The sequence below is a fragment of the Lissotriton vulgaris genome, chromosome 4_1 (genome assembly GCF_964263255.1).
Source record: "Lissotriton vulgaris chromosome 4_1, aLisVul1.2, whole genome shotgun sequence".
Classification (NCBI taxonomy): Eukaryota; Metazoa; Chordata; class Amphibia; order Caudata; family Salamandridae; genus Lissotriton; species Lissotriton vulgaris.
The window spans coordinates 346273339-346417517 of record NC_141691.1 but is presented as its reverse complement, the minus strand read 5'-3'; the positions used below and the strand labels follow the sequence as shown (position 1 = coordinate 346417517).

The window sequence follows — 144179 nt, the reverse complement described above, 5'->3', positions numbered from 1 at the left end:
ATGCAGGTAGAACAGTTTTTTAAAAAATCAATGTGCAAGGTGAGCAATATTTAGCTTGTACTCTGTGCCACACCTAAAACGCAGTGCGCACACACTTATTATCCGCAGTGGCCCCTGCTTGAGGAACTGGGGCAGCTTAATAGTGAATTGCACGCGATTGGGCGGCTCCACACTGGTGTTCTCTTTGTGGTATGGCGCCTTGGACCTGGTCTGACCCTTATCACCCTAGAGTGAATATCAACATAGCCTCCAGTAGCGCGCATAAGTGGCAAGCCTTTGGGATCGATCAGGGAATACTCTGCCACTGCAAGAGGAGTAAAACGGACAAGATTCAAACAAAACTGAAGTTCGACCAGCGCAAAACCCCCAGATTGCAAGAGCATACCCCATCGGATCCCGAGGCTACAGCAGATGACCAGGAATATCCTGCGCACCATGTAGAAAAGACTATCAAAAATAAACAGCAGCATTGATGCGCTATCGTTCAGCATGGGCAGAATGTTTGAGTGGCTCTACAAGCATGGTGACAAGTTGAATGTGGTGGAACAAAAAATATTGGACGTGGATGACATAGTGAAAGCAGACACAGAGGCGCACAAGTCGAAGGACAAAATCCTCCAAGCGCTCCAATCTAAAGCAGAAGATCTCGAAGCGAGGTCGAGTCAAAAAATACATCCCAGTTTTGGACATAGCAGAGTCGTCAAATATTGGGTATATGGAGCAGTATGTGGAGAAACTGCTGATCAATCTGCTTGGCAGAGATACTTTTTCTGACATATTTGTGGTGGAACGCGCTCACAGCATCATGGCGCCCCGACCGGTCCTGGGGTCGGCCCCAAGACCCGTAATAGCAAGGATGTCAAACTACAGGGACCGTGACGCTGCCCTGAGGAATGGTCCAAACCGAATTAGTTTCAAATCAACAAACAATGTATTCACAGTTAATCATTTTACCTTTTTGGGTGAGCTTTCGAATTGATCTGTTCTATCGAATCAATCGGTGATGCTTTTTGCAACAACAAAGCAACTACCTGACACAAAACCAAGGATTATTCAAAAAAGGGGGAGTTTAATAAATGACTCCCTCTCTGCTCATTATTTATATACATTTGTACATTTTGGATTACTAACGGTAAAAAGAAGAGCAATCTGCTTCTAAGAAGGTGCAAGAAAAGAAAAAAGGGAGTGATTGTAAAGAAAGGGTGTAAGCCTCAAGAAAAAAGTGACATAAGGATATTGAACAATTCTGATTAATTAAATCAAAGCTGTTAAAAATATTCAGCTTATTTAGCAAGTGACCACTATTAATTTCCACTGTTTTGACATTTTTACAGTCATAAATCACATGTATAATGTATTTTTGATGAAGAGTGGTCCAATTTGCATATAAAGAAGCGTCGACGTTTCGACCCGTCTTTTGGTTCAAGGGTAATTAGGGGCCTCGACCTGCGGGTCTTCCTCAGGACATGTATGGCACAACCTTTAAACCGTAGAGTTCTCAAAGCGTAAACCTATGGGTTTCTAATGGGTGGCCTCGGTCCTCCTTCAGGATGGACGTTATGGATAGATGACCGTGGTTTGCCATCACCCAAAAGGGTTGGGGCGGCGTCTGTCCTAGATATTCCCAGTTATATAATTAATGGTGCAGACACAATTCGCAAACAGTCACCATGGAACACTTGCGTGTTCCCAAACAGGCACCGCTCGGAGAATACTTTTTGAACTCGGGCGTTGTTTGGAGTTTCAATCCCGTTTCCAGAGAACGCTTTCCTCGTTGCGTTCCTTCTGCTTCACCGGACCGCTGTGTCGGATCCAGCCGTCACAGCGGTCCGGTGAAACAGTAGGAACGCAACAAAAGTTATGTTATGGAACAGCGGTTTGCTTTAATCTGTTTCTTTATTGTTGTCACTGTCACAATTCTGTATCTCATTACATTATGGCTCAAGCTACTGAGATATTTATGCTTCTTGGCTGTATTGTTGTACCCACTGGAATTATTATTAGTTTGCTTATATACTGGATTGATTGGTAATCCATAATAAAATCCATTTAATAATATTTGGTGATTTCTAGTTCTTATTGTAAAGTCACATTGGCTTCACAAGTTATAACATTGATAGGTAATGTCCTCTCCCTTTCAGTGCTTCAAATCAACAAACAAAGGTCCTTATGGCCAATGGAAAAAAATATTTGGTAACTTTACTAAGAGATTGTGTTGTAAGTAACTTGGGGGTATTTGATGGTAGTCAAGTTTGATGGTTGGTTACTGAAGCAAAGGGAGTTAGGGTACCCCTGAAGAAATTTTAGACTTGCCCAAACCCAGTACTAGCCCTTTAGGCCCATGTTTTGATTGGGAGTTCCAGTGGAGTTCCAGTGGTTCATTAGAGAGTTGTAACAGTAAAGGAGTGATTATTAATGGGGTTGACTATTGTAATTCTCTATGTCAAGTTTTTAGTACTTTGTTAAAAGTGTGCAGTCTGATGATACTTTCGTTTGTTGTGTTGATGTGAATGTGATTAATGCTGAGCACTTCAAGTTGTCATTAGGCAGGAACTAGCCTAAGATCATGGGATAAGTGTGAATGCAATGGATTGTATTTTGCCTGCAAGGTTTTGTGGTGTCATTTGTGAGGTACCATTAGCTTCACAATTCAGATCTAGAGCTATAGCTTTATGTGAGTAAATTGTGATTGGTTTAGTGGATCCTATTGTGCAAAGGAAAAACTGCACTAATCCGGGTGATTCCCCGCAGGTTGAGGTTTCACTCACATGTCTGTCTGTATAGGTCAGAAAGAGTCACTCTGGACCATTTCCTGAGTAATTGAATTCTTTGAATTATTTAATGGAGCAGACAAAATGTATTTGTTGAAGTCGCTTAATGTTTTGTTTTATGCTTGCTTTGCATTGAGAAAAGGGTGCATGTCTAAAAATTGTAAAGGAGGGTGAACCACTGGGAGGAGTGAGAAGAGCGTCATAGTGTGCCGCATTGGGATTGAACGGTTGCCATTAGTGCTGCGCTGTTATTAGTCGATTATGTCACAGAGATCCACTCTAATATTGGTTGTGGTAAAGAGAACTGTGGTTAAGGAAAGTATTTCCTGGTTTGAAACAAAACTATATTTGTGATTGTTGATATTATTGCTGAAAAATATTTTACAGCTATCAGAAAACTGAATAGAGAAGATGTGAGAGTACCTGTTGGAGAAGGATAATAAGTGCCATCAGAAGGCACAGCAGGTCATTATTAAGCAATAAATATGGGACTCTACTAGTGCATGTAGTCATAACATCACTGCAAAAGAATATGCTTTGATGTTTCCAAACTATGGCACATTTTATTTGACAATAACTGAAAATCTGAGAGGGGTATTGTAGGAGATGAAGCCACCTCCTAGACCCTCACAGTATGAGACACATAATAACTGAGAGTATGCAGCTCATGACAAAGAGAAAGATAAATGTCAGGGTAGAGTGAAAAAGACAATACACAGTTGTGCTGAAGCAAAGTAGGATAAGGACCAACAAATATGGAGAGCTGACATCATTGAAGGCACTAGGTAATACCCTGCATTGGTGCATGAGGAACCTCAGAAAGAGTAGAAGAAAAAGAAAGAAGAGGATAAAGTACAGAGTGTTCAAGTGAAGATAGCAATAGTGGTTTTAGCAATGACTTTCTGAATGTGTTATTATCAACCTGTCCACTGCCTCATAATGTGATCCAATCTGAAAGTATGAAGGGTATTGTTTCCAGTGAAAACTCTGAAGAAAGCTACTACCCAGTAAATACAAGTCAGAACCCTTTGGGAGATAGGTCAAAGATTTGTGCCTCTGTTAATTCTACTGTTTGTAATGCCCCAGATGCAATACCTGCTGCAGTTACTCTTAGTCCCCCAGTTCCCTTGTATAAACCTGAGTCATCAGGAACCGCAAATGCATTCTTTGAGGGTTCCCACCAGGGTAATCACATCAACTAGTCGTCCGTTTGCCTCAAGATGGGGAGGAATGGGAAGTACTTCATTAGTCCCGAATAAGGTGATTCCATCTTATTTCACTCCTGTATTATCAATTGTTCTTTTTGCATTTGTCACTCCGAGTGGGATGGGTATGCCCAGACGTGGGTCCTGTGCTCTCCATGCCACTGGATTCAAGCTATCCTGGCTGATGAGGGCTGAAAGCACGAAATCGTTCCTAGGGTGCTTGCTTCCAGTCCAGGGAGGACCTGTCCTGGCAGTTAGGGCTGGACTGTTCCCATTGGGCACAGGATTAAGACTGATTTGCATATGGCTGGGTCCAAACTGGAATGGCATGGTGAGCAAAAAAACAATGGATTTAGGCCCAGATCTCTGTACTGGGTGACTGTATGACATTGTTCTGAATTATGCCCATCAATTGTTCTTTTTGCAATTGTCACTCCAAGTGGGATGGGTATGCCCAGACAAGGGTCCAGTTCTCTCCATGCCACTGGACTCAAGCAATCCTGGCTGATGAGGGCTGTAAGCCCGAAACCGGTCCTAGCATGCTTGCTTCCAGTCCAGGGACTGGCCTGGCAGTTCCGGCTGGAATGTTACCATTGGGCACAGGGTCAAGACTGACTTGCAAATGGCTGGGTACAAACTGGAATGGCAGCAAAGAAACAATGGATATAGGTCCAGATCTCTGTACTGCGTTGAATGAATGACATTGTTCTGCATTCTCTCCATCAATTGTTCGTTTTGCATTTCTCGCTCCTGTATCATCAGCAATGAAACAGACAGAACTCTTGCCTGTAGAGGAACCAGATCAGAGGTCACAAAATTCTCACCTATCCAGTTGGAATTCACCTCAATGTATTTCAAGCAGTAGTCTGGGGAAGGATAAGTTCCAATACCTCTGGAGTCCACAATGGTATTAATTCATGGTAGGTGGATGATTTGATTAGGCTTTCAATGGGACCCCATGAGAATGTTGGGACTTTGAATTTAGCAGAAAGCGCTAGTCTCTGATGAGGAAAACTGCAGTGGATTCAGTCAAATTAAAATTGGAATTGAATGAGATGAGATGATATTAGGAAATATTGATTTTACCTGATTGAATACTTATCTGGACAGTAAGCTTATATACATGTGCAAGGATGTTACTAAACATGCACGGCAAGCTCATGATAAGCTGTCTGAATTAGCTCGAGTTTATGATACAGATTTAAGTAGGATCAAACCTTTGCAGAAAAGTTATTGTGTATGTTTTGATGAAAGTGACATAATCAGTATGAGGATGCCAGGGCTAAAAATGTAAATTAGTGAATTTATTGGTAGCATGCATAAATGGAGTGAGCTGGACAAGAGGAAAGGCAGGTGGGCCAAGAAGAAAGATCAGACGAAAGTGAAGAGGTAGACACATCCATCTTTAACAGATGGAGAAGGTGCTTCAAATTTCCCATTGAGAGAGGTGCCAGGTGGAGGTTACACTCATGTACTGTGGAGTAGGAGTGATCTTGCTTCATTCACAAAGGATTTCCCTAAATTGAGAGAGAAGCTGAGTGGTGTACACTATTTGATCTATTTGTGAAGATTTCAAAGGTAGTGTGGGTGGATTTAAATACTCCATTTGACATTGCAGTACTGAGTGATTCTTGAGCAGAGTGTAAAGTGGTGATACAGTGGTCAGAGAAAGAGCCTCAGAGAAATCCGATTTTAGGTTATGTGATGTTAGTACGTTTTGTTGAGTGCACAGCTGACTCAGCAAAGAGACATCCCAGCGCTGAAGCAGAACATGGAGGCTGGTAACCAAAAGGAGGCACCAGCATGATGGGAAACGATGAGTTTTGATGGCCTTACGAAAGGCCAGATAGTTATTCATGGCACAAATGGACAATACCAAAGCATTCCAAAGCTTGGCAGCCAGTAAACGGAAGGAGCGCCCATCCGATCGCGCCCACCTCTTTTGAGGCACAGTCGTCAAATGTTGTCCCATCGAGCGAAGTTGGCACGAGGAGAATAGAATGAATGCAAGTTTGACAAAATGCCAGGCCGGAGGATTTCAGAATTTTTAACACAGTACAAAAGACCTTAAATTTCACTCGACTGGCAACAGGTAGCCAATGTAGCCAACAATTTGCCCTGGAGGTGGGGCAGGTTTTAGGGAGGCCCAGAAGGGTTCTAGCCACAGAGTTTTGAACTCACTGTAGTCTAAGTGTTTCGGTCTTGATTACTCCTAATTAAAGTGCATTGGCATAGTCCAGTCTTGACAAGATGGAGGCCTGAATAATCATTTGCCTGATGGACAGGTCGAAAAACCCAAGCAGCTGTTTGAGCCCCCAAATTATGCCAAAGCAAGTCCCCGTAACTTTCTTGGATTGCGATTGAAAGCTGAGGGCTGAATCAACCCAGACACCTAGATCTTTCACCACCTGCTTATGGGTAGGTGCACAGCCCAATATGGCGGGCCACCACCATTCCCCCCACAGCTCTTGATCATTTCCTACCAGCCGAACCTCTGACTTGCTGGAATTCAGATGGAGACAGTTGGCAGTCATCCACTTGGCGACAACCGTAAGATCATCCTGTAACTTAGATGCTACCCCCACTGTGTCATCCTAGAGAGCGACTACCAGCTGTGTATCATCAGGATATGATACAATAGCAAGCCCACTGCTCCCCGCCAGGACCGCCAGAGGTTGAACATAGAGGTTAAAAAAGGTGGGGCTCAAAGCAGAGCCCTAAGGAACCCCTAGTTTGTTAGAATGGAACTTAGAGGCAAACGGAGGGGCCACAACCTGGAAGGTCCTGCTAGAGAGAAAGGAAGCAAACCAATCCAGGGCCGAGCCCACAACACCTGCCTCCTCCAACCTGAGCAGCAGGATTTGATGAGAGACGGTATCAAATGCAACACTGAGGTCTAAAAGAATCATAGCCAACGTACGTCCCTCATCTAGAGCAAGCCTAAGATGCTCAATGACACCTGGAGAGCAGACTCAGTGCTGTGACCTGAGCAAAAACCATTCTGAGAAATGTGCAGGCAGTTGTGATCTTCCAGAAAACTAGTGAGGATAGAATTGATTGGGTCATCAGTGATCTTGGCCATCGACGGGAGGAGCGAGATTGGGCAATAATTGTGAAGGTATATATTCTCCTTGAGGTCCGTTCGACTCAATAAGGGGTCCACCCCTTGACATCCCCAAACTCCAACTAAAAATTACGGATTTGTAGGGCGATCAAGTGAGGGAAAGGAAAGGAGGGGGACAGCAGGGAGGAGAACCTGAAATACAAAGACACACAGAGTAAGTACACCTCCACAATCCTACTCTCAATAGGTCTCACTAAATGTAGAAAAATATCATAATACCTTAGCCAGTGAGAACAACTAGCCTCCAGGGGTGGATAGGTCTATAAAACAGAACACAATTGCATGAGTCATACATAATCCCCATACATACTCTTACGATACAATGAACCCCGTGCTTTGCCCATCCAGTAACCCGTTCCCTTGTGCAAAAATAATTGGTTCCGATAAGTGTCGCTCAGGTACAATGTCTTGTTTCAAGTTAATACACTTGTGCCCACATGCATCAAGGTAAATTGCATTCGCAATCGGTGCGTATCGCAAAATTCGGCCGTTTGCGAATGCAATTTCCTTTTTTGGGATGCATCATGTTTTTTTATTTTTTCGCAATTTAAGGAATCGCAATTATGTTGCGATTTCTTAAATTGCGATTGCATTTAAGAAATCGCAATTTGTGATTTCTTAAATGCAATGCATGAATATTTTTTTTTGCAAATTCGCAAATAGTAAGAGGTAAATTACCATGAAGTTGAACTTCATGGTAATTTTCTACAACTTTCAAAAATGTACAAAAGTGCATTTTTGAAAGTTTCATTTTACACACACACATGACCTTGGGGCATGTGCGTGTGAAAAATGTTCTTAAAGTAACATTTCAGGGGTGCAGGGGGGTCCTTGGGACCCCCCCTGCACCCTTGAAATAGCATTCTCATTTTGCGATTCCTTAATTGCGAATCGCAATATGAGAATGGCTTCCCATTGATTCCTATGGGCCTTTAGGCCCATAGGAATTAATGGGAAGGGATTCCTTAATTGCGATTCACAAATTGTGAATCGCAATTTGGGAAAATTAAGGAATCGCAAAAAATATTGCTATTTCTTAATGCATAGCATTTTGCGATTTCTTAATTGCGATTCCTTAACTTTCGCAATTAAGAAATCGCAAAATGTAACAATGATGCATGTGGGTGTTGGTCTCACAAGAATATATTCCAGCAAGGACAATCTGTGTTCCCTTAGTTGAAACCACACGAAGCAGCTTAATTGAGAAATAATGCCAAAAATAAACTAACAAAGAAAATGTCCCATCCTCTTAAACACTACTTTTAGTTCCAGGGAGAATCCTGTTTCCAGTATCACTTTTAAAATAAACAAAGTCTTGCATTGCTAAAAGAGTCTTCCCGGTTTACTCACTGGGTCTCTATCCAGCGCGTCTTCAAACGCTGCGGTTTCTTGACTGCCCTCTGACTTACCGGGTCTCTATCCAGCAAGTCTTCCAAAGCCGCATTTACTTCACTGCCGTCTGACAACTGCCCTGCAGCGCCCCGAGAGGATTCCTGCGGAATGTTGTTTTGACGGTTTCTTTTGAGAAGAGTCTTTGTTGGAAGGTTTCCAGTGCCGCGCTTAACACTGTTCAATGAAAGACTCACTGCCTTGTCCCAAACAATGAGCAAATGGAGTATTGCGGCTGATATCTTTTCAGCTTTGCAGTATTTGCATCGCCTTAATTGTCTCTTAGCACTAGAGACGCATCCAAATGATTACCATCAAAAGAGGCCCCGAGGTCCGGTCGAGTCTAAACAGATTTCAGGAATCCAATATTATTACGCACGCTTGCCATTGTACATCGCATCTACTTGTAGACGCTGGCTCTGCCCATCCTCCTTCTGGGACTTGTAGTCAACAGCTAGGCAGACAAGAAACTCCATGAATCTGGACAATAATTTTCCAGTTTGGCTGCGTCCAGGGAAGTTTTCATAAGCAGGGGGACCACCCTGGCTTGCCTCCAGTGCTGGGAATGACCTCACTAGACAAGGATATGTTAATCACCTGGCTCAAAGGTGACAGGAGCACAGGTAGTGATTTCATGAATTGGTCAGGTTTAAGGGGGTCAGAAGGGGAGCAGATTTAATCTTCTTGCATAGTGACCATAACTTCTCCAAGAAGACCAGAGGGAATGCAGCCAGTGTATGTGTAGGGAGTGGTCCAGGCACATCGTCAGGACTCATAGTAGTGTGAGTGAAGGGCTTATAAATATTCCCCACCTTTCAGACATAAAAGGTGGCAGGAGCCTCACACTGCTCATCAGATGATATAAGAGGCATTGCAGGGACCCCCGGCTGTTTCTAATCTTTCAATATGGGAAAGATGGTTTTGGAGTGGTTGCCAGTGCTCCTGATTTCACCTGCAAAATGAGCTGCCTGCATGTATGAATGGCCCTATGACAGTTTTTGATAGCTGCTTGATAGCACTGCTTCAGCATCGGGTCATACTCCCGTCTCCATACCCGTTCCAGCCTTTTGCAGGTTTTGCGCAAAATGGTGAGATTATCGCTATACGATGGGTTGGATTTAGAGTTACAACTAATTGACTACTTTGCCGGAATAATTAAATCTAGAGGACTGCTAATCCAGTCTGAGAGAGCTTTATCAGCGGCATCAGGATCAGTTGGCATTCTGAAGGCAGTTATGGAGAGATGGTCATGAAATTGGTCAAAGTCAAGTTTATGCCAGGGGCGTTTGAACACAACCTTCTGAGGCTGCTTCCGTGAAGGGATAACCCCTAAGAGAGAGACATAGGTATCAAATAGTGATCTGATCAACAGACCGGAATAGGGGTGTGAACTGATAGAAGTGGAAGATGTAATATTCCATATCTCATGCCCGATTGCCTTCAGTGATGAAAAAGTATGAACAGATATTAGCTTTTCGAAAGGGAAGAGAATGGCAAAGGACATTGATTCGGTTAAGATTTACAGAACAATTCAGGAGCCTAAGGTGACTGTGCATGCTTTTTATGAGAGATTGTTCCAAGTGTTTAGACAGCAAAGTGAGATGGAAAATCCCGAAACCAAAGATATGGGAAGGTTTGTCTTTCGGTTTGTGGCAGGATTAAGACCTGAAGTTAATATGATGATTTAACTCCATTTCATTTGTTGGCAGGATAAGTTTGAGGTATGCAAAATGGTGTAGTGATGAATTGGAAATTAAAGAGAAATGGTTGAATAAAATATCATGCTGGCTCAGATGAAAGTAGCACAAAGAGGTCAGAATCAACCATATGTAGGTAACGTTAGTGTGATGCAAGGTGTGTATACACAGAGGTTTCCTGTGATGCAGGGTAGAAATGGTTACCCACAACAGGGTAGAGGTTGTGGGGTCCTTATTGACCCAAGTACTGGGATTGATGTGGCCACACTGAAGAAGTAAAATTCATGTCATTATTGTAACAAGTTAAGGCATTGAAAGCAGTTTTGTCATCTTAACCTAATCCCAAAAGAGTAACAAATGAGAATCAGGTTTAATCCTCAGGTTTTGTGTGGAAACCTTTGTGTTGGGGTGAAGTATTCAATAATTTCCAGTGATGCAAGCTCCTCAAGCCCCAATTACTCAGCAAAATGCAAATTGTCCCAGATTCAACTCTAACCAGGTCCTGCCTAAGAGATGATAGGTGAACACTAACAGATGCTTGCGCAGCCTGGACAGTGATGGGGATGCTGGAAGGTGTTGAGGTGTTGTCTGTACAAGTGGCTGAACTGGGAGCTCTTACTAGAATATGCTTTGTTTCTGAACAACTGAGAGTGACTATGCTTACTGGCTGCAGCATGGCTTGGGTGTGGCTCATGACTTCGGACAGTTATGGTCACAGAGGGAATTTATGATGTCATCAGAATCTCCCATTCACTGAGAATGTCATGAGATTGTTGAGGCATTGGAGGCGTTGCCAGCAAAATCTTCTGTTTAAAATGTTCAGTCCACAGAAGAGGTGATGACTATGTAACAGATGGCAACTGAAATGCTGATGCGGCTGCACAATATTGGGCTTCTGGGTCTCAAACATTTAATGGAGAATGTGTAAATGAACCTGAAAATGAAACATTTTGTTCACAAAAGCTAATACTTGTGAATAAGCGAAAAAGGTTGCAGGAGGAAGTACCAAAGGCAGAACAGCAGGGTTGGGTTAGAGCAGGTTGTGTTAAAAGAGAAGATGGCATTTGGGTTTCAGTGGATGGAAGACACTGAACACTGGAATGGGCTATTTAGGAGGGAACAGAAACAGATGACTTCCAAGAACTCCTCAACAGGGGTTTGGCTTTTGACACTGAGCTACCATTTTGATCATGGATTAGAACTGCTCTCCAGCATCTAGCCTCACATACCTCTCTCAAGGATACAGAAGGATGAAGAAGGTCCCTGTCCTGTGGGTAACCTAACCAGTTGAGAGTGGATTAAGATATAACTTTTGTTAGTCCTCGCATAAGAGAATCCTGGTCCAAGAAGCCTTCCTTGAGGATCCAGGAGCTGCATATGAGATTATGAGTGGCATTCCTAACATCAAGAACAACTGGTAATTGTTCTGTCCTGTAGATGACTGAGGAAAAACTCATTGAGAAAATTACATTTAATCAGTTTAGGATTTTTAGGTGGGGCTGCTCTGAGCTCTTTCCATTGGAGCATGATGCTACAAAAGGACCATTGTAAAGAATTAGCCAACCTTGTGCATCAGCTATAGCCTCTTGCCTTGACATGCCTAAGACATTTGAGAACATGAAACACGGCTAAGGGGGGTATTTAGTATTAGCATGAAACAAGACTAAGGGGATTATTTAGTGTTAGTAGATGCTGGACATCTACGAACAATTGGTGGGTGTTCTGTCCAGCCCCTTTACGGTATATATCTGGCTAGATACTCTGGATAGGGTAGAAGTAACAGTCACCAATTCATGAGACTAATGAGAAACATCCTACATCTGGGTAACTCTAAATATTCCCCAAGACTTAATGTAGGGTTTGGGACCAGTGACAAATTAATAGCAACAGCATCACATTCTAAATGTCTTCAAAAAAGCCTTGTCCCAACTAAACCTTAACAGCCCCACATCACACAAAAAGAGTGAGAATAGAGAGGGAGCCTGAATTTGCATGGGGGCAGGGAGAATTTTAAGTTAATCCCTTCAAAAAAATACTGCGAAAAATGTAGTCGACCAGTGAAATTTACAAAATGCAATGCATATATTGGCTTTAACACATCAGGTGTTACGGGAATTTCTAAAGATTAAAAAATTAAATATTCACTCTGTCAGTATGTAAAGCTTCATAGCCAGGCCACATCCACAACACTATAGCATGCAACAGACAAACCCCATGGCCAAATTCCCAAATGCCCTTACATGTAAAGCTCTGTATCCGGGTCGGGTTCTACAATCCCCAATATATATACAATCACTATCAAGCAAAGATTGCAACTGTAAAGCATTAGAGCTTGGCCAGTATTGCCATGTTTCCACCATGCCCCATTAGGTAAAACACTATATGTGAGTCAGTTTCCAAATTGACACAATATGTAAAGCACCATTGCAGGCTAGCTTTTACAATGTCTGTGTACATCAAACACTGTAACCAGGCCAGGCGTTTCCATTGTCCCATTATGCAAGGAACCACACCTAGGACAGTATTTCCCTAGTGTTTACAGCAGCAAAGCCAGCACAGTATCTGCACTTTGAAAAGCATGATCCGAGGCCAGTATGCTTAAGATCCCAGCGTGTAAGCAGTACCAGTTCACCAGGCCACAATCTACAAATCCACCATATATATAGCAAAATCAAAAAGCAAGTATCCCCAACACCGAGAATAGAAAATGTTATCCCCAGGCTAGAATCTCCCATTCACCTGCATGTAACATACTATCAGCAGGAGGTGACTAAGCAAAGATACTTATAATTTAAAGATGGCCAAATATAAAGCTGAAGGTTGGTTAACACCTTGGCTGCTAATGGTTTTCCCCTCCTGCGCTGAGAGGCTTTGAAAGTCCATTGATCATGACGAGCTCAGCTCGTCATCAGCACAGCTCAACCGTGCCTCATGACGAGCTGAGCTCGTCATGAGCATGGAAGGGGTTAAAGACTTGAGGAGCACAAACAGACTTTCATTCAAAGGCTTGTGGTGGCTCTGTGCTCCCTACACAATCTCATTATCTCAAATGATCTCCTTCATTACATCTCAGACCATTCAGGCTAATATCAAATCGGAAATATCCAAAGCTAATGATAATGTGCAGAGAGGGCAAACCTTTAAAATAGAGTATGCTATCGGTGATCATTTAAAGAATGATAAGAAGGGAGAATTAATAGATTTGACAAGCTTTCCAAAGCTAATGTGTGCTTTTGTTAGCACCATGTAGACAATTCCTAAACAAAGTCAACTATTCCTGGAGTTGGTATTTTTACACATTCAATAATCGTTTTGAAAGTATGGAGCAGACTTTCTTGTTGGTGAAGGAGAATGTTGGTTTGCAGTTAGAGGACAATCAGTTAACCTACAGATTTAGATCTCCGAAACACCTAGGGCCCGATTCACAGAACTAACTTGAGACAACATCTTAAACTTATTACCATTTTGGTATTCACAGACGGCACTTACTCATTTTGGTATTCACAAAAGACACTTACTCGTTTCAGTATTCACATAAGTTAACTAACTTTAGGACGCCTAAATGCCTTCTGTAAATACAGAAAGTCTTAAAGTTAGGATTGTTCTCAGTTTAGGAGTAGTAAAGTTAGGACTCTTAACTTTAGGACTCCTAAATGCCTTCTGTGAATACCGAAAGTCTTAAAGTTAGGATTTTTCTCCTAACTTTAGGACTCCTAACTTCTGAGAATACCGAAAGGAATAAGTGCCTTTTGTGAATACCCAAAAATGTAAGTGCCTTCTGTGAATACCAAAATGGTAATAAGTTAAGGATTTTGTCTTAAGTTAGTTCTGTGAATCGGGCTCTAACAACCAAATTCTCTTTTGTGCTAAAATCCGACAAATTTTATCATAGAAAAATAACACCACACACAACCATCAATCAAATGTTTTGGTAATTGGAGGAACCTAACTTTTGTTTCTCCGTGCATCAATGATTTAGCCTGTTTTTACTTAAAGTGTTTTGCAATGGTTCACACTAAAATATATCACGCCAAAAATCGATTTATCAAAACTATTTCAAGGGAATGAGCCATGAGTCCTCTTTCTCAACTTATTGTTTTGATTTAAAAAAACAAAAACTGTTGTAGACACAAATAAACATAATACATGAAGTGTTTTACATCCATTTGATGAAAATGATGCTTATGAATACATTTATTTGGGACAAAGCATGTACAGACCAAAAACATTACATAACATGAATTGTTAGACATATGAAAGAACTTAATTCAAGAAAATACAGGAAAAAACATACAGAGTTGGATGTCTATTGTTCTACATTATTGAATTAGTGGGGCATTCATCACTATAACCACCTTGATTGTGGTCTACAGCAGTTCTACTTGGCCGTATTCTAATAGTGGTCAGAGCGTAAATTTGTGTCTAGATGAGAGCATTAATTTCGTCATCAGTAGTGCACAATTTTATGCACAGATATTGCTCTGAATAGCAGCTCTTGATCCCGTTTGTAAGTGCTCTGACACGTTTTGACCTTCAGGTTGGGCCTGTGGTGTGTTTCAAGTAAGGTTTTCTTCAGGGCTAAGAACTTTGTGGACACTGTGTGAATATTAAATCAGACAGTTACTGTTTAGGAGTTGTCCTTGTGTTCCCAATTGCAACTTTATGTAGAATAAGTTCCACATATCAGTGAAGTTAAAATGGAGACAACCCGTTAAGGCTGCTCATTCCAGTCGTTTTGTTTTCAAAGAGTCTATTGGATTCCTTTGTGGGCACCTCCTATTTCATCATATGACACTGAATTGGGGTGAGCATGAAATGGGATTCATTATTGTTAAGAATCTTTCACATGGAGAGTATTATGGGTGTACTCTGTAGTGTTTTAAAAGAGGAAGATAGAGCACAGGAGTAATCATACCTTGAGGTGTATTTTTGGAGAAACCATTTGGTGGATTCATTCGGTAGTCCTGCTGTGGATCACAGGAACAATGTATTCCCTATTCTTTGTATTGACTACTATAGGTATTTGTGGACACCATCTGGTGGATTCGTTCGTGGGTTCTGCTAAGAGTCACATGAACACCTTGTTACCTAACCTGTATATGGGCTGCAGGTGGGTGGTGTTATAAAGGTGGACAAATATTTTTTGTCTTATGAATCAAGTGACTTCCATCACACACACTGTATTAAAGGTATGTAGCCAGTCCATACCTTTTGGGTGTCTCATCATGTGGTGTGAGTTAGAAATATCTTTATATCACCCAAGTACGTGAGAAGAAAATAATGGTACAAGATGGACTTCTGTCTCCAAACGGATATGGACTCCGTGTTGTGTCTCTAACGAACCCGTGATTTCACACGTGCTCATGTGCGTGCCTGACTCTTGTGTAGTCGGCTCATTGTCTCAGCAAGTATGCAATTTAAAAAAAGGGATGTAGTAATTCATGGGGCCGTTTGTAATTTTGCTTACAGTGCTTCGAAGATGAGGCCCTAAATAGTTCACTGTGATTGATGTAGAGAAAAGTGGTGTAAACAGAAATAGAGATGACACCATATAGGTTGGTAAAGGCTTTCTGTGAACAAAGGGAGTTATCCCCTGGTGATATTTACCATGGAAGTTCCATCCAGCTGAGGGGTTCACCTGGAAAATAATTTTATTTGTATTGAATTTACCACTGGTTGTAGAGCTCAAGTGTTATCTTTCTTATCCTGTTAACACTACTGCCATTTGGAATGTAATACATTTTAGCTTTGACTGTGTCTACCGCATAGAATGTTCAAAACTATTCGGACAGGAATTAAAAATTAAACAAATTGATTTCTGTACCAGTCGCGGCCTCAGAGATGGCTTTGGAGTAGATGAGGTGAGGTGTTGGCAGCCATCTGGCCTATGTTGCAAGTCGGGGCAATGCGTCCTGCTCTTCACAAATGGTGCCTACGGCTTTGGTGCAGGTTATGGCATCACCTGTTGGCATAGGTATTACAACTACCCTCAGTGGCAGCTGAAACTGCAGTACCAGATGCAGATAGACTGAGGAATTGAAGTTTTTGTGTCCCTGAGACTTCAAAATAAGAGGCGTGCACTACTTCAAGCCCTTGGAGATGTTCCTCAAGCGGGGGGCACAGCACACAGCAAAGTCCTTTGTTTTTACTACGCAGAAATAGCCACTGCAGGCCAAAACCAGAAAGCAAACAGCACAGGGTCAGTATTCCTCCTCAGTTTCTCCAGCTCTTCTCCTTGGCAAAGGTTCCTCCTGATTCTCATAAGTGATCTGTGAAGTCTTTTCTATCACTGAGACTTCGAACAGGAGGCAAGATCTATTTCAAGCCCTTGGAGAAACCTCTAACAGCAGGATGATGTCCAGTCCTTTCCCTGCCCAAGACAGAAGCATCCACTGCAGGTCAACTCCAACAGCACACAGCACAGATGAAGTCAATACACAAACCAGCAGAGGCACACAGGATGGCTTAGCAAGAACATGCCCACTTTATTTAAAGGAGTGTTTTCAAACACACAATATAAAAATCATCTTTACTAAAGGATGCATTTTTATATTCTGAGTTCAGACGTACTTAAACTCCACCTTTCTATCTTGTCCCAATGGGAAGTTATATTTATACGATGTTATAAACTAACTCCCATTCTATCCTAAGGGACAGATAGCCTTTCAATAGTGAAAAACAAAATTGGCAGTTATTCACTACCAGGACATGCCACACACCTCAGTAAATGTCCTACCTTTCACATACACAGCACCATGCCCACAGGGGTACCTTAGGGGTGACTTATATATAAGAAAAGGGACGATTAGGGCCTGGCAAGTGGGTGCACTTACCAGGTCGACATTGCAGTACCAAACTGTACACAGACACTGCAAGGCAGGTCTGAGTTATATTTACAGGCTGGAACAGTCAGTGCTGCAGCCCCACTAGCAAAAACCACAGGTGATGGACAGAATGCAGAACAATGTCATACTTTCACCCCAGTACAGAGATCAGGGCCCAAATCCATTGTTTTTTTGCACTCCACACCACCCCAGTTCAGACATGGCCATATGCAAATCAGTCCGACCCTGTGCCTCATGGGAACAGTCCAGCCCGAACTGCCAAGCCATGCCTTCCCTGGACCGGAAACAAGATTCCGAGGACCGGTTTGTGGCATTCCATCCGTCTTCAGCCCGGCTTGCTTGAACACAGTGGTGTGGAGTGCATGGGACTCACGTCTGAGCATACCCATCCCACTCGGGGTGACAAATGCAAAAACCACAGGTGATGGACAGAATGCAGAACAATGTCATACATTCACCCCAGTACAGAGATCTGGGCCCAAATCCATCGTTTTTTGCACTCCACTCCACCCCAGTTCAGAAATGGCCATATGCAAATCAGTCTGACCCTGTATCTCATGGGAACAGTCCAGCTCGAACTGCCAAGCCATGCCTTCCCTGGACCGGAAACAAGCTTCCGAGGACCGGTTTCTGGCATACCAGCCGTCTTCAGCCCGGCTTGCTTGAATCCAGTGGTGTGGAGTGCATGGGACTCACGTCTGAGCATACCCATTCCACTAGCAGCATTTGATATACAGGCCTTGGGCACACACAGTGCACTGTACAAGGGACTTACCAGTAAATCAAATATTCCAATCATGGAATCACCAATTCATAAATACCATTTACAGGAAGAGCATATACACTTTAGCACTGATCAGCAGTGGTAAAGTGACCAGAGTCATAAAAACCAACAAAAAGAGGCCAGAAACAGGAGGCCAAAAAGCAAAACGTCTGGGGATAAACCCCCTGGAAAATCCAGGTCTAACACATATGGCATGAAGATTTATTCTAAAACTTTGAAAATGCTCTTTGTAAGAAATTGGGTTATTGGTAGGGGGTGTGGAAGCCTCACTCAAGCAGCAACCACAACCCTTGTCAGGGTGAACCACAAAACCTACTAAATCAACCTATCCTTAACCCTCTGGCAGCTTGGCACAAAAGCAGTCAAGCTTAGCCCAGAGGTAAACTGTGAAGTATTTATGCAGCAAACAAACAGTATTAACTCCTCACTGCTAGGCCTCCCTGTGCTAATTCTTTTTTTGGCTATTTGTGGTAGTTTGAACTTGGCCCTTGTAACGTTTTGTCCACAAAAGTTACCCATGTCAATTTTGCATCCTTTCTTCCAACATTCTGAGGATTCTAAAGATTCCCAGGGTTTGTGTATTCCCCTGGGTGGGTCCCAGACATTAGCCAAACTACAGCTGTGGGGCTAATGGGGAAAAAGTGCTGCAGAAGAAAGAATCTGGTGTTTTCCCTGCAAATCGTATCAACAAAGGGTTTGTGGTGCCTAAATGACCATCTTCTCAGCTTTCACACACAGTTTTGACATTTTACTGGGACATAGCCTATTTTCCCTAATTTCTGTGCTTTCAACATCCTTTTAGTTAGTGGTAGAAATGAGTGTACAAGCAATAATGGATCCCGTACAGCTTTACATTTCTGAAAAGTAGACAACATTTTGAATTTAGTAAGTGGTCATTTGTGCAGATCCTTCAAGGATTCCTATAGTAACTAAAAGTTGGAGCACACAAATATTGAAATTGAGTTGAAAAAAAACACCCATTTGTGCCAACATTTTCACCTGTAACTTGGCTTGGCTAGCTATGGCAGATCTTTGCAAGCAATATACTGTTATGTCCATTGTACCCTTTTGGTTGTGGTGATATATAGGAGTTGTAGGTTCACCAAGAACCTGAGGTACCCAGAGCCAATAACTGAGCTGTGTTTTGCATTGGGTTTTCATTGTGTACCGGGTATATAGCAATCAATTTGGTAAAATATAAAGAGTGAAAAATAGACATCAAGGACACCTATGGGAAAGAAATATAGATTTTATAAGCAGTAATTATTTGCGGATCTCCAAAATTCTAGGTACCCATACTAGCACAGGAATTAGAGGAGATTTTCAAAATTACGTCTTTTTTTACACATTGTCTTACATTCGGACGGCAGAAATGCCTAGAAAGTCAATTGATAATAACACGTAGTCTACAATTCTGTGTTCCCTAAAGTCTCTTGATAAAAATGGTACCTCACTTTTGTGGGTAGGCCTGTTGTCTATGACAGAAAATGGCCCAGAATGCAAGGTGAACACATCATATTTTTCCACAGAAAACTGACCCTTTTTTCGCCATGTGCCTAGCTGTGGGTCATGGACACTAGCTCATCCAGAATCTATGGAAACCTAGCAAACCTGTACATTTTTGAAAACTATACACCCATCGAATCCAGAATGTAGTGACTTGTGTGGCTGTTACCAGGTTCTGTTACCCAGAATTCCTTGCAAACCTCAAACTGTGTAAAAAACATATTTTTGTCACATTTCTAGGATGGAAATCTCTGGAATCTGAAGGAAGCCACAAACTTCCACTCACCCAACATTCCTCTGAGTCTCCTGATAGAAATAGTACCTCACTTGTATGGGTAGGCCTAATTTCCGCAACAGTAAATGATCCAAAAACATAACGTAGACATATCAAATTTTTCCACAGAAAACTGACCCTTTTTTCGCTATGTGCCTAGCTGTGGATTATGGACCCTAGCTAGGTCAAAATCCAGGGAAACCTTGCAAACCTGTACATGTTTGAAAACTAGACAACCAGGGGATCTAGTATGGGGGATTTGTGTGGCTCGCACCTGGTTCTGTGACCCAGAATCCTTTGCAAATCTGTAAAAAAATGTTCCTTACATTTCTGTGAAGGAAAGTTCTGGAGTCTGCAGGGAGCCACAAACATCCACCTACACAACATTCCTCCACATCTCCCAATAAAAATGGCACATCACTTGTGTGGGTAGGCCTAGTGCCTGTGACAGGAAAAGGCCCAAAACACATCGTAGGCACATCACATTTTTCCACTCAAAACTGACCCTTATTTCGCAATGTGCATAGCTGTGGATATTGGACCCGTGCTCATCCCGCATCTGATGAAACTTAGCAAACTTGTGCATCTTTGAAAACGATATATTCGGGTTGAATATAGGATGTGGAGACCTATGTGGCTCTCACCAAGTTCTGTTACCCAGAAACCCTTGCAAACCTTAAACCTTGTCAAACATAACACATTTCCCTCACAGTTTTGTGAAGGAAAGTTCTGGAATCTGCGGGGAGCCACAAACTTCCACCCATCCAGCTTTCCCCCAAGTCTCCTGATAAAAATGGTTCCTGTCTTGTGTGGATAGGCTTAGTGTCCATGACAGGAAATGGCCTAAAACGCAAAGTGGGCATATCAATTTTTTCCAGTGAAAACAAACCGTTTATCTACAATGTACCTAGCTGTGGATTTTGGATAGTAGCTCAGCCGGCACCTGGGAAAACCTAGCAAACCTGTACATTTTTTAAAACTAGACATCCTGGGGAATCCAGAATAGGGTGACTTGTGTGGTTCTCACCAGGTTCTGTTACCCAGAATCCCTTGCAAACCTCAAACTTTGTCAAACAAAAATTATTTTCATCACATTTCTGTGATGGAAAGTTCTGGTTTCTTCAGGGAGCCACAAAATTCCACCACCCAGCATTTTAACTACATATCATTGGGTATCCTACCAGGGACCATAAGAGTTTGGAGGGACAGACAAAAGTGTTTTAAGTTCATAAAATAATACCTAGTGTCTCTAGAGGGCCTGTGGGAATCAGATGCGCAGACAATCATTGATATAAATTAATTAAAAGCAACTACCATGGATTACAAATAACTACAACCAACCATGGGTATACAAATATATGAATATGTGTACACTGTACACTAGGGAATGTGACAGAAATTTACAATGTTTTGAGGAAGTTTGATAATGTTTAAGAGGAGGCAATACACATATAGACTTGAGAGGGGAGTTGTCATAAAAAAGACACAGGTCGGGGATGTCCAGGGACAAGTGTATTTACACCATCCAATGGGGATAATGATAACCAAATGCAAGTTGCCCAAAGTAATATTCCAGTGTCATAAAGAAAAGTTCAAATAGAAATGAAAAATGGAAAGTCTGATGTAAAGTTGAAGTCTATCCATTGCCACAAATGGTGCATCTGAAAAGCTAGTTTGAGTTGAATACAAATGTCTTTGCCCATTGCTTGAATCTGATAAAAAAAGACCAACTGTAACTCCTTCTGGCAGCAGGTATTTTGGGTTGTAATGCAAGACTGGACACCTCCTGAGATTCAGGACACACTGGTGTAGGGTTAAGAGTATGGCGGAATGTTAGAAATCTGGTTTCTGGTTGGCAGAGATTTGCACCCTGTTCAAGCAGGAACCACAGTCCTTGTCAGAGTTAGTCAGTGACACACCTTAAATTAACCTGTGCTCTCCCTCTGGTAGCTTGGCCGAGAGCAGTCAAGTTTGACTTAAGAGGCAATGCATAAAGAATTTGTGCAACACTTCAAACAGTAACACAGTGAAAATACCACAAGAAGACTCCACAGCAGTTTTCACAACTAACTTATATTTTTATGAGTAAAACAAGACAAAACAACAAAAATACAATAAGCAGAACCAAGTAAGTAGAAGCAAGTTATGAATTTTCAAAAATACAAGCTCTACAATTGCAGGCCTGGGACATGTTTAAGGTGCTACTTAAGAGGGTGACACAAACAGTGCTTTAGTCCCACTAGTAGCATTTCAAATCGAATCAAAATTAGCTTTGTTCGATTTCAAGTGAAAATCATAAAAGCATACATTATAAAAGGCATACTATCGCATAAAAGTTTACTGTCACATAAAAGTTTGAAAGAATCGCAATATATTATTAAAAAAAAAGAAATATTCATATTTCCTATTAAAAATTCACAATAAAATAATTTAGCAATTTTACACATAACACACAAGGCTCAGAATTCATATTGCAAATTATCGTTGGCACAGAGAGTTTATAAAAAACATTGCATTCCTTGGATAGTGATGCATTGATTGCTAATTCAGCTGCATTGAGTTTCGAAACCTAATTACACATTTAAAAAAAAAAGATACTGCGTGTATGACAAAGTCATTTTCTAGTAACTGCAGCTTGAAAAAGGCAAGTGCGTATCCCCCAGGCTTTTAAAATACGTTTCAAAAATGGTGTCTGATAAAATTTGCAGAAAAGAACACAGTGTATGTTTGATTCAAATGAGATATCATCGCAGGGGCATATAAGGGGCATATAAGATGTTCCCTGGACCAATTATTACAGGTTGGAAAAGTGATGAGGTGAAAGAAGGTGCCCATACGGAGGCGGGTCAGTAGCATGCGGGCGTAGCAACTTGGCTCAGTTGGACCCCTTCACAAGATGTAATTTACTGTGCTCCTAGTTTTTTCCCGACCCCACCTCTTCTTAGCTAGATGGTCCAGTAACAATTTTTTTAAGGTCCCTCTGGGGACAGCTTCCATGCTTTCAGGTCTTTGAAAGAACTCCGGGTGCCCAATCTCAGACAGTGTCTTTTTGACATAAGTTAGCTATTTAATATTGGACACACCGTCAAGTTTGAGGTAATCAGTGATTACCTCTCTATTGAGAGTTGTCTCTGGTGTCACCCACACCATATGCCACAACAACACGGGGGCTGTGTTAATAATATCAGAAATATATGGTAAGCCCACTTCAATGTGTGTGGCAAAGGTGGCTGTTGATTTTGGGACTCCTAATAAACAACGTATAAACTGGTTTTCGGAGCATTGTATAGACCTGAACCATATGTACCTGTAGAAACACATTTAGCCTTATAAATTTGAATGAGGTCTCTCACGGGTCGTCCACCAAGTTTCACCGCAAACTTTCTCAAGGCTCCTGTCGCCCTGGCGAAGGTTACATTTCTAGCCATCTCTGCTGCATGCCAGGAGCCCTTTCTGTCAAAGTTTATTCCTAAATAGGAAAACCTATCTATACATTCAATCCTTTTACTGTCCAAAAAGATTGAACAGGGTACCCTCTTTGTCCCTGGTCCGCAAGACATAGTGTAGGTTTTTGTGGTGTTAACTTTGAGCCCCCTGTCTCTCATATAGTTGGTAAATTTAGGGACGGCCCTCTGCAAGCCGACCCTAGTCCGAGACATTATAGCCGCGTCATCGGCATACAGAAGAATTGGCACTGGTGTTCCTGAGATGGAGGGATAGTCGAATTGTGATTCTCTAAGGTGTTGCCCAACATAGTTGATATACAGGGTGAAGAGAAGGGTTGCAAGAATGCACCCCTGTCTCACTCCTCTCCGGATATCAAACCTATCCGAGCACTTACCCAGCCTGCCATATCTCACCCTAGCTCCTGCGCCGCTATATTATTCCCTAATAAAGATAAGAATTTGATGATCAATGCCCATGGCGCATAGGGGTGCCCAAAGTTTCTCGTGATCTGCGCAATTGAAAGCGGAGCTGAGATCCACAAACGTCACGAAGAGGTTACCCTTTTTGGCCTGCGTATATTTAGATATGACTAGAGCCAAGTTTAGTCCCTGTTCTATTGTTCCCTTACCAGGTCTAAGGCCATACTGTAAGTTTGATATCACATTGTTTTCATCTGCCCATTCCTGCATCCTATTTAAAATTATCCGACCCACGACCTTCATCAATGCGTCAAGGAGCGAGATCGGCCTATAGCAGGTAGGGTCATTTCTGTTGCCCTTTTTAAATATGGGGACGACAATGGCATCGGGCCAAGAGTAGCATTTAATTTACCAGACCAGGGCTCCTGTAGTCCACTTTACCAGGGACTTTATAAGTAAATTACATGTGCCAATTTTACAACTTCAGTGTAATTTTCAGTGTCTTCCTATGTGTGAATAGCCAAAACGTATGTTTGACACTATCTATGGTCTCTGTTTTACATGCTAAAATTAAACATAACTGCAAGTGTTATATATGAAGTCATCAATGTTACATCACTAATTATTAAAATTAGTAAATATATATACATTGTCCTCAACATTATTCAAAAACAAATACAATTTATTTTTACCAAGTTCCTGAGTGCCAATTTACTCTACAGCTTTAAATTCTTGTATTAAACACAACATATTAGGATCTAAATTATATATACATTGACAGCATTTGTTCCACTACATATGTATGGGATATTAAATGTGAGACATGACACTATACAACTTTCAATACATAGATAAAGTATTACATCCTCTATATGATAAGCCATGCTGGTACTTGTATGCCTCCAGATAAGCATAGACGGTTCACAAAGATGCTTTCTAGGAGTTGGGATAGAAAGTGATACCACAAATGGAGTTGGGTAGATACCCCAAGCACCTTCTGCCTCAGACTAACCCACTAACGAAGGTCATGTCCTTGCTTGTAGCACTCCCTGGCTCTATAAGTTTGAATACCCTTTGTACTTTAGTGCCTTGTGATGTCCTGCCAAATGTATTTGTGTGCTGCAATGCATAGTGGGGTGTCTTGCCCCCGTACATCAAAGGGTATTTTTGGTGCGGCCCCACTTCCGAACACCTCAAATCCATTATGGGAGGAAATAGGGAGCCTCAGCCATTTTGGGCGTTTTCTAGGCAAAAGAAACAGCAGGATTGAGGAAGATCTGTGATGGTCTTTGGGTCAGGAATAGTCTACGTCCTGTTACTAAAACTAACTTCATATTTGTAATTGATGGAGGAAACCTCTGCCTCCACTACACAGTTCTCTGACTCTGCTCTGAGGTTTTATGCCTAGTAAGCTATGGCAGAAAAATCCTGCAGGTATGTATAATAAATATAAAAATGAAGAAAGTCAATGGTACAACTGCCAGAAAACACAAACCTTATGCTCTGCATCAAAACAAGATTGACGTACCCTTCCACACGTCACTGCCTCCAACACTGACCGCACAATAAGAATAGGTTGACAAATAGTAGAAATGGGTAAAGAAGTATAAGATGAGAGAGAAAACAGAGACACCGAATATCACTTTTCTGACTTGTCACTCTGCTGGGCACTGACATCTGCAGGAAGAAAGGTATATCTATAGATAATAGGACATTTCTTAGTAAACTGTCATAAAATGTCTGCATCAAACTGTAGCAGTGAAAAGTATATACCTTAAAAGTACTTTTTTTTACCAACTCCCTTTGTTCCATTAGAACATTGGAATGTTGAGGACTCCATTGAAGACAATGTAGTAGCTCCGGACCTACAATGGCTGGTAAAAGCCTGGAGCGCCAAAATTGCAATGTTTGTCTTCATATTGCTTCCTTTTCAATTTAGAACATTCTACCCTCAGTGAGTGGAATGTTCTGAAAGCCTTATAGCCCTTGTGCCTCAGGTTATGTCAGCTGTTAAAGGTCCTCCCCTTCCTTATAGGTCCTTGCCTGGGTCTTGGGCTTATAACTCGGGGCTAGGGCCTTTAACAAACAGTATCACCCTCGACAGAATAAGGCTATAGTAAGACACTGTTCTTCCTTGTGCTGACAAGGATTAAGTAAAAATATTTATGTGAATCCTCCTTTTAGTTTGGCAAGCTCTGTAAAAATGTATAGATAAAAAATAAAATTAGAATCGCAATTTGGTTGTGGCATCATGGTAGTGCAACAGTGGTATCTCAAGGTGGCAAATGTGAATGTTGTCATAGTTCACCATTCATAATTGACTCACCGCTGTCCGTCCACTGTGAAGCTGCCACCACACTAGCAGCACATGTGAAATGTGAGGGCACTAGTTACTCAGCATCCTGCAGATCCTGATCTTTCTTTTGTGTCCTACTATCTAAAATAATATTACTGCAAAACGACCTTATGTATTCAATAATGCTTTGGTGAATAGGCCCCAAGGGCCCAATTCACAATAAATGGTGTATTACTTGGGTATAGTAATCCTGGGTAACTCCTTCCTAACCCCTGGTTTTAAGGAGTGATGCAAAAGTAAGTAACAGCAAAATATTTGTGATTTGGGCCCAGAGTCATTAAGCACAAGGGGCCAGATGTACGACCAGAGGAGCATTTTGCCGTTTTGCGACTGCAAAAAACAGTGGCACAATCTACCAACCCTATTTTGTGAGTCACTAATGTAATAGGACTCGCAAATTAGGGCTATCGACTCACTATTAGGAAGGGGTGTTCCAAGGGCGTCCCTTCCTAATAGCTACTCTGAACTCTATGTAAGAATGTTTTGCCACCACATTTGCGTCGCAAAAACACTCGCAGTTTACCACCCTCTACAAGACGGTGGTAAACCACTCGCAGATAGGAAGGGATCCCCAGGGGACCCCTTACCTTTTGTAAATGGGTTCGAAAAATGTTTTTAAGAGCAGGCAATGGTCCCAGGGACCACTACCTGCCCTTAAAAAATAAAACAAAAACGTCACACATTTTTTTTTAATGCATCCTGTTTTTTTATTAGAAAAACAGGATGCATTTTTTTCACATTGCTTTATTGACAGAGCAGTCCAAGACATGGTGGTCTGCTAAACTATTTATATCTAAAAATAAGTTTATGTTTTTTGTTTAAGGTAAGTGAAAAGGCAAACATTACTCATTTAGAAATGTTTTGCCTACTTTAAGCTGCAGTTCACATTATCTTTTCAGACAAAGAGGTGATTAATCCCATCAATATGTCCTTGACTTTGCCCACATTTCTCTGGAAGAAGAGCAGAATAAGTATTATAAAATTAAACAGATGTTTTGTGTCTTGGGCTGTTTTTCAAAGTTGCATTCCATCAGCTGACTAAAGGAGTGGCGGAATAACAATAACTGACCTTGACAAAGATAAATCTGCATTCTTCAAATGTTACAGATAGTGCCCTTTGGTTACAGGTGGTGGACTCATGAAATTCCCCAAATTCCCTATATTGAAGAATGATATCAGCAATGTTAATTGCTGCTATTGGGCCCATATCTGTGGGAGAAAAGAGAGGGGGGAAATCACATTTTGTGCGTGTGCACTTTAGAAAAAAGAATTTAATCAACACATGATTTTATTTCAACCCAAACTAATTTGCACATGTTCACCCATTGCCCATGTTCAAATGGTGGTGTGTGGCATACTCACATCTGAGAGATCTGTAATTAGTGGACAACTCCTTTGACTATATGAGCCTTGACTTGGAAACTATACACATGCATGCAAAGAATCAATGAAAGCATGTATCAAAAACACCTCTATCTACATTGGAGGCGCTGGTACACTAATGCTGATAAAAATGAGTGATCATATCATGTTGAATTTCATTTTAGGTGTTGCACTTAAGGGTAACTATCAATTATAGTTTCAGCAAATCAGCAGAGCTCTAACCCCATGAAATGTGCCATCCACCCGACGGTTTTAGACATGGGCAAAGTGCATGTGGCCTCATTTATGAGTTTTTGCCATAGGGCAGCGCCGCAGGCCTTCCTGCTGTGCTGCCCTACAGCAAAAGAAAAGGGCAGGAATGCGCCGTATCTATCAGATAGTTCGCATTCCTGTCCTTTTCCCCTTGCACCAGCACACAATGGACTGCAGTGTGTTAATTCAGGCAAATTTGCATCATCATTCTCTGGAGGCGAGCCACGGAGGAAATTTCCTGTATTATTCCACTAAGTTTGACACATATCCGGGTCTCCGTTGTATACCTTCCCTCTCTCACGTGGATTTGACGTGAATGTCTGAGAATACAGCTCCCCATTATACCCTAATTTAATACTTGGAACAGACACTCATGTGCATTACTGTGGCTCCATATAAATCCTGCAACTGTGGATTCAGATAACCCCACAGATTGGGCAATTTCTCACACACCCGCCAGTATAGACCTGCCGGGTTGGAATTATCACCGGCACCTCAATTACACTGCCTTGTTTACACCTGCACAGCCCTGAAGATTCAGGGGTCCACCTTACCCTGACGAAACACGTGTTGGCTGGTTGTTGTATGCTGATTGATTAACAACGCAAAGAAAATAATTAAAAGCCAAAAAAAGTGGCTTAGTACTGTCTTATAAATATGGAGCAGGCTCCTGCGCCTTGGAACATTACAAAAAGATTTGTTCCGGTGGTGCAAGGGGCCTCATAAAGGAGGCCCAGGGTTTCCACTACCTAAGCATCAGCTGACTTCACATGGTGTGCCCCCCTGTTTGCATGCACCGCAGTTCCTGCAGGGCATGGATTTGATCATTCATGCCCTGCAGAAACTGCCTTTAATTCTCCCATTGTGGTGCCTATTTCAAAAGCACGGCTGCAGGACTGCCAAAGAACTGCCTCCAGATTTAAAAATTCATACTCTGGTGGACAATCTCTTTTGGCTTTGGCAGTCTTGCATGGGACGACTGTATGGCGGCCATGCTACGAGTCCGCTAAAGTCAAAATAAGGCCCTAAGTCTACTATGCCAGATGTAATTTTACATTTTTGTTGGTAACCTAGATTCCCAGGTTTTATTGTTTTTCTGTTTTTGTTGGGTGGAACAGTGGGTAAGTCTAGGATTCGGGTGACTAGAGTTAGACAAGGATTCTATTCCCACTGGGATCAGGCTGTAGCGTTCCACCTGTCTCCACTTTATAGATGGTATTAAACATATTGTCATGGAATGGCAAAGACCATTACTGTCTGGCTAAGAGCCACACACTTTGGAAATACATACTTGACCGGAGACTCCATATAAAAAGTGCTACAGGAAACACACCTCAAGCATAGTGAGGACCACAGGCTAAGACTCAAAGCATACCCCCTGACATGCAAATTGTCTGCCAGCACTAAACATAATTGAGTAGCCCTCTTCTTTCATTCTTCCTACAAGCAGGATGCAAGACTGACAAAGAGGGGAGAATAGTATTGGCCAAGGGGAACATTAAAGGATGCATGTGCACGATGGCCTCAATTTATGCATCCAATTTGAGACAATCCAACTTTATTCACTTCCTACTTTCCCTGTTGGGTGGATTTGTGGTGGGTGAAAGTATTTGATGGGACACTTTAACCTGACCTGGGATCCCACTGTAGATAGTACACACCCCCATAGAACACAAACAGACACATACTCTAAGGCTGTGAAGCAAGCTTTACTACACCTAGGATTGGCAGACACATGGAGAGTGGCTCATCCCACACCCCAAGACAATACCTTTTTCTAACACTCACACTGCAGGTAACTCACAACTTGAATATATTTTGATTTGATAATCCTTACAACACACTATTATGGGAGCAGCTTCCATCCTAATGCGCTCTCAGGCCATGCTGCGGGGGAGATCGTGCTGGAGTGGCATGCCCAAAAGCTAGATTTCGGCGATGGTTCTTTCCATCCGCTCTTGTGTGGGATTGTCTTTTTCAAGATCAACTCTGTAAGGCCATCAGGCACTTCTTTGAATTGAACAATCCCCAGGACAATAACCACTCCAGAACATGGTATGCCTTTAAAGTAGTTACCAGAAGGAAATGGATTTCATTTATTTCTATCATGACTCAATAAAAGGCTTGAGAATGACTGGCACTTGAGCAATCTCACAAAGAGCCCCTAGTGTAGTCCTACAAAGGAAAATGTTAGCCTTATAAGGGAAGCTTGACGTCTTGCTGCCACTTAAAAAAACATGTATGGGGTTAGGCTGCATCTGGCTCAACAGCTGTGGATCAAACATGAAAAGGAATACATTAGACAGTAACACAGGCACTCAGGGCAAGTTATATCTATGGAACAAGGCAAAGCCCGAGCTTTTCAAGACCTTTAAAAACACCTAAACACCTCTGCCCCCACAGATAATGCTGCACAGCTAGTGTATCTGACTGGAGAGGTGCTTTCCCAGGTGTCGGCCACCCAAAATGACATCTTGTAAGATACAATAAGGTTGTTGAAGTGCAAGCAGCCATTGGCACCCTTAAACTTGATAAATCACTTAGGCCTGATGGGTTTACCACCCAATTTTATGAGACTTTCAGCTCAGATTTGGTATCCCATCAGACTGCTTTATTTAATTATATAGGCCGTTTTCACAGAGTGTCACAGACAATGGGTGAAGCCTTGACCTCTGTAATACTGAAGCCAGGTAAGGTCTCCAATTTTTGTGCATCTTACTGACCTATTGATTGGCTTAATTTTGACACCAGACTATATACAAAGATACTAGCCAACAGGCTAGAAGACATCATGCTGTGCCTGATCCACCCGGATCAGTTTAGATTTATTAAGGGGAGACAGACCCACAATAATTTGTGAAGGGTGGCCTAGCTGGTCGAGTAGGCTACTAAAAAGCGTACCCTAGTTATCTTTCTGACATTATAGGCCTAGAAAGCTTTAGAGCATATGGACTGGCCCTTCCTTTTCCATACATTGTGTTGAGTTTGCTTTGGTGACCGGTTTATAGCTATGGTTCTGACCAACTATGCCCATCCACGGTCATGTGTGCTGTTGAATGGGACTGCTTCAGACATTTTCAGCCTGGAGTATGGCACAAGACACGGATGTCCCTTACCCCCTTTTTTATTTGCCCTCTTATTTGTTCTCAGATGATGTTCTATTGTCCCTTACGTTACCTCAAAATATCTCTGACAGCTTTGCATACTGTTCAAGCTTATGAGGCCGTAGTGTTTTTTTGTAATAACTTCCACAAATTGTTTGTCCTCAAACTGACTCTACCTATGAGTGGAAGCGATAGTAGCATCCACTGCCTTCCACTTGTTTAAAAAATAAATAACCTACTTGGGGTTAAAGATCACTCCAAAAGTGGCTGACCTGTTTAGAGTGGATTTTCCCCCTCTCCTGCACCATCTTAAGGCCAATCTCAAAGGCTGGACCCTGCTATATTTATTCTGGCGTGTTCGAGTTAATGCAGCAAAGATGTCAGTTTTTACCTTTTGCAAGCACTCCTCATTGGAATCAATCAGGATTTTTTCTCTTACTTCTGCTCCTTGAGCGCTCACTGTATTTGGCAGGATCGTAGAGCTCAACTCTAATACAAGAGGTTGACATTACCTAGAGACGCATGGTTCTGGCCTTGCCCGACTTCTCCCCTTACTACAAAGTGCCCAATTGAGAGTGATCTCTGAGTGGTCTGTGAGGGAATCGGGCAAACACTGGCCCCACATTGACAGAGTGGTAGTTGGCAGATCCATCTGGATTGTACTGTGGAAACCAAAGCAGGACAGGCCACTCAAAGCTTATGTAAGCACCCTGACCAAAACCACCCTTGAGGTCTGGAAAGTCAATTGTCAACATGACTTTAATCTACCAATCATAGAACGATACCACTACACCCAACTGAAACACTGGGTAGCCAGAGATCAGGTTTGCAGCCACCAGGGTACTCTCCTCAATAGAAACATTCATACGGAGAGTTGGTAGGCCACAGGGCTGTATATCCTTCCTCTACTCGCTCCTGATTTTCACTGCTCGCACACCCACCCTTCAACATATTGTTTTCTGAGAGCAAACTTTGAGAACGACGATCATCACAGAGAAGTGGTGTAAGATCCGGAGGGATATTCTTATATTGAATCATTCACTAAGACTGAGAGATGCACACTACAAGGTTCTTTATCATTAGTTTTTATATCCAACTTCACATCTGAGCTATGCTGGAGCTGCTGTGTGCTACTTGGAGATTTTAAACCTATTTGATGGGATTGTCTTGTTAAACCCTACTGGTCTGAGATACTGGCCTAAATGAAAAATATCTTGTGGTACCCTCTGCTGAGCAATCCGGAGTTCATTCTCCTGGGGCTGAGAGATGAGTAACTCAAGTATCAAACCTCTGGCGACTGCTCCATCCTATGGTTAGGATTGGGGGAAACTATGATGACTCTAGCCGCAGCCTGGTAGAAACTGGATGCCCCCTGAATGTTGCAGTGGCATGTCCGCCTATGGCAGGGCCTACCATGGAACGTATGACCAATGCCCTTTTAGAGAACCACAACATTTTGAATATCTATGGGACCCCTTGGTGCGATTTCTCCCAACACACCTACTGCTCTCCTCTTGTCCTACACGTACTAGAGCACTCCACCTTTTTCAAATCTGATATCAAGAGATTTATGTTAGCCCTATCGACCTGTTGGGCCAACCCTGCTGCTCTTTTCAACCTTGATGGGTTCACACATCCTTAGCTTCATCAGATTCTCCGCTCATGCTAATTAGGTTTTTTGGGGTATTTGGGGGAAAGGGGTAAAATTGGACAATTGACTCTATAAGACTCCGGTGTTGAATTGATGGCGATAATAGACTCAATTGTTTATTTTTTACTGAGAGGCCCATCTATAGTGAAAATTGTTTATGGCACTCACACCTATGCTGTATAAACATGGTCTCCTGCATCAGCATTGCTGTCAATGTATGATTTGTGCCTTACTAAACTTAATAAAGAGATTGAGGAACAAAATAATTTTCCTTGAGTTGGGAATTATTTTTTTAATTTACACTTACAAAAATATTTTAAGTTTGATATATTTTGATGTATTACATTTTACACGTAATATTCATTTAATTGCACTGTAGCTTTTTTATTTTATTCTAAATTTAAAATAAATATATTAAATGAAACTTCCATTAATATTTAATATACAGGCATATTTAATATTTTTGGGGAATTAAAATAAACCTTCTTTTTATATTTCCTTATACATTGCCATGGGGAGATTCCCCATTCTGGATTGAAATGTCAAGAATTTCTGCTAGATGTGCCTCTGTATGAAACCCAGGGAAACCTTAAAGCCTTAGTTGCCAATAACACATTCATTGTTTTAGTAGGAATCTACCACAGTTAGTGGAGTCAATTAGGATGGAACTATTGAGTGTTTCAGCATCTGCTTATCCAGTATAAGCAGGATAATAAGCATATCCAAATCCGCAGGCGTAATTCACAGACGAATTAAAAGGATTGCTGACAGAATTAGTGTTAGTACAGGTGACCTAAACAGTATTAAACACGACATCACTACCATAGCTACAACTGGAATTTAACATGATCTGAGACCATCTGATGTTCACATTCTTGGCTTACTGAGTGACGCTCAAAGAGATTGCCCCTGATACAATATAGAGTCATCTTTGGACAACAATAATGTAGGGAGATCGCTATGGAAATCCTGTCTGTCCTCATCCATGTATGATCTAGAAGCTGAAGAGATCTGGGACAATGCACTTCAAAGCAAGCTAACAGCTAAAGTTTCAAACAAATAAGCTAAACTTTTGTCAGGTTTGCCTGATATGGAGGAGCCCAGTGAAAAGACGCATGCCAAATTTGCTTTGGTACTACATAACCGCCTAACACATCAACTTATCTTAAGCTACCCCAGTCGCTTGAGCAAAAAGTGGGATGATGCTGTTTAGATTTGTTCTGATTGTACTTCAGGTCTACTGGGAAAATAAGGAAAAAGCAGGTTAGGGCATGTAGATTATATAGACAGGTATGGGAATCATTCATTTATATCCTATGTGCATGTTTTAAACTTTTTATGCTGCACAAAATCTTATTTAGATCACATTATAGAAACTTAAACATACCATCATGAAAGTATTCAGTGGAAATGTGCCTAAAGGGCGAATCAGGTTAACTAATAGCACAATTCATGAAACTCATGAAGTTGAAAAACTGATAAGAGCTGCTCCAGAGGACCAACAAGGAGATCCTGCTCCTACCACATAATGAGTGCAAAACAAAGGAGCTTTTTCTGATGACGGATGGTCAGACAAACATTTCGATCCGACTGCCGGGCTGGTTGATGGAAAGTGGTCATGTATGTGACCACAGCACAAGCCGCAGTGTAAATGGGCACTTTGCGCACATCCATCCTTGCACTGTTTGCCATGCACCATGTGGTACATGACACATGGTGCATGGAGGTGCATGGGAGCACTACATTTTCTCCCTGGGCCATTTTACAGTGGACCACGAAGAACAGAGGCTCTGTTTGAGGTAACCCGAAAGGCCCCTTCTGGCACCCTTTCATTGTGGTCTATCCGACATGAAAGGACTCTCGGTAAGGGCTATGGTAATCCCGATGCCGGTTCCTGCCTCAGCACTGCTGCTATTCAGGGGATCCCATTCAGGCTGCCACCCAGATGAGATCTCAGATCCTGTCAGATATGGCGATCTTCCCCCCGAACGCTAAGGGTCCGACTGCCTGCATCATAATGCGGCGGTCAGACTGAAGGGCTGTCAGTTGGTCGGACCGCTACCGACAGCCTGTCGGTGGCAGTCAGACTGACATCATAATCAGGCCCAATGAGTCTCTGGGATTTGTCATGGACTCTATGCCATTCTGCCAGCCTTATCCATAGAAAGCTGTAGCCATAACCACCTTAATGAAGATGTAGGGGCAAACTGACATTTAAAAGGTAGTATACAGACTTAAAAATAATAGAGAACACCAAAATATGCAATGGCACATTTTATATATCTATTTATAATGAAGGAGTAATAGACTAGTACTTGTCTGGCATTTGGACATGGTATTTAATCCTCAATATAATCGAGCTACACAAATGTTGAGTTTTTAATATGAGGAGCAGGGTCAAGACTAATTTGCATATGGCTGGGTCCAAACTGGGGTGGCGTGGTGAGCAAAAGAAGGATGGATTAAACCCAGATCTTTGTGACTGGGGCTGAATGTTTGCATTGTTCAGCATTCCGTCCATAACTTTTTCCTTTTGCTTTTGTGAATTAAATGTAGCACAAGTTCCCAAAAATATACACATTATCCAGTCTAGATATATTAATATGTATGATCAAATTCTCAAATTAAGCCCAAGGCTGAGGGAGAGGCACATTAAGAACAAAAGCTGCAGGGGGGCGTGGCTTCGGAGCAAAGGAAAATGGCTGCTCCGGCACGGAACTCCCGAACGAAGTGACGAGTCGAGTCTCCTCCAGGTGTGTGGTCTCCTTTTCTGGACCTCACAATCGCTGGCAGGACTGTATGAAGCCCAGCGCTACAGTTTGAGACCCATTTCAACGTCCAGTGTAATCTTCCTAAGATCTCGGGATCGGGGAGACGGTAACAGACCTACAGCAACAACAAGGTGCAGGTTTTGCCAATGAGTAATGGTTTAATGTACACAACATATATAGGGGCAAAGGAAATGAAGAATGAGCGATAAACTGTCTCGCTACGATGCGAATGATCCCATCCAACATCGGTTAAGGAATGTAACATGAACTATACAATACCCATCAGCTGTCGCCCTGGTCCCTGGAGGGCCGAGGTCCAACCATCCTCTGCAGAAATACCGGTCCCGATATTACTCTAACAGAGGACACCGTGCAAAGCAACGTCCGAAAAGGCCGTTCGAATACGACTGATGGGGCAGGTGATATTTTCTGCTCAACAGTGTGCGCAGTGGTGTCTTTGCGCTGAGAAAACTCTGTACTCGGGAATGCCCAGCCGGGCACTCTACCGATGGGTTCGGTTGTAATTGAAGCCCAAGCAGAGACGCGGCAACCACCTCCCTTGGTGTGCGTCTCTGCCTCACAATCCGTCCAGGGAGCGTAGAAACCAACGCTCGACCAGGACTCCTTCAGAGTTGTAACAAAACGAGCAGCCGCTCGCCCTACCTTCTGCGCGGTCCTGTAACCCTGAACAGCGGGTCCGCTACCTTCAGTCTGCTGCACAGGTCGGGCTTCTTCGGTAAACAAGAGAACTGCGGGAAATCACAGATGCCGGAAAGAAACTGAATATCCGACAGCGTCCCGTCATCCTCAGCGTCTTAAGTACGCATTTCCGTGTGCGCGCTAGTCGCGCCAGGCATGCTGGTCCTTGTAGTCTTCTGTCCGCTTGGTGATGCCGGGTTCTGCGGCTGATTCCGCTGTCGCGCCCCGTGGAGCCACGCCGCGTCCCAGAAAACCTGACATCCAGGATGAACGCTTTCCTCATTACGTCCCGCATTTTCGGACGCACTCGCATTCATGCGAACGCCATTCTGTTTATCTACGCGGTGCTGCCTGAGCTTTTCTCCTCACAATTTTCGTACCTCAGTGTACCCCTCATGCTGACTACATCATTTATAATGCCTCTGCTGATTTTTCAACTATAGTCATGCCATTTGTGAAATCTTTATAAAAATTATTTTTCAATTAAGTAATTCTTCCTCATTCTTGCTTCAGTATACGCTTTTGAAGTAAATTAGGGCAACACTATTTTTCTTCCCCCTTTTACTTGTCCTTCTGACCTTTTGGCATAAAGGTGAATTACTCTACTCCCTTCACTGATTTCCAATAGGAGCTGCTGATATCAGTGTGTTATGGCAAAGGCACACTCTACACGCAACTGTGCTAATCCTATGGAAAGTAATTCAGTGGCTGATTATAACCCTTTCAGTGTCTTACAAGAAAACATGGAAGATATTGAACCTAGTATTTCTAGCACAGGTAATGGGACACCAACAATTCCAAGCAACCATCCAAAATTCCCTCTACTTCAACCGCTGTTTCATCTAAACTTGTCAAGAAGGATCCACTGTCACCTAATAACTCTACAGCATCATTATCTATGGAATTACTTCTTCAAGAAACTTTTGCTCTCAAGCCCTACATGGAGGAAACAAATATCCGTCTCCAAAAACTTGAAGACAAATGGTCCCAAATGGAGCAAGAAACTTTACACCTGGCACAACATGTTGACTCTGTCAAAGCTATTACCAGTTAGATTCCTCCTCTGCTGTTGGAGATTTCACACCTTAAGCAACAGGTGGAAAATTTAGAAAACCGCAATAGGAGTAATAATTTACGCATTTATGGTCTTGTGGAAGGACTTGAAGGTTCAGATCCTCTTTCCTTTTTTCAAACCTTTCTCCCAACTCTTCTGGATCTTCCTGATTCTCTGAAATTGAACATCCAAAGAGCTCACCGCTTTGGTCAAATCCCAAAATTGGCATCCTCCACCACTAAACCAAGAGGCACCATTCGATATTTTTTAAAATATACACACTTACTTAAAGTCCTGCATGCTGCCAGACATAAAGGGAAAATCTCCTGGCAAGGTACCAATCTCTTTTTTGCTCAGGACTATGCCAAAGCAACTGCAGATCGATTGAAAAAGTTCTTAGACATGAGACCATCTCTCCATGATCTGAATGCTGTTTCACCCTTGTCTTATGAAGGTGACTTTTAACAACAAAACCACTACCTATGACGATCCAACTCTTTAATAACATTTATTGGATGCCTACATAGAAGAAAGCATAGAAGTTCCTCTTTCATAGTTGTTTTGAGGCTATTTTTGTTGTTCTGTTATGAGTTTGTATTTTATGTTTCTTGATATATGTTACTGTTATTTATTGTATTTCCTTTAATCACTTCTCTTTTCTTTCATTAGGTGCAGTTCAATGTGGTCCTTGGTTATGTGATACCACTTTTTCACCTGGATGATGACTTCCTTTTCCGTTTTCGTCTTGGAATTTTCCCGCTTAACCATGCTGTTTTCCTTATGTTGTTTCGCCATCCCCATGTTTCCGTAAGTTTTTTATGGTATGGCCTTTTACTATTTTTCATCTCTTTCTGTTTTGTATCTATTTAAATCATATTTCCTTTATCTCCTTGTCTATTTGCTTCATCTTTTCCTTTATCTTTGTCTCCCTACCTTCCCATCTTAATCCATCTTCTTTCTCTTTAAATCATCTCATTTTGTATTTCACCTTACTTTTCTTTGTACTTTATAATCTTCTTTTTCTATATTTATCATTTCTCTACAATTCCTTCTAATTGATAATGTGACATATGATGTATCATTATATTTACATAACTGTAACTGTTTATATCAAAGTTTACAATTTAATCTATATAGTTAGATGTCATTAAAAATCATATCTTGGAACGTTAAAGGTTTGGGTTCTCCGATCAAACGTCAATGTGTTTTATCACATATTGGAGGTTTAAAAGGTGATGTTGTTTTATTGCAAGAAATTCATGAGACAAATACTGAAATAACCAAACTACGCGGCAAATGGGTAGGCCATGTTTTTGTATCCCCTCGTTCAAGGAAACGTAATGGAGTTGCTATTCTTTGCCATAAACGTTTAGATGTTCAACTTATAAAGCAAGATAACGACTAAGAAGGTAGATGGGTTTCAGTGTCTTTATTATTAAAGATTCCTTTAACCATTTTAATGTATACGCTCCCACTAACCAATATAAGCTGTTCTGGCCACAAATCCTTTCCACTTTGATGACTAATACTTATGAATATTTAATCTTTGGTGGTGATTGTTACATGGTTATGGATCCTTTTATAGATAGATGGTTCAATTCTAAATTCTCACCTTCTTCCACACACACTCAATTTACTTCTAGTACATTTTAAAGGTCTCTTGTTGATTCTTTGAGACTATGTCACCCTACTCTACAAGAATACACTTATTACTCACCAGTACACTCATCTCAATTCCAGATAGATTATGTTTTTATCTTCAAAGCCCTAACCCAACACATTTCCCAATCAGATATAGGATCTAATTTAATTTCTGATCATGCCTCGGATTCTTTAAGTTTGGATTTGTTCCCCCCATCAAGGGAAGTAAGAGATGGAGATTCAATAATTCCCTCCTATTAGATTCTAAATTTACATCCGCCTTTCTTGATTTTGCAACCATTTTTTTTTACAGAAAATGAATCCCCACAGATATGTCCTCAACTTATTTCAGATACTTTTAAATCTGCCTCTAGAGACTTCATTATTTCTTTCATAGCTCAAAAACGACGAGCATCCTCTCAATCAATGCAATTACTTGAAACACAAATTAAATATTTGGAACATTTCTACTATTTAAAAAAATGTCAGTCTGATTTGAACAAACTTATCAAAGCCAAACTCTCTTTTAATAAAATCTCCACAGAATCTGGGAATTTATACTTACTTAAATCTAGTTCCATGTACTGTAGTGTGCAAAATAAGGGGCTCATTATGATGGCGGACGGAAGTGGACCGCAGCCCTGGAGTATGCGGAAAAAGGCGTTTCTGTGTCCGCCTGCCGCGGTCACTCAGTCCGCCATATCAGGATAGGAAAGAGTGTCAAAATTCCGTCCGTGACGGTAGAGCACGCACCGCCGCCCAACTACACTGGTCCACGCGGCGGACGTAACCAATCCAGAGACTCCGCCGTACGGACTGACGTCAACGACGCCCCCCAAATCAAGATGGCGGAAAATACACATAAAACCGCTGCGGGAAAACAACCTGCCTGAACACGGCGGATTCCCCACAGCGAAGATACCATACATAGCAGAGATACCCACCACAAGCTGCTCGCCGTCATGGACCCAGCACTACACGGTTTCCCAATACTCTTCGTGATCCACCACCTGCAAGTCATGGCCCACTATCGACGATGACGCAGGTACGTTACAAAACATTCGCTGTCTGAAGGGGAGTACCTGGCAGGGTCGTGACGTTGAGAGGGGGAGTGTCATGTTTGAGAAACCACTGATTTGTCGCAAATACAATTCCACAACTGGAGTACACAAGCAGGAATGACTACGACAAATCACGACATATGATTGACTTGCTTTATTACACATGATAGGGGTATAATCACAGAGTATGCTTGAGCATGGGCATTGTGGGCACCAGAACTGGTACATCAGAGGTAGCACATGAGAGGGCAGACTGCATTATCAGAACAGCAACAGGGCATTGTGGCCAACAGAACAGGCACATCAGAGGCAGCACATGAGAGGAGCTAAGTGCATCAACAGTCCATGGCATTGAACAGGTACATCAGAGGCAGCACATGAGAGGGGCACAGAGCATCAACAGTCCATGGCATCGAACAGGTACATCAGAGGCAGCACATGAGAGGGGCTAAGTGCATCAACAGTCCATGGCATCGAACAGGTACATCAGAGGCCACACATGAGAGGGCAGACTGCAGTATCAGAACAGCAACAGGGCATTGTGGCCAACAGAGCAGGTACATCAGAGGCAGCACATGAGAGGGCAGACTGCATTATCAGAACAGCAACAGGGCATTCTGGCCAACAGAACAGGTACATCAGAGGCAGCACATGAGAGGGGCTAAGTGCATCAACAGTCCATGGCATCGAACAGATACATCAGAGGCAGCGCATGAGAGGGCAGACTGCAGTATCAGAACAGCAACAGGGCATTGTGGCCAACAGAACAGGTACATCAGAGGCATCACATGAGAGGGGCTAAGTGCATCCACAGTCCATGGCATTGAACAGGTACATCAGAGGCAGCACATGAGAGGGGCTAAGTGCATCAACAGTCCATGGCATCGAACAGGTACATCAGAGGCAGCACATGAGAGGGCAGACTGCAGTATCAGAACAGCAACAGGAAATTGTGGCCAACAGAACAGGTACATCAGAGGCAGCACATGAGAGGGGCTAAGTGCATCAACAGTCCATGGCATCGAACAGGTACATCAGAGGCAGCACATGAGAGGGGCTAAGTGCATCAACAGTCCATGGCATTGAACAGGTACATCAGAGGCAGCACATGAGAGGGCAGACTGCATTATCAGAACAGCAACAGGGCATTGTGGCCAACAGAACATGTACATCAGAGGCAGCACATGAGAGGGGCTAAGTGCATCAACAGTCCATGGCACCGAACAGGTACATCAGAGGCAGCACATGAGAGGGCAGACTGCAGTATGAGAACAGCAACAGGGCATTGTGGCCAACAGAACAGGTACATCAGAGGCAGCACATTAGAGGGGCTACGTGTATCAACAGTCCATGGCATCGAGTAGGGACATCAGAGGCAGCACACGAGAGGGGCACAGAGCATCAACAGTCCATGGCATCGAACAGGTACATCAGAGGCAGCACATTAGAGAGGCTACGTGTATCAACAGTCCATGGCATCGAACAGGTACATCAGAGGCAGCACATGAGAGGGCAGACTGCAGTATCAGAACAGCAACAGGGCATTGTGTACAACAGAGCAGGTACATCAGAGGCAGCACATGAAAGGGCAGACTGCATTATCAGAACAGCAACAGGGCATTGTGGCCAACAGAACATGTACATCAGAGGCAGCACATGAGAGGGGCTAAGTGCATCAACAGTCCATGGCATCGAACAGGTACATCAGAGGCAGCACATGAGAGGGCAGACTGCAGTATCAGAACAGCAACAGGGCATTGTGGCCAACAGAACAGGTACATCAGAGGCAGCACATGAGAGGGGCACAGAGCATCAACAGTCCATGGCATGGAACAGGTACATCAGAGGCAGCACATGAGATGGGTACAGAGCATCAACAGTCCATGGCATCGAACAGGTACATCAGAGGCAGCACATGAGAGGGGCTAAGTGCATCAACAGTCCATGGCATCGAACAGGTACATCAGAGGCAGCACATGAGAGGGCAGACTGCAGTATCAGAACAGCAACAGGGCATTGTGGCCAACAGAACAGGTACATCAGAGGCAGCACATGAGAGGGGCTTAGTGCATCAACAGTCCATGGCATCGAACAGGTACATCAGAGGCAGCACATGAGAGGGCAGACTGCAGTATCAGAACACCAACAGGGCATTGTGGCCAACAGAGCAGGTACATCAGAGGCAGCACATGAGAGGGGCTAAGTGCATCAACAGTGCATGGCATCGAACAGGTACATCAGATGCAGCACAAGTACGTGGTGCAAGGTACCCCACACAAGGACAAGAACAATGCTAATGTCTTTTACATGGACAATATACACACCAACTCCAAATAGATGTGAGTGAAGGGAAGCACACCGCACATCACGGAGCACTTGGACTGCCTGAAGTACCTGCCCCTGACACACTGGTAGCACCAGAAACTGGAGTGTGAGACACAGCCACAGCCCTAGTGACTGACACATGAGCCATAGACCCAGACACACTGCCAGCACCAGAACCAGGAGTGTCACACACAGCCACAGATGTAGTGACTGACACATGAGCCATAGACCCAGACACACTGCCAGCACCAGACATAGGAGTGTGCGACACAGCCACAGCTCTAGTGACTGACACATGAGCCATAGACCTAGACACACTGCCAGCACCAGACATAGGAGTGTGCGACACAGCCACAGCTCTAGTGACTGACACATGAGCCATAGACCCAGACACACTGCCAGCACCAGACATAGGAGTGCGCGACACAGCCACAGCTCTAGTGACTGACACATGAGCCATAGACCCAGACACACTGCCAGCACCAGAACCAGGAGTGTGAGACACAGCCACAGCTCTAGTGACCGACACATGTGCCATCGACCCAGACACACTGCCAGCTCCAGAAACAGGAGAGGGCACAACTGAGACAGTGCCACAACATGATGCATGACAGCAGACAACAGACACAGTGCCACTATCTGACAACTGAGAGTGAACCTCTGATGCGCCACTGAGAACACCGGATTGATGAGCCACAGGGCAGTATGGGCCAGGAGGCAGGGTGGCTCTGGGAGCTGGGGATAGCTGTACTTGAGCCACATCGGTGTGGTCAGGTGTCAATGGTGTGTGTCTACGTTTCTTTGGGATATGTGAGGGCACCTTGGACATGACAGGACTGGCAAGTGGTGCGGACTCCAATGAAACATCACCCACCAAAGGTGGAGCATCTGCTGCTGGGGCTCTGCTCTTTGGGGACGTGCTGGACCCTGCTTGTCGTTTGCTGTGTGCCTGCCGCCTCGACTCAGCATCATGTGTAATGGGGGATGCAACAACAGGGGACTCCTTCCTCAGCTTCTGATGGGCCAGGATGGGAGTGGAAGTATAGGGGTACTCCGCCGCGGAGACATCTGTTTTCCGTTCCTTCAACAACATCAGCCTCAGTGCAGCCAGGGGTGATGTATGCCTGTCCTTGATTGCGCCAGTGTCTATGGGAGAAGCCCTGTCCCTTGGATGTGCCTTGTCCGTAGGAGGAGTGTTGTCTCTGGACTTTCCCTGTTCGCTGGACGTTGCCCTGTTCCTGGCAGCAGACTTGTCGTCTGTGGTGTACCTGTCTCCAGAAGACACCTTCTCCCTGTGTGTGTCCCTGCCCTTGGGAGATGGCAGTTCCTCTGTTGTGTGCCTGTCCTTGGGAGTGTCCCTGCTCTTTTGAGGTGCCTTTGTCTTTTGACTGTCCTTGTCCCTGCCCTTGGGAGTGGCCCCTTCCTTAGTAGTGTACCTGTCCTTGGGAGTGTCCCTGCTCTTTAAAGGTGCCTTTGACTTTGGACTGTCCTTGTCCCTGCCCTTGGGAGTGGCCCCTTCCTTAGTAGTGTCCCTGTCCTTGGGAGTGTCTCTGCTCTTTAGAGGTGTCTTTGTCTTTGGACTGTCCTTGTCCAAGGGAGTGTCCATGGACTTGGGAGTATCCCTTGCCTTGGGAGTACCTTTTGTGTGGGATGCCTGTGTAGCATGTGAAGGCATTTCCCCTAACACCACTTGTGGATCCTGTGTGTGAACTCCAGTGTATCTGAAGTTGTCTTTGTGAACAGATTTTGCTGACCTAGGGGATGGTGTCTATGCCCTCCGTGCCCTGACGTGCTGTCTGTGGCTGCTTCTAGTGCAATAACCTGTATTAGAGTCCTGGTCAGAATATTCACTCCCCCCTGAGACATCCAGTGGTGTAGATGGGGGAACAGAAGTAGCACCCTGTCCATGCGACTGTACAATGGCAGACGACACACTGCTTACCAATGACTGAGCTGTCCTGTGTAGACCAGCAATATCACCATGCATCCCTTCCATGAATGCCACCACCTGCCCCAACTTCCTATCGTGGTCTTGGAATGCATTGATCATATTGGTCTGCCCCACACACAGCTGTCGCAGCAGATCAGCAGCCTCAGCACAAAGTGCATTTTGGGTCACCGGGGCAGGGGCAGCGGTGCCTGCACCGAACGCCACTCTGCTCCCCTACTCCAGCATGCACGAACAGTACATGGTGCAGTTGGCGGCAGTGTGGGCCCAGTGTGCTGTGTCCCGACCGAAGGTGTTGATTGCCCACTCCCAGTCTGTGACAACCGTGCTGACTCTCCAACACTGTCGGAAGATGAGGACGATGGTGTCTCGACATGCGAGTCCTCAGGGACAGTCCTGTCCCCCTCTCCGGAGCTGCCCTCTTCTGTGTCAGTCTGCGTGTGCGTGAAGTCTGATCCGGATGCATTGCCACCACTCATCTCCGCCGTCTGTGGCTGAGTGCCCTCTGCCAAAGCTGAAATGAACAGAAAAGAGGTGTAAGTCATGGGCACACTCACGTACAGAAGGACAAGGAATCCCTGATTCCATTGCTGACAAAGAACATCTAGCCCCCATCCTGCACACGGCCCACCCCTACCAGTCATTCTCACATGAAATAACCGGTGGTGGCTCTGAAACATGTACAGCATGACAGGGCAAGAGCATGTAGATCTGCACACATGTCGTGCCATGGGGCCACAGACCTCTACGGCATGTGCTTCAACACTCAACTACTAAGCAAGTGGCTTGTCAACATGCCAGACCTGGATGTCAAATTACACTCCGCCAATTGCACCAACATGACATTACTGCGATACATACGCACCACGGAAGTCACTACTGTGTCTGAGCACCAATACATGCATTGCACTCCCAAGTAACATACACAGACAGTCTGCTTACCGCTAGTTAGCTGTTGATCCACACTCAGCCGGTCGGACAGGTCAGGATGCGTCACAGCAATGATACGGTGCATGAGAGGGGTCATGGAGCGTCAGGCCAGACGTGGTGTTCTTGGAATCATCCCCAGTGTCATCTCCGCTACATTGTTGCTCAGCCTGGAAATGTCGTCCCAGCGTTTGTGGCTGTGTGTATGTCGTCTATTGCACACCCCCACTGCCCATACATCACGTGCTATGCTCCTCATTCGGTGGTCAGCTCAGCAGCAGGAGGTCGAGGTGATGGTCACAGGCAGCAGTCGGTGGACAGCTCAGCAGCAGGAGGCCGAGGTGATGGTCACAGGCAGCAGTCTGTGGTCAGCTCAGCAGCAGGAGGTCGAGGTGATGGTCACAGGCAGCAGTCAGTGGACAGCTCAGCAGCAGGAGGCCGAGGTGATGGTCACAGGCAGCAGTCGGTGGTCAGCTCAGCAGCAGGAGGCCGAGGTGATGGTCACAGGCAGCAGTCGGTGGACAGCTCAGCAGCAGGAGGCAGAGGTGATGGTCACAGGCAGCAGTCGGTGGTCAGCTCAGCAGCAGGAGGTCGAGGTGATGGTCACAGGCAGCACTGGTTCGCAGCGTTGAATGTGTGCTTTTGGAAATCACACATATATAGGGCCCTGAGCCCATGTCAGTGGCATACGTCGGCAGCAATTGGTCACCCCTGGATGCGTGTTTGTTACAGTCACACTGCATCATCCACCGTACACCGGCCGTGCCAGGCCTGGTCCAGGACCGCCGTGCCAGGCATGTCGCCCGCGGCGGCACAGCCCCGTCCACAACTGTTGTGCCAGGCCCGGTCCAGGACCGCGTGCCAGGCATGTCGCCCACGGCCGGCACAGCCCCGTCCACAACCGCCGTGCCAGGCCCGGTCCAGGACCGCCGTGCCAGGCATGTTGCCCATGGCCGGCACAGCCCCGTCCACAACCGCTGTGCCAAGCCCGGTCCAGGACTGCCGTGCCAGGCATGTCGCCCACGGCCGGCACAGCCCTGTCCACAACCGCCGTGCCAGGCCTGGTCCAGGACCGGCGTGCCAGGCATGTCACCCACCGACGGGTGTTCACTCGCCTGGCACGGCGGTGGGCGACATGGCCGGCACGTTGGTCCTGGACCGGGCCTGGCACGGCGGTTGTGGACGGGGCTGTGCCGGCCGTGGGCGACATGCCTGGCACGGCGGTCCTGGATCGGGCCTGGCACGGCGGTTGTGGACGGGGCTGTGCCGGCCATGGGCGACATGCCTGGCACGGCGGTCCTGGACCGGGTCTGGCACGGCGGTTGTGAACGGGGCTGTGTCGGCCGTGGGCGACATGCCTGGCACATTGGTCCTGGACCGGGCCTGGCACAGCGGTTGTGGACTGGACTGTGCCGGCCGTGGGCGACATGCCTGGCACGGTGGTCCTGGACCGGCCTGGCACGGCGGTTGTGGACGGGGGCTGTGCCGGCCGTGGGCGACATGCCTGGCACGGCGGTTGTGGACGGGGCTGTGCCGGCCGTGGGTGACATGCCTGGCACGGCGGTCCCGGACTGGGCCTGGCACGGCCAGTGTACGGTGGATGATGCAATGTGACTGTAAGGGGGGTCATGAACTGCCATGTCCATTGACATCATCAGAAGGTTGTGTTGGCCTGCACCTCCCCCGCGGAATACGTGCACCGCCATGGTGGCACCAGTGATGGAACATTGTTGCAAAAGTAGCATCCGTCCCGGAAGCTTGCACATGCGGTTGCCGATGTGTGACCGTGACGGTCCGTGCACATGCAGCCAATGGGAAGAGGGAACGCGGCCCGCGTATGCCCATTCGAAAATAGCAGAAGCAGTGCACCGCCATGGCGGCGCCAATGATTGTACATTTTCAGACGCTGCACCGTGGTGTATAGTCTGCACTATGCAGGTTGTGAGCATGATTGCGAAACTTCATATGTCATGCTCTATTTCATGTGTGTTCATACTATGCCCATCGATGTGCACACAATGTGCTACACATGTGCATGTCGACGTGTTGACGTCTGGTATTTCCCTACAGTCGTTTCAACTTCTTCACTTCTACACAGTACATCACGGCTGTATCGCCACATTCTGAATCTGTTGTCAGTGTGTGGTTAATGTGTGGTAATAACAATGGTGGGGGTACACATGCATTCAGTGTATGCGTATGTGTGTTGCCTGTTGTGTCACCATGCATGTAATGTCCGTATGCTCACCATTTTTGGTGTTGTCATTGGTGCATGATGACATGGAGTGTGTGTATCATTATCGTTTTGTGCTTGCAAGTGCATGTGTGTCTGTGATGAGGCTTCTACACAATTGGGTCATGACACATGTCTTGTTGGCAGTAATGTTGACATGAGACTAAGTTGCATTGCACATGTTGACACACATCATGTTGCTAGTGGCTGCACATTGTTCATACGGCACTCCGTATTGTAGTGACATTCAGAGATGTCACACATATGACAATTGTCCACAACATTTTTCTTGTTGCTAAAGTTGGATGACATGTGATTGAGTTGCACAGCCATGCGTTGTTTGTGAATTGACTTCTATTACATCTACTCCCACACAGGAGGGCTCCAAATGTCCATCGCCCATACACTGTGCTGGAGGATATGGTTGACGAGGAGGTGATCAGGAAATTCCTGCTGGATCGACGTAGATTGATGGAGCTTGTAGACCAATTGTCTCCTCACCTGCAGCCACGAAGAACGTATCCAGGTTCCATTACACCCACAGCAAAGGTGATGGCGGCACTACACTTTTTTGCAACTGGCACCTTTCAGTACACAGTTGGACATGCCGGGGGGATGTCACAGACCTTGTTCAGCATGGTACTTCGGGATGTTCTAAAAGCCATGATGCTGTACAAGGATGACTACATCCATTTCCCATGGCCGGCAGAGTTGGCAGCAGTCAAAGCAGACTTCTATGCCCTGGGCCAGATACCACACGTAGTGGGTTCCATTGATGGCACACATATCGGTCTCATTCCACCACTGGCACGTGAGCAGGTATATAGGAATCGGAAGCACTTCCATTCCCTCAACGTGCAGGTGGTGTGCCTGGCCGACAACATCATATCCCGTGTGTGCAAGATTTCCAGGCTCTGCACATGACTCCCACATCATGCGGAGCAGCATTGTCCCCCAACTGATGGCAAATCTGCGTCCAGAACGTGCGTGGCTTGTTGGTGAGTATGCTGTGGGGACAGTTGTGTTTTCTGTGTGGCATGGGGTACCCACCAATTCTGGTTGTGATATTTCTGTCTCTCATCCCCCTACATAGGCGACTTGGCGTACCCAAACAGGCCTTGGCTGCTGAGTCCCATACGTAATCCAACTACAGCGGGTGAAATGCGATACAATGATGCCCATGGAAGGACACGTAGAGTGGTGGAACGTACTTTTGGACTGCTGAAGTCTAGGTTTCGGTGCCTGGATAAGACCGGAGGGGCCCTGGCTTACTCACCAGGCAAAGTATGCAGGATCGTGATTGCCTGCTGCATGCTCCACAACGTGGCCTTGCGCAATAACATTGAACTGCTCTTGGACCCTGAAGACCAACAAGTTCCTCGGCCTCCCATCCCACCCATGTCGACTGATGAGGATAGTGGTGAGGAAGAAAGTGTGGACCAGAGCCGGCAGCTCATTGATCGCTACTTCCCTTGAATGTGAGTGACTACCTCTTGTGCCGGTTGACAATGTGTTATGTATGTTTGCTGGTAGTGTTTGGATGTGGTGTGCATCAGCTGGGTGTTCTGCTATGTGATGTTTGCATGTGTATGTGTTCATTTCTTGGGACATGCAAGTCTCCATGATGTGTGTCCTCTCATCCAATGAATTTGTGATGAGTGTGGTTTGTGGAATGTTGCACTGCAGTGTGTTGTGATGGGTGTGATTCAGTTTCCTGACGTGTGTTTGCTGTCTCTGATTTTCCCTAGGTCACACCCACAGCGGCATGATTATGTACGACTTGGATCCTTGCACCTGGTAACGTCTGTTTCTGAGACAATCATGTGAATAAACATGAAGGTAACACATCATTGAGTGTGTAAGTGAAATTTATTTACAGGTTGTGCATTGGTGCTGGTGGATATTTACAAGTAAGTGTGGGGTGGGGGAGTGTGAGTTGAAGGTCATGGCAGATGAAATGTCCGTGCTGACACCACATTGGGTGATGTCCGGCTAGTCCAGCAGACCTGTGCCAATGCTTGGCTATGTGGGACAGGATAGTTTGCAGGGTGAATGGCAGGTTCAGGCAGTGTCAGAGTCATTGTCAGCCCCTCTTTGAGCTGTGGATGGAGCATCCCCACTGCTCTCACCCACTTCCAGCCCCGGACGGCCCCTCCGTCTTGGAGCCGGAACGGAGTCAGCTTGGGGGGCAGGTTGCTCAGGGGCCACATCCGTGTCAGAGGCACAGGTGGCGGTGGTGTTGCTGACCGTGGCGGCTGGACACTTGGTTGAGGGGGTGGGGGTGTTGCGGGCTAACCATTCCCTCCACAGTGATGTCCGCTGGCCCATGAGGTCCACTATTTGGCCAAGGCGACTGTCAATGGACCGCAACATATTTGTGTTGTCAACCGAGTCCTGGTGGGCACGATCAGCCTGTTCCTGGCCACGCTGATAGGAAGCCTGGACTCTGGCTAGGGCTTCCAGTGACTCAGCGACAGGATGGGGTGGGTGTCCTTCCCCAGCTCGCCGGTGTGTGGTACTCCTGCTTGGGTGATGTGGCCTCGGCTCTCTCCTTTCCCGTCCACTCTCCCTGCTTGGCTGGGATGTCGATGGCCCTGCGTCGTGTGGTGGGTTAGGCAGGGTGGCACAGGCAGGAGTGGTGGTACTGGTGGTGGTGGAGGTGGTGGTGGTGGTTCTACAGCTCACTGTGGCAGGTGTTGCAGGAGTGACACAGGCAACGGTTGTCGAGGCAGGGATTTCCAGTGTGCCAGATGGCCCTGGCAGTGTGCTTGGGCCCGCTCCATCCTCCGCACCGGAGCTGGCTGTGGCATCGTCCCCAGAGAGTCCTGGATGTGAGTGAGGCGAGTCTTGCGGCCGGTTGCTGGTATCACCAGTCAAATTACGATCACCTGAGGGACAAGATTGTGCTGATCAGTACTGTGGACATTACATGTTTATTTCAAATACATAACATTTCAGTGTCCTGTCGCACACACCCCACCCACCTCTCGACACACACCACCACCTTCCCTGTGGACATGGGGGCCTGTTGGGAGTTGTAGTAGTGACCTCTCACACACCCCACCCACCACCACCACCCTCCCTGTGGACATGGGGGCCTGTTGGGAGTTGTAGTAGTGACCTCTCACACACCCCACACACCACCACCACCCTCCCTGTGGACATGGGGGCCTGTTGGGAGTTGTAGTTGTGACCTCTCACACACCCCACACACCACCACCACCCTCCCTGTGGACATCGGGGCCTGTTGGGAGTTGTAGTAGTGACCTCTCACACACCCCACACACCTCTCGACACCCACCACCACCACCCTCCCTGTGGACATGGGGGCCTGTTGGGAGTTGTAGTAGTAACCTTTCACACACCCCACACACCACCACCACCCTCCCTGTGGACATGGGGGCCTGTTGGGAGTTGTAGTAGTGACCTCTCACACACCCCACCCACCACCACCACCCTCCCTGTGGACATGGGGGCCTGTTGGGAGTTGTAGTAGTGACCTCTCACACACCCCACACACCACCACCACCCTCCCTGTGGACATGGGGGCCTGTTGGGAGTTGTAGTAGTGACCTCTCACACACCCCACACACCACCACCACCATCCCTGTGGACATGGGGCCTAATGGGAGTTGTAGTAGTGACCTCTCACAAACCCCACACACCACCACCACCCTCCCTGTGGACATGGGTGCCTGTTGGGAGTCGATTACATTTTGGTGAGTATGTGGCCCACATGCATGGGTTGCGGCCTGGGAGATGTGTCTTCTCAGTTGTGTGAGGCAGACCATGTTGTTGTGCTCGTGGTGCTTGGTTTGTACTTACCAGCCTCTTCTCCTTCCTCAATTCCTTCCAGGCTCTCTGGGTGCAGTATGCCCAGCACCTTTTCCTCCCAATTAGTGTTGGGGAATGGGCTCCGGGGGTGTGCCGCCGCCAATGTGCTGTGCTCGTAGATGGTTTTTGGCACGGATGCCTTTGACCCTGGTTTTCAGGTCATGCCACCGCCTCTGGATCTCGTGCTTTGTCCTTGGCACGGTCCCTGACGCATTCACCCGACTTACGATCCTGTCCCACATGTGATTTTTGTGAGCCACGGTGGTCTGCTGGACTAGTGCCCCGAATATGTCGGGTTCAACATGGATGATTTCATCCACCATAACCTTCAACTCTGTGTCCGTGAATTTAGGGTTTTTCTTGGGTGCCATGGTGTGCGATGCTCAAGGTGTGGGTTGAGTGATTTGGGAGGTGCAGGTGTGTGGTGTGTATGAATGGTGTGGTGGGTGTTTGTGTGGTGGGTGTGTTTGGGTAGTGGTTGTATGTGTTCAATTGGTGTGTGCTGTCGGGCGTCTTGGGCCTCTTGCTAGCAGCTATGCTGTGATGCAAGGATTGTGGTAGTGGGTGGGAGTCATTTTATAGTCTGTGTCGTGGTTGTGTCCCAATGGTTGTTGGCAATCAGGTGCTAGGTGGGTGTGTTGACTAGTGTGGATTAGTAGGTACTTGGGGGGGTGTCATTGTGGCTTGTGATTGGTGTAGGTGTTTCAGGTGAGTGGTAGTCCTGTTTCGTGTGTTTCCTATTAACTTCCGTCACACTTTTTTTGGTATGACGGTAGGGATGTTGTTCGTGTTGGCCTTCCGCTGAGATGCACCGTTTCTCGTTGCATTGTTTCCGCTGCGGCCGTGGATTGAGGTGCGTACCGGGGGACAGGCGGCGTTATCCTAATCGCAGACACGGAGCCTCCGCAGGTATGCGGTGGCTGTGGCTGTTCCCGCGGTCATGTTCGTCCGCGGTGGTCGGTGTTTCTTCGGTTCCATCCGCTTGCGGTGGTCTCAGGTGTACTCCGTTCGCCGCGGACGGAGTTTGCTGTGGTCCGTCTGCTGCGGTCGTAGTTTCGTCCCATTTTTATCCTAATTGCTACGAAGGTTTATCCGCGGAGCGGTCCGGAGTATCTTGGCCGCTTCCTTGGCGGACGGAACACGTTTCCGTCCGCGATCCTAATCGGCTCCTAAGTCTGGTGATCTTCTTGCTAATTATCTCAAGATTAAAGAACAGCGAACTAAAATTGAGTCTACTTTAACCTCATCTAACACTACAGTCCATAAAAATGAAGATATTCAGTTAGAATTCACTAACTTCTATCAAAAACTTTATACCCCTGAATCCCCGTCTGAACCGACTGGCATTTCATAATATTTATCTTCCATTCTTCCACCCTCTTCTCAAGTTGTGGATTTTTTTTCCTTTGCAGATGATATACAAATTAAAGATATTTTTAAGGCCATTCAATCTCTTAAAAAAGGGAAGGCTCCTGGGCCCGATGGCTTTACAATTGAATTTTACACACATTTCTACCTTTTTCTTCTTCCCAAATTACATCAGTTATTTTGTTTTCTGAATAGCATCCCAGAAATCTGAAAGTTCTTTTTAGGAAGCTTTGATTTGTCTTCTCCCTAAAGAAAACAAAGTTTGCACATTGTGTAAGAACTATAGACCCATTTCTTTAATTAATTTAGATTAGAAGATATTTGCGAAAATGTGCACCCTTCGTTTAGATAATATTCTACCAAAATTAATTGGAAAAGAGCAATGTGGTTTCATTAAGGGCTGTCATCTATTTGCTCTATAATACTCGCCTGTTGTGTTAGATGCCGAAAAAGCGTTCGATAAGGTTCGATTTATTTTTTCAACACTTGCTTGGTTTGGTTTTTGCCCCAGGTTCCTTGATTATGTCTCTTTACTTTAGTCTTTTCCCAGGTCCTTTATTCTCGCCCATAGCCCTGTATATTCCTATTTACCTCTTCACAGAGGAGTTCAACAAGGCTGTCCGCTTTCTCCACTTTTATTTATTCTGGCATTGGAACCCTTTTTAACAAAAATGTGTTTGAATAATGCTATCACAGGTTTCCCATGTGGTGATAGAGATTTAAAACTCTCTGCACATGCGGATGACATTCTTTTATTTATTTCCAATCCGCAAACCTCAGTATCGACTTTCTTATCAGAAGTATCAGATTTTGCTTTAGTTTCAGGGTACAAACTCAATGTTGATAAATGTGAAATCCTTCATTTAACCAAACATTGCTTTCATGCTGATTTCTTGGCTTCTTCTTTTCATTGGAGCCCAACAAAGATCAAATACCTAGGTTTATGGTTCACACCTTCTATAAAAGATGCTGTTGAGTTAAATTTGAAGAATTCACAATTAATTTTAACTACTTCCACAACACACTGGCTCTCCTGTTTTTATCCTGGTGGGGTAGATTAGAATCTATAAAATGATGCTAGTTCCAATAATTTTATTCTACTTATCCAATCTTCCAACCAATATTCCCAAAACCAGTATTCTCTCAAAAAGTTTATGGCACAACAAAGCAGCTAGGATGTCTTTTTCCGAACAACCTAAACACATGGGTGATTTCTCTTCTTATCATACCTCATCTTTTCTTAAACATTCTTCTTTTTTACTATCTGAGAATATGAATTACTCTATTTTTCAACCTTTGTGGGTAGACATTGAAGACTCCTTTTTTCACCCCTTTACCTTTGAAGAATACGTTTCTTTATCCCATGTTCCAGCAAAAGTATCCCTCCCAATTCTTAAAAACGCCCGTAAAATCTTTCAACCTTTCTTATTAGGTGGCCTAGATGAACGCACTTGATTTCTACAATCCCCAATCTGGTATATTAAACATATTAAACTTAAAAACAGAACTCTTTTTTGGAAAGCTTGGTTAGATTTTGGACTTAAATGTACACATCAACTTTTTCATGATGGTATCTGTATCCCCTTTTCCGTAATCCAATCTCGCTTTTCTCTACCTCTTTCTTACTATTCCCAATATATTTAGTTGATTACAGCCGCTCAAGCTTCTTATAATGCTTTTATGCTCTCTCCTACTCTTTTGGTTTCCTTTCCTATCCTAATATCATCTTTACAACCTCCTTTTCTGCATCTCAAAAATGTAAGAAATTAAGGGATATATACCTATCACTCGTGACAAATCTAAGGTAGAATGTAACTGGGAACCTGATTTAGGTGAATCTTTTCCTATTTTAACTTGGGATAAAATCTGGACCAAAATAAGTAAGTCTTCTATAACAGCAAACAACACTCAAACTTTTTTTTTTCATATATAATAAACCCTTGCTCACACCAGCTAAATTACATCATTTAGATCCCACTATCCCCTCTACCTGTTGGTCTTGCCCTGCTCCTTCAGCAGATCCTAAACATATGCTATTTACTTGCCCATCTATTCATAATTTCTGGATCAGAGTGTGGCAACAAATTAACAATATTTCCCATACCCATATCCCTTTCTCTTTTTCACATATTTTTCTAGGTAGCATCTCAGAGGTGTGGGCCTCCCACAATACTAATATCTGAATCATCGATTCACTTATACCGGTAGTATTTCAACACATTACCAAGTCATGGAAAAATACTTCAAATGTTTAATTTGAAGCTTGGTGGTATGGAATTTGCCACAACCATAGATTGGATAGGGCTTATGTTCACCCAATCACACTTGCTATTAAATGAGCCATATTGTGGTTACCTATTACTAATTTCCTAAATGGGTCTGCTCAAACCTTACCCTTGTATAAACCTTGCAATGAAGAAATATCCAAACCCCCTTGAGTTTAATAGATATTAATATTTATCTAATCTGTTTTATCTTATGGTCAAAGACTAAGTTATTACAGTGGGAAATATTGTAACATAATTGTTGCGTTTTAAATATAAGACTGATATACAATTTGATACCCCTTCCTCCCCCCTTTCTCTCACTCCTTTCACTTCTCCTTTTCCCACCCCTATATGAAATACTTGTATTATATTATAATTATATACTGTGTTTTTATCTGTTGTACTATGCTTATCATTACATCAAATAAAATCTCGTTTAAACTTAAAAAAATAACTAAAGCTCCAAATGAAAAAAATAAGCCAAAGAGTAAACAGAAAACACAGAGTGTATTGCTTCAACACCAAGAGTCTGAAGGAAGTTACCAACTGAGAGGCAGTAAAACATTTAAAAGTCGGATTAGTATCATCATCATTAGACTGACGACTGCTCTACACATTATTCACACGATACGGGGAAAGCAGACACTGAATGAAGAATTCTGAAGAGAGGATGAGCCACCCATTGGGGTAAAGTGGACGGGACGAGTAGGTCAATGAAGAAGCTGAAAAGGGACAGAGTCGGCAACAAAGCCACTGAAAAAAGTGTGAAGAGGAATGAAGGTTCAAAATTGAAAGCTCACTTCAGAAAGGAGAAAGTGTCAGGTTTTACCATTAACAAGTTTATAACAAAAACTGTAAGTACTTCTTTTAGCACAGGAAATGGGCAACGTGGCTTCCTGATAGTCCAGAAGAAATATCAGAAGTCCACCAGACTTTCTAGAAGCATGCTTGTAGTCGAGACATCGACCGATGAATATGAAATGCATGTTGGGCATTGAAATGCTCATGACAGAATATATATAGTAGAAATACAGATAAAAGATAGCTCTATCAAACACCGTAACAAAGTTTTCGGTCACAACTCGCAACTGAAGATAATTGTCCACCACACTTGAAGAACACACCCCCTTTGACATAACATAACACCTGGAATTAACATTCTCTCCTCCAGTAAATAAGGTATGCAGTGAAATATCCATACAGAATGTGCTGTAACACATCCTCCTGTATTGTATAAACATCAAAAAGGATGAGCAATTGGCACAGTGACACATGCAATTCCTCTTCAGCTCGAGCCACAGTTTCATGCTCAGTAGCCATAATAAATGGAAGTCAAGTGCCATATGCAGGTTCTTGTGACAGAATTCCTATGTCAGAAGTAATAGTTCCCTGTCACTCGACTATAAAATCCCTTTTTCCATGCTATTGATATTTGAATTCTTACTTAAGGACATTTGCAGCGAAAAATGCTTTCAGGGCTGGTGTCAAACCCAGTATGTTAAAAGTATCAAACAACTTTAGATATTGAAAAATGGTTTCTCTAGTCAAAATCTGAATATTTGGGCATGTTCATTATGCACATAGGGGATTCACTCAAGGATATAAAAAACAGGCCCATCCTATTGTGACAATACATTACTGATGATATTTACATTACAGTCGATGCTTAAATGAGGACTTAGTGGAAAGAATAGTGACTATTTTACGTGAACATGGATACAAAATAAATTGTAAAAATAATTACCTATCTATTGTAATACTGTCAGCATATGAAAAGTTCAGTGAATAAAAAGGGTTCAGAATGTCCAGATATATTAATATATGATATAATTAAATAATGTATATATTCCATTTGTATGTATTTTTTTATTTGAAACAATATTTATTTATATTTTCAGCGAATTTAAATGATTTAATATAATTTAACCTTGTTTCCTATGACGTTTTATTTCAAGTACCTACCTCTTTTGTCTTCTATGGAGTATGTTGAAGCTCTAATGGTTGGCTATATCTGGTACTGGACTTGCTCCATCTCTGAGCTGGAGTCATTTACTACTGTTTTTGGTGCCTTCTTTGCTTTGCTGTAGTAACTTTAGGAGTGCAGTTTGTGAATAGGAATAGGCTTACTCTTTTGTAGGTGGGTGCATGTCTATCCCCAAACCCCTCCTAATCCTCTATAAACCTTCCTTACTCCTCCCTAAACCCCTCTCATTTAGTAGTATGTATGCAATTTATTTCCATCCACACTTCCTGGTCCCGCCCACACTTACATATAAGTAGTAAACTTACATGTGCGAGGAGCTCCCTATAAAATATATGATGTGTGTAGGTGGAGATTTACACTTGCAGGTTTGTGAATAGCATTTTGTAATACTTCAGCAGTACTATTGTAGTACTAGTAAAGTACTAAGAAATGTTGTTTGTGACTTGGTCCCTATGTGTTTATGAATTTTGGAAGGGCATACTTGCGTATTACACCAAGTGGGTTAAACCGTTATATGAATGGGTAACTCCTCCTTCTTATGGTAATCATTGGATACCTAAAAAGCAATTCTGTATGGGTCACTAGAAGACATGTTAAAACGAAGCTATCTCTAGACAAGAGATAACAAAAGAAACCCCGACATTTGAGAGGTTCTTTTCACTTCAATCTACATATGTGTACTATTTATTGAGGGACAAGTGATCATAATATCATATAAATCACAATTACATTCAACTGTTGAGGAGAGATTCACTCTAATAGAGCACATTCTTGTGGCACACTGCCATGTTCAAGAGAGATCCCTCGTGGAGAGCAAAAAGACTGTGAGAGATTCACATAAATTGGAGGCATTGTCCTTTATGCTTGTGCACTACAATCTTGTATGGCACAATTGGCCTTGATACAGACGTCACCTGTTGTATCATTTGAATATGGTCCTCTAATGAGGAATCAGGAATTCTTAAATCTTCATTAGCAATTTCAGAAACTCCTCATATATGTCCTATGTAAAGTATAAGTTGGTTTTATAACCAGATGGGCCTAAGCAGCTTGGAATTGGCAATAAAAATACGTTTTCAGCTTCCTGTGTTGCAGTACAGGGAGTGGCCTAAGTAGAGAATTCTATGTGCTAAGACTCAAACCAAAACGTTATGTTATGTTATTGATTTTATTTTTGTAAAGCACAACCTAATACCTGCAAGCAGGTGTCCTGGCACTAGCAAAGACCAGGAACTACTAGTGAAAGGAAAAATTAGGTCTGAGTAAACAACCAGGTTTCGAGTTTACTCTTAGTAAGTGGAAGCAGGGTGAGTTTTTTTATGTCTTTGGGGAGCATGTCCCACAACTTAGATTCCAAGTAGGAACAAAATGACAACCAGAGTGACAATACTCGATGTGTGATACCAATAACAGGGAGGAGGAAGAAGAGAGAAGCTAATGAGGAGGACATAAGTGTGTGAATACATTTTTGAGATAAGCAGGACCCTGAATATAAAGAGCTTTATATACAAATCCAAAGACTTGAAAATTGGAAAGCAATGTGGAACCAATGCAGATTATTTTAGGTGATGAGAGCCTAGGGATTGCAGGGACAGACTGAGAAATGCATGGGCTTTAGCAATCTGGATGATCTATAGCTTCTGATGTAAATTGGCTGGACACTCTAAAAAGACTGAGTTGCACAGTGTTCAGTGAATTGTGTGCTTCTGAAAAGAGTGAGAGCTGATGACTTGTATGCTTTTCCAAAATCTTACCTCATGGCAGACGGGAGACAGGTCTGATATTACTCAGATGGAAAGATTGACTATAGGTTTTTGAGCAAGGTAAGAATATAGGCATTCTTCTATCATGAATATTTTGATATGGCTCATTTAGAACTCTTCAAAACATTTTTAAGTGCTTGCTAGCACATTCGTTTATTTCCTTTATTCCTTTTTATTAGAAATTGTGAAGTTTTGTACACGTGAGCCATGAGCTGACGAGCTCAGGGAGACGCCTGTGCACACCGGGAGTGGTAATGGTCCTAAGGAGATGATGGTGGCATGTCAAGCAACCTCGGAAAATATTTTTCTCTACTGATGAAGGTATTTAACCATAAACACGTGTCTAGGGATATGATTTGAGAATTTACAGGCACTGACCAAGAACTTTTTGAACATTTTGAGAACTTTGAACTAAAACGAAGAATACTGAACTACAATGACCATGAGGCAATGGGGTAATCCGGCAAGGACATGTTCGCGGCTCTCCCACCCCCTTTTGTATTATATAAAATGGCTCCCGTGAGCCATGAGCTGACGAGCTCAGGGAGACGCCAGGGCACACCGGGAGTGGTAATGGTCCTGGGGAGATGACGGTGGCATGTCAAGCAACCTCTGAAAATATTTTTCCCTACTGATGAAGGTATTTAACCAGAAACACGTGTCTAGGGATATGATTTGAGAATTTACGGGCACTGGCCACAAACTTTTTTAACATTTTGAGAACTTTGAACTAAAACGAAGAATACTGAACTACAATGACCATGAGGCAATGGAGTAATCCGGCAAGGACATGTTCGCGGCTCTATCACCCCCTTTTGTATTATATAAAATGGCTCTCGTGAGCCATGAGCTGACGAGCTCAGGGAGACGCCCGTGCACACCGGGAGTGGTAATGGTCCTGAGGAGATGATGGTGGCATGTCAAGCAACCTCTGAAAATATTTTTCCCTACTGATGAAGGTATTTAACCAGAAACACGTGTCTAGGGATATGATTGGAGAATTTAAGGGCACTGGCCACAAACTTTTTGAACATTTTTAGAAATTTGAACTAAAACGAAGAATACTGAACTACAATGACCATGAGGCAATGGGGTAATCCGGTAAGGACATGTTCTCGGCTCTCCCACCCCCTTTTGTATTGTATAAAATGGCTCCCGTGAGCCATGAGCTGACAAGCTCAGGGAGACGCCCGTGCACACCGGGAGTGGTAATGGTCCTGGGGAGATGACGGTGGCGTGTCAAGCAACCTCTGAAAATATTTTTCCCTACTGATGAAGGTATTTAACCAGAAAAACGTGTCTAGGGATATGATTTGAGAATTTACGGGCACTGGCCACGAACTTTTTTAACATTTTGAGAACTTTGAACTAAAATGAAGAATACTGAACTACAATGACCATGAGGCAATGGAGTAATCCGGCAAGGACATGTTCGCGGCTCTCCCACCCCCTTTTGTATTATATAAAATAGCTCCCGTGAGCCATGAGCTGACAAGCTCAGGGAGACGCCCGTGCACACCAGGAGTGGTAATGGTCCTGAGGAGATGACGGTGGCATGTCAAGCAACCTCTGAAAATATTTTTCCCTACTGATGAAGGTATTTAACCAGAAACACGTGTCTAGGGATATGATTTGAGAATTTACGGGCACTGGCCACAAACTTTTTGAACATTTTGAGAACTTTGAACTAAAACGAAGAATACTGAACTACAATGACCATGAGGCAATGGGGTAATCCGGCAAGGACATGCTCGCGGCTCTCCCACCCCCTATTGTATTATATAAAATGGCTCCCGTGAGCCATGAGCTGACGAGCTCAGGGAGACGCCCGTGCACACTGGAGTGGTAATGGTCCTGAGGAGATGACGGTGGCATGTCAAGCAACCTCTGAAAATATTTTTCTCTACTGATGAAGGTATTTAACCAGAAACACGTGTCTAGGGATATGATTTGAGAATTTACGGCCACTGGCCACGAACTTTTTGAACATTTTGAGAACTTTGAACTAAAACGAAGAATACTGAACTACAATGACCATGAGGCAATGGTGTAATCCGGCAAGGACATGTTCGCGGCTCTCCCACCCCCTTTTGTATTATATAAAATGGCTCCCATGAGCCATGAGCTGACGAGCTCAGGGAGACGCCCGTGCACACAGAGAGTGGTAATGGTCCTGAGGAGATGACGGTGGCATGTCAAGCAACCTCTAAAAATATTTTTCCCTACTGATGAAGGTTTTTAACCAGAAACACGTGTCTAGGGATATGATTTGAGAATTTACGGGCACTGGCCACGAACTTTTTGAACATTTTGAGAACTTTGAACTAAAATGAAGAATACTGAACTACAATGACCATGAGGCAATGGGGTAATCCGGCAAGGACTTGTTCGCGGCTCTCCCACCCCCTTTTGTATTATATAAAATGGCTCCCGTGAGCCATGAGCTGACGAGCTCAGGGAGACGCCCGTGCACACCGGGAGTGGTAATGGTCCTGGGGAGATGACGGTGGCATGTCAAGCAACCTCTGAAAATATTTTTCCCTACTGATGAAGGTATTTAACCAGAAACGCGTGTCTAGGGATATGATTTGAGAAGTTACGGGCACTGGCAACGAACTTTTTGAACATTTTGAGAACTTTGAACTAAAACGAAAAATACTGAACTACAATGACCATGAGGCAATGGGGTAATCCGGCAAGGACATGTTCGCGGCACTCCCACCCCCTTTTGTATTATATAAAATGGCTCCCATGAGCCATGAGCTGACGAGCTCAGGGAGAATCCCATGCACACCGGGAGTCGTAATGGTTCTGAGGAGAAGACGGTGGCATGTCAAGCAACCTCTGAAAATATTTTTCCCTACTGATGAAGGTATTTAACCAGAAACACTTGTCTAGGGATATGATTTGAGAATTTACGGGCACTGGCCACAAACTTTTTGAACATTTTGAGAACTTTGAACTAAAACGAAGAATACTGAACTACAATGACCATGAGGTACTGTGGTAATCCGGAAGGACATGTTCGCGGCTCTCCCACCCCCTTTTGTATTATATAAAATGGCTCCCGTGAGCCATGAGCTGACGAGCTCAGGGAGACGCCCGTGCACACCGGAGTGGTAATGGTCCTGAGGAGATGACAGTGGCATGTCAAGCAACCTCTGAAAATATTTTTCTCTACTGATGAAGGTATTTAACCAGAAACTCGTGTCTAGGGATATGATTTGAGAATTTACGGGCACTGGCCACGAACTTTTTGAACATTTTGAGAACTTTGAACTAAAACGAAGAATACTGAACTACAATGACCATGAGGCAATGGGGTAATCCGGCAAGGACATGTTTGCGGCTCTCCCACCCCCTTTTGTATTATATAAAATGGCTCCCGAGAGCCATGAGCTGACGAGCTCAGGGAGACACCCGTGCACACCGGGAGTGGTAATGGTCCTGGGGGATGACGGTGGCATGTCAAGCAACTTCTGAAAATATTTTTCCCTACTGATGAAGGTATTTAACCAGAAGCACGTGTCTAGGGATATGATTTGAGAATTTACGGGCACCGGCCACAAACTTTTTGAACATTTTGAGAACTTTGAACTAAAACGAAGAATACTGAACTATAATGACCATGAGGCAATCGGGTAATCCGGCAAGGACATGTTCGCGGCTCTCCCACCCCCTTTTGTATTATATAAAATGGCTCCCGTGAGCCATGAGCTGACGAGCTCAGGGAGACGCCTGTGCACACCGGGAGTGGTAATGGTCCTGGGGAGATGACGGTGGCATGTCAAGCAACCTCTGAAAATATTTTTCCCTACTGATGAAGGTATTTAACCAGAAACACGTGTCTAGGGATATGATTTGAGAATTTACGGGCACTGGCAACGAACTTTTTGAACATTTTGAGAACTTTGAACAAAAACGAAGAGAACTGAACTACAATGACCATGAGGCAATGGGGTAATCCGGCAAGGACATGTTTGCGGCTCTCCCACCCCCTTTTGTATTATATAAAATGGCTCCCGTGAGCCATGAGCTGAAGAGCTCAGGGAGACTCCCGTGCACACCGGGAGCGGTAATGGTTCTGAGGAGATGACAGTGGCATGTCAAGCAACCTCTGAAAATATTTTTCCCTACTGATGAAGGTACTTAACCAGAAACACGTGTCTAGGGATATGATTTGAGAATTTACGGGCACTGGCCACAAACTTTTTGAACATTTTGAGAACTTTGAACTAAAACGAAGAATACTGAACTACAATGATCATGAGCTAATGGGGTAATCCGGCAAGGACATGTTCGCGGCTCTCCCACCCCCTTTTGGATTATATAAAATGGCTCCCGTGAGCCATGAGCTGACGAGCTCAGGGAGACGCCCGTGCACACCGGAGTGGTAATGGTCCTGAGGAGATGACGGTGGCATGTCAAGCAACCTCTGAAAATATTTTTCTCTACAGATGAAGGTATTTAACCAGAAACTCGTGTCTAGGGATATGATTTGAGAATTTACGGGCACTGGCCACGAACCTTTTGAACATTTTAAGAACTTTGAACTCCAACGAAGAATACTGAACTTCAATGAACATGAGGCAATGGGGTAATCCGGCAAGGACATGTTCGTGGCTCTCCCACCCCCTTTTGTATTATATAAAATGGCTCCCATGAGCCAGAAGCTGACGAGCTCAGGGAAACGCCTGTGCACACCGGGAGTGGGAGTGGTCCGGAGGAGATGACGGTGGCATGTCAAGCAACCTCTGAAAATATTTTTCCCTACTGATGAAGGTATTTAACCAAAAACACGTGTCTAGGTATATGATTTGAGAATTTACGGGCACTGGCCACGAACTTTTTGAACATTTTGAGAACTTTGAACTAAAACGAAAAATACTGAACTACAATGACCATGAGGCAATGGGGTAATCCGGCAAGGACATGTTCGCGGCACTCCCACCCCCTTTTGTATTATATAAAATGGCTCCCATGAGCCATGAGCTGACGAGCTCAGGGAGACTCCCATGCACACCGGGAGTCGTAATGGTTCTGAGGAGAAGACGGTGGCATGTCAAGCAACCTCTGAAAATATTTTTCCCTACTGATGAAGGTATTTAACCAGAAACACTTGTCTAGGGATATGATTTGAGAATTTACGGGCACTGGCCACAAACTTTTTGAACATTTTGAGAACTTTGAACTAAAACGAAGAATACTGAACTACAATGACCATGAGGTACTGTGGTAATCCGGAAGGACATGTTCGCGGCTCTCCCACCCCCTTTTGTATTATTTAAAATGGCTCCCGTGAGCCATGAGCTGACGAGCTCAGGGAGACGCCCGTGCACACCGGAGTGGTAATGGTCCTGAGGAGATGACAGTGGCATGTCAAGCAACCTCTGAAAATATTTTTCTCTACTGATGAAGGTATTTAACCAGAAACTCGTGTCTAGGGATATGATTTGAGAATTTACGGGCACTGGCCACGAACTTTTTGAACATTTTGAGAACTTTGAACTAAAACGAAGAATACTGAACTACAATGACCATGAGGCAATGGGGTAATCCGGCAAGGACATGTTTGCCGCTCTCCCACCCCCTTTTGTATTATATAAAATGGCTCCCGAGAGCCATGAGCTGACGAGCTCAGGGAGACACCCGTGCACACCGGGAGTGGTAATGGTCCTGGGGGATGACGGTGGCATGTCAAGCAACTTCTGAAAATATTTTTCCCTACTGATGAAGGTATTTAACCAGAAGCACGTGTCTAGGGATATGATTTGAGAATTTACGGGCACCGGCCACAAACTTTTTGAACATTTTGAGAACTTTGAACTAAAACGAAGAATACTGAACTATAATGACCATGAGGCAATCGGGTAATCCGGCAAGGACATGTTCGCGGCTCTCCCACCCCCTTTTGTATTATATAAAATGGCTCCCGTGAGCCATGAGCTGACGAGCTCAGGGAGACGCCTGTGCACACCGGGAGTGGTAATGGTCCTGGGGAGATGACGGTGGCATGTCAAGCAACCTCTGAAAATATTTTTCCCTACTGATGAAGGTATTTAACCAGAAACACGTGTCTAGGGATATGATTTGAGAATTTACGGGCACTGGCAACGAACTTTTTGAACATTTTGAGAACTTTGAACAAAAACGAAGAATACTGAACTACAATGACCATGAGGCAATGGGGTAATCCGGCAAGGACATGTTTGCGGCTCTCCCACCCCCTTTTGTATTATATAAAATGGCTCCCGTGAGCCATGAGCTGAAGAGCTCAGGGAGACTCCCGTGCACACCGGGAGCGGTAATGGTTCTGAGGAGATGACAGTGGCATGTCAAGCAACCTCTGAAAATATTTTTCCCTACTGATGAAGGTACTTAACCAGAAACACGTGTCTAGGGATATGATTTGAGAATTTACGGGCACTGGCCACAAACTTTTTGAACATTTTGAGAACTTTGAACTAAAACGAAGAATACTGAACTACAATGATCATGAGCTAATGGGGTAATCCGGCAAGGACATGTTCGCGGCTCTCCCACCCCCTTTTGGATTATATAAAATGGCTCCCGTGAGCCATGAGCTGACGAGCTCAGGGAGACGCCCGTGCACACCGGAGTGGTAATGGTCCTGAGGAGATGACGGTGGCATGTCAAGCAACCTCTGAAAATATTTTTCTCTACAGATGAAGGTATTTAACCAGAAACTCGTGTCTAGGGATATGATTTGAGAATTTACGGGCACTGGCCACGAACCTTTTGAACATTTTAAGAACTTTGAACTCCAACGAAGAATACTGAACTTCAATGAACATGAGGCAATGGGGTAATCCGGCAAGGACATGTTCGTGGCTCTCCCACCCCCTTTTGTATTATATAAAATGGCTCCCATGAGCCAGAAGCTGGCGAGCTCAGGGAAACGCCTGTGCACACCGGGAGTGGGAGTGGTCCGGAGGAGATGACGGTGGCATGTCAAGCAACCTCTGAAAATATTTTTCCCTACTGATGAAGGTATTTAACCAAAAACACGTGTCTAGGTATATGATTTGAGAATTTACGGGCACTGGCCACGAACTTTTTGAACATTTTGAGAACTTTAAACTAAAACGAAAAATACTGAACTACAATGACCATGAGGCAATGGGGTAATCCGGCAAGGACATGTTCGCGGCACTCCCACCCCCTTTTGTATTATATAAAATGGCTCCCATGAGCCATGAGCTGACGAGCTCAGGGAGACTCCCATGCACACCGGGAGTGGTAATGGTTCTGAGGAGAAGACGGTGGCATGTCAAGCAACCTCTGAAAATATTTTTCCCTACTGATGAAGGTATTTAACCAGAAACACGTGTCTAGGGATATGATTTGAGAATTTATGGGCACTGGCCACAAACTTTTTGAACATTTTGAGAACTTTGAGCTAAAACGAAGAATACTGAACTACAATGACCATGAGGTAATGGGGTAATCCGGAAGGACATGTTCGCGGCTCTCCCACCCCCTTTTGTATTATATAAAATGGCTCCCGTGAGCCATGAGCTGACGAGCTCAGGGAGACGCCCGTGCACACCGGAGTGGTAATGGTCCTGAGGAGATGACGGTGGCATGTCAAGCAACCTCTGAAAATATTTTTCTCTACTGATGAAGGTATTTAACCAGAAACTCGTGTCTAGGGATATGATTTGAGAATTTACGGGCACTGGCCACAAACCTTTTGAACATTTTGAGAACTTTGAACTAAAACGAAGAATACTGAACTACAATGACCATTAGGCAATTGGGTAATCCGGCAAAGACATGTTCGCGGCTCTCCCATCCCCTTTTGTACGTGAGGAAGTGTTAGTATAATGTCTGCCTCCTCTCTAGGCTGACATATTTTTATTGTATTTGTTATGGTCATTGCCATGACAACATGAACGCTTACAGTAGAAACTGACACGTGTTTTTTTTGCCACAGAGGAAATTAATACATGTATTTTCCCCTATTCCTACACTAGAAATGGTGACAAAAGTAAGCATTCCTAATTTTCACATTCTAAAACTTAATTGGGAACAGGGGCCTGTATCTTTAAATGCAGTTGAATAAATAACTGAGTATGATCCGACCTTTCCGCAATAATTTGTAAAAATGATAAGAGTGTCTACGATATGGTAGTGCTCTGCACAGCCTGCAGTTGGTACAAAGCAAAAATACATTGTGCTGCAGTGCAGGGAATTTTTGAAAACGGCGAATGCACACACCCAGCACAGTTCAGAGAAATGTATGCCTTGTTGCTTGCACTACAGAAAGCTATCCCTTGGTTCCCACCTTGTAGTGTTCACTGCATCCTTCTCTGAGCTAGGGCACCATTTTTACTTAGCACATTGACAGCTGAACAGAATCATAGATTCTAATGGGAAACCAATTACAAATAAACAGCTTTCGGGAAAGATCTAGGTATTACAAGACAAGCTTCCTTTGGTCCACGTTGAACATACCATGTCCCAATAAAGGGAAGGGATTTACGATAAAGGGCACTGATGTACCTTGCTGCAAAGGCAACAGTTAATAGTTTTAAGGTTTAGGCAGTAACCTGATTGAACACCAAGTCTAACATAGACATTTTGCCATTTAGGATGGGTACCCAATCTAGCTGACCTATGCCCAACTACAATTGCACAACACATGTTTAGCGTGCCTCTTGAATAACTCTGAGGCTGGAGTTTCAAAGATCAGAGAACACGTCATTTAGTAATATGCTGGCACAGATGATGGATATATACGTGAATGGGCCAGCCGGGGACCTTGATGACGTGAGTGCGGCATAGCTGTTAGAGTACTTATTAACGGACAAGAAGGCGGAATACTTTATGGGTAATACACTCTCCTCATTTATGCATATACAGAGTGTGAGTACAGGCTCGCCTTGCATCTGTGGACCTATAGAGCACTATTAAGGGGCCAGGTAAAATGTTGGGGTGACTTGCGTCTAACCGACAATGCCTCGGAAACAGGACCAAACGACCTCCGGCCGGCAGTCCCATCAGCCTGATTAGGATGCGACTGAACACTGCTCAGTCACTTTCTGACATTTCCCTATGGAAGCATGTGTTACTGCTGTAAACTGGCTACAGCACATGCTCCAATAGGGAAATGGGAGGTGGTATGAATCCCTGCAACAGGTGGCAGGCACCTAAAGGTACCTGCCATGGGGTTCAGGGATTAACGCCCCCAACCAGAGGCAGCAAGGGAAAGGGGGCTCTGATAGGGGCCCCCAAACATGCTTTCTGACAAGATTTCCATGTCAGAAAGGCCTGCATGGAAATCCTGCCAGAAACCATGCATCGTAATCCGGAAGGCATACACCAATTACGTGTGTAGTAGTGTGGTATGTGTGAGTGGTTGAACACATTGAAATATATACAGCATGTATATTTGAAGACTTTCCAGGCTAACTCTCTTGTTTTTTTACAGCTAGAGAGGAACAGACACCAAGTAGGTGTAATATATTTTATTTGCCATGCAGAGTGGGTAGGGTAAGTGTATAATGAATGTATTAACTCTAGGAGTGCTGTTTGTGAATAGCATCGGGATTACCCTAATGCTCTAATTGAAAGTGTGAAGTGCATAGTGTTTAAAGAAGATGGAGTTTTTAAAATAATTGTAGCAGCCTAGACAGATGTATCCTAGGGTAATAAGTTTGTGGCAGTTATTTAGGTGTAGAGGTGTTATGTTTTGTCAGTTTTGGTGGTTTGCTCGCTTGTTCTTTCATTACAAGTTGACAATTGGGCCAGCATGCAGGGTGCCTGATTGGTATGAATTTTGCATTTATGTAAGGAGTCGTCTCAGGGAGTGAGATTTATGGTACTGACGATGTCACGGGGAAGGGTGGGAGAAACAAGTAGACAAGATGCAAAGAGGATTTGGAGGCCATTGAACACCTCACAAACCTCCCATTTTTCCCAAATTCTAATAATGCCAGGTGGGGCATATATTAAAAATTAGCAGCCACCAGACAGGTATATTTAACCCAGAAGAAACCCCTCCATCTCCTATTCATTAAAAACATTGGCCTGACACTATTCAGTGCTCTCATGTAATTCACAGGTAGCAGAACTCCTCGTTCTGTAGCAGAACGGGAAGCAATCCAATGATGAAGCATACCACCAAGGGTTAACCCTGGCGGATAAGGGTTCTTTTTTCAAAAAGTAATTGCTTTTTTTTTAGTAAGGAGGTCTGGTCAATCCACTTGGTAGGGTAGGACTCTCTATTTGACTACAGTTTGCAATTGAGGCGTAGGAGCCCTACTTCATATTACCTCTTTGCCACCTTTTTCATGTTGATGTACAGTTAATAAATGTACATTCCTGATAAAACCATGATGTTTCCTGTATTTCAAGAACAGCAGTTGCATTCTTCTCTTCACTGAGCCATCAGTATAATCATGCAGTGAACATCACCACATGTGTGCTAGAATGTGTCGTTTAGTAAAAAAAAAAAAAATTATCTTTTCAAGGGACCTACAGAACTGTTATAAATACCTTATGTTTTAAAAATTTACCTTGATGACATATTTACACTGGTTGTTTCTTAGATCAGTGGGACATAAATATTGTCAAAGGAATGTTGAAAGATTTGCAGGCTTATGTTTCCTTCGATAATGATAGTAAGAAATGGGGGTTACCCAAATCTCGAAAGGGGTAGCATGGCATCAAGCGGGCAGGCCAAGCTTCGAGGACATGTGAAGCATTCACGCAGTACCCACAGACGACACACCAGTCACAACACAAAAGAGTCACGACACCACCTTTGGTTGGAAAAGATTAAGTTTAGTGATGTCTCCAACCTGCAAGGTGAGGTAATATGAATTTTTATGGTCAATTGTGTCCCCTATCGTAGACCCCAACGGCTCCATGTACATGCTTCTAGTACATGTAAGTTCCCTCCACAACCAGCTATGAAGACGCAAATACATTTGCGTCCAACGTTAACATGTCCTCTTTCAGATCCACCATGAATGGGTCAGATATTCCGCTCCTAAGTGTACCTTGCCAACGTCTTTACATGGTGCACTTTTCATGTTTTTCTAGCCCTGGCGAGTTAGGCCCTGATTTCTGCCATCGAGCCTCTTTCTGCCTTCTGTCTCTGAAAGCCGCAGCCTGCTGCTTCCTGACCCTTGACTTACTCCCTGTGCGGCGAGCTGTGCCAGGCTCGGCCTGCCTTGCCTGCCAAGACTGTATTCAACCTTCAAGTTATCTGCTCCGCTCCTCGAAAATACATTCCTGTCTAGTAGTTTACGAAAACATCCTTCCCAGCTGCAGAGCAAAGGGCCCAGCCTCACTGTCTCCATGCAAGTAATTCATAGCTTCCGTTACCATGGTAGGCCCATGGCCCCTCACGTTTCATGTAGACACGTAGGCGCATATGCACGCATTAGCAGTCAGTATAGAATGGCCTCTGCCCAAGAGACCTTTCCTTCTAGATAATACAGTTCCTCAAACACAAGATATTAGATATGATTTGGGATTAGGTTGTTCTGACACTCCAGACTTCTGTCTCCACATGTAGGGCTAAATGTCAAGTCCCCTTCACCCTCCAGTTACACGTCAATCATACGTCATGCTGCTGCGCGCGCATCTCTGCCACATGTTCTTGCTGACTCGGCATGATCCTTCTAGGGATCCACCCACTTATGACACCTTTATGTGACGTTTCTTGCACACACCTCCGTGTACGCCCTAGTGCACGCCTCCTGTTACGTATTTCTGTTCTTATCTCATTTCTCTCAGCTGTTACGCCTTCTGCATTCAATGTTACTGTATGAAATGACTATATATATGATTACCTGTTAATAAATCATTGTACATGTCCATTGCAATTCCCACTCTGAACCCTCGTGGCGATGAGTCATGCTACCTGGTTCGAACCAATTCCTTTTTAAGGAATAAAACCCTTTTAAACCTCAGATACCACGGATTCTGCCTTTTAATTTTGACTGAGTTATTCTTATTGTATTTTACCGCATAAATTCCGCATAGGTAATTAAAATTTACCACATAATTTGGCGCCCGAATAGGGACTACTCCCCCACCCCACGCGCCGGCGGTGCGTTGCAGGCCCGGTCCCCTGCCACAGCGCTGACAGACAATTACGCGTACCCGCAGGATTTCCTGTATCTCCCTCAGGCCAACGGAGGTGACTGAGGCTGCGATCGACACCCAGACGAGGCGGTGAGGAGTGCGGAGGATCCCGACCAGAGCCTAGCTGAAAGAGCAAAGTTCGAGGTATCCGGAGGCCCACCAGTTCCGAAGTTCCGAAGTGCTTACGTCACGAGTCGAGTCCAGTCGAGTCCAGTCCAGTGTCGAGTTTCCGAGGCCTTCTGTTCTGTGCTTCCCGGTGAGTACCGTTGCTGGGGACGCATCTAGACGAGCGCAATAATTTGTGCCGGTCAAGACGGGTTTGGGTACGCAGACCCGGTCTGCACTGTTTAGCGGTGTATCTGTACTGTTTAGCAGTATATCCAGTATGAAATTAACTAGTTTTATTCTAATCATTATTGTTCGTTCTGAAATGTTTTAGTATGTTTTAATGTCGTGGTATGAGTGATTGTTCGATCTGCATTAATGTGTTTATTGTATTAGTTGTGTCCAAGTTCGAGTAAGTTTCAAGCCCAGAGTAGCACGACTGAAACATGCCGCTGTTCTCCAAACTAAGACAGATAGGAACTAGAAAAGGGATTCTAGAAGAAGCAGTGCCCGTTCCACCTAGGGTCACTCCAGGGCACTTTATGTACCACAAACACGGCCTAGATGCTGTATTATATCTCGATTTGTGGGTAGACTATACTAAAGATTTAGCAGAGAATCAAAGGTGGCCCGCCACAGGGACATGGGATGCCGAGTGCATCATGAGAGTAGAGGAAGCATTATGGAAAAAGAAAGCCAGACAGTCACAGAAAGACGCCATTGAACTATGGCGTAAAGAATCGCACAGACGCACAGAAAAAGCACTCAGAAAAGCAGAGAAACATAAAGAGGATTCAGACAAAGCCCAAGAAAACGTATTAGTTGAGGAGGGGATACGAGTAAAAGCAGAACAAGTAGACCGACAACGAAACACTCTTATGAATGGTATGTATCCTCTGCTGGCCGAGGGTTTACCTAAGGCCACTCTGGAAATACCGAAGGATCTGCCCCCTCCCTTGCTCCCGACTAAAGTACATCACAAGACCACAAAAGACATATTCCTTTCTTCCTATCTAGACGACGTAGCTCCCGCATATACAAATCCGCGTGATCAAGTACTACCCGCTGATGGTACTCCACCCCGAAATCATCTACTCCCACCTCCGCAACGAACTCCTTCTCCCGTTCCACCCCCTGCACCTGTTCCCCCAACCCTTCCTGCACCTATTCTTCCGATCATTCACCCATTAAATCCTTTTGGTCCTGGCACCTCGGGAGGTGCGACAGGTTTTCAAACACCGCCACCAGCACACCGATTGACTTATAGGGATTTAGCGCAACAACGTACACCTCAATCAGCCGATTATGACATACTTAAAGAACGTCTCACAGACTGTAGATATGATCCAGTACCCGGTAAGGACGACAGAATGATGCTCGCAACAGTACGATTACGACGAGTTTCAAACTTTTTATTGTTACTACCAGGAATGGTTGATCATCTAGACAGAATATATCATTTTGTTCAAACGGGGGAAGGCCCTGGAAGTATTGGCGAGGCCATGGCTTACCAGAAAGTTGACACTCAAGGCAAGATATTACGGTTTTTTATAAACTGCCTAATAAGAGAACAAGATAGGCCTGGGGTAGACCAGGAAGAAATGAAAGCACTCAATAGATGGGGTCAGAATATAGCCGATGGAAAACATGATAAACAGAGTAGCATAGACAATATGTATCGAAGGATACGGAAGGTAGTAGAACAGATACACGAAAGAAGACAGTCAGCACCAGAAATAGATTCAGATAAGAATGAATTTTCGGAGGAGGAGGAACAGCTAGAAACGGCAACAGGACAATCACAATTACCAGTTAGAGAAATGATAGCATATGTTGGTAAGGGAAGACCCTATAATAATTCAATGCGTCCGGTACGTCCGGAAAGTAAAAGAATCTTTCAAGCTGCGATGTCAAATCCAAAGACTTCCGAACATCTATTCCAGACTACCGATAGAATACTTCAAGAACGCATGGGGTACCATGTACTCAATTCCATGGATGAACAAGAATTGGCCAGGTCAGCCGTACAATGGACTGACGACCCTGATAAATATAGTGATGATGGTTTAGCGCAGACTTTTTTAAACCTTTCCCCTGATGAACAGAAATTAGCTGGTATATATATGGTTCAGCATCTCATTACATTATTCAAAAGCCAACATTCTGATCCAGGTCCCTTACCTGATATTTTAATAGAACTACTCTCGCCACAATGGAGAGGTCTAGGTACCGACTTGATTAGAATAATTCTAGAACATCGGCACAGGTATAATACTTTTCTGAATACACGGTTTGTTCCAGCTCCACCTATAGAAAGAAAAAGGTATTACATAGACAGACAGAACCCCTTGCGAGAAGTGCATCCAGTCCAGAATGCTGATAATACCTTTAGACGCGTGTTTGTGTACACGCCCATAACGAAAATGGAACTGTTAGAAATGAAGAAATTAGTGCCCAGTCACGATAAAGACCCAGCAGGTTTCCACCGCGAAATCAAAGACATGTTACTAATGGGGGATTATACCTATCCCGACATTATGAAAATATTAAAAGTGTTAATGCCTGCCGGTATTTACGAGAAACTCAAAGAAAAAGATTGGGAGGTAGGAGACCAAAAGATTGATTGGGCTGCATTAGAAAACGAAGAAAAGACTCGTACCCCAGGAACAGGGCTTGGGGACAAATCTAAAGCATTACCAGGATTGTTAGTGCAAGTATTGCCATGTTTATTAGCAACTAAAAAGGAGGACTGGGATGCAATCTCAGCCTGTAAACAGAAACCCGATGAAGACACTAGCGATTTTTATTCCCGATTTGAGAAATGTTTTGGTATTAATAGTGGCCTGAAAGCAAGTAGCGAGTCATATCCACATCTTTTTGTAACAAAGCTAGTCGAAAATTCCCTGCCCCAAGTTAAGAATCGTGTACAGAAAGTCGAGAGCACATGGCAAGCAAATACGCCTTCACAAATGTTACAAATGTTACAGTACCACCAGAATAGAATTAGAGAGGAACAAGAACACGAACAGAGACGCATGAAAGACACGAAAATGAAAATGTTAGTTGCTCAGTCGGTTTCAGCTGACGGTCAGAAAAAGGGCACGACACAGTCGAATAATTCAACAGCTCCTGTTAAAGGGACATGCAACTATTGTAAACAGCCAGGTCACTATATAAACGATTGTGCAGTTTTGAAACATAATATACTTACTGGAAAAACTAAAGAGAGACCGCGTCCTCCTAGACAGGACCAGGTCCAACAACAAGTACCACAGAATATCCAGCCTATGCAAGCCTCACAACAGACAGTACAGACAGTAGCGGTGCCACAACCCCAACCGATTGCTGCAACTCAACATGCATCACAGCAGATGTACCAGTATGCCCAGACTGATTATCCCGATTATCAGCGATACACATGAAACAGCCTAGAGAGGGAAGTTGGCTTGCCTCTTATTGAGGTTCCTGTAGATCAAGAGGGTCCTTATGTACACAGTCAAGTATTAGGGAAAGACAGAAAGTTTTTAATTGATACAGGGGCAAGCCGAACAACGATAAGTCATGACGAGGTCCCAGGGGCACCCCTCTCAGGCTCACAGAATGTTTCCCTTGGTTTTTCAGGCAAGCCTATTATTAATGAAGTATCGCAACCACTTCCCCTTGCAGTTGGTCCTTTAACACGTACTACAGATTTACTGCTCACAAAGTCATGTCCAGAAAACCTGTTAGGTATCAAGACTCTGAAAGCTCTAGGAGCTGTTATTTGCTGTTCTCCGTAAGGAGTACGGTTGTTTCTACGTGACTTTAAAGGTCACTATGTGTTGAGAGATATTGATCCCCGATTACAGAATGCACCTGCACATTTATGGGCGCAAGGCCCCACTGATGTAGGTTGTATGCACATTACACCGTATCGAGTCACACTCAAGCCAGGTGTTGTTTTACCACGAATTCGACAATACAAGTTACCCCCCGATGCTGTAGTGGCTTTACTGAAAATCATTGAAGAGCTCATTGCACAAGGAGTGGTTGTAGAAACCAACTCGAATTTATGTAATTCTCCTATCATTCCGATTCTTAAACGTACAGATCCCAATGCACCACCAGTTTACCGATTAGTTATTGATTTGCGCGAATTGAATAAATGCATTGTACCGCAGTACCCTGTGGTCCCAGATATCTCATCTCTATTGACAGCTATTGATTCTGAAGCAACGTTCTTTACTGTTATTGATCTTAAGAACGCCTTCTTTAGTGTCCCTATTGATCCAGAAAGCCAATACCTTTTCGGATTCTGTTTAAACGGACGAAGCTTCAAATTTGCACGCGCACCTCAAGGATTCACAGAAAGCCCCAGCATCTATAGCCAAGCACTGAAAAGACAACTCGACAGTATACACATGCCTGAAAACACTGCCCTACTACAGTATGTCGATGATCTACTGATCACCGCTCGAAGCGAACCTGAATGTGAACTAGCGTCACTGACGGTTTTACATTTCCTGGCTGACACGGGGCACAAGGTATCCCCTTCGAAGCTGCAATTATGTGTTCAGCAAGTTGTTTACTTAGGCCACTTGCTGTCCAAATGGGGGAGACAGCTAACGCCCGATCGCATCCAGTTAATTGCAGGTATGTTACCACCCAGGACACAAAAGGAGGTGCGGGCTTTTATAGGCCTCACTTCTTACTGCAGACAATGGATCCCTCAGTATGCATTTCTAGCAAAGCCACTCATCCAGTTAACAACTCAGGAGGCAGCGTCTTCGACTGTCCTCCCTTGGACTCAGGAACATACACAAGCTTTTGACGACTTAAAGAAAGCCTTATGTCAAGCACCAGTTTTAGCGACACCATGCTACAGTAAGCCTTTTACACTTTTTGTCACAGAACGTGAAGGTACTGCATTGTCGGTACTCACGCAGGATCAAGCAGGTTCACACAAACTGTGTGCTTACTTCTCTAGTACATTGGATCCAGTAGCCCAGGCTCTGCCTGCGTGCTTGAAATCAGTTGCAGCAACAGCTCTAGCAATCAGACAAAGTGATTCAATAGTGTTAGGACATCCATTGACAGTACAAGTTCCACACTCCGTGGAGGTTCTTTTAAATCGAACACAGACTCAACACTTGACTATAGCAAGATTGACAGGTTATGAATTGACATTATTTCAGCCACACATAGAGATTAGACGTTGTAATACATTGAATCCTGCTACACTTTTGCCATTAACTGAGACAGACCCATTGGCACATGATTGCATTGAAGTCATTACTATCACGACGAAACCCAGACAAGACTTGACAGACACTCCATTACCAGATCCAGACCTGACACTTTACGTGGATGGTTCATGCATGAGAACAAGTACAGGAGAATTAGTGGCCGCCTACGCAGTCACAACAGAAACTGAAGTCATAGAAACAAATTGTATTGACACCCTTTCAGCACAAGCAGCAGAGCTCATCGCTCTGACACAAGCCTGTATTCAAGCCAAGAACAAGAGAGTTAACATATACACAGATTCCCGTTATGCATTCGGAGTTGTCCACGACTTCGGTGTCCTCTGGCGAGAGAGAGGTTTTTTGACTTCTCACGGTGCCAAAATTCAACACGGTCCCCTCATTCAAACTCTATTAGATGCAATACATCTGCCTACAGCAATATCCATCATGAAGTGCAAGGCACATACAAAAGTTACAGATACTATTTCCCAGGGTAATGACCTGGCAGACCGAACCGCAAAACATACAGCTCAGAATCAGATTCACACCACTGACCTGACAAAGACAATAGTCGCGACACCGACACATTGCATGACAGTTAAGGATCCCGCCCTAGATGTAATTGACATACAGACACATGCTACACCAGACGAAATCAAGAAATGGACTGAACTAGGAGGGATTCAGACAGAACAGGGATGGATGACGAAGGGAAAATCCACATGGTTTCTCCCCGACTCTATGGTTCAAGTTATCATTAATACCGTACACAGTCCAGCACATCTAGGAGCCATGTTAGACAGTATTCAACATCTCTGGTTCAATAAACACTTACCAGCAGCAGCCAAACAGAAAGTGCGTACTTGCATGATTTGTTGTCAGTTCAATCCAGGTAAAGGCGTTTCCGTAGAGCAAGGTGGTTTTCATCCTCCCGATCACCCTTTTGAAGTCCTCCAAATGGATTATATTCAGATGGAACGTTGTCGAGGTTTCAAATATGTCCTCGTAGTTGTATGTGCACTTTCCCGTTGGACAGAAGCATATCCGGTCCCAGATTACACTGCTCCGACCAAGCAGCTGGTTCGTGAATTCTTCCCTCGAAATGGTTTGCCCCGTATCGTATACTCAGACAACGGTCAACCATTCTCGTCCGAGCTTATGAAGCAGGTATCACTCCTGCTAGGCTACCAATGGAAGTTCCACTGTGTCCGACATCCTGAAGCAGCAGGTCTCGTAGAGAGACACAATCAGACCCTGAAAACTCGTCTTGCAAAAATCTGTAAGGAGAAGGGTGTCGACTGGATCGTAGCTTTGCCGGTCGCCCTTTTTTACATGAGAATGGTCGCCCACTCCAGAACAGGGCTATCCCCGTATGAGGTGGTCTTTGGTAGACCGCCGAATATGTGGGGGGCGCCTTTGCCTAGAAAAATTACTAATGTCGATTGTAATATGTTGACAGATTACCTTGCCTCCTTGATGTCTGCACTACAATCATGTCATTCACAGGTCGCTGCAGCCTTTCCCGACAACACTGAGGTGAAACCGCATGATGTTGTTCCAGGAGACATCGTACTTGTGAGAAATTTCGACAGGAAAAGTCCGCTGGAGCCCCGGTGGCAGGCGCCGAAGTTGGTACTTCTCACCACGAGGACTGCAATCAAGGTCGAGGGCCGCAAAGGGTGGCTCCACTCGAGTCATGTGAAGAAATTTCATGCATTGCCAGAGACTGACTCACCCTCCCCCTCTAAGGACTGTCCAGATTCTAGTGACTCTAAACTTCCCCTGATAGAGAAAACTCCACAGCAGGAGTATAAAGAAAAATTGAGGTCTAGCAAGTCAGACAGTTTAATTGTTTAACTCCTCCCCTAGGTGAATCGGTTAGACGTGTTTTCTGACATGTATCCCCTAGACCCCAACAGAGAGAGAGATAGACAGAAACAGCTCAAGAAACGTGAATATTGCAAATCTCTTCGCAGCCACTGCATTGTGACTTTATTGATTATGTTGTTTCTGAGCCTTATGATTATTGCTGCAAGTGTGCTTCTACACATATACTATCCTATATTCAAGCGTGCAAATTCTCCCTTCAACGTCACTGCCGAGCATTCTTTTAGTGAACTGCCCCCGCATGAACTATCTTACAGACTTGCGCTGCGCAACAATACATTCATTAGTATGTTACATCATTCCCATCAGACCAGCAATGCTACTAATTGTTGGATATGTGGCCGACTCCCTCCCTATCAGAAATACAAAGGAGTTCTGCCTCTTTTTCCGTACCCGTTCACACATAATGGGTCCTGTGGTGCATGGTTTAGTTTGATTAATTCCTTGAATTCAGACTCCGTAGTCTACCAGGGTAACTGGGTATGGGGTAACCTGAACATCGTTTTGCATAAAGTCTGTTTCCCTGACAAGGAGGGTCTCCCCAAAAAGACAGGAACTGATCTAGAAAATGAAGTATATGGATTAGGTAACTTTACACTTAACCTCATGATTCTCAGTGTTGAATCCGAAACAGAACCAGTCTTGCCCGCCATGTCCGTGCTTCCAGTCAAGGGTGAATTATGTGTCAGAAAGAATGGTTCAGTACACCTGGGTCATAGTAGATGTACTACTGTGATCGAATTCAGTGATAAGGGCAAGTCTACCTTCAAAGCTTCACGTCATTCCTACTTCATTTGTGGTCATACCGCCTATATACGCTTACCTCTAGACTGGGATGGCACCTGTTACATTGCATTCCTTCTGCCACCTGTTTTCCTAGCCCCTCCTGATTATCATAGAAACACCCATCTAGTACACAATAGACTGCAGAGAGATCTCCCGATTGTCGACTATACTGAAACGGCATGGGAACAATACACAGATTTCAATAAAGGTTTCTTTCCCTACCTAGGTGCTGTCTTTAATAGTAAACTGATACGAAAATTAACTAGAACCCTTGAGGCTGTAGTGAATGAAACTACTTCCGCCCTGGGCAACTTAACAGAGGAGCAGTCTGCTATGCGGATTGTTGTTCTTCAAAATCGTCTCGTCCTTGACGTCATTCTGGCCGATAGGGGCGGAGCCTGTAAGGTCATCGGGTCAAGCTGTTGTCTTTTCATTCCAGAAAACGCGCCATCAGTATATAGAGCCATAACTCGCCTTCATAAGATTGCAAGTCTGATACACCAGAATCCAGGCACCTGGACTTGGTCCGGTTGGTTCTGGACAACGTTGTCAGCCTGGGGATGGAAAGTCCTATCCTTCCTAGGTATTGGCCTTCTCATAGTATTCAGTTGTTGCCTATGTCTGCAATGTGGGCCAGCGATTTGCGGCTTGTGCGCCACATCATGTATTCCTCATTCAAGTCCTCATTCGAAACGCCGTAAGAAGAAAGAAGAGCAAATGATGTTACATGAACAGATTGATAGATTAATGAGGATTGATATATCATGAAGGGTCCGTAGGGGACAAGGAGGGAATGAGGTAATATGAATTTTTATGGTCAATTGTGTCCCCTATCGTAGACCCCAACGGCTCCATGTACATGCTTCTAGTACATGTAAGTTCCCTCCACAACCAGCTATGAAGACGCAAATACATTTGCGTCCAACGTTAACATGTCCTCTTTCAGATCCACCATGAATGGGTCAGATATTCCACTCCTAAGTGTACCTTGCCAACGTCTTTACATGATGCACTTTTCATGTTTTTCTAGCCCTGGCGAGTTAGGCCCTGATTTCTGCCATCGAGCCTCTTTCTGCCTTCTGTCTCTGAAAGCCGCAGCCTGCTGCTTCCTGACCCTTGACTTACTCCCTGTGCGGCGAGCTGTGCCAGGCTCGGCCTGCCTTGCCTGCCAAGACTGTATTCAACCTTCAAGTTATCTGCTCCGCTCCTCGAAAATACATTCCTGTCTAGTAGTTTACGAAAACATCCTTCCCAGCTGCAGAGCAAAGGGCCCGGCCTCACTGTCTCCATGCAAGTAATTCATAGCTTCCGTTACCATGGTAGGCCCATGGCCCCTCACGTTTCATGTAGACACGTAGGCGCATATGCACGCATTAGCAGTCAGTATAGAATAGCCTCTGCCCAAGAGACCTTTCCTTCTAGATAATACAGTTCCTCAAACACAAGATATTCGATATGATTTGGGATTAGGTTGTTCTGACACTCCAGACTTCTGTCTCCACATGTAGGGCTAAATGTCAAGTCCCCTTCACCCTCCAGTTACACGTCAATCATACGTCATGCTGCTGCGCGCGCATCTCTGCCACATGTTCTTGCTGACTCGGCATGATCCTTCTAGGGATCCACCCACTTATGACACCTTTATGTGACGTTTCTTGCACACACCTCCGTGTATGCCCTAGTGCACGCCTCCTGTTACGTATTTCTGTTCTTATCTCGTTTCTCTCAGCTGTTACGCCTTCTGCATTCAATGTTACTGTATGAAATGACTATATATATGATTACCTGTTAATAAATCATTGTACATGTCCATTGCAATTCCCACTCTGAACCCTCGTGGCGATGAGTCATGCTACCTGGTTCGAACCAATTCCTTTTTAAGGAATAAAACCCTTTTAAACCTCAGATACCACGGATTCTGCCTTTTCATTTTGACTGAGTTATTCTTATTGTATTTTACTGCATAAATTCCGCATAGGTAATTAAAATTTACCACAAAGGTAAAAAGGAACAAAATAGTGATAGTCACAACAAGGCGCCAACTGGCACCAGAGCCAAGTACTTCAGAGGGGGATTATTTACATGGGACAAAAAGGTTGAGTCCAAAGTCCATGCTGAAAGGAAAAAGGGTGGTTAAATGAACATTAGACCTGGGGCCAATCTGGTGGGGCCAACTCAGGCTCTCATCCTTAGGGGGTTGGCTGAAATGGTAAGTTGCAACATTAGCGTAAGTACACCTCATGCGTGACAACGCCCACCCAACCCCTGTAAGGGAAAACAGAGCATCACAGCACATTTAATATTAGACCGGAGCACCTGTAACAAATCAGCAAGGCTTGCTTCTTAACAGGGGATGTGACTTGGGGCCTGGAACAGCATGTCAGGCCAGCCTCGGGGCACACCTGAAATGAAAGGCACCAACTGGTCTATTCCATCATCCCTTTGGTTATATCACAACAGCCCAAATGCATTTAAAATTCGACACACACCTTAGCAGGATAATCCGCCTACAAGGGACATCAGGCGCAGAAGCGCATTGCACCTGGACAGGTAACCGGAACATACCAGGCCGGAATGAATCTACTTTTGCCAGGGAAAAACAGTTCCTTCAGCAGGATTAAGCAGTGAATTACATGAGGAAATGACATTTCGGTAAATGTAAAGCTTTTCATCAGATGTAGAACCTGTTCTCAACCGTCAACCTTTTCATTAGGCTAGGTCTAACTCAGGCTCTCCTTGGGCAGAGTCACCACCCATCGTGGGCACGAACTTCCAGGCCTAAGAACCTCGGGCGTACCCATGCAGAGGGAGTATCAGGCCTACACAGGTATCAGGGGGCAGAACACACCTGACTAGTCCCCTAGGCACAAAAGTTAAGTCCCCCTCTAAGCCTCCATAGCTCCTAGGGTGACCCTATGGGCTAGATATAGGTCCCTCTACAACTGGCACAGTCTGTTGGGGCCCAACGTTGCAGGTGCCCACTGCCAGACGGGGCACCTGGAAAGTTAATCCGGTCCTTGGGGCGGGCACCGACCCTGTGCCCCGACTCCAGCCCCCCAACAACCACGCAGCCGAGGCCCCACTCACCGGGCTCCTTGGGAGGTCTGGCTCCAGGCTCTCACCACACTGCAGTGCTTGCCCCTTTGTAAAAGGGGGGGGGCCGATCCAGAGGCTCCTCGCGGTCTTCTCCGGGGGCTCTGACACCCTTTTGAGGAGTCCTCGAGGATCTTCACGCTAGGCGGGGGAGGGGCAGGCACCGACCCGTGCCTCGATGCCTCCTCCCTCTCAGTCCATAGCGGTAGCACCACGGGGCTTCCCTCTCCCTCGTGGGAGCCCGCCACAGCTTAGCTCCTCACCCGGGTCCTTCCACACAACGGCAGGGCTCCCTTTCTTTTGTGGCGGCGGGGCTGGCACCGACAGTGTGCCCCGGCCCGCCTCTTCCACCGGCCCCTCACTAGGGGGCTCAGACCGGCGGGGTGGGCTCCCGCTCCGGTCGCTCACTATCGGGGCTCCCCCTTCACCATGGGGCCCCGCACCGGTACTTCACCCGGGCCCCCTGCCTTCCACATGGGGACCCAGTCTTCGGGTCGCTCTTCCTCCGGACCGGCAACCAATCCCTGCGCGGCCTTCAAGGCTCACGGTCGCGCAGGCCAATCAGTGCACGGCGGGGGTGGGCCGATGACGCGGCCGGGCCCCCGTCATGTGATGGGGGAACCTGACGGCCTCAGGGCCTAGCGCGGCCCTCCCTGCACTTCGGCGGCCCTCTCCTGGTACCGGGGGCCGCCGCGACGATGCCCACAGCGGTGGGGGTCCCTTGGCGGCGCCGGGCCGCGGCGGTTACGATGGCAACAATAAGGGGTAGGCTCTCTTTTAATTATTCCTTTAGATAGCGGCAAAAGCGCGCTTCCACCACCGGCGCTATTTACAAGCTCCCACAGTCTCCTCAGGAAGCAGCGAAAATGGCGCTATTTACAAGCTGCCACAGTCTCCTTAGGAAACAGCGAAAATGGCGCTATTTACAAGCTGCCACAGTCTCCTTTCTCAGTCCACGCAGAGGGGGCAGGAATTTAGCATTTCCTCAGCGCTTCGCAGTTTCAGCATTTGTCAGGTGGGCTTTACAGCACTAAGGGGCCACAACAGTCCCAGGGCCCAGCGCTTTCACAGGGCCTCACAGCACCTCAGCCCGCAGCAGTTCCTTTGGGGGCACAATCTTCCCCAGGGTGCTTCAGAGGGGCAGACAGTCCCACAGCAATTCCTCAGGGGCACACTCCTCACCTCCTGGGCGCTTCTTCACACAGCGCTGGCGTGGTACCCGGTCAAATAGCGTCAGTGACCTGGATAGGGGCCCTCCCTTGTCAGGGGCCCATGGGGACAGCAGAGGGGGGGTTTATAGGGGTACAGGGCCCAGCTCACAGGCCCATGTGGCGGTAGCACCTCAAAGCAGGTCCCCTTTCTTCCTTGTCCCAGCGCTGACTGACTTTCTGGTGGCACTTCTCCCTATTCATACCCTCCTCCCTCACAGAGCCAGCACCTTCCGGAATGTTGGGGATAACTGGTTCACACTGGCTCAAGGGGAGGGGTTGAGCACCCTGGGTGCCAGGCTTCCCTCCAAAAGCTAGGGGTACCTGGGTAATATTATCTAGTCCGCTGACCTATGGCAGTCCAGTGGCAAAACCCAGGGCCATGGCATCCATTTTAAAAACACTACATTTCAGTCAGGTGCAGTTTTAAAATGGGGAATTTTACAAGTGCTCACATTATTACATAATATTACATTTTCAACAAGGTGTCTCACACCACTCATGGCCCATACAGGTTTAATCCCATGGGGGAGACAACCTAGATAAGGGGGTCAAAAGCGAAAACTTTTGGGGGAAAAGGCAAAGTCCAACACAACTCCCCCCCAGCCAAAAGCCAGTGTAGACTGATCAATGCCTTGATGGGCTTCCCTGCTTGGGGCGGAAAAAGGTGGACGCAGGCCTGCAACTACAGGAGCACCTGCAGTTTCTCCTCCACTCTGGAACCCAATGGTTCTCTCTCGCAACCCTCCCTTCACCAACAAAACCACCCCACTGGTGTTCCCTAGTGGGATGTTTCTCCTTCCTAGAGTGGGAGGCTCTAGCCTCAGACTTGTAATACTCTTGGGCCACTCTCTTCTCTCCAAATTTCCACTGGTCCACCCACCTGGGGTCTACACCCTCAGACTGACCAGCCCTTAGGGGCGAGGCTCTCCTCCCCCTACTCCTCCTAGGGTTCCTCCATCTCCTACGCCTGGGGACACCCTCACACAACCACTCTCTCCCCAACCTGGAGTCGAAACCCACAGGCTGAACCGGTGACAGGGGCGAGTCCTCCCCCTCCCTGCACCCCCTCCCAGAGTTCTGTACCCTCCTACCCAGAGAAGTACCCCTGGGAGTCACTTCTGGGGGGACTCTGGTTACAGATGTCCCTCCCACCAGGACAGGCAACTCCTGTCCCTGGCCACCCAACCCGGGATCTGCGCCCTGTGGCTGAGCTGGTGACAGAGAAGAGACCTTTCTCCCTCTGCACCCCCTCCCAGAGTTCCGCACCCTCCCGCTGGGAGTGGTACCCCTGGGAGTCAATTTGGTAGGGACCTGCATTATAGGAACCCCACCCTCCAGGCCAGGCAACTCCTGAACCTGAACCCCCAGTCCAGGATCTAAACCCTGTGACTGGTCAGACCCCCGAACCACTGGAGCTCTGATTATTGATGCTCCGGGTTCTCCTGACATAAGGGGATCCCTCCCTCTGGATGACACATCGGGACAGCCTAGCCTCCCAACCTGGGGTTCTCTTAAAGAACACTCCAGGCCCGGTGACCACAGCTGGGGCACCTCAGGAGACCTCCCCGTCTCACTCCCTTCAGGATCACTCCCCTCAGCCTTCTCAGACGCTCTGGCATTTACCCTGAGGTCTGCCTCCCGTGCAAGTTCCCTGGGGTCTGAGAACCCACACTGCAACAGATGGTGACGCAGTCTTGGGAAACAACTCCTCAGCATGTGCCCCCGAATAACGGCATGGCACAGCCCTTCCCAATCCTCCACTGCTCTCCTCACCACCCAATCCTCCAGTACAGTCCAACACTCCTCCTCAAACTCTCCCCAGGACTGATGGGACAGCTTTCCCCTGCCCCTGAACACTAACCCGTCCTCCTCTTCCGGGGAATCAGGCACAGTCTCCTGGGCTTCGGGAGTGGGACTCCTTGCACTGGACCTACACTCGCTGCCACCACTGGATCCCACCCTCCTCGGTGAATCCAGACTCCTAAAACCACTCTCAGGGGACAACCTACCCACCTGAGCTGATCTCTCTCTGGCGAAGGCCCTCTCCGCCTCCGCCATCCTCTCCTGGGCTAGGACTTTTTCAGTCTCTAGTCGCTGCTCTTCTACCCTCAGCTGCGCTAAGCCCTCTGCATGCCTGAGCTTTGCCAGCGCCAGCTGGTACTCCCTCTCTTCCCTCCTATCTACCCACTCTTCTGGGGACAGGGAAAGGGATGGGGCAGTGCCCCCGGGACTGGACCCAGTGCAAGACTCCCTCTCTTCGGTGTCCTCCACAGCTACTGGCGTCTCTGCCCTGTTAAACTCTTCCTCCTCCTCATCGGAGTAATTTCCTCCCAGGGTTCTGGATGGGGAGCCCTCTCTCTGGTCTCTAACCCACTGACCCTTCAAAACCTCGGGAGGGTAGTCAGACAAGTCCCCATCAATCTCTAAGGGCTCTCCCCTCTTGAGGGCCTCATAGAGAAACAAATTTCTCCTAATGTTTCCTACTGGGGGTATCCCTCTCTCCTGGAGAAAATGTAACACTTCCTGCTCAGTGTACTCCATCAGTTCCACTTCCTGGTAAACCAACCCCATCGTGGCGAGGTACACCCGGGACACACCCTCCCAGTGGAACAAGGGGACAATTCAGAATACTCTTCAGGAGGAAGCAATCAAAAAACACAATATTCAGCCAAACAACAATAATCCCCACAACAAGGCTCGGATTACATCCAAAGCTCTATTTGCAGTGTAACCCGTGGCCGCTGTGGTACTGCGCAAACACAAGTCCTATCCCACCGCTTGCCACCAATGTAAGAAATGGGGGTTACCCAAATCTCGAAAGGGGTAGCATGGCATCAAGCGGGCAGGCCAAACTTTGAGGACATGTGAAGCATTCACGCAGTACCCACAGACGACACACCAGTCACAACACAAAAGAGTCACGACACCACCTTTGGTTGGAAAAGATTAAGTTTAGTGATGTCTCCAACCTGCAAGGTAAAAAGGAGCAAAATAGTGGTAGTCACAACAAGGCGCCAACTGGCACCAGAGCCAAGTACTTCAGAGGGGGATTATTTACATGGGACAAAAAGGTTGAGTCCAAAGTCGATGCTGAAAGGAAAAAGGGTGGTTAAATGAACATTAGACCTGGGGCCAATCTGGCGGGGCCAACTCAGGCTCTCATCCTTAGGGGGTTGGCTGAAATGGTAAGTTGCAACATTAGCATAAGTACACCTCATGCGTGACAACGCCCACCCAACCCCTGTAAGGGAAAACAGAGCATCACAGCACATTTAATATTGGACCGGAACACCTGTAACAAATCAGCAAGGCTTGCTTCTTAACAGGGGATGTGACTTGGGGCCTGGAACAGCATGTCAGGCCAGCCTTGGGGCACACCTGCAATGAAAGGCACCAACTGGTCTATTCCATCATCCCTGTGGTTATATCACAACAGCTCAAATGCATTTAACATTCGACACACACCTCAGCAGGATAATCCGCCTACAAGGGACATCAGGCGCAGAAGCGCATTGCACCTGGACAGGTAACCGGAACATACCAGGCCGGAATGAATCTACTTTTGCCAGGGAAAAACACTTCCTTCAGCAGGATTAAGCAGTGAATTACATGAGGAAACGACATTTCGGTCAATGTAAAGCTTTTCATCAGATGTAGAACCTGTTCTCAACCGTCAACCTTTTCATTAGGCTAGGGCTAACTCAGGCTCTCCTTGGGCAGAGTCACCACCCATCGTGGGCACGAACTTCCAGGCCTAAGAACCTCGGGCGTACCCATGCAGAGGGAGTATCAGGCCTACACAGGTATCAGGGGGCAGAACACACCTGACTAGTCCCCTAGGCACAAAATTGAAGTCGCCCTCTAAGCCTCCATAGCTCCTAGGGTGACCCTATGGGCTAGATATAGGTCCCTCTACAACTGGCACAGTCTGTTGGGGCTCAACGTTTCAGGTGCCCACTGCCAGACGGGGCACCTGGAAAGTTAATCCGGTCCTTGGGGCGGGCACCGACCCTGTGCCCCGACTCCAGCCCCCCAATCACCACGCAGCCGAGGCCCCACTCACCGGGCTCCTTGGGAGGTCTGGCTCCAGGCTCTCACCACACTGCAGTGCTTGCCCCTTTGTAAAAGGGGGGGGGGGCCGATCCAGAGGCTCCTCACGGTCTTTTCCGGGGGCTCTGACACCCTTTTGCGGAGTCCTCGAGGATCTTCACGCTAGGCGGGGGAGGGGCAGGCACCGACCCGTGCCTCGATGCCTCCTCCCTCTCAATCCATAGCGGTGGCACCGGGGGGCTTCCCTCTCCCTCGTGGGAGCCCGCCACAGCTTAGCTCCTCACCCGGGTCCTTCCACACAACGGCAGGGCTCCCTTTCTTTTGTGGCGGCGGGCTGGCACCAACAGTGTGCCCCGGCCCCGCCTCTTCCACCGGCCCCTCACTAGGGGGCTCAGACCGGCGGGGTGGGCTCCCGCTCCGGTCGCTCACTATCGGGGCTCCCCCTTGACCATGGGGCCCGCACTGGTACTTCACCCGGGTCCCCCGCCTTCCACACGGGGACCCAGGCTTTGGGTCGCTCTTCCTCCGGACCGGCAACCAATCCCTGCGCGGCCTTCAAGGCTCACGGTCGCGCAGGCCAATCAGTGCACGGCGGGGGCGGGCCGATGACGCGGCCGGGCCCCCGTCATGTGATGGGGGAACCTGACGGCCTCAGCGCCTAGCGCGGCCCTCCCTGCACTTCGGCTGCCCTCTCCTGGTACCGGGGGCCACCGCGACGATGCCCACAGCGGTGGGGGTCCCTTGGCGGCGCCGGGCCGCGGCGGTTACGATGGCAACAATAAGGGGTAGGCTCCCTTTTAATTATTCCTTTAGATAGCGGCAAAAGCGCGCTTCCACCACCGGCGCTATTTACAAGCTGCCACAGTCTCCTCAGGAAACAGCAAAAATGGCGCTATTTACAAGCTGCCACAGTCTCCTCAGGAAACAGCGAAAATGGCGCTATTTACAAGCTGCCACAGTCTCCTTTCTCAGTCCACGCAGAGGGGGCAGGAATTTAGCATTTCCTCAGCGCTTCGCAGTTTTAGCATTTGTCAGGTGGGCTTTACAGCACTAAGGGGCCACAACAGTCCCAGGGCCCAGCGCTTTCACAGGGCCTCACAGGACCTCAGCCCGCAGCAGTTCCTTTGGGGGCACAATCTTCCCCAGGGTGCTTCAGAGGGGCAGAGAGTCCCATAGCAATTCCTCAGGGGCACACTCCTCACCTCCTGGGCGCTTCTTCACACAGCGCTGGCGTGGTACCCGGTCAAATAGCGTCAGTGACCTGGATAGGGGCCCTCCCTTGTCAGGGGCCCATGGGGACAGCAGAGGGGGGGGTTTATAGGGGTGCAGGGCCCAGCTCACAGGCCCATGTGGCGGTAGCACCTCAAAGCAGGTCCCCTTTCTTCCTTGTCCCAGCGCTGACTGACTTTCTGGTGGCACTTCTCCCTATTTATACCCTCCTCCCTCACAGAGCCAGCACCTTCCGGAATGTTGGGGATAACTGGTTCACACTGGCTCAAGGGGAGGGGTTGAGCACCCTGGGTGCCAGGCTTCCCTCCAAAAGCTAGGGGTAGCTGGATAATATTATCTAGTCCGCTGACCTATGGCAGTCCAGTGGCAAAACCCAGGGCCATGGCATCCATTTTAAAAACACTACATTTCAGTCAGGTGCAGTTTTAAAATGGGGAATTTTACAAGTGCTCACATTATTACATGATATTACATTTTCAACAAGGTGTCTCACACCACTCATGGCCTATACAGGTTTAATCTTATGGGGGAGACAACCTAGATAAGGGGGTCAAAAGCGAAAAATTTTGGGGGAAAAGGCCAAGTCCAACACTTATGTTTTAAAAATGTACCTTGATGACATATTTACACTGGTTGTTTCTTAGATCAGTGGGACATAAATATTGTCAAAGCAATGTTGAAAGATTTGCAGGCTTCTGTTTCCTTCGATAATGAGGGTCCTTATTTAAATGCTGACAAGCACAACAAACTTTTTTGTTTTCATCATTTCAAACACCACTACACACACAATCACACAATTTTTCAAAATACTTCACCTTATTACAATAGCATTGACAGGTTTGATCCAACAGCCTTCCAATATTTACAGAATAGGAAATAACACAAAAGAATCAGATTACTAATCACAAACTGACATATTGCTGTACAATTGTTGGAAATCTTGACTGGAAAGAAAATGTTGGAAGAGAAATGTATTTGGGTTACAAAATCTGCAAAATTGAAGGTAAAGAAGCTTTATTTAGAGCATGTATAATTCCCAAAGAAACAGCGAAAGGCACCCTTGTCAATAGAATGTCTTTCATAAGTGAAGAGAGATGCACAGCAGCATGCCTGAAACAGGCTGGCTTTTGACCTGGGAATGTGTCAGGAGGAAGGCTGGCGCAATGACTATAGCATGATTGGCAAAAAAGGGTGGGAGAACAATAAAATACAAACTGGACCCCAAATGCTGTAATTCTATTAGGAATCTCCCTTCCAGGCAGTGTTTTAAAACAATGTAAAATAATAGTGAGGTAAAGAGCAAGCACATAAAGAAAAGAAAATGCAGCGTAGACTGTAATAGAAGGCCAAGTGTGGAGGCAGGCACCACAAGTCCTAGTAGTGTAAGTAGTCCTTGCCAACTGATCATCGTTCATCAGTAATGCGTAGAGTAGGTGACTACACTACACAAATATATAAAATGTAAGCTCTATTGTCAGCCCTTCCAAAGGCTGATCCATTAGTTCACACACTCATGCTATTGGTTTTCTGCTTTCAGTGTACAAGCTTGTAAGGTAGATCTAACCAATTAGTGTGAGAATGGATTCAGAGACTCAAAGGACAAATCAGTTAAACCTAAACAGCTTTGGTGGAAAGAATGCCGTCTATTATCACTGGTCCATGTGCAGCATAAAATGACCCACATAAGCTAAATGATTCACATGAAAGGGAATTATGTAGTTGTCAATTTTACAACGTATGAGTTTGCTAGAGTAACTAGAGCATACCATTGATGCAGCTATAATGGTAGCAAGATAAATAACATTAAAAGGGGGAAAATTACCCAAAATATTTCTAAAATAAAACCCTGAACAATTAACAAGAATAATATCCATATGGAGGTTATTACAGGAGTAGGAGTTAGGCATGTTCCAAATTAAGGGGTTATATTAGATCTAATTAGGTGCCCCTATATACCTAACACTGTAAAAATAGATTTGCATTTGTGATCAAATAGAACACTCCATTGCTGCAAGTCCTACTCATAGGATTCTTATGCCGTGCCTTATTTTTGCTTTTGAGCTCCGTCACATCTAACATATTTTTTATTAACATTTACATACATTACCAAATGCATCTTTTTCTCTATGTAATTCGCATGTATTCAGAGTATAATTATATTATTCTCATAGACTGATAGTGTACCAACAGTTCATATATCACAAAACATGGGATTCATTTTTCTCATAATAATGTTGAACAATAGTAAGTAACGTCCTGCGATAGCAAGAGACTCCAAGCATCTATTATTTTCTGCATCAAGGTGGCACACTGGGACTTGACAGCCGGTTCTCTAAAGAGCACTTAAAAAAGACAGATATAATTCGTATAGGATTTGTATTTTCAATTTCCTATAATGCTTTGTTTATAAAATGCTATGTCCTCTGTGGTACACCTGTATTGTATTTTTCTTATAGTACATGTGAATATGGTGTTTGATACACCACCTGTATTTTCCTCTGGCTTAACTGCAACTCCTACGGTAACACACTTGAGTAACTTACTGCTTTCCTACTTCTTTTACAATTTTCCAGGTTTTTTATTAATTTTCAGTATGCTTGTGATCATTATTATCTTATTACGGTGTTTATTATTTATTATTTATTTGTTATTTTCTTGAAAATTCAATAAAAACGATTTGAGATCAAAAAAAATGTAAAAACAAGACCAAATTACGTCTTGACTCAAAACAGACTGGTAAAATAAGAATGATGAATATGCATATATGCGAATAATTAAGAAAGCTCCTATTTTGTGGCAAGATTGTGATGCTAATGTTGGCATTACCTGGGGATAGAGAAATAGCGACACATTTCGTCCAAAGATTGCAATTATGTTGCCAATTTTTATCACATTTGTATGTACTGCTTTTATTTTGATTACCATAATATTTATATCTGCAGTTCTGTTTATTCGCATATTTTGCATTAAAAAAGTGTCACAATATATCAACCAACCTTTTGAAAATGATGGTGTGCTTTTTTGTGTATTCTCGTCGATTGGAGAATTATATTCTAGTAACTCACAATTAAACAATGACAGGTAGGATTTTATCATTACCTTACCTGAAAAGCATTATGCCCAGGTAAATTGTGGAAGAACCATGCGCACAGCCTATCTGTTCCCCACAAATCATTCTGATAAATTGGTTCCAAAGAGAATCCACTTGGCATCTTTAAAGGCGGACCTGTGAAAACATATCATGACTTCCACTCATGGGCTGGGTTTCTGAGTAATGTTGGGGGCTACAAAGAATCATTTACCAATTGTTACAAATGCATAGATGTCTGTTGGAATAATGGTTTCCTCCCTCTGTTTTGGCTGGAGTTCCATGTTTAAAAACAATACTCGTAGCCGGGCGCTGTTATTTTCCAACAGTGAGTTCTATGGAAACTTGGCATCACACAATCCTTGCTTATCTGTTTTATTTCAAGCATTTTTAACATGAATTAATTAGGTGTGCACTTCGTCTGCTAAGAGGATCTCGATTTATTATCACTGGTAAATGTATCTTGAAAAGCTTGACTGGCATAAGACATTTAGGAATTGACAATCACGTATCTGCAATTTTGCATGAGAAATGCTTATGAATGTGAATTCCTGTCAGCACGCTGCAAAGACATGAAGTAATTTGAGAGAGCGAAATTCCAAATAACCACTTATGAAGAGAGCGGTACGAACATTGCCATTATTGTACTTTAAAAACGGGGGTAGATTTACAAGCCCCATCCACCACCAGGATGTCATTTTTTTTTGTCGTACCGGTGGCACATTTACTGCTCCATATTTACAAGGACAGAAAAAGCTACCCTGCATGGCTCTTCCTGTCCTTGTAAATGTGGCCCCTTTACACGCAGCACTTTGTGTGAAAGGGGCGTTCCATGGGTGTTCCTTTTGGGTGTATCCACGCAACACCCATGGAACCAGACACATTTCCAGATTTACGAGGAATTGTAAATCTGGAAATGCGTGTGAATGCTCCGCCTCCCCTGGGGAAGAATAGGGAGGCCCGACGAGGAGAAATATATTCATTTCTGCTCGTTTTCTTTTTCTCTTCCTATGTGTGCTGCATGGAAATCACCTCTAATGATTGTTTTTGTACAGGAAGGGTTCCCTTCCTGCACATACAAAATCATAGAAACAATGACGTTTTTCAACTTCTATGTTTGCTAATGCTGCACACATAGAAGTTGAAAAAGGGCATTTCAGAATATTTATGTGCAGGAAGGGAACCCTTCCTGAACAAAAACAATCTCCCCACGACGCAGGCATTCTTGCACCATGGTGTTAAGGTGCCTGCGCTGGCACATGGCGCAGTTTGTGAGCCAGCGCGGGGGAAAGCATAGAGATGCAACATATTGTTGTAAATATGTCGCATTCCTGTGCTTGGAAAGTGACTCAGTACGGGGCAGCCAAATGGCTTACGGAATGCATTGAGTCACTTTCTTTTAAATCTGCCTCGAAATACTTGTATTCATGAAATGTTAACTGCTGATTTAAGCAAGTGTGTTTTTATTCACCAGCTGTCTGTTTTCAAAAAGGACTGTGCCTTTAACTAAAAGTTGAACAGAACGGGGTTAGCTTTTCTATGTCAGTGCAATATGCAACACCATATTGGATGCCTGTGACATAATCTAGGCTCAGGATGCTTGGCCTCTACCCTTTGGATATGCCTCATGAAAAGAATAAACTACGTGAAGCATTTTCCTCCTCTCCCTCTCAGGGGTAAGTATTATTGGTTTATTTAACTTTCTTATAAGGCCATAGAATATGGTTGTAGGAAGATGGTTCCTTATATAGTGGACCAAAAATAGGTACACTGTGTAAAGAGTCCAGGCAAACCTCAAAGGAATCACAGAAACACATATGAAACTCCAAATGCTCTTTGTTATGATAGTGTGGGTGAGCAGTTAGGCATATTAGAGGGTAGTGCAAGAAGTGATTACAATCAACAGGCACACCTGTCTCAAAACTTTATTCTTAAATATTAGATGTGTTCTGTTGAATTAAAAAGGGGATGGTAACTACCATCGTATACCAAAACCCGCTGCCAACATGTTTCTCTGCCACAATATTTTCAGCAAATTCTTCAGGGCTAGACACTTTTGCTCTGAATGACCTTCAACAGCTCTTGGTTTTCATACCAGCTGAAAAAGCTATTTTGTTCTCGATAAAGTTCTGAGTCCTCTTCTTTATAGCTATTGGGTTGTTCTGTCAATCCTCAATCAGCTCGTGTCGTTCATACCCACTGAAGAGGAGAGTATTGTGGTTGTGAACTCCTCATGTAAGTCTTCTCATTCATGGACCATGCGATTGTATTTATCAATCGTCCGGAGCTACACAGAGCTCCTCATCTCCTCCTCCTCATTCATGGACCATGCGATTGTATTTATCAATCGTCCAGAGCTACACAGAGCTCCTCATCTCCTCCTCCTTATTCATGGACCATGCGATTGTATTTATCAATCGTCCAGAGCTACACGGAGCTCCTCATCTCCTCCTCCTCATTCATGGACAATGCAATTGTATTTATAAATCGTCCGGAGCCACACGGAGCTCGTCATCTCTTCTTTAAAGCACCCTGCCTTGGAATGCACATTTTACAAGTCTTCCTGGAGGAACTATTCTAACTAAAACTCAATTGAATTCATGACAAATTAATATATTTGAGGGGTGAAAATGTCAGAGGGTCAATTTAATATTTGACTTCAGTCTAACAAATATTTGGGAAAGTGCATAGAAGGAAGAGATGTCTCATATATTATTCTAGCTCCGATTTAATGACTATTGGGGAATGTGCATGTATAAATTGGGAGTCAACTTTACTATTCTAACTGCAGTCAAACAAACTTGTATGCATATGCAGGCACTGGGATGATCAGATTTACTATTCCTCTGTTACAAGCCAAATCTCACAAATTCTGGGGAAGTGCATCTATTGAGAGGGTCAGGTTTATTGTTCTAAATTTAAGTCCAACACTGGGGATGGTGTATACATTAGTGGTTCAAATACAACAAACATGAATAAAATAAACATTACCAATTATTTCATCAATGTAAATACATAAATTATACATAAATAATAAACCCTAAATATATATTTAATATAAATATATAATATATATATATTCTAAAACACTACACAGCCAGTCCTACAATAAACCCCACATCTAGTGTACTCTTTGCATTTAGTGTTTAAAACTCTATTAAACATGTAAACAAATGAATAACAATTAAAGTATGTATTTAATTAACATATTTTAATAAATCAAGACACTACCTACCCAAACCCTAATAAACCCCTTACGAGAAAATTTAAATATAATTAGCTATACAAATATGTTTTAACAGGTAAACAAATAAATGGCAAATACAATATCAATATCAAATAAATCAATTGAAACTATTTTGATATTTAATTGAACATAACTTCCCACACAATCTTGAAACAACACCCAAAAATATTGATTATGACAATATAATTTGGGATTAATTCAACATAAATTTGTCAGTAACATATATCATGAAATAAAGACATACTGCAGTACAAGAATTATAAAGGTTATTAAAGGAATCTGTATTTTAAGGTGGCCAGTCAGAATATCGATTTTTAAATATCGACCTACATTAATATTGAGTTTTTAATATCGTAGGGACAGAATATCGAAGTCAAGAATATCATTGAGCAGAATATTGAACGCAAGGTAAGTAATATTGTTTATTTTACATCGAAGTAAGTAATATCGAAGTAAGTAATATCGTAAGCAAAAATATTGTTGTCACCAATATAAGTGTTATTTGTGTTATGTAATTTAGTATGTATTTTATATGCATGTTAAACTTTTTTTATGTATTTTCATACATTTTAAAATAAATGTTTGTAAATTAGTAATTTTGTTGAAGTAAATTTGCGTTTAAGTATCAGAGCGAGTTGTGGGTTAATAGGGGAATAGGGTGGGAAGTACTTTAATTATAATTAATTAGTTAATATGTTTTTATTCGTATTGATTATTATTTAATTGTTAATTATTTATTAATTGCTAATTATTTTTTATTAATGAGTTAATTATATTAATTATAATTAAAGTATTTATAATGTTTATTGTTATTGTTAACGAATTTATTGCTAATTAATAATTAATTGATGATTAATTTTTATTAGGTGATTAATTGATAATTATATTAATTATGTGATTTTTTATGTGTAGTAGGTTGTGGGTTTGTAGGGAATAGGGTGGGAGGTAGTTAAATTAAATTAATTAATGAGATTGTTTTTATTTATTGGTATTTATTATTAATTCATTGTTAATGTATTATTAATTGGTAATTAATTTGTCTTTATTAGTTAATCATATTAATTATAATTAATGTAGTATTACTTTTTATTCATTGTTATTGTTAATTGATTTAGTGTTAATTAATAATTAATTGTGAATAATCTTTATTAAGTGATTAATTGATATTTAAATTAATTATTTGATTATTTTATGTGTAGTGGGTTGTGGGTTTATAGGGGAGTAGGGTGGGAAGTAATTAAACTAAATTAATTAATGACATTGTTTTTATTTATCGGTATTGATTATTAATTAATTAATAATTGGTCATTAATATTTATGAATTAGTTAATTTATAGTTATATTAATTATAATCCATTTATTATTAATTGTTATTAATTGATTGGTTGATAGTTAAATTAATTGTATTTTTTGTATGTGTAGAGTGGTAAAGGGGGAATAGTATGGGATGTAATTTACTGTTATTTAAGTAAATATTAAGGTTAATTTATTGGTATTCATTAATCATTTTTCTGTAAATGAATTACTTATATGTTATTTTTTAACCCCTTCGCTATCCAGCACTTTCCCTATTGTTGCACTCTCTGGAGTGGGAATAGTAATTTGTACCCTTACGGTATCCAGCGCTTTCTCTACTGTTGCACTCACTGGAGTGGGAATAGTAATTTTTATCCCTACGCTATCCAGCGCTTTTCCTACTGTTGCACTCTCTGGAGTAGGAATAGTAATTTTTACCCCTACTCTATCCAACGCTTTCCCTACTGTTGCACTCACTGGAGTTGGAATAGTAATTTTTACCCCTGCGCTATCCAGCACTTTCCCTACTGTTGCACTCACTGGAGCGGGAATAGTAATTTTTACCCCTATGCTATCCAGCGTTATCCCTACTGTTGCACTCACCGGAGTGGCAATAGTAACTTTTTACCCCCACGCTATCCAGCGCTTTCCCTACTATTGTACTCACTGGAGTGGGAATATTAATTTTTACCCCTACGCTATCGACCGCTTTCCCTTATGTTGCAATATGAGGAGTAAGTATATATAAAAAGTATTAAGGAGCAGAAAAAAGTCATCAGGGGTTGCTGAAATGGTGCATCTTCACAACTCCTGATGACTTTTTTCTGCTCCTTATTACGTTTTGCTCTCTACTGATGACGGGCTAAACTCAGAAACACGTGTCTAGAGATAACAGCACTACCTGCACCAACTTTGGTGAAAGACTACAGCAACTTTGAAAGTAAGCGTACTGCATTTACCAAGATGCAATAGGGTGAACTCTGCTGGGATGAGAGGCAGTGTGCGCTCTCTCCCCCTGTGTTCAAAAGGCTCCCTTGAGCCAACGAGCTGACAAGCTCTCCTGGGATGCACCTGTGTGCCTCTGGAGAGGTACTGTGACCTGTGAAGACTTGGGAACCATTTCAGCAACCCCTGATGACTTTTTTCTGCTGTTTAATACTTTTTGCTCTCTACTGATGACGGGCTAAACCCAGAAACACGTAAGCGTACTGCATTTACCAGGATGCAATGGGGTGAACTGTGCTGGGATAAGAGACAGTGTGCTCCCTACCTCTGTGATCATTTTACTGGATGTAAAAGTTGATGTGTAATTGAAAGAAATGTGCCCACAGTGAGAAGGACAGCAAGCGGTCCAAGCACACTGGAAGCTAGGGCATCAATGGGGGTAGGCGAGCATTGTGGAAGATCGGCAGTTGACTAGATGAATTAAGATGGAGGGTTCACAAGAGTGGGTGGGTTCAACGGAGGCACAGGGCAACAGAGGGTGGGGAACAGAGAAGATTTAGGGAGAGGGGCCCACTTTGGGGGAGGGCTAGCGAAGGCACAGTGATATGGTGGAAAGTTAGTGTGGTGACATGGTGCAGTGCTGGTGGCAGGGGGAGAAGTGGAAGGGTGCAGCTGTGTCCACTAGAAGAAGGCTTATCTGGGGAACAGGTGGGCACATAAGAACAAATAAAACCAGAATATATCATGCACATCACTGGAACTCAGAGGCTCATTATGATGGCTGGTGGACATTAGTCCGCCCGCCATCATAACAGTGATGGGTCCGCCCGCCTGACGTGTGGTGTTCCCACCAGCCCAAATATGAAGCGCCCTCCACACTGACTGCAGCACCGTCTGCAATGTGAAAAGGTCATGATCTGCATTTTGTGCATGGAAATGTAGGGGGGTACCATAGGTGCCCCCAGTGCACCCCCTAGCCCCCCCTAGAGAGGGGGCCCACAACGGGCCCCCAAAGCCAGTCTCCACCTGTCTTTTTGTGGCGGGATTTCCGCTGCCAAAAGACAGGCGGATGGGCTCATGCTAATCACTATGGCGGTGCCTGCATAGCACTGTCACAATGATGCCCTCCTTCTGGGTTCCACAAGGCAGGTGGAAAAGGACCGCCTTGTGGGACCATGGCGGATGGACTTTCTGTCCGCTGCGTAACCTATGTGATTCCTAGCGCCATCCTAATTTAGCAGTGGGTGAATCACATTATGATAGCGGGAGGATCACCTATCCTCCCGCCATCATAATGAGCCCCACAGTTTTTTTTTATGGGAGGAGAGGGCTCTGGCTTTGCCAGTGGTGTTCTCAGGAAAGGGAATTACGGAGTCAACACCCCTGCTGCCTGCGGCTCGCCATCCTCTTATTGGCCTAGAGGCAACCCAGAGCTAATTAAAGATAGGCCAGTGCAATTTTTTTTAATTATATTTTTTGCTGGTCTTTTGTCAAAACTGTGAGATTTTTACAAATGTGACACTTTGGTAGTTTTTTCGTACATATTAAAATGGCAATGTCCTCTGTCATTCACAGAAATGAGTAAACCTATGTGGCACATTAGTCCATTAGATTGACAGAAAGCCAATACATTTGTGGAGATTGCCAGTACCTTTTTTATATACCATTTGTTGGACCACTTATATGAACCAATCTAGACACCAATGGCATAGAAATGATGCCATAAGACCCAATGCAAGCCAGATAAATGCTCTCTACGTCATCTGATTTGGTAGAGAAAACTGCAGTAAGTAGGCGGTAATTGGTTGCACCTACAGCCCTAGAATACAAATGCCCCAGGTGACACAATATTCACTGTAACGAAATATACTTTCAAGAAACCAAATTTATATTCACGAGTTCTTCTATCTATATTTACATTTGTATGGGTGCACTTGTTATTGTGATGGAGTCTATGTTAGTTTCAGTTTGGTAATTTCCTGTTAGACTGCCAAATTTGCTTTGTACCTTCTCCGGGCCGAAACTGTCGAACTGTAGTTCAGGACTACCACATAAGATGATTACACAATAAGGAAACTCAAAATGTGGAGTATCCATTACTCCCTACAGTTAGTGAAAACTCAGAACTTCGGTGGGAGTCAGTGGCACAGGAACGCATGGGGTTTTCACCACTTACCAATAGTGCCCATGGGAAATTGAAGACTTTATATTTATGTTTACATATTGAATCAACATCAGATGTCTGTGTACTTTCCTTTTGATCTTTCAATCAATTTGTTTTTGCAGCTGGGGGTGAGTTCTAGTTTTGTTGTTTTCGCTCTCATTATGTGTTTTGGATTAGCACCATTGTAAGTATTTTATTGGCGTCAGTTTGGATGTGTTGCTTCCTTTCAAGCCTTTGATCTCTGCAGTACTTAGGCGAGTTACATGCGATGTGATATAGGAGACAAACAGCCCCATGTCAAAGTGAATCAAAATAAAGATGCTAAGCAGTGTGACTATCATTAAAATGAAACATGCAATTCGGGCCCACTGCCCTTCAGGATTTTGGCTCCTGGGTGATTTTGGGTATCTTAATGAGATCTGGTACCATGCATCTGGTGTGATATTTTGGGGCAGATTAATCAAAGGCTTTGCGCTGCTACGGAGTCACAATAAGTGATGCAAACCAATACATGCATAAAGTGCATGCTCCTCAACTGCAGATCACACTCAGAAGGTTCTACAGCCTCATTCTCTCACATTAGTTCGATATAGTTATCCCCATGGAAACGTGGTTATACATCTCATTCCATCATGGATCTGCTAGTTCCACCTAGTCCCAAGATCATTTGACTAGATAGATCCAAGAAAACGGGTGGTGGAATAGCATGCATCTACCACAATACTCTTTCATTACGCCAATTGGAAATAATAGCTGTAACAACATGTGAATATCTTTGCATCAATATCTCTTGAAACAACAGATCTATTTGTAATATACATGTTCCTATCACCCTCTGGGTGATAACTCTTTGTTATTCGAACAAATCATGGAAATCTTCACAATGAATGATAAACTTTAAGGACCCCAGATCTTCCTGGGTGATTTTAATCTACACTGGAATGACCTGAATGACCCCTAAGTGAATATCCTAAAATCCTTCCTATTCAACCATGAATTGCCCCAAATTTGCAACAGACCAACACAAAACATGGTTGAGATTTTGGACTTTATCATCTTTAAGTTAGACACTATCTCCTTAGAGTCTATTACCCCATGCGACTGGACAGACATTTATCGCATAATCTTCCTTAACAACTTAAAGGCGATCCCAAAGAATGGCCAACCGAAGAAAATACAACATTGGAAAAGGAATCTTCGTAATATAAACCACGATGATCTAACCACCCTATGCAATAACACCCTGATCCCACAGACCAACATGGAGTATGTCAATGACCTCACAGACTACTACAATACTTCTATACGGGAAGTCATGGACTCCATCAAGCCCCTTCAACAGAAACATATTTCCAATTAAAAACTCAAAGCCATGGTTCAATGATAACTTCAACACAGAAAGACGGAATCTAAGAACAGCAGAAAGAGCTTGGAACTACTCGACATCCGTCAAATCGTTAAAACGCTTAAGATCAATGAGGAACACATACAATAGAAGACTAAGACAAGTGAAAGCTAATTTCATAAGAACCCAGCTCGACCTAGCCAGAAATAGGCCCAAAAAACTTAAAAATAGTCAAACGGCAATCACGCAACACATCCAACCTGTTAGACTCCGGATCCATCACCCTTCCAAATTGCAAAGAACTGACCACCTTCTTCAAGGAAAAAAACAACAAAGATAGAGAACGAACTTCAACTAGCGAAGGAACTATTACCTGCTACCCCAGTCAGTTTATCATACACCTCCCAATTTACGGAAGGGAAGGAACAACCCTGGCCCCCTCCAAAAACAATGCCACTTGGAACACCTTCTCCCCAATCAGCGAACATGAAATATACAACATTCTTTCTTCTTTAAACCCATCAAACCACTTCAAGGACCTTCTACCTTCCAGCATATTCAAGGAGATCAAAACCTGTATGCTCCCACTATGGTCCAAGATTGTAAATGCCTCACTACATCAAGGCACTATCCCTGACAGTCTAAAAGTAGGACAAGTAACATCCATCTTAAAAGAAACTATGCCAGACTGCTCTGATACTAACAACTTTTGGCCTATCCCCAACATCTCCATGCTGGCAAAGCTCTTAGAAAAATGTGTACAGAACCAACTCTACAATCACATAGAAAACTTTCAACTCCTCAAACAACACGAATCAGACTTCAGTCAAGATCACAGCGCAGAATCTGCCCATACTCGTGATATGTTCAGCTCTCACACATATGTTTGCTTGTTTACCAGACCAATTGTTACTCTTCCCGACATGTAAAGCGCTCTGATACACATGAGGGCCACGTTCGCGCTATTCAAAACTTTATAAATAATGCAAAATCGTGATATACTATTAACTTGCACTGTATATTATTTAGTATATATTGGTAATAATGATACAGTTAATACAACTGTCACATGATAAGAGAACACACTATAAGTAGAAAAACAAATAAAACATACAAAAGCATAAAGAAGTTAGAAGATTTCTTTGTTGATGGTCCCTAAAAATGTAAAAAATGCAAGAATAAAAATACCAGGGGCTGTATTTCTGAAGTGCCCCCGAGGGCCTAATGGGTGTTAGTGCCCACTTTGTGCGCCCACGGGTCACTTTGGTTTTACCAAAGGGGCAGTATACGCTTGAGCGACAACTTCTGTAAGACAGATAGCACTGGTGCACATATAGTACCAGCCCTATCACCAGAGGGCATTCCCTCATTTGCATTGGGCTTGACACCATACAAATGAGGAATGCTTTTGCCTCTGTGCTCGCACTGTATTATTGATGTGGGTGCAGAGGCAAAGAATATGTCAGCGGAGCACTGACAGTGCAGCACTTAAAGGGTGGTGCACTGTCTTTAGGAGGTGCACTGCCAGTATGCCCCTGATGGCAGCCCTCTGGATGTGGAGAATGGGGGGCCTATGGACCCCCTAGACATCCTCTTGCAGGCAAGTGCAGTCATTCACTGCCCCTGCCTAGAAGGGGATCTCTAATCCCCTTTAAAAGTGCAGGCAGGTTGCTGCCTGAACAGTGAAACACGGAGCCGCTGCATCAATGCCTTTACGCATTTCACTTGAATAAGTAGCCACAAGGGCAGCACGAGTTTGTGGCTGCCCTGGGGACAGTGCATTCAATGAAATACAGTGCACTATTCTTGTTTGTACCGGGCGCACCGATTGAAGGGTGCGACCAACGTTAACAAAGAAAATGTGCTGTCTCCCCTAATATAGCCCCTAATATGAAAAAATGCAAATGGAGGAGGGAAAGCATTTACGAGTGAGAAAAGAAGTCATTACTAGTGTAAAAAGATACAGAGCACACAAGAGTCAGGAGACCTCTTCAGTAATTGTCCTTAAGGGCCAACCATTCAAAAAGTGCCAGTGTCTGGAAAGTATAGATGGGAGCGTTTAGGAATACGTTCTTTAGATAGGTTGGGTACCAACTTTGATTAGCTTCTCCGTAATGATGATACATTTTACCAGGCAAGCTATCACTTGGGCACTCGGACCTTGCAAGCAGAAAAGCAGAGCTTGATGGCATGTTCTTACTCTGTTAGAATTACAAAGATTACCTAGCAGCTTTCAGCATGCATAGTCAGATTGAAGAGTGGGACATGCACAGAATACACAGAAAAGATTCTTCCGGCCCCTGCCACACCCTGCATGACAGCCAACTAAGGGCCAGATGTATCAAAGGGTATTAACTATTCTGTGTCTATGGGAAAATGTGTTCATACATAAGGCCCTAGGTTCTGGGGACCATGGTGGCAGTCCATCCTTCGTTGGTGAGAAGACAAATGTTAGTGATAAAAATCTTGATTTGTAGAAACCTTTGATAGATCCTAAGACATAGGTTTGTGGAATTGGCGATTTATATATAATGATGGATAGCCTCAAATGTTGACGCTTTTGAAAACATTCCTTGTTTTGCGTCCACTACAAAAGCTTTGCTTGTTTGTTCATTGCGAGTTTTAAAGCATTATGAGCTCAGGGTGCTTCCTAGAGATTTTGCTAGTTTCTTGCACTGTAACATCGTCTAAAACTAACGTAAATCGCACTTTGTGATATCTTCTGGTGCTTTTCATCAAACAAGCGTTCCATTGGTGGTACATGGGCGATTCCCCGCTACCACCCATGGTTTTTGATGCAAAGCAATATTTACTAACGGTAATAGACAGGGTTTTGCACTCAAACATATGCAGCCTTGAGGCAGGTGCAAAGTGAGAGAAATGTATTTTTATCTTCACACTTCAAACTTTGAATGTGTGCTGCACTTTACAGCACATATTTAAGAGGAACAAGTTCTAAAGAGTGTCTGAGCAGAGTATTTTGCACTTGAAGGTACCTTTCCAGTCGAAAACCTATGCTAGACATCAAGCACCCACCTTTGTACTATGGTGCACAGGTTTGTGCGCGGCTCTAGGCAGCCTGAAAGTGGGCCAACACTTGGGAAGCGAGCAGCAGTGCTATTTCCTAGTAGATATGAAATTTCCTGCTTTCTAACCTCACGCCACAGATTGCTGTGTGGAGTTTCACCTGTGCAGCCTCTCATGTACTTGCTGGGCCACCTGCCACGGACACTGCCCTTCCTGTTTAGAGTTTGCCTGTGCAGATTATCTTGCATATTGTATTAGTAAGTCTGCCCCAGAGTTTCTTTTCAATATAGTCATGCATATAGTTTAGCAGAAGCTTGAAATTGTGCCTCCTCACTGTATGAAAAAATGTCACATGCTTTGCTTGCTGGCGATGGCGATGATTGCATTTGCCACAGGAGCAGAAGTGCAACTTGCGCAACCATGAATTGCAATGCTTCAAGGGTGACAAAATGTTTTTTATGCTTTTATGGCAGGACATGGTTGACTATTTTTTCCATGAAAAGTTCACAGTGTTCTTTGAATATTTATTCTCATGATTCGTGCTAATATGTGCTCGCCAAGTGTATGACATTTCTCTTTGCCTGGCTTATTTTCCAGTACTGCTCTACAATCCATAAACTGTGTGCCCCTGTCAAATTTTTCAAAAGCACCCATATTTAAATCAAGTGTCACAAAACTCTTTTCCTTCTTACTACTAATCCCTTGTGTGTGATTGTTGTTTCTGACTAATATTTACATTTATTGTTGTGGCTATTTTGTCTTGAACGCTAAGATTTCCATAGCAATACATACACCTACACATACGTGAGTATATAAATACATATACACCTTTAAGCACTGCAACAATGTAGATTGCTATTGTTCTTAATATACAATGTATATTTGCCGTGCTTGCTCGCACTGCTCTCTTAGTGAGAGTTCCACATCTAAATGAACTCTCTGTGCATCTACCTCACCTGGCTCCTTCGTGCATCAATTCATGTTCCATCATGGTAATGGGACTTTTGAGGAAAGCACTTCTCTTTGAACTGTCAAAAGGCTTTTGCTCACTGGGACCAGGTTGTCACTTTGGCATGCCACAGACGGAGAGCAAATTGCTTCTGTGGCAGGCCTCGTAGTCTCTTGAGCACTGGTATTAAATGAATAACTGACTTTATTACTTTGAAGCCACAAGCGTGCTTCTTTTAGACGAGCGAGACAGGTCTGCATAATGGGGAAGAAAATGTAGCACATGGGTTTTAGATGTCGAAGTATTGCTTTTCTTTCTGAGCGCCAAAGAAACACGTTGTCTTGGCGAATATGGAAATGTGAACTATTTTTACTCTTTGTACTAAAGTATGATCCTACATTAACAGTCCGAAACACGTCGGATGGTGTAATTAACTGGCCACAGTGGCCTGCTGCTAGCTTGTTCCAACTCCTGATAATTTCTTTAGGTAAATCTACCGACGCACGTGGAAACAAATCAGGTGGGGCAGAAGTTCACCCAGAATACAAAATATGTTCATTTGTGTTTTTTGCTGACTGCGCTCATCAGATAGGGAAGTGCATATATCGATTTTGGAATATATCTCAGTTGTCAAAACTGCCCTATCGAGGGGGCCAATTTCTGTAATCAAGCTCATGTCTCAGAGAATAGATGAATGGCTCGTGAATGCCATGTTATTCAGGTTTGTAGAGTGCACTATTACCCTAGAGGGAATCCTGGCTGTGAGCCTAGCCAAACCTAGGCCCTTATTTATGAGGCCTTGCGTCAGTTTTGCGCCGCCGGTGCGTCACTTTTTGTGACGCACCAGCGGTGTACAAAATGCGCCTTGTTGCGCCATATTTAAAAAGTGACGCATCTAGGTAGATGCGTCACTTTTTAAACCCCTGCGCCACATTATACCTGCGTCAGGTATAATGCATGCAGTGGGGGCGTTCCCCCGCAAAAAGCCTCGTAATAGTGACGCAGTGAAATCTATGAGATTTCACTGCGTCACTTTTAGGATGCTGTTGCGTCAAAATCTTGCACCTGCCTCACAGCAGGCGTAAGACTGACGCAAGCCCTTTCACATGGGGCTTTCCCCATGTGAAAGGACGCATTGCTGGAGTTGCGTCACTTTTGTGACACACTCCAGCAATGCGTCACTTTTGTGCTTACAGATGCGTCAGAAATACTGACGTATCTGTAAGTCCTTGTGACATGATGCGTCATACATTAAATGTGACGCATCATTGGTGTCGCAAGGAGTGCGCAGTGAAAAGTGACGCATCGCTGTTTTCACGTAGCGATGCATCACTTTTCATAAATAAGGCCCCTAGGGCCTAGTGGGACTGCTCAAAAAAGCCAGGGGCCTTATTTATGAAAAGTGACGCATCGCTACGTGAAAACAGCGATGCGTCACTTTTCACTGCGCACTCCTTGCAACACCAGTGATGCGTCACATTTAATGTATGACGCATCATGTCGCAAGGACTTACAGATACGTCAGTATTTCTGACGCATCTGTAAGCACAAAAGTGACGCATTGCTGGAGTGTGTCACAAAGTGACGCAACTCCAGCAATGCGTCCTTTCACATGGGGAAAGCCCCATGTGAAAGGGCTTGCGTCAGTCTTACGCCTGCTGTGAGGCAGGTGCAAGATTTTGACGCAACAGCATCCTAAAAGTGACGCAGTGAAATCTCATAGATTTCACTGCGTCACTATTACGAGGCTTTTTGCGGGGGAACGCCCCCACTGCATACATTATACCTGACGCAGGTATAATGTGGCGCAGGGGTTTAAAAAGTGACGCATCTACCTAGATGCGTCACTTTTTAAATATGGCGCAACAAGGCGCATTTTGTACACCCCTGGTGCGTCACAAAAAGTGACGCACCGGCGGCGCAAAACTGACACAAGGCCTCATAAATAAGGGCCCAGGTGTTCAGCTTCTTATGGCATTTGAGAAGTGAAGGGGTGGTTCTTATGTGTAGCGGCAGGTCGTTCCATGCTTTAGGAGCAATGTAGGGGAAGGTTCAGCCACGGGATCTGGTTTTCCATATGCGCCAGACATGGACTTCTTAGTGTATTGAAAAAAGTCTAGCCCGATAATTAATATAGAATAGAAATATATATATATATAATTTCATAAGGAATATGTTTTATGTCTCTCATTCTGATTCTATCAAAATACCATGAGGTAAAACTGCTGAGGGATGATTCCATTCCTGCACCTCTAGATTTTCCTACCAAATTATGAGTTTTTGGGGTTGAAATAGGGAAAGAAAAACGTTTATGTAGTTTTCAGGCACCTGAAATTCACATATTTTCCATATTCAATCAATCAATCAAAAATCCCAGATGGCAACTAAGCACTGAATCTAAATACAATAGATCTAAGAGGTGGTTTTAAGGCACTTTCTGGGAGGAGGTGGGTTTTTCTGGGAGAAAGAAAGGTGTAGAACTAATCCAGGTTATCAGGAAGAACATTTCGTAGAGAACTTGCAAAGATCGAGAGACAACTGTCTCCTGCTCCTATTTTTTATCAACCTGTGTAGAGAACAGAAGATATTTTCTGCTGATCTTAACGATCTAACCAGACACCAAAGATTAAATTGCTTCTTCAAATATCCAGGTGCAATACCAAAGAATTACATGTGAACTAGAGTGAGAATTTTAAATTGAACTTGCAAGCCCATCAGTAACTAATGCAGTTTCTAAAGATCAGAGGAAAAGTGAGCCTTTATGCGTAGGTCAAAGTTGGTTCTAGCTAATTCTGCAGATTTTGCAGTTTACATATTTTAGATTTGGGAGTACCAGTCACAAGTGAATTGCCACAGTGAAGCTTAGATCCTATCACTCCTCAAACAATCACCACTTTAGCCTTCTGATAACGGTGGTTCTGAAACAAATTTCAGAGAATATTGGTACTGGCCATCAACATAATGTTTTTGTTTGAATCTGTTTAAATTGTAATTTTTGGTGTAAGTTGGGGCAAAACTTTACAGGTAACATATTGGGTACACATCTGACCGTTACAACCATGTGAGTGCAATAATGTTGCCTTTCAATTGAAAACATTTGAGATGAATAAACGGGAAACATCACTTACAACGCAACTTTTACAACGACATACCATTACAACGCAACTTTTACATCGCAAAAACTTTTACAACGCATGTATTTACAACGAATGTTTTTACAACGCAGGTACCTTTACAACGCATACCATTACAACGTAAGTATTGGTAACTATATAATAATTTTTTATATGTTATATGTTTGGGGTAAAGGGGTATTTTTAGGGTTCAGGGTCAGTTTTGGGTTTTTGGGTAAAGGGGTATTTTTGGGGTTCAGGGTCAGTTTTTAGTTTTTGGGTAAAGGGGTATTTTTGGGGTTCAGGGGGTAAAGGGGTATTTTTGGGGTTCAGGGTCAGTTTTTAGTTTTTGGGTAAAGGGGTATTTTTGGGGTTCAGGGTCAGTTTTTAGTTTTTGGGTAAAGGGGTATTTTTGGGGTTCAGGGTCAGTTTTTAGTTTTTGGGTAAAGGGGTATTTTTGGGGTTCAGGGTCAGTTTTTAGTTTTTGGGTAAAGGGGTATTTTTAGGGTTCGGGGTTTAGGGTTTTTAGTTTTTAGGTAAAGGGGTATTTTTGGGGTTCAGGGTCAGTTTTTAGTTTTTAGGTAAAGGGGTATTTTTGGGGTTCAGGGTCAGTTTTTAGTTTTTGGGTAAAGGGGTATTTTTGGGGTTCAGGGTCAGTTTTGGGTTTTGGGGGTACAGGGGTACAGGGTAAAAATAAATTAAAATTAAATTTAAATTAAATTACATTAAATTATATTTTTTTAAATTAATTTGCGATTATAAAATTAACATATACTTACCAATACTTACGTTGTAATGGTATGCGTTGTAAAGGTACCTGCGTTGTAAAAACATTCGTTGTAAATACATGCGTTGTAAAAGTTTTTGCGTTGTAAAAATTGCGTTGTAAAAGCATGCGTTGTAATAACATGCGTTGTATCAACATAGATCCGAATAAACAGGTAGGAGCAACAAGTAATGCGCAGTATGACACATGCATCTGTTATTTTTCCTTGTGCCATAATCAGAATATTTAAAAGAGGTATAGATATGATTGAGCAGACAATATCCTAGAAACGTAATCACTTCTAATAATAACCTGCCATGGGCTTCAAACATGAAAAATGCATTTTAAAATGACATGCAGAAAATTGCTGCTAAAATACGAGGCTTTCATTTCAATGACAGGCTTTGACTAGATTTTCCTTTTAATAAATAATATTCTTTAGGAAATACTAAACCATGCATAGATACATTTAATGTGACTGCCTTAAGAATTTTATCCTAATTGTAGAAGTGTGCTTTATATTAAACCTTCCATAATTAAACATGTGTGCAGAATTAACGTGCAGTTTGTATTAAATTAAAACAACATTTAATAGTGCAGAACACAGTGACAGCGTGCTAAAAAAACAGTTTGAGAATGTGCTTTCAGACACGCATTCTAACTGACACTCTGTCAAACCATGCACACGTCAGCATTCTATTACCTCACACTCAAACTGGCTGAGCAGCAGGGGACATATACAGAAGAGAGAATGTATGCATAGGAATGCAGATACCACACAGGGCCTTTGTGATGCACAAAAGGGGCTAGGTGACAACACATTCCCCTAGTTAACTCAGAGCAACCCATACTGGCAATACCGATCTTTATTTTGTCTTAATGGCTGAAAGAAATACACAAAGACCAACTTCCAGCAACACCTAGTCATGTGACCCAGGATCAGGGTGCAGACACTGAATGGCTAAGACAAGAAAATGCCAACTTTGTCAAAGTCTGGTTATCACAAGTACCGAGGCTTAACTTTGTTGCGTACACTTCACCTGGCGTGATAACACCACAATATAAAAACCACTTTCAACGGTGTATTACAGTATTTATTTTTGTATCTTTAAAAATATTTTTTAAACTCAAAAACAATTTTTCGTTATTGGTAGCACCCGACGAAGAAAATGTCTTTTGAATCAAATACTAATATAACGGACAATAGAGCAAACACAATAGTTTACACTACCAATCAGGCGAATGAAATATATGCTTTGATACAAGAAGTAAGATCCATGGATGCCCATGGAGGCTCAATCTCACAGCAATTAAAACTGTTCGAGTATTTAACCCGTCGACAATTGAATCAGAAACTGCACGCCTCCACGCTGGTTCATTACCGCAAAGCCAAGAGGATACCAAGAGGACTGCGCCTGTCGATCAAACCAATGTTATTCCGATATCACCTCAACCTCAATAATCGAGGAATTATCAAAAACAATACGGGAACTAGAGAAAGAGATTCACATACTCAAAGGTGAACTTGATTTAAGGATGGAACAAAATACCTGACAGATCAATTTGGAGGGTTTAAATAAAAAATTGGAGAAATACAGCAAAGAGTTACAGGAAGGAAAGCTGATAAAATACAAACGGGATACAATAGACTATAAACTAAATGAAGTTTATACTTGGGCAGGAATATATGCTCGGAGAAAGTTTGGACAAAGGAAAACCACTACCCATTCATCAGAGGAGAGTTTGGTAACTGACAAGGATACATCTACAAACAGAACCCCAGTACAACCAGGGACATCCGGAGTAAATACAGTGGGTCCAACACCTGAATCAATTGAGAATGTTTCAGCACCAAGTACAGTGTCTTTTTTGTCCCAGGCCCCAGACCAAGGGTTACCACCAGCTGCACAGAAAATGGCAACAGGAGGCCCCACGCGACAAGGCGAGGAAAAGGCAGGCAAATCCTTACGAAGTGGGAAGAACATAGTCTAATAATCAATATCTCATCCAAGCAACTCACTATACAACAAATCAAAGTATTAAACAAAGGATTATCATTTGTACCTACTAACACCCCAACCACATGGAACTGGAAGCATCTGTATACAGATTCATGAGATCATTGCGGTTACGCCATTTTTTTAACAATGTGGTTAACACTGAACAAAGGGATCAGACCATCGAACAAGTGAAGTTTAAACCCAAAAGTACCTTTCAGGCACCAATCTCGCACAAGATGCTGGACACCTATGAAATAATGATCAAAAAAGATATCAAGGCCTTGGATTTGAAAAAGGTTAAAACACACAATCTAACTAAACATGACAGAGTGAGATTACAGTCTATAGCTAACACCTCTGAATTAACAAGACAGCCTGCTGATAAGGGGGAGCGATAGTCCTCATGGACACCGTTTTCTATTATCAGAAAGTCAACTCACATGTTATGGATTTTAATACATATCTACCATTGGAAACTGACCCCACAATGGAACTTCTTGGAATATTGGGGCAACTTCTACAAAATGCAGTGGATCTGGGGTGGATAGATGATCCCACAAGAATGTATCTTACTACATCTAATCCCCGACGACCGCGGATGTATATGATTCCAAAGATTCACAAGAGTCTTTCAGACCCTCCCTTTAGGCCGAATGTATCGGGGTGAGGGACAATTTTTGATCCCCTCAGAAGATATCTTGATTACTTCTTACAGAAGTTTGTACAACAGTGGAGATCGTACATAGAAGACACCACAGATTTTTTATCTAAATTGGAAAGTACACAACAGGACATGCAAGAATCATGGTTACTTTGTACAATAGATGTAGTAGCACTCTACACCTTAATACCACACGCCGCAGGTTTGGAAGCCATTGAATGGGCTCTATTACAGCCTGAAGATCTTAGCACAGACAAAGTATTATTACTTCAATTACTCAACTTCTGTCTGCAAAACATCTACTTTAATTGGAATAACAGATACTATGCACAGCTCACTGGAACCTCTATGGCATTTTCAGGAGCGCCTGCGTACGCAAACATCTTTATGGCTTCAGTTGAGCACCAGAACCTGATGAGCAACACAACATGGTGGACTAGGATCAGCCTACACTGCAGATTTTTTTTAAATTTATTTTATTTAATGCGATTTTATATACCGCAAACTTTACCCGAAGGTGTCAGACCGCTTTACATAAGAACCAGTTGCAAAACATAAGGACTTAGGATTACATGTGTTACATAAAAGATACACACAGAAAAAAATTGCAAATGTACAAGATGTAAAATCACACAAAGAAGAGACTGGTGATTATAGTTATCTCTATATACATAGGGAAGGGATGAGAATGGATATACTCTAAGAGTCACATAGGAATGGTGGAGAGTACAAAGGTCTACTGCATATACTAGTGATTAGAGTTATCTCTATATACATAGGGGAGGGATACAAATGGATATACACTAAGAGTCACATAGGAATGGTTGAGAGTACAAAATTCTACTGCATATACTAGTGATTAGAGTTATCTCTATATACATAAGGAAGGGATATGAATGGACATACTCTAAGAGTCACATAGGAATAGTAGAGTACAAAGGTCACTGCATATACTAGTGATTAGAGTTATCTCTATATACAGAAAAGCAGAGTTCCATTAAGTGGGGTCGGTGGGGGGATGCAGTCACAGCACCAACGGAGGGGCACAGCTAGGTCAGGAAAGTGAGACAAACGAGAGAGGGAAGCAGATAGTAATGAGTAAGACAGTGAGGAGTGTGTCAGAGGCAACAGTTGAATACGTTCGACCCAATGATTCAGTTCACCTATAAAATTGACAACAAAACAATAGAATATTTGGATGTAACAATCACTAAAACACAAGATGGTAGAGGATTGCACACTCAAATATACACTAAAACCACAGACAGCAATAATGCTTTAAAATACTCTAGCTTTGTTCTGAGAAGTCTAATTAAAAACCTTCCATACTCTCAATTTGTAAGAATAAAAAGAATATGTTCAGACCAGCAAATCTGCCTAGCAAAAACTGAAGAATACCTGCAAAGATACAGACAAAGAGGTTATCCTGGCAGGATATTACAAGAGTGCATCACCAGAGCAGCCAGTAAAGATTGTAAAGAATTATTTGTCTCAAAAGTAACAAAAAGAACTACCAGGATAGTATTTGTCTCCAGATACACCACCATGTCACCAGCAATCAAGAGAATAATCAATACAAGATGGGAGCTTCTGGCTAATGAACCAGATTAATAACATTTACAAGGATTTGCCAATCCAAGCGTATCCTACAACAGGAGTCCAAATACTATTGAGTACACAAGTGATTGTAACACGCAGAATGTGATTTATTGTATAAAATGCCTGTGTGAAAAGACATACGTTGGAAAGGCTGAACACAAAATTAGAACCAGGCTCACTGAACATAAAAGTCGAATTCGTAAAAAGAATGTTACCTCAGCACCAGCAGCAAATTGGTCAGAGGAGAACCACTCGATCTCACAATTAAGGTTTTAGGTCATCAAACAAATACAACTCAGGTCAGGCATAGATAACCACAAGAAACTGCTCCATCATGAAGTATATTGGATAAAAACCCTAGAAGGATTAAATGATAGATTGGACATGTCATGTTTTATCTAGGACCAACAATAGGGTCAGAATATGTTCATACACAAATTGTGAAATTCTAGGAACTAGGGCCATCCCCAAGCAGGCATGCAAAATGAATAAATATGCAGGTCTACTCCTACACAGCCTATTTTTAGGTTACTGTACATTTATGAGTTGGAACACTATTGTAGAATCTAGCCTAGTTATATCTTTATAGTCAGCCATCATTTTTTTATATCCTTTAATGATGTATCAGGATAGGATAACCAGACATTGTTAATATTTTTCAGGAATTGTTTTCCAGGATGAAATCGATATAGAGTTCCCCATTTATTGTACACTTGTATGATGCATTAATGTGCTTAGGGAGCTTGATTTTACTTTTGATATTGGCTATTCTTTATTACAAATACGGCCTCTTAGTAGGAATGTCTTGCGGTTTTCACATTTGTTCACCGCACATTTTAATACAAGCGCATAGTATATCATCACCAGCAGTCAGACAAATATGTGTGCAGCTATTTTAATCTGAGATCTCGCACCATCAGTGCTACCGAGCATCAGAAGTTTATTTCAATATGGCATCCGCCTAAAGTAAGGAAATCGTCCTCACTTTCGTTGAAGTCTGTTTTTAGTATCTTATATCGCCAAGTCATAGCCCTTATCATTCCCGCGATACCTTTGTGGTAAACACGGGATGGCACGGAAGTCAGGTTGAGGTGCTTGTTGAACGCTTTTGAAGGTATGTGAACGGTGTAGAGAAAATTTGTTGGCTTTATGATGGAAATCATTTGAGTTAAATGGGATACTACAGAGGTATACTTATGGCCATCTTGTCGGTCTGTTTTTTCATAGATATTACTAAGGGGATACAGCTTGAGGTAATAATTTGCGGCGACGTGTTTGGGTCAAAATGTTCATTGAGTGACATTTATCATTGATAAATTGAGTTGGTACTAAAGCTAGTGAGTGGCAATTATTTTGCAGTTCTGGTCTTTGAAAGAGGAGGTTGAGGTAAGCGATTGGAACACAAGTGTTACAGAGAATATGATATGAGTAGTCACTTAAAGTATAGTGGCATTGAATTTGGGTGTCTTTAGTTGTTTTCAGTCTTTCCTACAGGCACACTGGATGTTGAGGCTCGCTTACATAAGAGGAAAGTAGGGTACAGTACATATTACACACATTGGGTATCAGCATGCTAAATAACCCACAGAGTGGTTTTTATGGGTTGTAAATATGGATATGTGTAGTGTTTTTTGAGCCAAGCATGGTCATTGATATTACTTATGATATATTTCATTTACAGATTAACCCCTGAAGAAGGAAGCAAATAAAATTGAGAAAATGAATGTTATTATTTTGGTTTTTTGTACATGTATACGAAAGTTTACAACACTTGAATGATCAATTCAATGACATATTGGCAATGTAATGCACAATGATTAAAAATTGTTTTTGAGTTTAAAAAATATTTTTGAAGATACAGAAATAAATACTGTAATACACTGTTAAAATAGTTTTTTTATAATGTGGTGTTATCACACCAGGTGAAGTGAGCGCAACAAAGTCAAGCCTCAGTGCTTGTGATAGCCAGGTATAACTAGGACCAAGGGTCGACAGCTCTTGTATGTTGCAGCTACCATAAATCTCAAGGTTAAGAAGGAGTACAACAGGAGTGCACCCCTATAAATAAACTTTGTCAAAGTGGCATTTTCTTAATTGCGATAAAAAAATCTGACTTTGTCATTAAAAAAAACCTTTCTACTAGCTCCTGATTGAAAGTTATCACAATATTAAATATAATAAAGTTACTGAATGTTGTCCTACAGGAAAAACAAATTAAAAAGTTTTTCGCTACCAAGACATGTAAAACTTAAAAGTACATGTCCAACTTTTTAAAACACTGCACCCTGCCATCTGGGCTGTGTGGAGCCTACCCTAGGCGGTGACTTATATGCATTAAAAAGGAATATTTGGGCCTGGCAAAAAGTCTACCTTGCCAGGTTCAATTGGCAGTTTAAAATTGCACACACAGTCCCCAATGTCAATCAGTGCCGCAGGCCTACTAATAGCATTTAATTTACAAGCCCTGACCACATGCAGTACCTCTTAGCTAGAGACTTGCAAACAAATTAAATAGGCCACTTGGGTATAAGCCAAAGGCCTAAAAGCCAACAGAAACAGGTTCAGAAAACAGGAGGGTGAAGGCAGAAAGTTTGGGGTTGACCCTGCAGAAAGGGCCAGGTCCATCATTTACAAATTGTGATTAGGTAGGCACTGTATCACTAGTATGTAGGTGCAATTCTGGTTGTATATCATCTTACAGGTACTGTCAACACACAAGAGAAGGTAAATGAGAGGTAGAATCATGGTGGTAGCCTTAGAACAGTAGCCAGTGGTCCACGAGACCACTGTCTGATCCTCTAATGATTTTACAACTGGAAAACAATTTTCTTTAAAGAACCAGTTCCTTTAAGGAATATTTGCTAATAGTTTTCCTTTTAGAAATGCAAACGCCTGGATGGTGAAGTGCTTTCCATTGCAGTCCACTATTCTTGAATGTATATCCAATTGCAAGGGAAGCAAGTTGTGACCTGCTTCATTTATATTCAATAGGCAGGTTATTTTGCTCCCCCCAGTAAACTTTGATTTTGCAAATCAACCTAAATTATGTACATCACACATTAGCTACACAAATATCAGAAAATAATGTATTTAATTCACAGATGTGAATTAGATACTTGTGGGACTTATAGATATATATCTCAACTAAGCAAAATAAGTACTTTAAAGAAATGCTGAAAATTTAAGGGTATCCAGTGTGTCAGTGGTCATAATAAGTTAATGACATTGAACATGTGGAAAATAAGGGGCATATGTACAAGCCCCTATAGCCATGGGAAGTTACTTTTTGTGACGTTCCCGTGTTGATAGGAGGCCTTGCCTTATGTACAAGGCAGTGGTAAGCCACTTAAAGTGGCTTAAGGCTGCCTTGTACATAAGGCCTCCTTTCACGCTATGGTTTGAGTGAAAGGGGTGGGCAGTGAGTGTTGTGAAGCAGCATGCATGAAAGAAACAGGATGGCATTTTAGGATTATTTATGTGCAGGAAGGGACACCTTCCTACACATAAACAATCCTCCCCTGCAAGCAGACAACCTTGCACTCTGGTGCAAGGGTGCCTGCATTGTCGCTAAGTTGTTAAACGTAGAGCCATTGCAGGGGGAAATGCAAGGCTGCACCACATTCTTGTAAATATGGTGCAGCGTTGTATTTCAGAAGTTGCTGAGCATGTCGTTAAGCCAAGGAGGCTAACGACACGCCATGACACTCCCCTGTACATAACCCTCTAAGTGTGCATGAGTTAGCACATATTAAATATTAAAAAGCGCTCATTGCAAAAATGCATACAATGCACTCAAGTGCTCTCATATGGCTTCAGGATTATGACATTTTGACTTTCAAATTAGTGCATGATCTTGCACATAATGTTCCTAGATCCCATCACACATTCCTACACCAGAGCACGTCACTTATTTTGCCTAGAAAATAGCAGTCAGACAAAGCTATCCAAACAGAAATAACTATAACATAACTATTAACATATTAGTAGTTTTTTTGAATACCGTGCCAAGCATGTGGCAGTCTAATTTTTAGCAATGAATGATCTTAGAAAGAAACACATCATGGGCATTTTTATAGCCTAATCTCCAAATAGGTTGCATCAGAGGTATCTGGGGGTGCCACAGCACCCCTGGCACCCCCTACTTCCTGCGACACTGCCTAATAAAATAAATATTGGGATTTACGTATTAAGGCCAGGTAGTAGTGCAAAGACTGAACAACCTGATTCACCCTCCGTCGGCAGCAAGCTTCTGATTCAAAATACCTCCCCGCAGGAAAGGATCTCAATGCGGGTATTCACGGCAGGTAGCTGACTCACATTGAGAAAGTTGCCACTGGCATTGTGAAAGCTGCTAGTATAAAATATACTCAAGCAGCGGAAAGAAGCATTGCCCTCTGGCACTAAGCGTGGTGTAATTCACGCTATTTTACAGCACAGGACAAGTTCCCGGTGTAAAAAATCAGCATGAACAGCGCGATGGAACGGAATTCACTCGCTGAGGGGCATTTTATCAAGCCTGGGCGATAAAATTATCGCCGCTTTATCGGCAGGAAACTACCGATAAAGTGGCGATAATGGGCTTGATAATATGCTCTATGGAATTCCAATCAAAGCTCATGTTAAATGTGAAGGACATCTAACATGAGCTTCGATTGGAATTCCATAGAGCATATTATCAAGCCCATTACCGGCACTTTATCAGAAGTTTCCTGCCGATAAAGCGGCGATAATTTTATCGCCAGGCTTGATAATATGCTCCTGAGTTTTTAGGAAACTCCCCGGAATTTAAAAGAGTAAAAGCATGAATTCCGACCACCCCAACGCAAAAGATGTGATATTACATACTCTTATATTTTAATTAGTGGCCTTCTCCAACAACTAGAAATGTAAATTTGTTGGCTTCCAGCTCATGCAGCTCTGGTCATCCAGTTGTGTGTGTGACATAAAAATTCTCAAACACCCACATCCTACCAACCAGTTGATTTAGAGATAACCAAAACACAATTTTCATACCAGATGTAGAATACTAAACATTATCACTCAAAGGAAAAGCTGTATTTAAATATTTAATATTCAACAGTATGAATGAAAGAGACAAACTCAGAGAGTAGTGATGGGCAGACTTTTTATTCCAACGGACCTTTTTTATGTGGGCAAAGGCCCTAGGAGACTGGTTTTGAGAGCCCAAAGCAGTGATTGGTGCCTCTTTCACGTTCAGTAGCTCCCTGAGGTTAGCTGCAGCAGTTTTGAGGATGCTTCAAGACAGAAAGAGAGAGAAGAGGGGAGGGGGGGTGACAGAGCAAAAACTTCCAGCAAGAGAAATAGTGACGGGAGAGAAGGCAAAGAGAATAGAAGGAGAGGGTAAGAAGAGTAAGGTGCTGGGCTGGTTTAACTATTTTTGCCATGCTTTTTTTGGTTCCCAAGTTTGTGCCAGACCCATAGATACCCAATGGTATACTGTGGTGGGTTTTCTGTATTTTTGCCTACAGCTACTCTTGTTTTGTAGCCTGAAAGAAAAGACTCCAGTCATTTTAATGGTGCCTGCCATAGCCACAGCATTACACTAACTTGATTAAGTAACGTAGGACTATTGATGGTGTCAAAGATTGCCAAAATGTTGAGCAAAAGCAACAGAGCTGGGTCTCCTGCATCTATTATATGGAGAAAGGTAGTTTGGACATAAATCAAGGCTGGCTCTGTGGCAGTGTGTGGGATCATTGACACAATATAGACCTCTACAATATCTAAACACAAAAATATCAGAAATTAAATATCAATCAAAAAAATATTGGCTTCCTAAACTTAACTAGTAAAACCACAAATATCCAGAACAAAAATATAATTGTACATATGCTTTGTTTGGCGATAGACCATCAAAGTTGCATAAAACAATAAAAAAGATATACAATACATTGTTTTAGCATAATACATTAAACATTCATTATATTACATAAATACACCTCGAAATCAATTTGCCCAAAATTTAGCACAAATACACTTCCTAGGACAAAAACCTAAAATGGTCCCCCATGCCTGAGGGTGAGGTTTATACATAGCATTTGGCCAAAAAAATTTATTAAAATATTACCGCAAGACAGATAACAATTGAACATAATTACATACATATATTATATTAATTTAAACTTCACACCCATGCCATAAAACTTGTGCATCATTTGTCCATATAAAACTGCATCATGAATTGTATATAATATATTCGAAAAAACAGCAAGAATAAAAGCGTTAAAAACCCTTTAGACAAGTAGGCGCCCAGTAACGCTTTACAATAAAAAAACACACTGCTTGTAAGAATTGGAAAGAAGTGTTATATACAATACACAATTCATATTGCACCAGTATACAGCATTTCATGATTTCTGAGTTCGATTCTAGTAGTAGCAGCCGATACACCCTAGGGTCAGAACTTCTGTCTGCTATTCCAAAAAGAGAATAAAAAACGACTAACCGCAAAAACAATTGGGCCGGAGGTGTCTGTTTTTAGGAACCTATAGACAACCTGATGCTGCCTGGCTCCAATGTTTAGGCAGATCGGTCGTATCCAACTCCGACAAATTAGTTGGTATTTTGTAGATAAAAAGAGTATGTGCTCTTCTGTCTCTTGTGCTCTAGCACATGCAGGACATAGTTCGAATAATAACCCAATGGCCTGATTGCTATGGAATCTTAGTAAAAGGTTGCCATGTCTAAATCTGACATATCATCTTTTGGCAAGAGGAGGTGTGATTTGATCCATAAAAGGTTCAAAACTGGGGCATGACTTGGCCAAAAAATGGGTTGTTAGTTGTCCATTTGCTAGTCTAGTGGCATAGCGCTCTCTCACAACCACCCAATACCCAGTCTTAAGTCTCAGTAGGCCTCCTCTTGTAGCCCTCTCTGGATGTTCCCACAGTTCCACCATGCCAAGTGCTTTGTACCAACTTGCAAAATGCTTAAACCTGGGTAATCTTTTTGTGCTTAATCTTTGCGCCACTGATCATCAAAATGTCCCTCAATGGATTGCAATAATCAGAAAGCTGGGGTGTTGTCCACAAGAGTAGAAAATGCATTAGGAATTTCAGTGAGGCCATATCATCTATTCTTTTTAACCCTAGGTCAAAAAACAAAGGGATCAGAGGGGTAGTGATGGGTACAGAGATGAGGAATCTAAGGAAGATGTTTTCAGATGTCATCAATTTAATTGTGTTGGTATGCCTGATAACTCTGCTCCATATAACGCTCCACTCTGGCTTTTGCTTGATATACTTCTAGTGCTGGAGTCAGCGATCGGCTATAGGACTGCCTATGGTATCCTAATATTGATTTTGACCTGTGATAGAGGGTAAGATGACTCTTGTTCAGTTGTTGTTCCCAACAGAGTGTGTCACTTAGTCTTATCTAAAGGTAGTCAAAGTTGTTCATCTTCTCCAGTGGTTCACATACAATCCTAACCTCACATGATTTCCCCTTTGCTTTTTCAAATACCATACATTTGGTTTTGGCGATGTTGAGTTCCAAACTCCTGTCCACAAATCTAAAAACGGGTCTGCTAGCATTTGTAGACCCATTGGCGTACTGGAAATAAGTAAAGAATCTTCTACAAAGAGTATGATTGGGACTTTTGTGCCATTCATAACCAGTGAATCGTTCCAGTAATCTAAGAGTTGATTAGCCGCATCATTGATGAACAGAGAAAAAAGGTTGGGAGCATGTACGCACCCTTGTTGTACCCCATGCTGTATTCATATCCTAGTCTTGTTCCCAAGCACATGGAAAGGGGTTTTTACATCTCAACATAAGGGACCCCTACTTTTTAAATTAATGATAGGCAACCATCATACTTTCAATGGTCTGTTATGCTACCGACCCCCAGGCACCCGGGCCAATATTCTGAAGGACATTGGCATTTCCCTGGAGGTTATATCACAGTCACCGGATTTTACGCTCTTGGGCGTTTTTAATGTTCATTTGAAGGACCCTTTAGATAATCACGCAGTGCATTTTATCGATATGGCAAACAGCATCGGCCTTACTCAGCAGGTGTCTGGTAGTACACACTCTGGGAGTCATTTACTGGATGGAGTATTTACCAGTAATGATTATTTACAATGCCTTTCATCACTGCCAATTGTTTGGTCAGACCATAAAGCTGTTATGTTTTTGTTTCTGACACAAAACCCTTAGATAAAGTCATCGACAAACAGACAGCGGAAAACGGTCCGGCCCTGGAATAAGTCACTAGATAGGTTTGAATCTGTATTAGTCCAAAACCCTCCACGATTCTTAGAAGACTAAAATGAAGCTGTGGCTGCTTTTGAGGACTGTTTGAGAAAATCTACAGACCAAGAATTACCAGCTGAATGCATCTCTAGCCATAGACCCAGACCTAATGAATCCTGGTATTCAGAACAGCTCAGGTTACAAATATAAAAATGTCGATATATGGAAAGGAAGTGGAGATCCTCATTGAATGGGATGAAAAAGATAGCTATACATCAGCCTTGCTTGAGTATAAAAAACGTATTGTTAAGGTGAAAACTAGCCATTTCACCACAGCCATACTATCAGCAAAAATCTCTTCAAAGGAACTTTTCTTAACGGTAAAGCGATTAGCCAAATGCTCTGGTGTGGTAGACTTACCTAAAACCCAAGCATTCTGTAACAGTGTGGCCACGTTTTTCCAAGACAAAGTTAAAGCGGTCTATAATGGATTTGTCAGGTCCACGGATCAAGGAATGGTCCCTTATCTAAAAGCTTTAGCCAGGTCTGAGATTACTAGGATCACTCCCGGAACTACTACTGAATGCCGGGACCCTCCTGAACTGTCTGTCTTCCCAACACTGACACGGAAGCAACAATTGACCTGCTGAGTTCCACCAAATCAGGTTCCCCACTGGACCGATCCCCCCAAAATCTTCCATCTTCTACCAGAGATCTTCGCATCCCATTTGACTCCTATTTTTTATCAAAGGTTTTCCTCTGGTTTATTTCCCACTAGCTGGAAGTTGGCATTGGGGCTCCCCCTTTTGAAGAAGCCAAATTTAGATGAGGCAGACCCCAACAACTATCGCCCAATCTCCAGATTACCGCTGCCAGCAAAAATGGTGGAGAAAGCGATGAATAACACTCTATTAGAATATATTGAAAGTCATGGTTTTCTTGATGATACCCAGTTCTGATTTCGAAAACATCATAGCGCCGAACTGGCTTTGATCACATCATCAGAACTTATTAGGCAGACAGCTGACGTGGGGGAAGTGCAGCACTTGTTCTGTTTGACCTCTCTGCCGCATTTGACAGAGTAAACCATCGGAAACTCTTGGGGATTCTGCGGGGGATCGGTGTCAAGAGGAATGCACTCACCCTACCTCAATCCTTCCTATCTGGTAGGGAAAAATTTGTGGCCTTAGATGACTTTAAATCACCTAATTTCACGTTACCATGTGGTGTGCCACAGGGATGTTCTTTGAGCCCAACCCTTTTTAATATTTATGTTGCACCATTGGCGAGACTGATTACGTCGCTAGGTTTCTCGGTTATATGCTGTGCCGATGATACGCAGATCATTGTCTCAGTGTCAGGATCCCCCACTGGCACTATGGCACAGTTTCATGCCTGTCTTCGTCAGGTTGGGGACTGGATGGCCGCCAACTGCTTAAAATTCAGTTCTAGTAAGACGAAGGTCTTACTTTTTGGTGCTCATACCAACTCCTGGTCCCTCGACACTTGGCCTGTGGCGCTTGGGCCATTACCAATGCCTGCGGTTAAGGTAAATAACTTGGGAGTCACCTTTGATTCCAAACTGTCATTTGAAAATCATGTCAACCAGGTTACCTCGGTATCTTTCCATACATTAAAGCTCTTGAGAAAGATGCTCCCATTTATCGCAGCTGAGCTACGTAAATTGGTGATTTCAGCACTCGTCCTATCAAGAGCCGACTACTGTAATGGGCTTTTTATCAACCTTCGGAAAAAGTGTTTGTCCAAATTGCAGGTAGTGCAGAATGCGGCGGCTCGGCTCCTGTTGAACATCCCAAGACACAAATCTGTGTCAAAATTGCTCAAGGACCTACACTGGCTGCCAATAAAAAGACAAATTGAGTTTAAGGCTTTATGTATAGTTTTTAAAGCCACACATGACATTGGACACGGCTTTCTGAAGCCGAATGTGCTTCCCTATTTCCTAGTCCGCTGTCTCCATTCATCCTCTGCCCATGATTTGATTGTTCCAAGGGCCTGGGGGGTGTAAGATTTCTGGTTGGCGCAACCAGGTTGGGGAATTCTCTCCCAATAATGCTGAAACAGGAATCTCATCTGTTAGCTTTCAGGAAAGCGGTAAAGACATGGCTGTTCACTCTTTAAGGTGCTTTTGAACCCCCTAGCTGTTCAGTCTTTAAGGTGCTTTCAAACCCCCTAGCTTATACCCTGCATCTGATGAGCAAGCGCCTTGACACCTTCAGGTGAATGTTTCGTGCTTTATAGATTTCTGTTTCATTTCATCAGATGTTCACCTTTTTTTCCCCATCTAACCTGGGAATATGTATTCTCATGGAGTCTAGCTGACAGGATCACAAAATATATTGTGGTCCCTGTATCAATCATTATTCTTCATAGCTTTTCGCACGGTACTAAATCCAACGCAGCTCTTAGGTCGACAAATGCTACTGAAAGTTTCTGCTTTCTCAGTAGAATGTATTTCCATGTTACCAGAACAAATCTGAAAGCCGGGTCACATGTACTAATTATGGGGAGAAAGCCTGCTTGGTAAGGGGGCAATATTGCCTTCTCTTTGATCCATGATTGGAGTTTGTCCAGGACTTGTTGTGCAAAGATCCTGTGTATGTTATCTATCAGGCTGATGAGTTTATAATTGGAGGGGACGGAGGTGTCTCCCTTTGTGTATATAGTGTTTATCTTAGCTCCCCTCCAGGTGGACCTACAGATATGCTATTTGTCAAGAGATCTGCACGAAAATTGTTTTACTTGTTTTCTAATTGATAACTCACTTCTTATGTCACATTTTTAAAATTGATTACGAATTTTAAAATCTCGTACTTTGTATTATCTGCGGAAAGTTAAAACTGAATACGAATTTTAAACTTCACTCACTCTGTGTACCCACGCTCATTCCTGGTGCTGCTAGGGGCTCAATTGTACTCCAGTAGTCTATGCTCGGTATTCCAGCCTGCCTGCCCCGGTCCGACTCGGTAGCCAATACCTTAGAGCGGAGGGCGGGACAGGAAGAGCCAGACACTCCCAGCAAGTCGAGCGGTTAGCGCTCTAGATCTTCTGATCAAAGGGCTATTTAGCCCCCTCGTCGGGTCAAGCGCGCAGCGAAGTGCCCAAGAACGCGCCTAAGATGAGCCAAAGACCAGCCCGTCTGCGCCCGTCCGTGACCGGACGGTGCTAGGGGCAATGGCACCTAGATCTGCTAACTCAGAGGTACGGTCCATACTCGGGCTATCTACACCCCACAGGTTCTTCTGGGCTTACGTAACAAACCTCTATGGGAATGCTCAAAAGGGGCAGATACCAGCTTGGAGGGCCCTTTCTCTTGCCGTTATTGCAAGACCCAATTTCAAACTCAATCGGAGGGCAGTGACCCTGCGGGTGATCCGCTCCATACACATTTCGAGGGCAGTGATCTTGCTGATTGCCACCCTACTCCGACTAAAAGGGTGGGTGCTAATGTATCACTTTGGAGTAAGAACCTTCTTTGCAACATTAGATCGCTATCGAAACACTCAACTGAGGTATGGGAACTAATCTCATCTGAAGAGCCCGATCTATGTTTTCTGACGGAAACATGGCTGAAACCCCACTCGGTTACGGCCATACCTTTAGGAATTCCGATGGGATATAAAATTGTCAGACTAGACCGCCCCATTAAGGCAGGGGGAGGGATTGCAATAGTCCATAAACAAGAAATAAATATATCTGTCCTAGACGAACTATGCACCCCAGAACTAAAACTGTTGATTTTTAAAACTAATGCTGCACCCAAAAAGGGGCTTTGGTTTATCGCCCTCCTGGGCCTTGTGCCAATTTCTCCATCACTCTAGTGGAAGCATTGGCCCCCCATGTAAGCGATTTCTTACTTATGGGAGACTTCAACTTTCATAGCGAAATTAAAGAGTGCATTGAGGCACAATCCCTACTGACCGATCTGTCCCTACTGGGCCTAAAACAAGCTAATAGGGGTTCAACACACCAGGCAGGACACACTTCTGGATTTAATCCTGTCCAACTCCCCATCAATCAATTGCCTACCTCCAACACAAGTAAAATGGACCGATCATTTCATTGTAGAATTTTACACTCCTCGCATTAGTACTCTTCCCTCAGGCCCGATTGCGTTGCCGAGTAAACGGAGGCAATGGCACAAAATGGCACAAAATGACCCAAGATTCTTTTAAAGAGAGGTTTGTAGAACCCTCCCTCACGCTCACTGAAGACATCGAGGTCTAAATTGACTAAATTTGAAGGGGCGCTTGTGACAGCAGTGAATGATATTGCCCCCTTGAAACTGTTTAAACTACACCCGGCACATAAACAAGAAGTCTGGTTCTCAGAGCATTTAGGGTCCCTAAAAAAAGCCGCCAGGAAACTTGAAAAGAAATGGAGATTGTCCCATTTGGCTGATGACAAGAGCCGCTACTGGGAATCCCTCTCCACATACCATAAAGCCATTCGCATGATGCACAAAAACCACATTGCGTCCCAACTCGCAGCTGCTGGAAATACTCCAAGGGTATTATACCAAATTCTGCAGTCATTCATTAAACCGGTGGCCTGCGAGAGCTCAGAGTTAGAGTCTCAGCAACTGTGTGATGACATCTCACAGTGTTTCACCAAAAAAATAGATGGGATCTATGAGAAAATCATTAGCTCCAACCTGTCCTTTTGTGGAGATAATTCCCAACCACAAATTAAGGAAGAACCTAACCCTACCACGCACACCCTAGGCATATTTCCTCCTATCGCATTACAAGAGGTTGTATCTTTAACCATGCAAATCAAGAGCGGGTGTCCAGATGACACTATCCCAGCAAGAATTATGCCTATGCTTGGTAAAGAACTAGGTCCTGGGATTCAGAGATTGGTAAATCTTTCCCTGAGCACAGGTGAGGTCACAAGGGGGTGGAAAAAGGCAGTGGTAAGACCCATTAGGAAAAACTCCACAATTCCATGGACAGACCTGTCTAATTTTAGACCAATATCCCTGCTACCATTCCTTGGAAAACTCACTGAAAAACTTGTGATTCGCCACCTATCCATCTATATCGAATAGGCAGGAGGGCTGGATTACTCACAGTCCGGTTTTAGGCCTAAACACAGCACAGAGTCAACCCTGATGTCAGTCACAGACGACCTACATATATATCAGGATAGAGGCCACTCAGTCATCCTGGTATTACTAGACCTGTCGGCGGCGTTCAACACTGTGTCACACAACATCTTGACAAGTCGACTGGCAAACATCGGTCTAGAGAACAAGGCTCTTACCTGGCTAAGGAGCTTCTTATCCAACCGCACCCAATGCGTCACCATGGGTGCCTATTGCTCGGCAGAGGTAGAGATCTCTAAAGGGGTGCCACAGGGCTCTTGTCTGAACCCGACTCTCTTTAACATCTATGTGGCACCCCAGGCTGGAATTATGCGAGCATATGGTTTCATCCCTGTGTCTTACGCGGATGACACACAGTTCCTTTTTCCCTTTAAATCTCTCACCACCGAGGTTAAAAACTCCTTTTCGCAGGGCATGAAAGATGTGGCTCAGTGGATGTCATCAAACTGCCTGCAGTGTAATGTAAGCAAGACCGAAGTCATGTTGTTCGGGGAGGCAAAAATCCTCTGGACCCCAGATTGGTGGCCACATGATCTGGGACCAGTCCCTAAACCCAAACAGATCGTAAAGAACTTAGGAGTCCGCCTAGATCAGGAGCTTTCACTGAAACAACATAGCAATTATATTGTGGGCTCATGCTTCCACGTGATAAGCCTACTACGCAAAGTCCTCCCTATACTTCCAGACTCCATCAGGAAAACATTGGTACAGGCCCTTGTCCTTAGCTGTATTGACTAATGTGACGGCTTGCTACTATCTGTAAACGAGGGAGTATTAGCCAAACTCCAAGTGGTCCAGAACACTGCAGCCCGCCTGGTCTTGAACGCCCCTCCCCCCCGAACTGCGTCCAAACCTCTCCGGGACAAACTGCATTGGCTGTCGGTCCGGCAGAGGACGAAGTTTAAGACATGTTGCCTAATTCACAAGAGCTTAAACGGACTAGGTTTTGCATATCTGAAAAATAAATTTATTCCCTACGCCCCTGCACGTTCTCTTAGGTCAAGCAATCAATCCCTATTATGTGTGCCCCGTGCAAAGAAGGCCAGACACAGAGGCAGAGCTCTTTCTGTGGTTGGGCCATCACTATGGAACAAGCTCCCTCTAGCTCTCAGACAGTGCTCAGAACATCTGCTGTTTAGAAAGCAACTCAAAACCTTTCTGTTTCAAAACTAGTCCATTTTCATCTGGTTTTCCCTCTGACTGTGTCTTGCTGTGTTCCTAGGGCGCAGAGATACTCCTCCGGGAGTCGATTCGAGCGCGATAAAAACCCGCAAAATAAATAAATAAATAAATAAATACATCTCTATACGGAGCCCATATCATGGGTTCTGATTTGTATAACTCCCTGTATCTGATCAGGACCAGCAGCCTTACCTGCCTTAAGTTTATTTATTGCTGAGAGGGTATCCTTCATGCTAAAGACTAGTTCTGTGCCAGCCATAGGCATAGCAGGAAAGGTGTGGGAAATATATTGGTCAGCTCTAGAGTTGTGAATACCGCTCACGTCCACGTCCTGGAGTATAGTGTAGAGAAGTGCTCAACCCAGACCTCCGGCTGTATATGGTAGCTGGGAGTGTTAATGATCTCTGTCTTTCATTTTGCGAAGATATGTCAGAATGAATGATTGTCCTTACTTCTAGCAGCTAGTACCAGGTCCTACCAATTTTTATCTGCAAAGTCATGCTTTGCTTTTGCAAGTGCTGCTTTGTATCTATTGTGCGTTACAGAGATAGGGTTAACCCATTGGTAGCGGGACCTGGGTAGTTCAGTGTTACATATAAAGGGGCTCCAACACAAGTTAATTACAACAAAAGAAGATTTATAAAATTAAAGCAATGTAGAACTATTATTGTAATTAACTTGTTTCTGGGAACCCTTTATATGTAACATTGTATCTATTGTGGGCCATGTCTACCCCAGGTGGCTATGCTCCTTAACCGCTAACTGCAAGGTCCCCTTTGTTAGTTTACATTCATTTTGTTGTGCCAGCGAGCCTACTGTCTGGACTATTTTTGATAAATATGGTTTGCAATGCTCCATAAAATTCATTGTGTTTTAATAGTATAGAGGTTAGCCTTCGAGAGTACGCACAGTCCAAACAGCTGCTCAGACCAGACATCAAGTTTATAAAAAAAACTCGTAAATCTTTGTGTATAAATCCGCATCTGCGAGTTCTTTGGTCCAAGTAACTCTTCTGCAGTTGTTGGATATGCGCGGCTCTTCGACCTTAGAGAGAGACAGCAGGCTAGATTCCTATCAACTTTGTAACACTACGGAGTGAGGTCCTGGGACGTGAGGGCAGCTGGACCAAATAATTCAATACACACAAAAAAGTTGCTAGCCCCACACTTAACTTTTTATCTCCAAAGCTAAGAGAAACAAACCAATCCTAGTCTTATGTTTGTTGGGTATATTTATTTTTACCCCTCTGGGTTTATATTTTCAAAATACTACTTTCAGTTTTCATGAATGAGAAAGAACACTGTACATTAAATACACATTTACACATATATACAACACAATTTCACATTTTACATATATACACAATAGATACAATCTTCATCTGTACCTCACTACCTTTTATCCACAAATAATTGCTCTTTGTAAGATAATTGTCAAGTAGTAATAGTTCAACTAAAAACCACAATAATGAGCAAAGTCCTGCTAAAAGAAAGGTCAAATAAGACTTATTTGACCTTTCTTTTAGCAAGACTTTGCTCATTATTGTGGTTTTTTTGTGTGGGGCTAGCAACTTTTTTGTGTGTATACATTCCTATCCACGGCAGGGTCCATTATTTTTAACAGCAATGGATTGTGATCGCTATCGGTCCTCAGGACGAAAGACATATCCTCTACTATTGACCAGATTCTAACATCAACTAGAATATAATCTATGATGCTAGTACTGGCATCCTATTTAAAAGTTGCCTGTCTATTTCTGTCTGATATAGTCCTTCTATTGCAAGCTCTGAGGGCTCTGCCTGTAACTAGTGACGCAATCATCAGGGAAACAGCTGTAAAACAAACACAAAAGCAAACAGGATGACGGGCCTAAAGGACAGCACCTCACTGTCACACTACCTCTATATTTCTTGTTTATGGTGCACACTCCGACACTTGTCATCCTTTGGCATCACTGTTTTGCAGATTATAACGCATTTTATAACACATTAAGGTGCACCGAAGACAGCAATCTAGTCTTCGTAGGTTTTCTTCAAAATCTGTCTTTATTCCATGTCTTTCTCATATAAAACAGCCAATGCGTTAAGTTCCCAAATCACAGGTTGTGAAACTTCATCAGGGCTGCAACAAATAACATAAAACATATTTGTAATTTACAACAAATAACTTGACGGACATGACACCATAACAGACTAATCACAAAGACGAAAACATTATCTAATTTTCTCCATAACTAATACCTTGCAAGGTGCCAATTACCCCTTCTTGCACCACACATAACACATCTAATTTGTGGACAATACATGAAATGGATAATATATTTACAATCAATATTTAACAATTATTATTATTATTTTTTTGTAACATAGAAAAACAATTTAAAAGAGTAACGTGACCCTTATATTTATTTATTTATAGGAAAGTGCAATCTGCATGGAGGCATGCCGTTAGAGGCTATGGTTCAAATTGTGAAAAGAGGAAGACACATATGTACAGAGAGTATTTGAGAATATAATGCATTGATCTGATGATGTAATGACTCCTCTGTCTATCTTTAAATGAGGTTACATTCAATAGAGTTCCAATGACCACATATACTGATACAACACTTGCAAAGGGGGGTGGGGCGTAGTGGTAGGGAGCGTGTGTTGGAAACAACTGTAAAACAATTGCAATTTTTGGTAGTTGCCAGGTTGTGTATACCCTATATCTCGTTCTCTTCCTCTAATAATGTACTTAGTAGGGGAGAGGGTTCAAAAGTGGCATTAAAGTCCCAAGCTACTAAAACTTTGGAGTTGCTTTGATGTACTTTGTTGGACTTGGCCATGTTGGCTAAAGTTCACTTAAACTTTTTGCTTTTCTCCTAGACTGTTTTCCTGACAGAGAGGTGGGAAGTTAAATGCTGTAGGTACTTGTCACTGCTAATCGGTGTGCAAGTACAAATGTTCCCTGTATAAAGTGTAGAGTTGGTTTGTTTGTCTCTGATTGGTATGTTTTCTGTGCTGGCAAGATCCATAAGTGATGTGCACTGTGTATGCCCGAGCTAGTACTAAGGAAATGCGCAGAGAGGGAACACAGGTCTTCAGCTTAGGGCCTGCGTGCATTATGCTAAATTAGCATGTTGTCCTGACAAGTGCTACCAGTTGTAAGGCCTATTTCCCCTTTTGCATACACATGGGGCACCCCTGTAGGACATCCTGGGTAACACCTAGGCAGGGCGCAGTGTAGGTAAAAGGCAGGAACTGTGCTAGTGTGGGCGCTAGGCCCTGATGGTGAAAGGCCATCCTGCCCGTTGGACAGAATGGGGGAGGCTGGGTATAGTATTGTTAGCCTAGTTTCCCAAGATTTGGAGGTGGAACAATGAAGTTTGGTATGTCCGAACTCACAGCGTCATAACGCATCTTTTGGGTGGATTGTTTTGTCGCTGTGTGTCCAGAACGCGCTTTATGAGAAAATGGCAGAGTTTGTTCTTTAGACTTATATGCGTGAGGTTGTGCCTCAGGGGAGGGGTGGAGACAGCACCCGGCTGCCCTGCACCTGGAGCGGGGCGAAAAGGCCTGGTTCAGAATCATAAAACAATAGAACCATCTCCCTCTGAATGGTTAAAGATCCAGACCCCCAGTATCAAATAGAAGATGGTGACACTGGGGGGGGGGGGATATGCAAGACTGATTTAGGGAACGGGTCGGGGACCCCTGAGTACAAGGAATCTTCAAAGGCACTGGGGGTATAACTAGAACAACTGGAACCCCAAGACTTTAGTTATGTTTTGTCATGTGGACAATGTCATCCAGAACGGTCTCTGTATCTATCAGAGGAGTTTTTTGCAGAGGGGAGGTGGTCCACGAAAGGAGACCAAGTCCACATTAGTTTTCACTGTTTGTTTGTTGATGCTAACACACTCAAGAAAACTCTGGACCTCTTGAGTTTTCAAACAACAAAGTCTTTAGAGGGGATGATGAGTGTGTGGAGCGTTACATTTTAAAATCCTTAGGCCCAGTCCTTTTTAAATGAAGAAGATCAAAGTAACCAATTCTTTGTAGAAAAAATAACTCTTTATTTGTGATGATACAGACGTGGACAGCCGACACGTGTTTCGCCCCTGTGGCGAATTGCGCCAGGGCTTTCTCAAGGCTATTTACAATTTTGTGTATTTCCGCAATCTGTGCATAGTATGTTTCAGCATAAAGTCCGGTTTGTTAATTTATTAAGGGATTGAATCCCCGGCGTATCTCTCCAAGCAGCTCGTCTCTTCCGCTGTTTCCGCGCTGAAACAGCGGAAGAGACGAGCTGCTTGGAGATTTTAAAATGTAACGCTCCACACACTCATCATCCCCTCTAAAGATCTATCAGAGGAGTGCTGGGAGCTCTTTGAAGACGCCGTGGACTGGTCAGGCCTCTGGCGGCTTTTACCTGTCCGGGATCAGGAAGAAACCCTCTGCCTCAGAAAGAGTTGCTGAATAGGCTGCGGGAGACGCTTGACCCTTGCTTCGTGATCTTGGGCTTGTGGACAGTTTGTAACTCTTGACCGAGGAGAGACTGAAGGGGCACTGCAGTGGATCGTGCCCCCCTTCTTCTTGAGCAGGACTTTGCTATGTGCTACGTCCGAGGTGAGCTGGCTCCCTGTTTGGAAATACAAGAACATAAACATTTCCTGGAAGACTCAAGTGGTGCGATGGTGGGACCTTATCGAGGAAGCCTGAGACTTCCAAAGGAGTGCCTAAAGTGATCGTGGGCACCCAGAACGAATCAAGACTCTGACGAGCAGGCTGCATGTCTTGGTGTGTCTACAGGTGTTGGAGCACCTGTGGATTGTGGGCATCGTGGAAGAGAGCCAAGATACGGGACGCCCAAAGGGTGCTTGTCGCTGTGCAGTCTAGTCACTAGTGGAGAGTGCTGGGACATCATGGGCACTAAGGAGGAGTGAGTCTCCCACACACAGATTGACTTGTGGTGGTGATGTGAGACTCAGATGTGTAGTGTGCGTGTGGTAGTACGAGCCGGGCATTAGTGGAGAGCGCCGGAAGGCCAGGTGCACCAGGAGAAGGAGCGAGTCTCGGACACGCCAAGGGTTCGTGTTGAAGGTGCCACCAGAAGTGCTGGTGAGGAGTACCGGGGAGGGAGCGAAGAAATCCTAGCATCACTGGAGAGGAGGGCCAGGTGATCGAGCCCTCAAAGGCAACGTGAAGGAGCACCAGCGTCGGGTGGAAGCTTCGTGGAAGGAGTTGTGCTGAACGTAGGTGGCCCAGACCGGCAGCCCCACAGGAGCTGAGCTACCGGCCCAAGTGCGCCTTGCCCGTGGTGGCAAGGTTCTGGAGTGAGGCCAAGTCGCTGCTGCAGGAAAGGAGAGCGAGGTCCCGCCCCCCCAGGTAAAGTGGATCATCACCTGGGGCGGGGTGTGGGCCCAGAGGGACACTCTCTCGGCCTCTCACTGCTGGCAGCTGTGTGCGCCTTTTGCTCCGGCCCAGATTCGGTCCGCGTTGGTCCTGGATGGGGCAGTACTGTGGACTGGGCCCGGAGGGGAACTGGGGTGTCATTGTTGATCCATGTTGGGGGCAACTGGTCACACACTTCTAAAAACAGTTGTATAACACCTTGCATATTTGCTGCTAATGAACTATCGCACTATTGAGCAACGTCTGACACCAGAGGTGCTTAACAAACTCAGGGGGTTAGTGCGCTACGCACTACTTTCTGTTGCTCTTGAAGGATACAGGACCATAGCACTGCATTGATTGTTTACTGCACTGTAATGAATTGCACTGTGACGCATTATCTTATTCCTTCCTTGCACAGGGCATTCTGGTGGTGATACGCATTTCATTGTTTGCCTATCGCACTGTACGTAATTGCAGCGTGACGCATTGCTGTATTCCTTCCGTGAACAGGGTATGCTGGTAGCGACCTGAGTTCCATTATCTTGTGTGAACTCAGTTCAGGATCTTGATGCTACGCATTGCATTGTTTCACTGTGGCACTGTACAGAAACCCATTGTTAAGTAGGGCAGTATTCCTTGTATTTTGCAACGTGTGTGAATCTAGTGATACGACATACCTAAGCTGTTGAGAACAGTTAAAAGTCAGCGTAACTGTTGGCTTGAAGCGGTGGTTGGGAATTCGAACCGCCCAACCCACCGGAACAATATTACCCATTGTATATGTGTTGAAGTTGTATCGGGTGGTCATTTCGTACATCTTTTTATATAAATTATACTCATTTTATACAAACTCGTGTGGGGTCCATTTGTGGTGACATCATTGGGGTGGCTTTGGGTGTGGTTGCACATACTGAACACTCGTGCCTTGGAGATAAGTCTGGCTGCTCGTGTCACACTACTAAGGGAGCGAGCAGGTTGGTCTCGGACGGTGTCCTATCTGGAGGTCCGGGTCGCGCACTTGACAACAATGGTGCGCGTGGGAACTCCAACTTCTAACATACTTCCACTAACTTATTTAACAATGATTATATTGGGGATTCGCTACAATAGGGTTCGGACCTAGCATAGATATTAAACACAGTTAGCCTTAGGCCTGTTACAAAGTGAGCTGGTTCCCCAGTATGTCTTGTGACTTTATAGCCAGTCATTTGTACTTGCATGCAAGAGTATTCTTCACTAATATTATCTGCCCCCGCTGACTCTACCAGTTTCTTTTGGTGCGTTAGCTTCCACACTATAGGTTGTATAGCCGTTGATCTGCACTCCCTCCACTGCCAACATCTCCAGGAAGACGCAGATGTCATTTCTGCCCATATAGGAATGCCATTCTGGGTAATGCAGATTAAGGTGTATCGCTGCCATATTCCAGGAGATTAGGGTTAGTTGATTATTAGTAAGCATGGGTTGAAAATTCGTTCCGCTCGTGGAATTTGCAAATTTTTTGCAATTTCCCAATCCGCGAATTGCTCGAAATTGGCAAACAATTCGCAATTCATAAGTTGGCGAATTTTTTTTGCTAGTTCTGGCTTCAAAAATACAATCTCGCGCGCGGAGTTGACTTTCTGTGATTCTGAGTTCGCCGAGTAGTTTTCGTCCCGGTTTGCGTGCCCTGCGCCATTTTGGATCTGGCTGCGTGATTGCGCGAGACATTTCGACCACGAGTATGTCATGGAGTCCCTCCATCTTGCACTGCAAGACTTTGAGAACGCGAATGCGTCACAAGGGCCCACGATCACATATCGCGAGAGTAAACAATAGCGAATACATAGATGCAACGTGCAGCTGACATCCGGCGGGAGATTTAAATAGCTCGCTTTCCCGAAGTCGCAAAAATTGCAATTCTGCACAAGAAATCTATCACTGGCAGCATAAACCTTATGGAAATGATGATTTGGATCAGAATAACTCCTCAGATTGACATTTGGCTGCACTTTTTTGTGCAAGGAGTCCATTTTTAGGGGGGTGGGAGGAAGGAAGTGCCCCAGAGTCTCCAACGTCCTGTTCCTGTCCAGCAGGCTCCTCTAAGTGCTTTGTCCATGTCCTGGTCACAGTCTTCATTTGGATCTGGAGCTGGAAGGATTACTCTTTGTGGCTGCTGCTGGATATTTGTATTTGAGGACTTTTTGTTTGGATCACTTTTGGATTTGAGATTTTACAAGTAAGTTGGTGTTGTTTGTTTGGGGTATCTTAGAGCAAATACAATTTATAAACATTTTCACAACTTTAATATATTGTGGGTAGCCACAGTATCCAGTAGGCCCAGGGATAGTCATGGGTGCATGATGTAACTGTTTCTGTGAGTTTTGTTGAACTTAAATATAATTTACAGCATGGATGGCATGGAATTGATTAGCTCACTGTTATATGTAGAGGTTTTTTTCAATTTTGGGGTGCGTGTTAAAGCCACACTAGCCAGTAGGCCCAGGGATAGTCAGTGGTGCATGGACCAAGTCTTTCTGTGGGGTCTCTTGAATTTAAAAATCATTTAGGGCATGGATGGCATTGGATTGAGGTGATTTTTGAGTGTATTTCAATTTTTCGAGTGTTGTTGTACCTGGTCCAGGGCCTGGCTATGAGGGTGGGACAACTTTGAGGCCTGGTCCAGGGCCTGGCCATGTGGGTGGAGGTCTAGGGGTCACTTGGAAGCCAGGCAGTGTGCGTTGTGCCATAGTCTTGCACCCAGTCTGCGCCCAGTCTGCCTTGCTTTCATCCATTATGCCCAGGGGTAGTCAGTGGTGCATGGACCAAGTCTTTCTGTGGAGCCTCTTGAATTTAAACATCATTTAGGGCATGGATGGCATTGGATTGAGGTGATGTTTGTGTGTATTCCGATTTTTTGAGTGTTGTTGGGGCCTGGTCCAGAGCCTGGCCATGTGGGTAGGGGGGGGCGGCATATTGAGGCCACGCAGTTTTTGTTATAGGCCGGCAAGCTTGCGGGCCAGTAGGCCTAGAGTTATGAAAGGGTGCATGAAACAACTCTCTCTGTGTGGTCTCTTTTCCATTAATTTAAACATCCATTTTTGATTAGAATTGCAATTTTTATTTTGGGTCTTTCTGTTTTTGGGATTGTTGTGTTAATAATACTAAATGCCTAGTTGCAATAGTATTAATTGAAGCACGACATATGCAACATGTATTTAACTGATGTTCCTCTGGCTTCTTTGCTTTTAGATGTACATAGACTGAGAACCAGGAATCATCCTCATCATCATCACTTGTTGTAGTGCTAGGAAGAAGTCTTGATGCAGTGTGTGCACAACGTCAGGCGACGTCACGTGTGGCCACAGACAACTCTGCAACTTGTGCAACTGCTGTCCTGCAGTTCTGACATCTGAAGAAGATGGGCCCAAAGAAAGGTAGGGGTAGCTCCTCTGCCAACAAAGTTGCCAATGCCACTGCCAGTAAGAAGGAGCAGAAGAAGCAAGTGGCACCACTTACCAAGGAGACTGGTGTGCCGACCGCCACTTTTTTTGGAGAAAAAAACTATGCCTGCAGCAGCCGTGTCCGTCGGGGACCAAGCTGGGAGCAGCACTTCTGCTTCATTGGTCTCAGTGCCTCCACGCCAAGTTAAGCCCAAGCCCATGAGTGTCGCAGAGGCAGCCACTTTAATTGCTCTTTCACCATCGACCAGTGATGTTGGCGTTGACTTATCGCAAACTAGCATCCAGTCAACGCAGGGTGTAACTCATCTGACGAGTGTTCAACTACACTCGCAACGTCAACCACAGGTGCAACAAGGAGAAGCGCAAGGAGAGGCGCAAGGAGAGGCAAAAGGAGAGGTGCAAGGAGACAAGGCGCAAGGAGAGGTGCAAGGAGAGGTGCGAGGAGAGGCGCAAGGAGAGGCACAAGTAGAGGCACAAGGAGAGGCACAACTGCCCACAATACTTGTTCCTCCAGAAGTAGCGGCACATCAGGAAATCGAGATTCATGTGGAGGTATCAGCCGAGCAAGCCACTCCTGATGATTCATTGTCTTCCAGATCCCCAGCAAGGAAAAGGAGGGCTAGTGCAACTTCTTCTTCAAGCCCCCTTCCTTCTGATGATCTAGCTCGTGATTGGCACCCACCAATTCAGTCTGAGAGGGAGGCATGCCATGAGCCGACAAAGCTAGGTAAAAGGAAGGTTCCCGCAAGGCTTTCAGTTCTTGGTGATGACGAAGAAGAAGTAGAAGTGGTGTATTCTGGTGCTGAGGAAGAGTCTGACGATGACGACCCAGTCATCACAGTCGTCACTCCAGCCCCAGTGGGCATGGAGCAGACAGACATTTTTACCCTTTCCCGAAATGCTGCGCGGGATGTGGGTGGCGTGGCACTGGTACCACCACCAACACAAGTTACTACTACACCAACATGACTTAGAGCTTCCATATTTTGTCTTCAGAAGGGCCGGCAGGGACCTCCATCCAGCTCGACCTCCATTACCTCAAGTAGTGGGGCTGTAAGTGCACAACAGAGTCAAATTCCACAACGCCCATCCTCCACTTCATCTGGCATTGAAAGTGGCACCTCCACCACAACCAGAAATCTCAACTCCCCAGTTTGGGACTTCTTTAGTATTATCAAAAAGGCGGAAAACCAAGTTATTTGTTTGATTTGTAAACAAGTAGTTAGGGTGGACTGGTACTGCGGGACCCCTGCTCCGGAAGTTCGTCTTCAAAGACGATGAAAGGACAAGAGTGAAGTAGGAACGTTTGGAAGATGCCTACATTTGGCGTGGAGATGATGACTCTCTTTCTGATAAACATGGATGTCCAGCCTATGTCAGCCCTGAGATCTTAAACACAAATGGCAGCTACTCTGGCAAGGCAGCGGACGTATGGAGCCTTGGAGTCATGCTCTACACCATGTTAGTTGGTCGATACCCCTTTCATGACATTGAGCCCATTTCCCTCTTCAGCAAGATTGCCGTGGGCAGTTTAACATTCCAGAGACACTATCGCCCAAGGCCAAGTGCCTCATACGTAGCATTCTGCGCCGTGAGCCATCGGAACGGCTGACATCGCAGGAAATTTTGGACCATCCTTGGTTTTCTACAGATTTCAGTGCATCTAATTCAGGATATGGTGCTAAGGAAGTGTTGGATCAACTGGTGCCTGATGTCAACATGGACGAAGACATTGACCCATTTTTTAACTGACTGCTGAGAGTGCTTCTCAGAAGGTACTTCAGTGGGACCAGGCCACATTAAGGAGTCTTTGATGGCCGCTTTCATCACAATCTGGGCCTAACTTGGTAGCAAAGAGTTCCCTGAGTCAAAAGGAACTTCCACAATGAACTAGTACACAAATGTAGCATGGGGGCACATCAACGGGGAGAAGCCTCTGCTATCCGTTTATGGCAGCATGAAGCAACATGTAGCTTCAATCCGAGGAAACTAGGAGTCTGCAATGATCACTCCTTCCGTTGCTTTGAAATATTTGCGGACATTTGAACCATTTTGTCTTGCAAACATGCCTTGGCATCGCACTGTTAGAAACCTTACTTCTGCCACTTTTTTTTTTTCATTGATCGAATGCTTTTTATTTTTCATCGGATGTTGTCTAGTAGTGACTGGATACAAAACAAGTTGTGTTCTGACAAGATAGCGTGACACAAAGTGGGTGCAAAATGTTGTGCTCGTCGACAGTAAACGACTTTTCCATTCGGTTATAAAAAAAATAGTTGCACCTCTTGTCAGAAACTGACATTTGTAGTAATTTTCTTTTACACGAGGGCAATATCCTTGTATTAAAAAGCAGTATTTTTTCAGGAAGCTATTTCAAATTTCAAACTTCCAACTGTGATATTGATGTCAAACAAACAGGGTCAGAAATAATTCCTTCCACGTTTGCCACTTTGCACTTAAGTTAAATGAGCGCTATTGAACCATTTGTAAGCAGAGTGCCCAGCTTTTCATATTTTGCAAAAGGTGTCAGCCATTCGATCCTTAAACGTAAAAATTAAATATTTGAGAAACTTTCTTCCACCTCCCCTCGACCCCCACCCCCTCAGTGTGCAGAGGTAAAACGTGTCTGACTTACGAAGCAGGACAAAGCAGGCATTCTTATAAGCTGACCTTTATTGTAGTACGAATACTTTCCCCACCATACACATTAATATGCACCTTTGTATTGTCAAGAATGTTATGATATTTATTGAGGAAAATGTCATAGTAGTGATGTAAAAAACAAAAAAAACAAACAAAAAAAAAAGTAGTTAGTGGGGGTAAGCTCGGTACCAACTATGGTACCGGAGGCCAAAAAGGTCATCTCCAAAAACACCAAATTATCCAGTGGGAGGCGCACCTCAGTAACATCCGGAAAGCCAAAGTACAAATCCAAGTATAGCCATTAATATTGCATCTGATGACAAGGAGCTGATCGTGCAGGTGGGAGGTGAAGAAGCGAGAGACTTTTTTTCTGGCGCACCCAGTACCACTGGCAGCAGCACTTCAGTGGTAGTGCCCACACCCTCTACCCCAACAACATCTAGGAGGCACAGTAAGAGTCTGTTAGAGACACCAATGCGAAAAAATACATCAATGAACCTAACTGGGTTGAAGAAGCCTGGATCATAATCACATATGAAAATGGTCCAGACAACCATTAAAAGCATGTTTTGGTAGGAGGCGCCATTTGAACGCAACCACCCAACGGCACGTCTGTATAATGAAATGCTGGCTAAAATTTTAGTGCTGGACCTTCTCCCTTTTTTCTTTTTCATGGAAGGGGTGGGTTTTCTAGAATTTGTGGCAACAGTCTGCCCTAAATGGAAGGTTCCTAGCCGGTCCTATTTTGCCAGAGTTGCGGTTCCAGCACTACATCAAGATGTGCTGGACGTGATTGGGGCAGCTTTGCAGAAGAGTACTGTTCACACTATCTACCTGACAACAGACATGTGGACCAGTTGCCAAGCCGTTGATTACATGTGCATCACAGCACACTGGGTCTCTTTTGTGGGGGTTAGAGAGAAGATAGCTGCAGGTGCTGACAGTGTCACAATTTTTCAAGCTACTCGAAAACATGCAACAGTAACCATGTTTGCCATGGAGAAATCTCATACTGCAGTAAACATTTTGGAGGAGTTTAACAGTAAGGTCTTTGAATGGCTGCAGCCAAGAAGGCACATGATTGGTTATGTTTCCACGGATAATGGCAATAATATAGTTAAGGCAATGGCTGATGGTGGCTATTTCAGAGTGCTGTGTTTGGCGCACAGAATTAACATTATTGTTTAAGATATCTTGAAAAAAGAAAACACAGTCAGCAAGTTACTGACCACCTGCCGAATAATCTGCACACATTTCAGCCATTTTTTTAAGCCCCGAAGGCAGCTGAGGATCATTCAACTTGACCGTAGAGTGCCAGTCAGAGGACTTGGTAATCAATAAGTATGTCTTTCACGCATGTGGTGCTTCTGTGAAAGACATGAGGCTAGAGGTGGAGGAATAGGACCTAGTTAAAAGCCTGACAGACATGCTTCGTCCTTTTGAGGTCTTCACGCGTGAAGTCAGCAGGGAGGACTGTACTTTGGGCAAAGCTATCCCATTGTTGCGCATGTTAGAGCACCAACTGAAGGCGGTGTCTTCAATGTTCTGAGTTGATGCTGAAAAACAAGACACATATCAGTTGGCGGAGAGCTTATTAAGCCGCCTATTGGACAATGCAAGACTTAAAGCAATACATTCAGAACAATATTACATTCGTGCCACTATTCTGGATCCATTGTACAAAAAGGCACTGGCCAGCAATACATTCATTCCTTTTTCTAAAGCAGATGTTTCCAAGTACAAACATTGGCTACCTCTGTCAGCCACTCTGTTCGAAAAAGAGCAGCAGGAAATTGAAGGAACCACCACAAGTACTACTGAAGCAGCAGACCATCCGGTGTCAAGGTTCACTTCTGTGGCCGAAGGCTGTCACTTTCCCTCAGAGACGTTAACAACACCAGCAACCGTATGATCACCTGCACCAGGCCCAGCCATAATATTGTTGGAAGCGGATTGGATAACTCATCAAGGGTTTGCTTGTTCCTGTGTTGATGCAAAGGCAACAGATGGTACGCAAAGTGGAGCACCCCTGGAGGACCTTGTGTGGATGGTGCAGGCCTATCTGGATGACCCAAAGGAGGTCTTGTTTGATTAGAACCCATTGGGGTACTGGTATGGGAAAAGGCCTCAATGGCCACTGATCACCAAGCTGGCTATAAATTATTTGGCTTGCCCACTCGCAAATCGTGTCTTCTTGAACGTGTTTTCAGTGCTGCTGGTGCAATCGTAACTTCAAAAAGGACCCACCTCTCGCCCAAAAATTTGGAGAGGTTAACAATGATCAAGATGAATCAGCACTTCATACCACCAGATTACAAAATACGTGAATCCACGCAGGAAGAAGAGGTCACCGACTTAGGTGATGGAAGTTCTTCTCTGTTAGCTGACCTACTCCCAGTTCAATTCAGAGTTTGAGGACGAGCTCTACTTCCCTGACACCTAGGCATGAAATACTTTTTTTCCGTCCTTATTCACTTTTATTTCTGTGTGTCTTTCTTTGTTTTGCATCTTTTAGCACAACAAAAATTTAATCATAACAAATTCATCAGCAGCACTGTCTTCTTCTTATTTCCATATTGAAGGTGCTGCTGTCTACATTCCTGAAGTTCACAAGTTCACAACTCAGTCATGCTCCTCTATCCTCCTCCTCCAGACTCCGCCTATCCATTTCCATCAAGCCAGATGGTCGGATTACGCAGAATCAAGAAACTGTCGCTTCGTAGACGAGTCCTCTCAAAAGAAGTGGGAGTGGAATGACTGACTATGCTGACTGTTACTTCTGAAATTGAAACGAGAGGCTGCCCTGTGGCACTTCACTTAAGAATAAGATGCTGACAAAAAGTGGAACAGGTAATGAATGATGAGATGGCATGCAGTGGACAACACTGGCTGTCTAGCTCTGATGAAAGCAATTGCTGTTTGTTTGTTGCGTATGAAATGAATCCTATGTGTTCTGTTATTCTTTAATCATTTACACACTAAATGTAACACAAGTCTACTCTGTTTACCTTGTTTAATACAAATTGTACTTCTACTGCAGGGGCCACTATATAGCTTTTTTTAATATGGAAAATGTCCTTGGACTCATTGTGTGTAGACTGTGACTGCAAGAACAACATTGAGTTTGCCAACACCATGATGATGATGATAAGTCATGACAACCAAAGTTACATAATATCTTCAGTCACTCACTGGGATGGATGGATCATCATCGTCGATTTACGGAAGAACTATGGCCATTTCGTGAGTGGCAAACAGGTAAACAAGTCAACAACAACCACAGCAGAACTACATGTCTGTCTCGTCGTGGTATGGAGTGGTCGAGCAAGTGTAGTGTTATGCCAGAGTCCAGACAGCGGTACATGTAAAATTGCGGCTATGTGGCTTGCTGTATGAAACTTTATCTGCTTTGTCTGTCCTTGTCAAAGAGGTATACTACATGGAGGTTGGTTCACTCAGTGGTGCCTGCCTTGACCGTCTGCATGGCCCTGGCCTGCTGTGTGCTAATTATTATCCTGGAAACAGAAACTCAAAGTAGGCACTTTAGAAATGATACATGTATGTAATACCTTCGCCTCTGAAAGTGAAAGTGTTATTTTTGCACTACACACCGTACCTTATATTTTTCCCCTGAGGTGTTTTAATATCTCTTTCAGTTTTTCTATCAACAATTACAGGCCGGCACTTATCCTGTGTGATGGGAAAAACATTAACTCAGGCTTACCATAGCAATCAGCAATTCTGCATCCACCAGACAGGCAGTGGACAGTGTGGTCACCAAGATTGATCGACGAAGCACCCGATGGAATGGAGGAGCACCGCGAATAAGAGGAATGGCTGGATGCATGCAACTTCCCAATTTGACCAGGACAACTACAACATACAGTTATAGTATCCACTTCACTAGTCCTTATCATTTAAATAATGTTATTGTTGTGAACTCCTATGAGTGTGACTCTGTGCGTTTGCTCTCTGCTTCAAATTCATCCCTACAGCTATTTAATAAGTTTCTTTGCTATTTTTAAAACTAATGTAATGTACTACTAAGTGTTTATTCTCTCTGAGGGCAGATAGGCAAGTGAAATTGCGTAATTACTGCAGCCCTGTACTGTCTAATTGTTTAGCACTAGTTAGTAAGTTGTATTAAGTACTACTTTTCAGTAAGCTAACCATCCATTTAGCAAACAACTTCATGTATGCACTTCCTTTATGTCCCTTAAAAGATTTATGGATATCTTCTTATCCAAAGATTTGTTTTTGTTCGTCCATGCTGTGTTTTTTTTTCTCTCTCCAAAAAACTTTCCCAAAAACCTCCATTTCCATCCATTTTTCAAACCCTAACCCTCTTCCCCCGGGCTGTGTGGTTTTCATTGAGGTGTGACTAAATGACACCAATAATTCCACACGCTTGCTGGGGAGGATAAGGCCAAAAGCAACAGAAAATCAATTTCGAGGCAAGTCGAGGATATATTCTTATTCTGCTTGACACACACCCATGAGTATTTGCAAATCAATTCAGAATTTCATGTCCGCCATCGAGTGGATTCATCATCAACAACATCCTCCTACAACTGACTAAAGCTTAGGCTGCTGTGTCCTTCAGTACTAGTTCTTCTAGTAGCGATAATGCATGCAACTAGTAGTTAACTGTTTTGATTAAATACTTTAGCATTGCTTAGGCTACAATTTATGGCACTGTTCTTGTGTACTGTACTATCGTACTGTTCTAATAATGCTCCTCTCAGGCCACTCAATGTCTCATTTCCTTTTTTTCATATGCTGCTACTGCCAGTGTGTACCGCTACTACTACCACCACAACGATGCCATTTCATCCGTCCAGGATTCCATAGTCAACATTAATCGTCATCTGTCATACAGTCAGCCCTGTGCCTCGCCCGATCATCAAACACGAATCACAGGTAAGATAAGCATTTTGGGGGGAGAAGAATAATGGAGTAGGAGGAGAGGGGAGACTGACGGGAGTACTAATAAAGTACTAGGACAATTGAAATCACTAACTCTGTCAGTGGCACTTTTGTACAAATTTGGGCGATTACTTAGACATTTTGAATCAACCAGCCAGTTAAGTTTCAGAAAAACAAACATACAGTTAACCCCCTGCCTCTCCCACAAAACAGTAAAAACACGTATGCTATGTTTAAGTGGAAAATAAATAATTATTTCAACCCTAACAAAAATAAACTATCCCACAAGACCCGAACCCAACGCCCGCCCTAACGCCAACCAATGTCCATGAAATAAATGTCCCTAAGAGTTCAAAAACCCCAACACCCAATTCCCACCCCCTCAAAAGTCTTTAAAAAAAAGGGCAAGGGACGGTCTCTACTTTGGCCAGCATTGTCTGTGGCCAGGTGGTCCCGCAGCTCTCTCCGGTGGGCCTTCAGCAGGACTTTCTGCCTCTCCACCTCCTGCTCAAGGCTGGCCACTCGCAGGGTTAGGCGGTGCACACGTGCCTTGCAGGTACTGTGGGGGGCAGCTGTTGGTTGAGCTGCGCGGCGGCGGGTGGCTGCCAGACCACGGCGCCATACCACTGGAGGATTGTGCTGGCTGTAGGACCCAGGGGCACTGAAGGAGGATGCAGCTGTTGTTGTTGACTAAGACGACTCCACCTCCTGAGCCACCAGCCGCCGATATTTGGCGACAATTGCCTCCAACGTCCGGCGTCTGGCCCGGATAGCCAACTCCTTCCTCGATGGTTTAGAAGGAGTATCTATATGAAGAAAGAAAAAAATACTGTAACCAACACTCTTTGAGATTAACACAAAATAATTCAACAGAAAGTTGTGTCACAGTAGCACTAGCAACTTGCAAGCACAGTACATAACATTTGTGGCATGTATCTATCTAACCTCCCGCTTTGTCGCCCTCAGCTCTAACATTAGCGGGAGTTTCGATAATTCTACTAGCACTATGGACTCACTACATTAGACTCAGACAGTACACCAGTCTTCTTCTTCTATCTTGTTTAGCAAGATTAGTATTTAAACTTGTGGAAGCCGTCATAATGCCAGCGCAGTCAGCTTGCACCTAAGAAAAACAGACGCAAGCCATGATGACGAAGACTCGCGTTACTTTTACCAGTACATGCAGGTGGGGAAGCTCTTACTTTTCTATTATGGGTGGCACTGGCCATACTCTGTTACAACAAGGGCTACTGCTCAATTAATTTAGCTTTCA

At 43.9% G+C, this 144179-nt stretch overlaps 1 pseudogene; it reads left to right on the top strand.

Annotated features, from left to right (window-relative positions):
• Nucleotides 1-39408: 39408 nt before the first annotated feature.
• Nucleotides 39409-137115, top strand: LOC147718730 (tribbles homolog 2-like; annotated as a pseudogene).
• The last annotated feature ends 7064 nt before the right edge of the window (nt 137116-144179 follow it).